The sequence below is a fragment of the Protopterus annectens genome, chromosome 14.part0 (genome assembly GCF_019279795.1).
Source record: "Protopterus annectens isolate FY-2018-M chromosome 14.part0, PAN1.0, whole genome shotgun sequence".
Lineage (NCBI taxonomy): Eukaryota > Metazoa > Chordata > Ceratodontiformes > Protopteridae > Protopterus > Protopterus annectens.
In genome coordinates, this window is record NC_056748.1 from 304737176 (window position 1) to 304881354 (window position 144179).

Here is a 144179-nt window from a genome sequence, read left to right on the forward strand (position 1 = left end):
AAAGAGGGCATTATCAGGACTGCAGCATCCACCCCCTTTAAAAGTGCAACACAGTACTGTATCAGATGCCTTCTGCATCAAAAGCAAGTATTCCACCTGTTGTGCTACTAACAACACAAACAGACTTGGCATAAACAGCACTAAACCTCTCTCCCTCTGAAGAACTATGCAGCACAAGAAATCTGGAAAAAGCCAAAATTTATTGGGGGGGGGGGGGCAAAGGCACAAAACCAGGAACACATTTTAAACATTTTTTTTTTTAATTTTAGAAAACTTGCTACAATAAAATGTTTTCTGTTACCATGCATTTCCTTAAAGATAGAAAGGCTGAAACTTAAATGGTTATCATTATTTCGTGAATTCAGTTCTCACTGATTTGCCAGAAAGCCACAAATTGTAAGAGGAATAGACCAAAAGTGTGAGCCAAACATTCCAGATATTCTGTAAAACTTTGGACAGTTGAGAACTATGGTTAACTCCTTGAATCACAAGTGGTGGTGGTATGGGTAGAGAATTTAGGCTCTTGCTCCTTGTACCTAATGTACAGGGTATATGTCTGAGTAAATTTAACCAGCAGTTATATCTAACTGGGGCATTTACACACACACACACACACACACACACACACACACACACACACACACACACACACACACACACACACACACACACACACACACACACACACACACACACACTAGCTGTTAAGTAGACAGTTTCCGACTCTCTGAAGCTGCTGTTTCTCTCTCGCGTGTACATATTCTTGTACATATAAGTTTATTTTACCTGGAGGAGGAGCTGGGGGAAGCTGTGTACTGCCTAAACACAGACTGATCTGCAGAAGCTGACATCATCGCGCACACCCTGCACGTGATGGCATCAGGATTAAAAAAATAAAATAAAAATACAATTCAGGAAATTAAGAAATGAAAGGGACACCCCAATATTTTGCCCTCAAAACTGGTATTTATTGAAGAATTCAGTATGGTTCAGAGGTATGATATCAACACAAACAACAAAAGGCTGGAAAAAATGAAAGAAGCTTTCAACGGATATTCAGATGAGGTGATAAAGCTGCAAAAATCAGAGGTTAAAATGAAGAAAAGGCTGGCTGAATATGAGACTGCTCAGAAAGAGATAGTTCAAGAAATAATAGAATTAGAGGACAGAGCATGTAGGGAAAACCTGCCATTTTCAGCTATACCATAGAAGCTGGAAGGAAAAGACAGGATTAATTTTATGAAAGCACAAATAAGCAACTGGACTAGTATTCCACAGCAGGAGTTGTTAGTTGAAAGGGCACATCATGTGTATGCTCCAAACCTGGAAATGAGAAAGCACCCTAGACCTTCACTAGTAAAGATGTAATCCTACCAGCAGAAGGAGCTGATTCTGACAAAATTGTAGCAGAAAGACAAAATGCTAAAAGCAAGAGACAGCAGATTGTTTGTGGAGAATGATTACTCATTTTACATCAGGCAGAAGAGGAGTAAACTCATTTCACTATTCAGGGAATGTCGAGATGCAGGTGTGAGAATCAAACTGCTGTACCCAGTTTCTTCAAGGTATTCTTTCCTGGAGGACAAAATCATTTTTTTTGAAGTACATGCTAAGGAGGAAATACAAAAGTTTGCCTAACAAAAGATAAGCTGTAAAACAGAAGGATATTCTGTTTCTTGTTCTTCTAATAATAAAAACTGCATAGAGACTGTACCTGTGAAACTTTTTCCACTCTTTCAATGGAAAATATTGGAGAGAAGGAAGGAAGCATGAGAGCTGACTAGAAGCATCGAGTGTATGTTGGAAATGAAGCAGAAGCAGGATTTGGGAGGAGATAAACAATAATAAAACCAATAACTCAATGTGGGAATCTGGATTACAATGCAATAATTATATTTGTAAAATATGACATAAGAAAATCTGGAAATATTGGACTTTTTCATAATTTGTTGGGCTTGTGGGGGACTTTAAAGTATATGCCCTACTTCATGTCATTAATGTTCAGAAAAATATTTTGGGAAGGGGAAGAGTTGAGAAAGTTAAATGTAACTGTAAGTAAAGAAAACATTTTTTCTTAATATTACTATTTTTGTGGTGTATAGTTTTCTTTGCATACTATAAAATCAAGTTGTCTCAGTTGCTTTTAAGTGTAATGGGGATTGTAAATGAGTGCTGCTATTCTTTTTCTTCCTTTCTTTCTCCCTTCTGTCTTTTTTCTTGCTCAGTTTTAAGAAATGTAAGCATTGCAATGTAAAAAATAAAAAAGCCTGGTTAAAAGAGCATGACAAAAGAAAAACTTAATGTACTTTTTCTCCTTCTTGCATGGGGGAATGACTGGATTAAGGACCTTAGACTGATTTAGTAACAAGTTTTAAGATAAAGTAACTAAATGCAAAAGAACATTGAATATTATGAAGCTTTTTTTTGAATGTATGCTTAGTAGCAATTTTGTATCTGCCCCTCATGTCTCCATGGAAATAATTTGATAAAGAGAAACTGGCTGTCTGGTTCTCGTGTCTCCATATAGACATTCTGATAAAGAGAAATTAGTTACAATCTGGTTGAAAGTGATTGGCTGGAAAAAAAAAGAAAAGAAAAACTGACTAAGAGATATTGTTTTCTGAAAGCATTCAGGGGTCTTCCCAGCCGGGAGAACTATAAATATAAGACATAACTAGTTAGCACTTAGTAGAAGCACAGGCTGCACCATGTATCTTAGCATGCATAACCTTTCTTTTGGGTTCACTCAAGTCTGTGAGTCTGGCTGTTAATTTGGGATATTTGTTCCTATTAGGAGGGCAAAACTTCAATATTTTAAGATGTATATAGTTTTGTGTGTTAGAATTAAGTTAATTGGTTTTAGGGGGTATTGGGGGTTTGTTTGTGTTTTTGTTTGAGGGCTTTAAATAAAACAAAAAGGTTTGTAAGATGTGACATAGGCTCAAATGGATATGACAAGAAATGGTTTACTATTGAAATATCAAAAGGCAGAATAAAAAAGGGCCTTAACACTGAACTATATAGCCGAAATTACACATACACGAATGGAACTAATGTAGAAAAGTAGCTGATAATGCCGAAAATGTCGACTACAACATTTTACGGCATTAACAACAATACCGCCCTTGCTGTAACTCCCTAACTCCTACACATAACATCCCATTTATGCAGGGGGGCAAGCCCCCCTGCACCCCCCTAACTATATATTCCAACTCCGAGATCGCACTACAGTGAGGAAAGGTATGTATTTCCCTAACTGCACTGTACCGCGATCCCTGTACATAAACATTATATTTGCAAATGCACAGTACATTCACAAATATAATGTTCGATTTCTTAGCCTGCACACATATGAACAGTTCATAGGCATACAATGCTACATCAATATTGCAATAGTAAACCACAAGAAACAACTATATAAAAGTTCAACCTGATAAACAACATATGCAAATAACATAAAAGCTAGAACTAGACATTTAACAAAAAAAGTATTATACATAAAAGGTGGGAATAATAACTTTTTAATACAGTGATGCTTTCTGTGATGTCTTTAAATGTCAATGGTCTCACGGGTAAATACATAAAAGAAAGAATAGAGAACTATATTAAAAATGTAGAGTGCAAATTGTTATGTTACAGGAGACACACTTGGAAAGAAGTGAACACGTGAATTAAAGAAAAGTTTTCAGGATGGTTATTCAGCAGAATATCTGGGACAAAGGAATAGATGAGTACTGATATTCATTGCAAGAGGAACTCCACTAGTGATAGAAGAGGATAAAAAAGATAATAATGTCAGATTCGTAGTGCTAAGGGACTACTGGCAAGGGAAGAGGATTACACTGATATGTATTCCACTTAAAACTGCTATAATGGAGCTTAAGAAAATTCTGGGAGAAATAATCAGTTTTCAGCAAGGAATATTACTTATAGGTGGGGACTGAAATTTGATTTGCAGCAGTGAAGATGTGTCTGGGGGCACAGAAGGGAAAGTATAACAAAGGAGGGTAGATTTTTGAAGAAGTTCATGAAAATATTTGGCATGGAAGATGTGAATTCAGTGGGTCTATGTCACTTCACCGAACAGACACTTCAATGAATGGCATTAAATTGGAAATGCCATTCATTGAATTCCGTTCATGTGGGGGGCTGGGCCATCAACCCCCACTAATTATATATATCAACCCGAGATCACACTACAGTGGGGAAAGGGCACATATCTTGATCCTCACTGTACCGCAATCTCAGTATGAACAGTTCGACGAACAGCATGTTTGATGTAAGTGCACTGAAAATGCCATTCACTGAACTGATTTTTCATTGAACAGATAGGGACCTGAATTCAGTAACAGGAGTTCGGAGTGAATTTACATATAAAAACTGGGCTAGGCTAGACAAAATTTATATTTCACAGTAAAATGTGCATTTAATTGAAGGTCTTTATATGTACCCCATAACTATTTCAGATCATGCACCAATAATAACTAAAATATAACACAGGGTAATGAAGTAAAAATGAGACACTGGCTCTTTCCCACCTATCTGTTGAAAAGAGAGGAATTTAAGGGATGGGTAGTGAAGATTATTCAGGAGCTATTTGAGAAGATAGAAATTACTTCTGAAAATATAGCTATGGATTGGGATAAAATTAAGGTGGAGCTTAAAAATAGGGTGGAAATAAAAGAAAGGGAGCTATGGTTAAGAAGTAACAAAAATTAGCTAGAGAAATGTTAAAGTATTGCAGAATGGGGGGAATCTTACAGAACAAGATCAACTGAAGAATGCTAAGCAGAAAATAAGGGACTACCTTGATAATATGCACAAGTTTGGAAAGATTGCTGTTAAAAAAATGTTTTTTTTTTTTTTTTATAATAACACTAGAGCACAAAAACTTTTAGCACAATGATTCAGGCAACAGAAAGTAGAAATGGCTGTCGCTAAGCTTAGGGAGCCTATAACAAGTAAATTAACAAGAGATCCTATATAGGTATTAGAAATATTTCAGAAATTCTCTGAAAGTCCGTATAAAGCAGAAAAATATGGAAATCAAGAAAAGATACAAATGGAAATGTTTATGGAAGAATTAAATATTCCAAGATTAGAGGTAGCTGAGGCTCAATTACAATCGGTTAGGATAGGAGGAGATGAGATAAAAATAGTGATGTATAACCAATCTACAGGAAAGTCTCCAGGAATAGATAGTATTTCTGTGGATGTTTGGTAGCTAGGAGGGGAAAAAATGATAAGGATCTGGAAGGTTTTGTTGAACAGTACTTTAAGAGGAGGAGAAGTACCAACATCCTGGAAGAAAGCAGTGATAGCTTGTAATACCTAAAGAGTGTAAAGATCCATCAGATCCAGCTTCATGCATGCCAACTTCAATACTAAACCATGATTAGAAAGTGTTCAATGTCTATAATGGATAAAATAATGTCAAAAGTAATGCCAAAATGGATAAATATGGATCAATGTGGTTTTGTGGAGGGGAGGCAAATATTTGACAACATTAACAGAACACTGATGATCCAGAGGGAAACTGTATGTAAATACTGTAAGTACTGAGAATAATGTTATTATCAGTGGGTCTTGATGCAGAGAAAGCATTTGACAGGGTAAGCTGGGACTTTTTGAGCAGAGCAATGGAAGCATTTGCATTTCATGAAAATTTTATAAGGTTGATTAGGAGGATTTATGAAGGATCGGAGGCAAAAATTAAAGTTGACGGGATCCTCTCTGATAATTTCTACTTGAGCAGAGGAACCAGGCAGGGATGTCCTCTTTCCCCTTTGTTATTTGCATTATATTTAGAACCATTGGCAAAGGAAATAAGGGACTCAGAAATTCAATGATATAATTGTATGGTAGTCAAGAAAAGCTGGCTTTATTTGCAGATGATATTATTATATATCTGACAAAACCAGAATGAGACATTACAGTGTTGTGGAACATATTCATACAGTTTCAAATCTTTTTGGGATACAAAATGAATGAGGCTAAAACAAGGCAATAGTGGTAAATTATGTACCACATATGTATTGCTACAGCAATATCCATATTTATGGGGACATGATAAAATGAAGTTTTAACTGTAGGAGTATGGATTAAAAATTATTCTGGTGTGGCAGCTAAGGATATGTGGAAAGAGACTAAATAAAAGATAATACAGAACCTGAGAAAATGGAAGCTTTGTTATATGGATATGGATAGCAAGATATAAGCGGTTAAAATGTTTTTAGTTCCATTAGTCTTATACACAGGTCAGGCATATTTTTATTGACCAGAGGAGAAGTTGTGGATAGCAATTAATAAAGAGCTGAAGAGCTCTTTCTGGGAAAGGAAAACAGCAAGCGTCAAGTGGGATAACTGATTCTTCCAGTAAAACAGGGTAGATTGGGATTACTGGATTTGAATGGGGTATTTCACACCTACAGTGTTAAGGCTCCTATACATAGCAATGCAAAGTGGAAAGAGATGATGAAATGGGGGAGGGGCTCAAGAAACAAGGAGAGACTGGGATTTTGGATGCAGGCCTTTAAGAAGAATAACAATACTTATACAGAATATTATATCTATAAAGTAGCAGAAAGTATCCTAAGAACTAAGCCAACATGGGAATGGAGAAAGGGGATTCTGCCAATAGGTATGACTGCAATTAATGATATAGACAATAGGTAAGAGGGTCTGCAATTTATTTGTGAAAACTGGCAAAGGAACCAAGGTATTGGAAGTAAATAACTAAAGAGGGAAAGATGATAGAATGAGAAGACGCCACTAATTTATTTGGACTGCAGTTTAGAGATTGCATTCCCTATCAAGGATTGATATCAGAGTACAGGCAAAGAGAAAGAAATGGGGGATCCCAAATGAAAGACCAAATAGAGTTTTTAGTACAGTCTAGAACAGAAGCTGTCATTAAAAAAGGAATAATTAGTAGAGCATATAAAATATTGCATGATAACTATAAGAATCAATCTAAGGAGGCTAAAAAGGATGGGGAAGAGAGATTGGATAAGCAATTCACAAAAAAAAAAAAAAAAAAAAAAAAAAACAATAAGAGGATATATGTATGCTCCCAAATATGCAACAAAATCTAGAAAATTTAGGATTTTTGCATGGAATTATTTACATAGATATTTTTATACCCCAAGTAGATTCTATAGAATTTTTTCCTCAGGTAGACAGCAAATGTTGGAGGTGTGACAGGGAAGAAAGAGGTAATTGGGAACATATTTTCTGGGAGTGAGGTGAGCTGGTAGACTTTAAGGATTCCTGTGGGATGCACTGTCAGAGACGATGGGTGGGCAGATCGATGTGACAAGGGAGATGCTTTTCTTCAGCTATGGTACAGAATCAGAACTGCCTAGTCATGGTAAGGCATCGCTATGTCTAAGTATGGTGGCTGCCAAAGCAATTACTAGAAAACGGAAATCCAAATCTAAACTAACTATACTAAAAGTAGTGAATATAGTAACACAGATAAAACAACTGTAATTGAGATCTTAAGAAAAAAGTAGGAGCAAACTGCATACAAAACAAAATGGAAGTTATGGGAACAATAAATACAGGGGAGGAATGAGGTTTAAACAAAGGTAGGACTTAAATGGGCTATGTAATGTTTGACTGAAAATGATTAAGTAGATGGTGGCACAGTGGTTAGCATAATTGCTTCACAGCAAAAGGTTTTGCGGTTCAATTCTCGGCTGGTGTGCCTTCTGTACGGTGCCTGCATGTCCTCCTTGCATTCATGTGGTTCCCTCTAGGTGCTCTGGTTTTCTCCTACATTCTAAAGACATGCATCTGGAATGTTTGTCCCCAGGCCTCTGCTGAAAATGGGCTCTTTCCCAGTCGGACTTTCCTGGTAAACAAATGATAAATAAATTAATAAATTATAAGTGCTGTATGATGCTTGCAACTGGGAGTGTGTCAGTATGGTTTGGGAAGTAAAATGCTTGCAACTAGGATTGTGTCAGTTTAGTTTATTTTCATTATATAAATGTATGAATGCCTGTGCCATAATTGATGGTTTAATAAAGATGTTTCTTGTTTAAAAAAAAGGACAGGAATTGAATAATTTACGTAATGTTACTTAGGTTATATGATATATAGCAACATATGTGAAATATAATGCTTGTAAACGAGAACTTGTTAATAGAGTTTGATTACTTTTATATAAATGCAAATTTGCCTATGTCACAAGTGATAATTCAATAAAGGTGCTTTAAAAAAGAGCAAAGCATGCCAAATTGCAATCACTCTAAATAGAATGCTTGGAGTTGCAGCAGCTGTTGTTACGCTGCATACTGTAGTCCTAAGTGCTGTAGGTTATTATTGGTATATTATTATTATTATATTATTATTCTATATCTGACAAAACCAGAATGAGACATTACAGTGTTGTGGAACATATTCATACAGTTTCAAATCTTTTTGGGATACAAAATGAATGAGGCTAAAACAAGGCAATAGTGGTAAATTATGTACCACATATGTATTGCTTTAGCAATATCCATATTTATGGGGACATGATAAAATGAAGTTTTTACTGTAGGAGTATGGATTAAAAATTATTCTGGTGTGGCAGCTAAGGATATGTGGAAAGAGACTAAATAAAAGATAATACAAAACCTGAGAAAATGGAAGCTCTGTTATATGGATATGGATAGCAAGATACAAGCAGTTAAAATGTTTTTAGTCCCATTAGTCTTATACACAGGTCAGGCATTTATTGACCAGAGGAGAAGCTGGGGATAGCAATTAATAAAGAGCTGAAGAGCTCTATCTGGGAAAGGAAAACAGCAAGCGTCAAGTGGGATAACTGATTCTTCCAGTAAAACAGGGTAGATTGGGATTACTGGATTTGAATGGGGTATTTCACAGCTACAGTGTTAAGGCTCCTATACATAGCAATGCAAAGTGGAAAGAGATGATGATGAAATGGGGGAGGGGCTCAAGAAACAAGGAGAGACTGGGATTTTGGATGCAGGCCTTTAAGAAGAATAACAATAATTATACAGAATATTATATCTATAAAGTAGCAGAAAGTATCCTAAGAACTAAGCCAACATGGGAATGGAGAAAGGGGATTCTGCCAATAGGTATGACTGCAATTAATGATATAGACAATAGGTAAGAGGGTCTGCAATTTATTTGTGAAAACTGGCAAAGGAACCAAGGTATTGGAAGTAAATAACTAGAGAGGGATATATGACAGAATGAGAAGACACCACTAATTTATTTGGACTGCAGTTTAGAGATTGCATTCCCTATCAAGGATTGATATCAGAGTACAGGCAAAGAGAAAGACATGGGGGATCCCAAATGAAAGACCAGATAGTTTTTAGTACAATCTAAAACAGAAGCTGTCATTAAAAAATGAATAATTAGTAGAGCATATAAAATATTGCATGATAACTATAAGAATCAATCTGAGGAGGCTAAAAAGGATTGGGAAGAGAGATTGGATAAGCAATTCACAAAAAAAAAAAAAAAAAAAAAAAAACAATAAGAGGATATATGTATGCTCCCAAATATGCAACAAAATCTAGAAAATTTAGGATTTTTGCATGGAATTATTTACATAGATATTTTTATAACCCAAGTAGATTCTAGAGATTTTTTCCTCAGGTAGACAGCAAATGTTGGAGGTGTGACAGGGAAGAAAGAGGTAATTGGGAACATATTTTCTGGGAATGAGGTGAGCTGGTAGACTTTAAGGATTCCTGTGGGATGCACTGTCAGAGACGATGGGTGGGCAGATTGGTGTGCCAAGGGAGATGCTTTTCTTCAGCTATGGTACAGAATAAGAACTGCCTAGGCATGGTAAGGCCTCACTATGTCTAAGTATGGTGGCTGCCAAAGCAATTACTAGAAAACGGAAATCCAAATCTAAACTAACTATACTAAAAGTAGTGAATATAGTAACACAGATAAAACAACTGTAATTGAGATCTTAAGAAAAAAGTAGGAGCAAACTGCATACAAAACAAAATGGAAGTTGTGGGAACAATAAATACAGGGGAGGAATGAGGTTTAAAAGAAGGTAGGACTTAAATGAGCTATGTAATGTTTGACTGAAAATGATTAAGTAGATGGTGGCACAGTGGTTAGCATCATTGCCTCACAGCAAAAGGTTTTGTGGTTCGATTCCCAGCTGGTGTGCCTTCTGTACAGCGCCTGCATGTCCTCCTTGCATTCACGTGGTTCCCTCTAGGTGCTCTGGTTTTCTCCTACATTCTAAAGACATGCATCTGGAATGTTTGTCCCCAGGCCTCTGCTGAAAATGGGCTCTTTCCCAGTCGAACTTTCCTGGTAAACAAATGATAAATAAATTAATAAATTATAAGTGCTGTATGATGCTTGCAACTGGGAGTGTGTCAGTGTGGTTTGGGAAGTAAAATGCTTGCAACTAGGATTGTGTCAGTTTAGTTTATTTTCATTATATAATGTATGAATGCCTGTGCCATAATTGATGGTTTAATAAAGATGTTTCTTCTTTAAAAAAAGGACAGGAATTGAATAATTTACGTAATGTTGCTTAGGTTATATGATATATAGCAACATATGTGAAGTATAATGTTTGTAAACGAGAACTTGTTAATACAGTTTGATTACTTTTATATAAATGTAAATTTGCCTATGTCACAAGTGATGATTCAATAAAGGTGCTTTAAAAAAGAGCAAAGCATGCCAAATTGCAATCACTCTAAATAGAATGCTTGGAGTTGCAGCAGCTTTTGTTACGCTGCATACTGTAGTCCTAAGTGCTGTAGGTTATTATTGGTATGTGCAAGGTGCCATTTGTTGTCAAAGCAAACAGTACTGTTTGCTGGTAATTTATCATGATTTCAGTGATTGATCACTTTAGAGTTAATCAGATTTTGAATGAGTATTGGTTGACATATTTCAACCCTACCCAGATTCAGTAGGAATGTGTGGCCTACTCATGCTGTAGAGACCATGGTTTGTGCAGCTGTTTCTGTTTTAGGTGAAGGGATTCTTTAGAAGAAAACTGTGAACAAATTGAATATTAGTAACAAATACTCATTTGTTAACCAGGTAGGCCCTTTACAAGTGTGACACAGGAGCAATGTCTGGTTAAGTGACTTGCTCAATGTCACACAGTATGGAAGTGAGAGCTGAAAGAATCAATCCTTGTACCACAGGAACTGCAGCTCACAGTCTTAACCCCCTGCTTTAGCTGACAGACAAATTTCACAGGCCTTGACTCTAGAATACTCATTAAGTTCCTTGACATAACCCTTCCATATGAGTAAGATTGTGTGTACTTCATATTCCCAGAATCCCACAAGCATGAAGATGAAAATCCTGAGATGACAATCATGAACCATCAAATACTGAAAAGCGTAAGTTTACCCAGGGCATGTAAACACATGCTCAACACAACACTAAGACACACCACACTATTTAAAACACACCTAGGTGGGTGGCTGTGCCCTCCCACCCCCAACTATATATACCAACTCCATGATCACACTATAGTGGAGAAAGGGCATATGTTTCCACATGTGCAAGTGTTTACTTGCCCTAGGTAAACTTACATGGTTCAGTATTTCCTGGTTCGTGATTGTCGCCTTGGGATTTTTGTCTTCGTACTTGTGGGATATTGGGAATACAAAGTAGACCCGTAAGATCATATATGGTTCCCTAGTACTGCACAGGAGTAGGCTACCATCATGTGAGCCTTCTGTGAAATTGCCCACCTCCATGAGGTACTGGGTGGCATAGATTGCACTTGCGGAAATAAAGACCCCCACCTGGTCCACACTCACAGACATTTCTGAAGAGGAAGGGCTACCATTCTGTGTATTGCCAGGTAGTTTTGTTACACATGAGATCTTTATTTTTTTATTTTATTTCAGAATTAGTGTGCTAGCGCAGCACACATGCAATTCACAGGATTCACATATCTAGCATACATCTCAGCTGTATTGCCACTTCCTACATACAGAAATTCCTCAGTACCATTTACCTGATAAGTGCAGGTTCTGTGGGTAATGTTGCTGAATACAGATACATGTGAAGTCTGTCCAAATGTAGTAACCCCTTCACATATTCATATTCTGTTGCTTTGGGATGGATCCATCCTGATGTCAGTGTCCATTACTTAGTAAGATTTCCATAACATTGACAGGCACAGGGACAAATTATCCTGATACTGTGGGCTACGTTGTTGCCAGTACAATTTGCAAACAGGACACACCTGCAGTCATACATATACCTGTTACTAGCCATTTGTAATGTGAACTCCAACACAAGAGTGCACATCCTTAGGAAGGTAGAAAAAAGAACTTATATCTCACTTTGAGAGCACTGTGTGCCTCCTCAGACTGGATCCAGCTTCACCTAAGTTACCCTAGACCTAAGGTAATCATGTAGATTAGCTAGAAATGCTGCTAAGGCTATATACATTTGCAACAGACAAGATATTCCAACAACCAGTCCCAAGCAATTTTGGAGATCAGAGAAAGACAAAAGACATAATAGGTCATATAACTGACAGAGGTACTACTGTAGTCACTACAATGAAACTCGTCTGAGCCACATGACACGAATATTTCCTCCTCACAACTTTAGACTCCATAATAAATCAAGACCTAACAAGCAATCAACACTCTAATTGTGTGGCTAATGCAAATAAAATGTATCCCCAGCTAGCATGTGTTTCGTAGTTTATTTTAAAGAAATTGCCTCTAAAGAAACTAAAGAAAACTCTTAGATGTACCAGCTAGAAAATCTGGAGCCAGGTTTAATGAGTTCTGTGCAGTTTCTTTGACGATGGCATCATCAAAGGTTTTCACAATCTCCAAGATGGTGAAATGCAGACAGTGTAGCAAGAAAAGTAGTGTAGTTACTTTTATCATCTATAATTATGCTGGCGTGAGGGCTGCTTGAGTTCAGTGAGTTTTATGTGGAAGATTGCATACAATACAAGATTTACATACAATGTTTAATTACTACTTATATTGGGAAAATGTTTAGTGTTTCTTTTCCTGAGCTCTTGCTTGATAATGGGGGTATTCAGAAACATTCAATGCAGTGCATTCAGTGCAACAGCATGATGAATGGGGAGACTCATGGGGAGCGATTCCGAGAAAAAGCACAGTCATGCTGTAGGATACACAGCGCAATTTTCATGGTCTGCAAATGACTGAATAATGTCATGCAAATGAGTGCCTAATTGCAAGTGACACCCTCTATGTATGCCAATGGTGAAATCGGACATGGTGGAATGATTCAGATATTTAAATTAAGAACTGTGAGTTGTAGTGCACACCCATTCTGAAGACCTTTTGGTGTGCTGAAACTCCATTTTGAGTTTGATTAACTGTTTTAAGCATGTATCTTGAAAATTCTATGTAAAAGAGAGAGATACTGCCATCACTTGTCCTTCTGCTTTCTACAAAGCGAGGAGTTCTGCTTTATGTGTATGTATTCAATGATCCAATACATGCATTAATTGATTACCAGTTTCTTGAGGGCTTCTGAGAAAGTAGGGGTGGGAGAGACTTGTGATCAGTAAACTACATAAATAGAGCTGTTTGATGTTTAACTTTATGGAATTTGTAAAGAACAACTCTTGCAAAGAGATTGTGAGGAATGCTAGTCCACACAAAGATAAAGACCACCGCTGTGAATGAGACCACCCTGTCAAGACTAAGAATAACATCTTTTTCACTAGGTTTCAAACTACAGTTTTTTTTTGGGGGGGGGTACGGCTAGTAAATTGTGAAACGCATTGCATTTGGCTATTACAACTGCATCTGATTTGTCCAGTTTTAAAAACCTGGTTGGTATTTGGGCTAGCAAATGGGCATATGATCCAGGTATGAGTGGAAGGAATCTCTTTGATAGTCTCAGTTGAGGCTGTGAGCTTGTGAAACCACTCACATTTAGCACACTGTAAAATATAGTTCAGTATATACATGGAAATGATATTAATTTAAATATATAAACATCAACAACAAAATAAAATATAAATTCATAAATTTAAAGCAAATATTAAAAAAACATAGTATATCGAAGGGCACAGAATGTTAACATAAACACATTAATTTCCTTTCATAGACTAGGACTTTTGCGCAACTGTAAACTGAGCCACCATTTCAATGGTTTTGGAAAGAATGGCTAGGAAAGAAATTGTTCTGTGATTGTTGGTGACTGTAGGACTGAATGCCTTAACTACAGGTACAGTTATTGTATACTTATGTGCTTTAGAACTGTAGCTAGGAGAAAGACAGTGTGTGTGTGTGTGTGTGTGTGTGTGTGTGTGTATGTGTGTGTGTGTGTGTGTGTGTGTGTGTGTGTGTGTGTATGTGTGCATGTGTATTTATCAGTGTGTACATGTTCATGTGTGTGTGCGCGCGTGCACACTTGTATGTGTGTGCTTTGCATGGTAGTGTGTATCTGTATCCTTTGATGGACTGGCAACCTATTCAGCAATGCTTTTTTGCCTTATGCCCAGTGCTTTCTGGGTCAGTTCTTGTTCAAGATAAAATAGGTACTGGAAAATGAATGAACAAGTAAAAACAATACCATTTACAGTATGTAATTAAAAAGTAATGCAGTAAGTTCTTGGAAAAACTCTGTGAGATTAATTAATTGTCAATCTGTACATAACTGATTTTGTATTAAATTAAAACAAAAATGTTTTTTTCTTTAAGTGACTGTGACACAGTTTCTTGCAAAATAATATCCTTAGAAGTGGTGTTATTGATTAAGAGATCCCTTATGTAGAAATATCTGAAGAGAGCTAGACTAGACTATATGGTCACTATTTAACAGGCAGACATCTGCTGCTTTATAATATCCTTGTGCAGATGTTAAATCAGTAATTGTTCTACATCAAATGTTAGAATAGTAAATTCAGTTTCTTGCTGTAATGTATAACAACTATTGCTTATCAAATTACCAGTCAACCTACTAAATTCCCCAGTTTGTTATAAATAGATGTATTAGTTGGCATCCTTTTGTGAAAAAAGTGCAGTTTAATTTTATGTATCATGCAGAAACAATATATTTGACACCAACTCTTTAAAAACAGTTTGAACACATTTCTGTCCTTATTTTAGCAAACATATCTGAATAGGACACAGCACCTAACCTATCTCATTTCTGATTATCTTCTCTCTCAAGATTCACTGAAGATTGACCCACTTTAGAAACAAAAGTATAAATTGTACATTACACTCTGCTTGATTTTAGATTGCACTGTGCTTGTTCACTGGAACGCATACAGACAGATTTTCTATGTAATTAGTCTGAATTATTCTGTTATTGTTTATATTTCTGTATTTTTTGTTTGTGAAATGTTTTGTATTTCACCCAGGCTGAGCCTGAAATTGGTCAATATCAATCAGTACATGACCCCAGTAAACAAATATAAATAAATAAATATTTAGTGACATCAATTTTTATTGGCAATAGGTGGATATAATTAAATACAATCATACACGTTAAACAGCTGTCATCACTGATACAACAACTGTTTATACCTCTTGCCTAGTCCTTGTAAGCATTTGCCGCTATAAAAATGCCAACTAAAAAGTTTTTCCATTATATTTCTTTATAATATTAGGAAATCATAGAAAATGTCTTAAAGTATATTTTGTTCAACTTCAAAATGTGTAACAGATGCTTTATTAGACCCCAGAAAATTAACATTAATAGAACACAGAGTAGCAAATAACAATACCTCCTTTTTAACAAGGATTTTTAGAAACTGAAAGGTGCAATAGAGAATTTTATTGCACTAAAGAAGAAATTCACACACATACACACGCACTTTGTGTGTGCATGTGTGTCAGTGTGTACGTGATCTATATGGATATTTGAAAATTGCTAAGAACTTCTGAGAAAATTATAGAACACAAATAATTTTCACACTGTCCACTTGTAAGTGGCCACGTTGTCTGACTGCTGCGTGTTAGTGAGTCACAGCTACTTACACCTTCTCTTAGAAGCTCACATCCTTTGCAGTAACCAACATTATTCCACATAGAGGAATGTTAACATATTTTAGAATGTCAGGATCATCTGCTACAAAACCATCTAGCAAAGGTATGCCCAAACATCCATAGACATCGATGGATGTGTACTCTGTACCTCCACTGAATTTAATCATATGCTAGTCATCTTCCCATCCCAAGAGGCCTTTACTATTTTTGTCAGTTGTCTCTAACTCATCTCACTTTGTATCTTTTCTATTAATTTCCCTTTTCCTAGTAGTGTAGGCAGGTATAATAAAGATTTCCCTCACTTATTGTCACGACTAAGTGTCAGAAATGTCAAGTTTCACCAGCATTTTAGTCAAGCGGCTAACCTTTATTCTGTACAAAATGAAAGCTCAACAGAAATGATGTTAACACCTGAGTTAACACAAACACACCGGCCCTATCCTGAAGATACAATGCATTGAGGGATACATGCATTCTTCAAGTGACGATGGCTATAATGTACATGCACAGTATATACAAACTCTAGCAGTCTTACCTGACTTGTTATCATATTTCCCGTTAGAGACAGAAATGTATCTCTGCAGTTATGAAGTACAAATGGGTCCTCATTCACTGCACCATGTGTTCAGTGCATATTGTTAACATTTATCAATATTATTAATTATAAAACAGCAACTTGAGAGAAGCATCACATTTAACAAGGAAAGTATACGGTTGTGTACCTGACTCTATTATTCTTTCACAGTTCTGGTGGGAAATGGGCACTCTGACTTCATGGCTACTTCAGGTTACACTTGTAGCACAGGAACTGGACATAAAAATAGAACTGGAATCTTTGGAAGGAAAACTATCAGACTAGACACTATAACTAGCATTTTTATTTTTAGAGTCACTAGATAAAACAATATTAACAGGATCAGGAACAACCACACTCAATCTTTTGGCTGGATAGTACATGATCTGTTTCTACATGTAGTCAATTTCCAACTATCACCCTTGTCTCAATCATTAGGTTGAGGTTGAAGAGACAGGATCAGTTTTATTTGATGAACAACTGGTTATTCGGGCTCATTCGGTTTGCTTTCTGGTGCATTACTTTCAGGTTGAGGGTCATCAGGAATTACTTAGTTATGCCACTGATTTCCTTTTTGCTACCATCTCTTGTATGCGTTATACAGAACTTTTGAATCATTAGTTTTCTACAGTATAACACCTGCTATGTTTCATGCTTTCTCTCCTTCTAACTTTAGGCAAACAGCTTGGCCTGGTTGAAGGATGGGAAGTCATTGTGCAGATTAGCACCTGTCATGAGTTCTAGCTCAAGGATAATTTTGTCGGAACTATACGGAGTAATGTTGGGCTCAAGTTTCGATTCTAATATTGGTATGTCAAGTTTTTATTTGTCTTCCTAGTATTAACTGGGGTGAACTTACTCATGTGGCACCGTGGGGTCCCTATCAGTTCAGCAAAAAATCAGTTAATTGAATGGCATTTTCAGTGCAATTACATCAAACATGCCATTCGTCGAACTGTTCATACTGAGAGCATGGTACAATGAGGATCGGGAAATTTGCCCTTTCCCCACTGTACTGAAATCTCAGAGATGGTATATATATATATATATATATATATATATATATATATATATATATATATATATATATAATTAGTGGGGGGGGGAGGGCAGCCCCCCACATGAGGGGAATTAGATGAATGGCATTTCTGATGAAATACCATTTACTTAAGTGATGGTTCATTGAAGTGATATAAACCTATCACTGTGTAGGGCAGCTCAATATGAAATATAAGCTTTGTGATGGATAGGTTGTCTCAATATCTGTTTAGCTGTTTGAACTGCTCAGTCTGGTTGAACATGTGACTGAGACTAGTGAAAACTTGCCATACTATGAGTAAAACCAAAATCATCAATGAATTGTTGGAACTCTAGTCTTGCAAGCTGTATGTTTATCTATAACCAGTTCAGTAGGGATGCCATATCTTGAAAACATAGTTTTGAATCAAAACTATTATCTTGTGGTGTAGTGTCTTATGCATTTCAGGAAAGCTATGGTCTGTTTTGTGTAGAGTCATCCAAGAAGGACAGGTCATGGCAGTGAGATCAAACAATGGATGCTCCACTGCAAAAGATAATAGCAGGCCACCCCATTATTTTTGCAAAGAAAACACTGTGGATAAAAAGCAGCCAGAGACTTTTCCAAATGACACCAGTAGATGAGATACCCAGGTTTGAAGGTGCCCAGCATACTGTTGTGGATGAGCAGAGTACACAGATGGATTAAAGACAAGGGGACATCCATCTGCTGAGATGCTCAGAGATAAAACAGAAAGTCCAGTGCTGCAAAGAACTATTCACCACTGGAACTTGAAATGCAAGAATGATAAACCAAGGTAAACTTGAGATGGTTAATGTGCATAGTTTAAGCTAGCTGCATACTGGCCAGGTCCAAAAGACACCAAATTGGTTGAATAAACTGACATCCATATATCTAATAACCGCTTAACACACTCCACAAAGTTACTCAATCTAATTGTCAGAGGTGACCTATTCTATAAACAATGATTAAGCAATCGAATTCCAATACCACTTGTCTTTCCCTTGAGTTACCTGTGGGGTATAGACAATCTACATTGCCATTAATTCCTTATCATGGAAAATCTTAAAAGCTAAACATAGCTACTTCCTCAAATTCACGTAAAACTCACTGTGTATAGTCCCAAATATTCTAACCTACTTTCATAAGACAGTTCTTTGCATTTCTTTATTGTTTTGGTGAGTTTAAATTGAACACATTGCAGTGCACCAAGATCAATTATATTCTTTACACAAAATAAGGAATGATATTCCATAATAGGGCTAACATATGAAATATACATTTTCACTAGGGTGGTATACAAATGAGATGATATAGTTTTACAAGTAATTCCCACAAGACCTAGTGCCTTCTTCTTTACTACCTGTGCATTGACATTGAACCTAAAACTACTAGTGATTGTAATGCCTAGTTCCTTATAGTCTGTTACTTTCTCCAGTTTAAAATGACCAAAAGTAATACTGCAGCCTAGGCGAATCCCCCTCACCAAAAAAACACCACTTTATCAGAATTATCTTTTAAGCCTTTTAAGGACGAGATGACAAGAATAAACTTTGACATTGTAGGAATTACTAAACTAAAATTGACTGGAATGGGTCATATTTTACATGAGATAAAACTAAAAATATTAAAGAGAAGCAAAATTCTTAAGTGGTGGTGAATCTTGCAGAAGAAATGGAGTAGCCCTCACAGTTAAAAGAAGGGTTTCAAAAGCAGTGCTTGGTTACAACCTAAAAAGGATAGCATGAACTTCATCAGTCGGCTAGCAAGCCATTTAGCATTGCAGTGTTAAAAGCTTATGCTCCAACGGCAGATGCATATGAAGGTAGGATGACCAAGTTTATGACGATCTACAGCAGCTTTTAGAAAAAAAAATGCCAAAAACGTAAGTGACTGGAATGCTAAATTTGGTAGTCAATATAAAAGTGAAGTAGACTTGCTCTTGGAGTACAAAATTAAGCAGGACATAGACTAGTAGAGCTCTGCAGAGATAAATTCAATAGTCATAGCAAACATTCTTTTTCAGCAGCCCAGGAGATGGCTTTACACAAGGCTATAAGCTGATGGTGAGAGTGAAGAAATAAGATTTTTATGAGAAAATAAATCAAGACTGGACCTCATCTGTCTAGGTCCATGTGACTTAGCATTTTATTTCTTCTCCTGACATAAGCATGTTCTCATGTTTCTTTAGCTCAGCTATACAAAGATAGAATTATTCAGTGTGGTCAAGGCTATGATAAGAAAGCCAAAGGATGTACTGTCACAGGGTCTTTCAGAAAAGGTATTGCTCTTTCTGGTCAGTCAACTAAAACCGTTTCTTTTATACTGTGTGATTTTATTAAAAAATATAAGAGATCTCCCTTTGGTCAAGGAGACAAAGGTTTGTTTTACTTGGTCTCCCACGTATTTGCCTTCTTTGTTATAAAGGAGATTATTATTCTCTGCTGAACTGTGTCGTGTAAAAGTTATTTGGTACCATATTGATGCCATACTACTCCAGGATCTGAGCCATTTATGTGTGCTGCATTAGAAATCGCCACTTGGCTCTAAAGAAAGATAGGGTTTCTGTCAGGCAAATTTCTGATGTAAAAGTACACAATTTTACAATTAATAGACAAAAGTCTCTATAGGTAAGCATTTTGAAACTTTTCTTCACTAGTTCTGATTGCATGTGAGGTAGTAAATTGTATGAAGCCAGTGTGAGATGATTCTTACCCAAACCTGCAGCAAAGTAAACTACACTGCCCTGCAAACCCTTAGTGTCAACCTGACATCAGTTTCACAGCTTTCAGTTTTGTAATGGATATGTGGTGTGAGTGATGGTTCATAGCATCAGATGGGGGACTGAGAAGAAATAAGTATTTATTAAAAAAATAAATCAAGAGTGAACTCCATCTTGAATTAAAATGGATTGTAGGTCCATGTGAATTAGCATGCTATTTCTTCTCCTGACATAAGTATATTCTCATACTTTGGTAGCTCAGCTGTGCAGAAAAAAATATTCAGTATGGTCAAGGTTATGATAAAACAGCAAGACAATGTACTGTCAGCATGATTTTGCAGACACATGTATTGCTATTTCTGGTCAGTCAGCTAAAACTGTTTCATTTATACTGTGATTTTACTATAAAAATAAGAGTTCTCATTTTGTTTGGGGAGACACTGGTTTATTTTACTTGATCTTCCACATACATGCCTTTCTTTGCACTAAAGGATATTATTATTATTTGCTAAACTGCATTGTGCGAAAGTTATTTGGTGCCTTAACATACTGAAGTAAGACTGACTATATACTTTGCAGTCAGTCAAGTAAGAGTACCAAACCATCAACAAAAGTAAGATTTGAAGCCTTGAAGCCATCTGTGGCATAAGCCATCAGCTTCTTAATGCAAATTAAACAAGAAAATGATTTAGGCCAGTGAGATACAAGCTCCGTAATACTCCAAGTAAATTTGTAGTGGAGGCTAAGAATACATTTAAGGAATTAAATGTGGGGAATAGATTAAAGGAATAAATATGGACAGAAGTTCATGATATTGTACAGGAGGTGGCATCAAAAGTATTCCAAATAGGAAGTGTTTGTGTGATCTGCATTGCTCTGAATATCAATCTTCTCTGACAACATTTAATTTTGATCTGAAGCTCTTTATTTAAGGTTGGATCACTTCTATTTTGTATCTTATTCTAGTGTTACATTTGTTTTAAGTTTTCTGCTCTGTTGGAGTTTGAGTCCCCCTCCCACCCACACAGTCCTTGTTGTGTTCTTAAATTTGGTAGCTTCTGAGTTGCCTGCCTCTACTATAAATCTAATTTTGGACACTCCTCCCAGTCCAATCTCATCAGCTCATTCTACTGAGTAGAGAGAGAGAGAGAGAGAGAGATCATTTGGGAAGGCCCACCCCCTTAGGGTTTCAACATTGAATTATCATGTTTCATCCCTTCCCACTTAACCTAAAAAAGAATTGCACTTTATTCATCTGCTTTTACTGTATTTGTGCTTCTTCTTACTTTATTTTGCTTTTTGCTGCTTGTTCTTAAAAGTACTCAATTGCATTTATTCTGCTGCATTTCTTACTGCTTGTTAGTAGCCTGCTTAAATTGTAACTTTTATTTTAAGCCTTTTGTGCAGTGGTTAGAGTTGTTGCCTCACAGCAAGAGGTTCTCTCATTCGATTCTCAGCTGGAACGCCTTCTGTGTGGAGTCTGCATGTCATTCCCACACTCAAGTGACATTTAAAGACATCTAGGTAGGTGCGTGCATGAATGGGTGTATCTTCTTTGAAGGTTGGGCATCTGGCTGGCAACTCGGCACAGTAACAATCCACTGCTAATCATTGGTGGACCGGAGTTCCACTGTGGCAACCCCTAACCAGGAAAAGCAGAAAGACTTTTATTCTAAGCCTTTTGATTTAAGCACTTGGGCTTCAGGCCAGTTGTTTTACATTAAGAAGGTTTGTGGTCTACACTTTTGTGGCAGGAGAGGCAGCTTACATCCTTCTAAGTTGAGAATTGCTGGTTGAAGACTTAGTGTCTGTTATTCTAAAAGTGTCTTAGTTCTGGTTTAAGCACTTGGGCTTCAGGCCAGTTATTTTACATTAAGAAAGTTTGTGGTCTGCACTCTTGTGGGAGAAGGGGGTAGATTCTGCACTTCCGAGCTGGGAATTGCTGGTTGAAGGCTTAGTGTGCCTGCTTATTTGAACTGTTTCTTTGTGAAATTGGTGTGTCTTGTTTGCTGTAGCATAGACTAGATTCAGACCTGCTGAATTTAGCTTTGTTTGTATAACTTGAGCCCTAATCCATGCCATGGTTCCCCTGCCCCCTAGTGGCAGGAGTGTGCAGTTAGAACTTGTCTGATTGAAGACTGCTGGAATAGGGCTCAGTTTTGAGATTTTTTTATTGGTTCATTGGCTAATTTGTTTAAATCAGTTTGCTCTTGTATGCTACTGTTATATGTATGGGTGTATCTGTTCTCCCGTGTTAAATTGACCTAAACAGAGTTTAATAATCTTAAGCATAGTCTGGTTACAGGTTTTGCTGTATCCAGAGCTATTTGTGTGATTCCTGTGTTTCCTGCTACTCCATCTTGTGTTGGCTGGGGCCTGCCTGCACTTAGTGGGAGTAAATGAACTGGTTGGAACTGGTCTGGCATAGGGTGTTGAGCTAGAAGCTCAGGGACAAGGGTTGATTGGTCAATTCCAGTATTTCTATTTTACTTTCATTTTTGTAATTTTTGTAGTATTTAAACCTAGCATTTGCATGGATTTGTGCTTGTTTGCCCGTCGGGCACTGCCGCTGCTCTGTTTTAACCCTTTGCGAGGTATCTCAGTTGAATTTCTTCCCTTACCAGCACTCCTGTGTAAGTGAGGCCTTCGCCTGCAGCTACTGTATTGATTTTATCCAGCCCTACTCACACCTATGGGTACTCTCCTCAAATAGTACCCACTCTACTATCCCTGACCTCTCTTCCACAGATTCTGATAACAATGGACGGACAATTTCCTGTTATTTCTCCTGCTAGTCTGGTTGATATGGACATCCTGAGGCAGTGTAGCAACTACCTTATGTACACAGACAATCCTCTACTACTACCACCTAGGAACACAATATGTGAAAGATGCGATTACATTAAGAACCTAGAATCCTTGCTGTCTCAGTCACGAGCCAGTACATCTGGCACTGAGGAGGATGCCTGGACAAACACAACAAACACTACACCTCTAACACCACCCACATCTGTAAAACACACTCCTACATATGCGAGGGTTCTCAACAAAAACATAACTAAACAAAAGAGACTGCAGAAGCAAAAACACACATGCACATCACAACCCACAGCACCGAGCATCACACATAGTACACAAGTCTGTGTCTCACAGCTTCTAATGCCCAGCCAGAAACCCAACATACTAGTCATAGGGGACTCTATCTTGAGACACGGAGATGTGCCCCTCACCAGGCTAGACAAGGAGAAAGTCACAGTAAGTTGCTTGTCAGATGCTAGACTCTGCCTTACCATGCACACACTCAAGTCTCTTAACAACAGGTACTGTTATGACTCTCATAGTCCATGTTGATGTGAATGACTTCAGACGTACCTCTCTGGACTATATGAAGAGAGACATGATTGAGTTTGCTGAATATGTGTCCCAGGCAGGTGTATCCCTAGCCTTAAGCAGCATCCTACCATCACCCACAATGATGCCTCAGTACAAACAGAAAATGATTGACTTTAACAATTGGCTTAGTTTCTGGTGTCATTCCAAGGGGATCCAGTACCTGACAACCTGGGAGGACATGACTGACAAACCACGATGCTTTGCCAGAGATGGCCTTCATCTGTCTCCCCTGGGCTTCAGGCTTCTGGAAAAGGCTCTTGCCTCACCCATAGTGCCTTTTTTAGACAAAGTCATGAACACAAAATTACCAACATGAAAAATTCTTCTAAACAAAATTTAAAGGTCATGCTGTTAAATGCTAGGAGTCTTAGCATGAAACTGCACTCATTGCAAGCATTCCTTGCCCTGGAAGATGCAGACATTTGTGCAGTCACTGAAACCTGGTTCAAAGCTGTGGAGAGCACCCCAGCTTTACCAGGTTACTCATCCTACCATACTTTCAGACCCCAAACAGAGGGCTACAAAGCCAAAGGAGGTGGAGTTTCAATATTTATCAAAGACATACAGACTTCCAGGCTGGTCAAACAGTATGATGCACAGGAGACACTCCAAGTGCAGTTAACTGTTGACAAAACACCTATTCAAATCATAGCTAGCTGCAGACCCCCAACCATGACTCAGGGTGCCCACTACACCTATCTGGACTTACTTGAATCCATCAAGATTCAAACCTCTACCCTGATCTTGGGCGACTTTAACTACCCAACCATAGAATGGAATACCTATTCTAGCCCAAACATGAATGCCCAGAGATTCCTCGACTTCATCAGTGCCAATGCATTGGATCAGCTGGTCAACATCCCTATGAGAGGTGAAAATATCCTGGACCTGGTCCTAACCAACATGAGTAGCCACTGTAGCACCCCTACAGTGTCATCCTCCTTGGTAAGATCCGACCATAAAGTGATCACTTTTGAAGTCAACATCTCCCCTGACCCTCGCCCTTGTAAGGGTCAAATGAAAAAACTTTTCCAAAGCTGACTACAGTCTCCTCAGAGCAGGTATAAGCAGTTTCACAGCCACCGTCCCTTCAGTTGGAACAAGCACTAATATCCAAGCCTACACCATAAAAATATATGAGCACCTACATAGCTGTATGGACTCAGCAATACCTGACAGGACCAAATCATCTTCCTCAAGGGAGAGTAAACCTGTCTGGTGGACAGCACCAATAAACAAACTCTATAATAAAAGGAAAACATTGCTGTCTAGGACCAAGAAGGAGCAGGTGCCAAGTTGGAAGCAATCTCTCCTTTGTCTGAACAAGCAAATAAGTTCAGTGGTGAAATCCTCTAAGGCTAACTTTGAGTCCAAATTGGACACATCCACTAAGGACAATCACAAGGCCTTCTTCACATATGTCCACATTCTCAAAGGTAACACCCAAATCTGCTCTGAACTAGTGGTCAATAACACCACATACACAAACGTCATACATATAGCCAACCTGCTGGCAGACAGGTTCAGTGAAAACTTCACCCCCTATCCCCCCATCAGTAAACCAGGACATCCCCAGCACCTGCCCCCCCTCCCCTCATCACCAGGTAACAGGTCCTTAATGCCCTCTCAAAGACAAAAAATACAGTCTCCTTGGGACCCAATAACATCTCTGGCTGTATCCTATATGAACTCAGGCATGAGCTCTCAGCTCCATTAGGCACCCTATTCAACCAAAGCCTGAGCACCAGCTTCATCCCAGCTGAATGGAGGACACCCACTGTCATCCCTGTACATAAAGGTGGAGTGTCCACTGACCCAGTCAAATATAGGCCCATCAGCCCAACTAGCCTGATCTGCAAGGTCATGGAATGCATTATCATGGACCTTATAAACAAGGAAATTGGCAACCTCCAAATGCTTGACCACACTCAGATTGGCTTTGCCAAAGGGAGCTCATGCCTGTTAAACTTGGTCGACTTCTTTGAAACAGTCACCAAAGCCATGGACGAGGGGGGGAGACAGTGCACATCACCTACCTTGACCTAGCCAAAGCCTTTGACACTATTCCCTACTCGGGTGTAAACTCTCCCAGCTAGGCATCAACCCATATGTTACCAGATGGGTAGCTAACTGGCTCACTCATAGAACCCACTCAGTCAAAGTAGAGGAGGGCACCTCTAGCAGTAGACCCGTAACAAGTGGTGTACCCCAAGGATCGGTCTTGGGGCCTCTACTGTTTGAGATATACTTTTCTGAGGTGCAAGCCAAAACTGGTGGTCTGTAGCTGATCAAGTTTGCAGATGACTGCAAGCTGGGTGCTGTTTTAAATTCCCCTAGTGATGTGAACATCCAACAAGAGGGCCTTACCCAAACTAATGAATGGTGCCAGAGCATGGCCTCAAACTGAATGCCAAGAAATGCATCATTTTCCCCTAGGGGAAAATGTCATCCCCACTAATTATCACATTAATAACAAAGTACTAAGCATGCAATCAGTTGTGAGGGACTTGGGCACTCAGGTTGATAGCAACCTGACTTTTGACCACCCCATTGCCTCCATTGTATAGAAAGCTTTCTACATGGCCCACCTTATAAATAAGGGTATTTGATCCAGGAACAAGGAGGTCATAATGTCCCTGTACTCCTCACTTATCAGACCCATTATTGAGTACAATGCCCCCTTCGGCATGTATCTTTCCAAGCACATGCAGCAGCTGGAGAGACCATAAAGGTTCCTGACCAGGAAAATCCAGGGTCTCAAATACCTATCCTATACAGACAGGCTAAAAGCCCTGTCCCTCTAGGCAGTCTCTTACAGCTCTGAGGTGACCTGTGTCTGGCATACAAGGCCATCTCAGACCCAGCCTTGATAGAGTTGCTGAATATCCGTAAGTCAAACTCCACTCATACAACTCACACACAAGGCCTTAACCTGGTCTGTGATATTAATAGAACTTGATAGCAGGATAGATTTGTGTCTCATAGATCCCCCCATTTGTGGAATAGACTCCCTCTCCATGTCAAGCAGAGTACCTCTCTAGCCCTCTTTAAGAGGAACCTGGATGACTGGATGGGAAACAGAAAATACACCCCAGGATCCCACCTGTGTCCCTACTGGACAGGGAAACAGCTACTAACTTTGAGGGAACATGGGCAAAATTCTTGGCTAGGCTTATAAGGGCCTCGGGTCAATCATCCTATGAACCTATGAACCTATGAACCTGTGAACCTATGAAGAAGACTAAGAAGGCAAAATGGCTGTCTGTGGAGGTTTTAGAAGACGCCAAGAAAAGAAAGAGATCAAAAGGCAATGATCTTAGGAAAAAATATGTCAAACTGATTGCAGAGTTTCAGAGAATGGCAGGTTGAGAATGAAGGCATATTTAAATCAGCAATGCAAAGAATTAGAAGAAGATAGTAGAAAGAAAAGGACAAGAGATATGTTCAAGAAGATTGGTAGTATTAATGGAAATGTCCTGGTAAAAATGGGCGTGATAAGAGACAAAGGTGAGCGTGACCTAACAGAAGCTGAAGATATCAAGGAAAGGTCACTGGAATATACCGAACTGTAATAAGAAGGACATTACTGATACATACAATGATATGTTCTCTGATCTAGAGGCAGACATTTTGGTGATTGAAGTTAAATAGACCCTAGAAACCTTTGTTTACAACACAGTTGCAAGAAGTGATGGAATTCTGCCTTAGTTGCTTAAAATCCTGAAAAATAATGCTGTTACGGTGTTGCTTGAAATTTGCCAACAAAGTTGAAAAACATTACACTAGTAAGTAGGTTGGAAAAGGTCAGCTTGTATTCAAATCTCCAAAAAATGGCCACGTTAAAGAATTTTCAAATTTCTGAACAGTTTATACTTTTTCCCACATGCTAGCACACTGCTCCAGCAGAATGCAGCATGCTGGCAAGTAATGTTGGTATTGAAGCTGGGGTGAGGCACGTATGGAAGCATCCTCTACCAATAAGCCTGATCTGCAGTTCACACTTTTATAGAAAAGTGCATGGCAACTACATGTGTGGATAATGGGGAGGAGGAAAAAAACAATAAAAATGTAATTCTTAGGATGATGACCCTGTGGAAAAAAGGGCAGCTGATGGTTGCCAGTTGTGGTGGGGTAAAAGTGTAGAAAAAATATTTTTTTATCTAGGCATAATACATTTATAGGGGTGGCTCATGAACAAAGGCTCCAAATAGCAGGATCAAACATGAAATGAATAAAGCCATAAGAAGGTAAGTTCATTGCATAGTAATTGCACAGTTACACTTAGAACCATATGTAAGATTATATTTATGACAAATTAAACAGTTTACCTGTGAACAGTATGTTGTCCTGGTGATTTGGGTAACAAATTGCGTTAGTTCAAAGTGTTGGGGAAAATGAAATGCTTACAGATCAACATGGACAGCATTTTCAAGACAAAATGCTGATGGTGACATTTCAGCACATAGAATACACATTGGCCTAAACAAACCATGAACTTATTTAAAGGTGTACAGCTGTCAAACCTTATAATGTATTTACATTGTATACAATATGGAGGTGCTACTTCTAGTCTTGTAGGATTGGGCATTTTATAGAAAAAAGGGGATGGAAGAAAGCAAGAGGGTAGGTGATAAAAGATGATGATGGGGAGGAAGAGAAAGGGGTGTAGGAGATGTGCATGCAGGTGGTACTAGTGAAGGATGGTGTGAAAAGGAGAAGAAAGATTAAAGAGATGCAGCCACAGTGTGTAAGTCAATGACTGAATGGTCGTATGGACTTGGGCTGGGAGTCAAATTAGAAAGGAAGAAAGCAAGTCAGAAAGAAGGGATAAAGCAAGGATAATAGAGTAACCAAGACCTATGGATGAGAGAGAATACTCAATACAGAGACATGATAATAAAAGGGAAAGTATTTACGCTAAGTAAGGTGGTTGCAGTTCAAGCTGAAGCAAAGTCATATGATGTTATGACTACAGGACCAGCTGTGTTTGAGGTATTTCACAGTTGTCTACCAAAATGCTATTTTGGCAGAGATCTGTTTAATATTTACGGAGAGCTTATTCCACGTATTTCTCAATAAGTTACACAATCATGTATTTTCAAACTTATTACTGGAGGTTGAAACTTGTAATAAGCATGTATTGGGTGAATGGAAAGTGTGGGGAAGGAATGGTAGTATCAAAGACCAGTCATTTGAGTGAATGCAGAGGGCTGCATTCTAACATAAGCTGATTTAGGAGAACAATGTGATGAGCTAAGACAGTTAAGCACTGTCAGAACGTCACAGTACAGGATTTTAAAGTTAAGTCTAATTGTGCAGTCTTATTATACGTTTATTCCAACAGGTGCAATGCTGTTAAAGAATGGCGAAATTATAAGCACAGCTGAGTATTGGGAGCAGGCATTCCCTTAATGTTGTTTCTTTGTTTGCTTAGTCATAAATATTTTGTCCTCACTTTTTTATTTTTCTTATGACAACTTATATTTGAAAGTCATATTTGAGGTGGTCATCGAGTCATGAGCTATGGCTGAAAGGGCCTGAGAAGGTCAAGGACACTTAATTTACTCCCTTAACAAATAAATATGTAACTGAAATTATTATAATCCCATTTTGCCTTAGTTTGACAACATCAAGTTGAACTTCTGGGATCTTTTTACAATTCTGGAGAGTATTACCTATGCAGACTACATTTTTAAATTCAGCACCTTCATGATAACTCAGTGCACTTTTCAAAGAACGAGACAGACTGATCAAATGTTTGTTAATATGCTGAGTCATCCATTCAGAATTATCTTTTTCTGGCTTGTGTGTATGCATAAGCAAGCCCTATATGTTGCTCCAGCAGGAAATTAGCACTATCAGGACTGACTGCAAATAAATGACAGATCGAGTGACTTACCAAGAGATGAAGGGGTTAGGGGTTGGCATAATGGTTAAAGTGTTTACCTAGAAGATACCAAGGTGCAGGGTTTGCTTCTCACCTTTGAAAGGGAAATTGCCTAAGCTTAAAATGGCCTCTAAGGACAGTTAACCTAATAGTAACCTATAAAGGCAGTGTTGAATACTACCTGATAAATATTAATAAACATATTTATACATTACTTGATATATAGTAGTGAAGTAATATGACTAGTAAAGAGAAAGTGGCAACAAAACTGCGACTGTTTTCTTTCCTGCAAGGAGATAATCTATGGGATAGTTAACGCTACTTTCTTACACAGTCTGCTTTCCAACCGGGAGGAACAAGCAGTGAACAGACTTGCAATCCTGTTTTCCTCTCTGCTGACACTTTTTAGCCCTGTTCCATTGTGGTAATGCAAAACAGAATGTCTGTATGAGATGTCAGTAAAGACAGCAGGCAGGAGAGAAGCTGTGTACTGATCCATGGTTGCTCCTTCCAATCAGAAATGATGTGTAAGCACAAAACAGAATTTCTTCATGGTGCACCATAATTTTGGTCAGATTGTCTGCTTTAAAGAATAGTGAGTTTGTGTACCCATTTGAGGGCTTAATGGGGGTATTATGCATAGGAAACCCAGAGATAACATTAGAATGTGAAGGCATATATTAGAATATGAAGGAACATATTAACTTGGATACATAGGCTGAATGCATTAAAGTACCTTGCTGAAACGTTTTAATAAAAGAGCATCTCCTTGCAGCATAAAGATTTCTTTTCTGCATGCTTATTTTATTAACATAAATACAGAAAGTATAATCACTCTGATGATAACCACAGCTTCCACAAAAAGAGCCACAGTGTGACTATAGGAAAAGATATCGAAAGAAAATTGCATTTGTTCAATTAACTTGAATTATATGAATATTCTTCTAGTGCCTATATGAGTTTTCTTGGCATAGTCTGGTATGTTACAAAAACGCACACAGCTAGATAGAGAACCTGAATTTAATCCACAATAACTTAAAGCACTTTTCGTTTGTCCTCAAGATAAACTTCTTCACAAGTACATACAAAAACAGAAGTACCAACTTTGTTTAAATGCTCACACGTAGCTGCGGAACTAATTGTCACGCATCGACATGCCCCACAATGTACAAATAAAATTAACATTTAGGTTAAAAATGTATGTGTGTTAAAGTATCATCTTTAACCAAATGTATTATAAATTACTAGTATTATGTATAAACACATATAAAAATGTTTATAAAAACTTTCACTCCCATGTCAAAATAGTAACTACAAATGTATATACATTCAAAACTTTTCAATTACTGTATAATCCTAAAAGATTACATTATTTTAAAAAAGCCATTGTTTTAAACAACATATAATAAACTGTAAGTCACTTATACTTAAAGGTTAACACCAATAACTGTACCGAGATCTAATTTTGGTACTAGGTATATAAAGACTCACAAGAACCTATTATTTCATTAAATAGCTACACTTTAAATATGCTCCTCCTTAAATTTAATCATCTCTCCAAACTTTTTAATTTTAAAATGCTTCTTATTGAACACAAATCATTTAGCCCAGGGAACCTATACGCATCAAGCCTTATTTGCCAAGCCAATTCTAGTTCCTTTAGTTTCAATGATACTGGACCTCCACGCAAAGGGCAAGTCACTTGATCAATGGCCATATACTTAAATTTATGGTCATTGAATAACTGTGTGTGCTTGGCCAGTGCATTTTCAATTTTCCCTTTTGATATTGCATACTGATGTTCATATACCCGCTCACGGAGCCTATGCTCCGTTTTACCAATGTAGTACACTGTACAGGATTGACACTTGGCCAAATTACACTACATTTTTAGATTGGCAATTGAATTTTGATTTCAGTTTATACTCATACTGGTTAATGGAAAACATATTAGTAACATCTATATACCTACAAAAGTTGCAGGACTCGCATTTAAACATCCCTGTAATCTTTAGGACTCTAGAACGCTGTTGTTCCAGCAGGTTTTTAAGGTTTCTACCTCTCTTGTAAATCACCCTTGGGTATTCACCTACCTTGTCAAGGAGTTTTGGGTAAACCTTAAATAGCTCCCAGTTCTTCTCTAAGATTCCTTTAATAAATTTACTTCCTGTACTGTATATTGTAATAAAGCTTAACTGGAACACTTTGTTGCTATGGTGCGACTTGTTAAAACCCACCGTGTTATTAACATTAACAAGTTCTGATGTACTACTATCAATCACTTGGGCTACGCTATGCGTTTTACCGCTTAAAACGGGGTTATACTACTTATTAGATCTCTTAAAATCAACTTCTACCATTAAGCGATCTATTAAATCCTCAGGATACCCTCTATTCAAGAACATTGTTTTCAGAAAACAACATTCCTCTAAGAAATCTTCCTGGTAAGTAACAATGAACGCAGCCCTTACTAGTTGACCCTTAACAAAGTCGGCACTTCTGTTTTTGTATGTACTTCTGAAGAAGTTTGTCGTGAGGACAAACAAAAAGCACTTTAAGTTATTGTGGATTAAATTCAGGTTCTCTATCAAACTGTGTGTGTTTTTTTACTTTGTTTTGTGTCAGAGTAACTTTGATATGTTGCCATGTCCTGTAAACATTATGGCTGGCTGGCTAATCTCATTTTTTGCATTTTTTGCAACTTCAGGGATAAACCTCTGGGTACCAATGTTGAACTGTTATCAGGCTTGTTCACTCTTGCAAGCTGAATAGCAGGTTATCTTGGTGATTCTTATTATTTTCTATTATGAGGGGGGTTTATGTCATATCATTCAAGGATGACACTGACAAATGGCATTTCATCAGAAATGCCATTCATTTAACCCCCTCACACCACCCATTAATTATATATACCATCTACAAGATTGCACTACAGTAGGGAAAGGGCAAATTTCCTGATCCCTACCCTAATGTGATCTCAGTCAGAATGGTTCAATGAATGGCATGTTAGACGAAATGCCTTTCAAAATGCCATTCGACAATGTCATCCTTCGATGATATGACATAGACCCGTATGTGGGTATCAATGAAACCTACTATCATGTGCCTTTGCCTTACTAAACTTAATGTAGCAGGTAGTACAATGTGTGGGTTGAATGGGATTGACATTGTATCCCAGAGTCTTAGAGCACTGAGCTTGTGATACTGACTGTGTCACCTGGATTTGATTTTCACAAATCGATCATATATTCTATATGAAAATATACAAATCATGGATATTTGTTGAAATGATCATTGCATCAGTTTACATTTTACATCACAGAAACTGTTACAAAAAATAAAACAGCAGTATTTTGTTCAGTATAATTGTAATTAGGATGAGAGACAATGTGTGCACTGTTAGATACCTTAGGAAGTAAGTCGGTCACCAAGGTTAGGGATCTTACATGCCCTCCTTAATTAGAACATATATTTCTATCTCACATACAACATTTTGATGCAATATGAATGAAAACATAGATGATCTCCTTTACAAAAGCTAAAACAGGATTTCTAGGGGGATATCGCTCCATGAGGCAAATTGGCACCTTTTGAAAGACCAAGGACAGTAATTACAATATCTAGAATAGTGAACATTTTTAGCACCTTTATTAAATTACTAAAGACATAGGCATACATACATTAATAGAAAAGAAAACAAACCACATTAGCATTTTTTCCTTTATGTACCTTATATACTATATATATGTTTTCTTTCTTTATAACGACTATCATTTGGTCCAACATTACATAAATTGCTCAAATCCTGCCTTCCCTTAAACCTCACTCCTGGACATTATATTCTGTGTATTTCTTCCATAAATGCTGTTCATTTCTATGTAATTTCTCTAATGTCAATAAGGTTGTCAGTAGTACACATGCTGCACCATCATGCACAATTCGAAGCAGACATAGACCTACATATACTAAGGCACTTACATGTAAACTTCCTAAACCACAAAGACCTTCTAGACAAAGTACACATAAAAAATACCCTCAGCAGCCCCAAATGCACTCTTTCTAAACAACATACACATCAACACATAGAGCTACATCTCAAGGAGCCTATATCTCTAAGCCCATAAGACAAGTCACCACACAGTCCAACATTCTTGTCATTGGAGACTCCATCATGAGACACACTGATGGCTCCCTCACTAGGCTGAGTAAAGAGAAAGTTACAGTCAGCTGCTTATCAGGGGCTAGGATGTGCCACATTACACATGCACTCAAGTCATTGGACTACAATTACCAATATGACTCAGTCATAGTCCATGTGGGAGTAAATGACCTGAGACATACCTCCCTAGACTATATGAAGAGAGACATAGAGCTCTTGGAATATGTGTCTCAGGCTGGTATGAGCCTAGCATTGAGCAGCATTTTACCTTCTCCAAGGATGATATCACAATATGAACAAAAGATGACTGACTTTAATAATTGGCTTAGTTTCTGGTGTCATTCTAATGGGGTGCAGTATTTGTCAGCATGGAAGCAGATGGTCAACAGACCACGCTGATTTGCCAGGGATGGTCTGCAACTCTCACATCTAGGCTTTCGAATATTAGCTAAAACATTGTCTTCCCCCATAGTGTCTTTTTTTAGGCAATGCCAAAGTGAAAGTACTTCTGACATAGCAAATCAAAACCAAGAAAATTTAAAGGTTTTACTGCTCAATGCTAGGAGCCTAAACAAAAAAACTCCACTCCCTGGAAGCTCTCTTTACCCTAGAGAATGCTGATGTCTGTGAAGTCTCTGAGATGTGGTTTAAAGCTGTGGACAGCACACCAGCAGTGCAAAGTTATAATGCCTTCCACACATTTAGACCAGCTACTTCACAGGCAGGGATCAAAGGTGGAGGTGTCTCTATTTACATCAAAAATAAATATACTTCAAGACTGGTCAAACAGGACATTGCACTTGAGCTGCTCCATGTGCAAATCACCATAGGTAAAATCCAATACCACTTCTTTAAAAGCTATAGGTCCCCCTCTATGAACCAGGAAACCCATACCATGTATTTAAACTTATTAGAAACACTAACCATCCAACCCAATACCACATTCTTGGGTGACTTTAATTACCCCACTATTAACTGGGAATCCTATACGACATCAAACATACATGCACAGAGATTCCTGGATTTTGTAAACACAAACTCCCTGGATCAGATAGTCAATACACCAACTAGGGGTGCAACCATACCGGATCTGGTCCTCACTAATATGGGAGAGTACTGCACACCCCCTACTGTATTGCCCTCCCTGGTAAGGTCAGACCACAAAATGGTCTCCTTTGAAGTAAAAATAAAACCTGTACCCAGAGCTAAACCGGGAATATTCAGGAACTATTCTAAGGCTAACCTCCTGATATTAAGTGAGAACCTGGAAAAATTTCAAGCCCCTATAAACCCTGAGAACACTTCTGTGTATGCAGAACTGTTCACAGAAACCCTGTGCAAGCATGTTAATAGCTGCATAGAGGCAGCTGTACCCACTAGGAAGAAGTGCAGAACTAACTCAAAAACAAGCCACCCTGGTGGAATCACAAAATCAATTGGATGTATAAGAGGAGGAAGAAAATCATGGCAAAAATGAGGAGGTGCAGCACCCAGCACCAGCAGGATAAAAGCACTCTCATCAAACTAAACAAACAACTCAGAGAACAAATAAAGTCTGCCAAAGACAAATTTGAGGTAAAAGGCCTCCCAGGCCAAGGACACCCACAAAGCATTTTTAGCTATGTCCACAACCTCAAAGGCAATACACAATTGTGTGCAGAGCTCATTGTAAATGGAGTCACCTATACTGAGCCAGAAGATATATCAGACCTCTTGGCTGATAAATTCAGCTCCAGCTTTACTTCTCTCTCCCCCTCAACCTTCCCTCAGGAAATATCATCAAATATAACTCCTCCCTACTATCACTAGGGAACAGGTCCTTAATGCTCTCTCTAAACTAAGAACAGTGCATCAATGGGCCCAGACAATATCCCAGGATGCCTTCTAAATAGCATGAAACATGACCTATCAGCGCCTCTGGAATTAGTATTTAACTGTAGCCTCCAAACAGGCTTCAAACCCCATGAATGGAGAAAGGCAACAGTCATCCCTCTGCACAAAGAAACAAAAATGTCAGCTCACCAAAAGAACAGATGATGTTTTTGCTGTCGTCTTTCGGCTTTTCCCGGTTAGGGGTCGCCACAGCAGAACTCCGGTCCGCTAATGATTGGCAGTAGATTTTCATGGTGCCGAGTTGCCAGCTCGACGCCCAACCTTCAACAAAGGCACGCCCATTCACGATGTCTTTCGGAATGCCACTCGACCCACGGAGAGGACTGCAGACTCCACACAGAAGGCACTCCTGCACACTAGCTGAGAATCGAACAGGAAAACCTCTTGTTGTGAGGCAACAACGCTACCGCTGCACCATCGTGGAATACAGATGATAAATGAGGTAAATGAGTAATGATAAAATCACCATTCAGCCACGGAGATAGGAGAAGCTTCCACGTTAGAATCTCTGGCAAAAGTGTTTAATAAACAGATTAAAATCACAGAAATCACAAAATAGCTGTTATGGACAAGTGCTTTTGGCAAACTGCCTTCTTCAGATCCATAAACAGTCTTTAGAAACAGGAGAATAACTAGATCCTTTCATCCAATTAAGTTATTACATCATTTCCTGAGGCTTCTACCCTTAAGTAAGGGTTGTAAAGGCACCATGCCATTAAATGCAGGTTGCTTATCTGCTTGCAGGTCTGCTATCCACCTCAGTTCTCCTACTTCAGTTTGATGTTTAGTATCCTCACCTCTATTGCTAAAATCCACTTTTTCTAAACAGGAAAATAAGAATTGGTGAGTGGGATGTGTATGCACTTGACATGCTAAAGCATTTGTTTTAACATCCAGTCTTATATCACTATAGTGCCACAAAGTCCTCTCTTTAAATATTCTGTTTGCCTTCCCTACTTAGAATGCTGAGCAACTGTCAAATCTAGCTACATAAATCAAGTCCTTTGTGTTGCAATCCACATATTTGTTAGTGCCATATTCCCGTTTACTTACAGGATGTAAAAATCGATGATCCTTGTTTATGTATGGACAGGCTTTGCATCTATAGCAAGGGAAAGTACCTTTCTTGGTGGTCAAATTCTTTCTAACATCTTGAGTTGTCGACAAAGCAACCTCTTTAAATTCGGTTTGTTCTTAAAAGTAAATCTTGGATTATCGCCTACTATTGATTTAATTTTGTCATCTGTCATTAGAATTTTCCATTTGTTCTTTATTGCTTAACATACAGAAGAAATGCCATTACTATATGTCAGTGTACGTCAGAGACCGATTTCCTGTCTCCTAGATGTTTTTGTTGTTCCCTTATCTTTTCTATGGAAATAAGGCTTTCCTTTTGTTGTTCGTGATTCCTGACCATTTCTAAGTCCTTCTTCTATCTCTTGCTTCGTATAGCCTCAATTTAATAAATCTTTTGCTATATCACCACATTCCTTTTTATGATATTCATCTTTTGTACATAATCTAGATGCTCTTAGAAACTGACCTTTCACTATGTGTGTAAAGATATGAGCTGGATGCATGCTTGTTCTATGTAGAACATGGTTGCGCCAACACTCTTTCTTAAACATTTTTGTGTTGAAATTTCCATCATTGTCAAGTGAGACATTAACATCTAGAAAAATCAATCTCCTTGTCAGAATGGTGCATATCAAATTCAAGAAAATTCATGGTGTTATTTAGATATCTTACAAACTCAATTAAATTCTCATTGTTACCCTTCCATAAGATAAATATATCGTCCAGAAATCTTCCATAGTAGCCTATATTCTCTCTCCAATTGTTGACCTCTTGTGCAGCAAAGACATATTCTTTTTCCCAGAGTGCCATCACTAAGTTGGCATAAGTGTTGGCACATGGGGTGCCCATGGCACAAAATCATGACAAAAATTAGGAGGTGCAGCACTCAGTAGGATAATAGCACTTTCATCAAACTAAACAAACAACTCAGAGAACAAATAAAGTCTGCCAAAGCCAAATTTAGGTTAGTTTGGCCTCCGAGGCCAAGGAAAACCACAAAGCATTTTTAGCTATGTCTGCAACCTCAAAGGCAATACACAATTGTGCAGAGCTCATTGTAAATGGAGCCACCTATACTGAGCCAGAAGATATAGCAAACCTCCTGGCTGATAAATTCAGCTCCAGATTTACTCCTCTCTTCCCCTCAACCTTCCCTCAGGAATATCATCAAATATAACCTCCCCTACTATCATTAGGGAACAGGTCCTTAATGCTCTCTCTAAACCAAGAACACTGCATCAATGGGCCCAGACAATATCCTAGGATGCCTACTAAATAGCATGAAACATGTCCTATCAGGGCCTCTGGAATTACTATTTAACTGTAGCCTCCAAACAGGCTTTGTGCCCCATGAATGGAGAAAGGCAACAGTCATCCCTCTGCACAAAGGTGGGCCATCTACAGACCCTGGAAACTACAGACCCATAAGTCTCTCTAGTCTTATATGTAAAGCTATGGAAACAATTATCATGGAGATGATCAATAGTGATATAGTAAACCTCTAGACACTGGACCCAACCCAGTTTGGTTTCGTCAAGGGCAGATCATGCCTACTCAACCTGGTGGAATTTTTTGAGAAAGTTACCAAAGCAATGGATGAAGGCAAAATCATTCACATTGCCTACCTTGACCTGGCCAAGACATTTGACACAATACCCCACTCGGGCATTGTTGACAAACTCAAGAGGTTAGGTACAAACCCATATGTCACCCAGTGGATAGGTAACTGGCTCACAGACAGGACCCAGGATGTTAGAACTGGGGAGTCCACCTCTGCAAAGAGGCCAGTCACAAGTGGAGTCCCTCAGGAATCAGTTCTTGGACCACTCCTTTTCTGCATTTACTTCTCAAAAGTCAAGGCCAATGTCAGTGGCCTCTGGCTGACTAAATTTGCAAATGATTGCGAATTAGGAGCTGTCATTGAATCTCATACTGACACAAATGTTCTCCAGGAGGGGCTGACACAGACAAACAACTGGTGTCAGAGCCATGAACTAAAACTAAATGCCCAGAAATGCATAATAGTATCCTTTGGGAAGTCATCTATCCCTGGTAACTATAATATTGGCAACACACCCCTTAGAGTTGACCCAGTAGTTAGGGACTTAGGGACACACACAGATAGTAATCTAGCCTTTGATCATCATGTGTCTACAGTGGTGAGGAATACATTCTATGTTGCACAACTTATAAACAAAGGTATGGCATCTAAGTCCAAGGAAGTTATTGCTCCACTGTATTTGGCATTCATCAGACCTATCATTGAGTACAATGCCCTCTTTAGTATGTACCTAACCAGGCATATCCAACAACTGGAACATCCACAGAGGTTCCTCACTAAAAGAATACAGGGCGTAAGTAATATGTCCTATGCTGACTGCCTCAAGGCCTTATCCCTGTATTCTGTCTCCTACAGGCTTTTGAGGGGAGATCTATGCCTGGCATACAGGGCATTGCCAGACCCCACTCTGATGGACCTCCTGCATATCCAGAAAACAAACAGCACCAGAATTACCCATTCTAAAGACTTAAACCTTATAATAAATAGGACCTGCTGGAGAGATAGGTATGTATCCCAGAGACTACTGCGCCTATGGAACAGGCTCCCCATCCATGTGAAGCAGAGTTCCTCCCTAACCAATTCAAGTGCAACTTGGACAATTGGATGGGAAACTGGAAATTCATCCCTGGTTTGGTACCTATGTCTCTAATGCAAACAGGTAACCAGTAAATGGCTCATCTCCCAGGTCCATGCTTACACGTTTCAAGGGTGTCAAAACTTGTCAGAGATTCTGGATGCATGGCTAGGCTTAAAAAGGTCCTTGTGGTTGTTAGCCTAGTAAACGCCCATGAACCTATGAATCTAAATATGGGAAATACACACACACACACACACACACATACATATATATATATATATATATATATATATATATATATAGATATAGATATCAATATAGATATATAGATAAACAGACATAGATATATATAGTTGGATGTATTACGCATTACTGAAAACACCCAAAGGTGACTGCGTAAATATCAACTGCATATGGTCAAAAACATGGATGTCAATACTGTAGTATGCATATGCTGGGAGACATCCTTGGTGCATGCAACTTCCAAATAAAAAAAAAAAAAATTAAAACATTCTTATTTGCAGGGGGGCAAGCACCCTGTACCTCCCACACCCCTTCATAATTATATGTACTAACTATGAGATTGCACAATCTCTGGGGAAAGGGAATATGCCCTTCTGGGGGATTGTCTGTCTCACACACCAGTCGAACAGCTGCCAAGTCGACCATGTGCAGTCGGTTAGACAGGTTGTCGATATTAAACACACTCAACAATTCACTGCCACATACACAAACACACACAAATATAAATATATATATATATATATATATATATATATATATATATATATGTGTGTGTGTGTGTGTGTGTGTGTGTGTGTGTGTGTGTGTATATATATATATATATATATATATATATATATATATATATATATAGTGGAAAGGGTTTTGGGATCCCAAGCTCCCACATCAGGGCTGTATACCCCACCACCAGAAAAATATTTTAAAAGTTTAACATTGAGTTTCAGAATTTGTTGTTTTTTGTGAGAATCATGGTTCAAATTTTGAATTGTTGAGACTTTCAGTATCAGGTCTAACAATCTGATAGGCAGTTAAAGCAAACAGTGTGCTTCTTTATTTGAAGTACACCTTGGGTGACATTTCTAATCTATTAATTCTTCTACCATTGTCTAAACACTAACTCAGTTTTTTGCACTTATAAAATAGATACGTTTTTACTAACTTTAGTTGAGCAGTATAACTTATTATTTTCTCTGAATTCTTAAATTGTGTGCTCTTTTGTATCATTAGCCACCACTGTCACCTTCCTCTGCAAGGTCTTCATCTTTACAATATACCTTTTATAATATGGGGATCACAGATATAGCATTATGCTCTATCTATTCCTGATAGATTCATCCCCTTTTCCAGATTATAAGTCACACTCCACACTCTTTAAGACTTTATTTAAAAACTATGACTTTGCAACATTTGATAACATTAAGTTTCTTGCCCAGTAATAATTTTCCTGTCTTTCTTTTCCTGGTTTACAAACTGCAAATGTGTCTCTCTGTTTTACAGTAGCCACTGTCCAAGCATAGGTGTACATTTCTGCTTGATTCATTCCTTCAGTTTAGGTTCATAGGTGTATATTAGGCTAATGACCACGGGGATCTTTTAAGCCTAGACATGTTTCCCGAATATATATGACAAGTTTTAGTACCTATGTTTATTTTAAGGAGTATATTCAGACGTAGGTTTGGGTGATAAAACATTTACAGGCTGCCTCTGTCTTTTAGAATCATAGTTGCCAGACCAGGGGTAAATTTCAGAGCCTCCACTGGTCCAAATTACTTTTGAATTGGGTTAGGAAAGAATTCTGCTTCACCTGGATGGGAAGCCTGTTCCAGGGATGGGGTGGTTTCTGAGACACATACCTGTCCCTCCAACATGTCCAGTTTATGTTGTGGACAAGATTTATGTTCTCAGCAGTCTGTAGGAGGTAGAGTACAAGGACAGAGCTTTGAGATGGTCCACATACAACATGCTGTTTATACACTATATTCTTGTTTGTGCGGGAGATCTGTGGACATTCCTGTTATTGCATATGACTGGTCAAGTACATACCAAAGGCCATGTTGTATTCACTGCTTGGTCTGATGAGAGCTGAGTGAAGCAGAACAATGACAATGACATCCTAAGACCTAGATGCCATACCCTTGGTTGTAAGTTGAATAACATAGAGAATGATGTCCTTACTACTGTAGACACATGATGGTAAAAGGTGAGGTTACTATTTATGTGCTTTCCCAAGTCCATGACTACTGGGTCTACTCTTAGGGGTGTATTATCATTGTGGTAGTTTCCTGGGCTAGCCAGTTTCCCAAAGTATACAGTTATGCATTTCTTGGTATTATGTTTTAGACCATAGCTGCAGAACCAGTTATTAGTCTGTCAGGCCTTCTTGGATAGTATTTGTGTCTTTTGAGGATTCTATGACTGTACCTAGTTTACAATCGTCTGCATACTTGGAAAATCAGATGTTGTCCTTGAGCTCAGAGAAATAAATGCCAAAAAGGTGCAGACCCAACACTGAACCCTAAGGGACTCCACTAGTTACCAGTCTCTTTGTGGAGGTAGGATTCCCTCTACTAACTTCTTTGGTACTGCCTGTGAGACAGCTGGCTGTCCAGCAAGTGACACTGGAGTTTATAGCTAATTTCATGAGTTTTCTTCACTGTCTGAGTAGGGTATTGTGTTGAATGCACCCTTTACCCTTATCCTTTGGTTTTGTGACCTTCTTGAATAAGTTCACTAGGTTCAGTAGGCATGCCTCTGATGAAACCAGACTGAGTTGGATCCAGTGTCTGAAGGTTTCCTATGTCATTCTTTATCATTTCCATGATAATTCTTTCCAGGGCTTTGCACACAAAATTAGTGAAAAGTATTGGTCTGTTGTTTCCAGGGACCATGGATACCATACCTTTGTGCATACGGATGACAGTTGCAGTCCACAATTTGCTTGGCACAAAGCCTTTCTGGAGGCTACAGCTAAATAGTGATTCTAGTGGTCCTAATAGGTCATGTTTCCTGCTGTTAAGGAGGTATTATGCTATATTATCAAGATCCATCATCAACGTGGTGCTCTTGGCCTTGGAGAGTTCATTGAGAACTTGTTCCCTAGTGATAGTTGTGGGAGATATACTCAAGAGCATTTCGTAAGGGCTGTCTGAGGGGAGAGGGGTTTTAATTTGAGTTAAATTTGTCAGGCTGTAGATTTGTCATATCGTCTGGGTTAGTATAGGTGACTACATTTAAAATTAGTTTGGGACATTGTTCTCTACTGCCTTTGAGGTTGCGAACATAGCTAAAGAAAGCCTTGTGATTGTCCTTGGTCTGGGAGGCATTTTTTACCTCAAATTTGGCTTTGGTAGACTTGATTTGAGTTGCTTGTTTAGACTGATTAGAAAGTTATTATCTTGCTGGGCATTACACTTCCTAATTTTTGCCATGATTTTCTACCCTTTATTATGCAACCTATTGAGTTACTTGTTTAGAATGATGAGGGAGATTTTATTTTGCTGGGCATTGCACTTCCTAATTTTTGCCATGATTTTCTACCTTTTGTTATACAACCTATTGATGTTGGGATTCCACCAGGGTGGCTTGTTTATTGAGTTTTATCCTTTTCTTATTTTAGGTAGGTACAAATATGTTTATATAGCTATTAACATGACTGTGCAGGGTTTCTGTGAACAATTTCAAATAGGCAGCAGTGTTCTCACAGTTTTGGACAGCTTGAAAATTTGCCAGTGTCACTTAAAAATTCTAGGGTTAGCTGGGGTCCCAAGTTTTATTTTATTTTTTTAAAGGAGAAGCTTTATTGTCTAACATGATCAAAGAGGACATTACACTCTGGGGAATGGGTTCAATGTTTTCCTATGTTTGTGAGGACCAGGTCCAGAATGTTAGAGCCCCAGAGAATGTATGGACTAGCTGGTCCAGCATGTTCATGTTTACAAAGTTCAGAAATCTCTTGGTCTCATGTTAGGGGTTGTGTGTGATTCCCAGTTTATACTGGGGTAGTTAAAGTCACCTGTGAATATGGTGTTGGGTTGAATGGGGAGTATTTGCAGTACACCTAAGTATGAGTTATGGATTTCCTAGCTCATAGAGGGGGATCTATGGCCTGTAGGGATATGGTATGGGACTTTGCCTGTGGTAATTTGGATATGAAGGAGTCAAGCATGTCATACTGGTTGACCAGCTTTGAGTCATGCTTGTTTTTGATTTAAATCGAGACACCTCCACCTTTTGTCCCTTTCTGTGCAACTGCTGGTCTAAACGTGTGAGAGGCATTATAGCCCTGTACTGCTAGGGCGATCTTCTCAGTTTTATATCATATATCAGTAACTGTGCAAATGTCTATATTCTCCAGAGTGAGGAGAGCTTGCAGGGAATGGAGATCCTTGTTTAGACTCCTGGCATTGAGCAGAAACACCTTTAGATTTTTTTGGGTTGGTTTTGCTATGTCGGAAGGTTTATCAGGTTGGCAATGCCTAAAAAAAAAACTCTATGGGGTTTAACAAGGTTTTATCCAATATTCAAAAGCCTAGAAGGGATAAGTGCAGACCATCACTGCGAAAGCAGCATGGTCTGTTGACCATATCCTTCTATGCTGACAAATATTGTACCACCTTTGAATGACAGCAAAAACTAAGCCAATTATTAAAGTCAGTTATCTTCTGACTGTTCATATTGTGGTATAATTTTTGGGGAAGGTAGAATGTTGCTGAATGCTAGGCTCATACCCGCCTGGGACACACAGTCCAAGAGCTCCATCATGTCTCTTTCTTTATATAGTGCAGGGAGGTATGTCTCAGGTCATTTACACCCACGTGGACTATGACTGAGTCATATTGGTACTCGTGGATCGATAACCTGAGTGTCTGCATGATCTGGTGAATCCTGACCCCTGATCGGGAACTGAGCATTATTATCTCTCATTATCTCATTAATTGGTCTGGTGAGTGGGACCTTAATATGTCTCACAACTGAGTCACCTATGACAAAACTATTAGGTTGTGTCATATCTTGCCTTATGGGCTAAGACGTTTAGATGCAGTGAGATGTGGCTGGATGCATCATGGTGGGTGTTGTATTGGCAGAGGGTTATTGAGTTTGAAGTGGATACTTGTAGTGCAATGTCTGGGAGGCGCTAGGTAATTTGGTCATGTTGACTTTCATCACCAAATGGGCATGTTTTTTTGCCAGGATAAGTGGGTTGATGACCCAGCCTACCCTGACGTACAGCAGGGACCCATGCTAATGGTGGGAGGAGTGTATGTGTCACTACTAGCCAGTGCGTGCCAGCCATAACACCCAGCAGCCCTGGCCAGTAAGCTACTGGCCAGCTGATGTCTAGTTGATCAGCTTAGGTTAGCTGGGATTGGGTGAAAGTTGGATGTAAAACCAATCAGCTTGACAAACATCAACTAAGAATTGCTACACTCAGTGTAGGTTCACCGACAAGACAAAGCTTGGATGTGGATGACATGATGGTAAGGAGAAGGCTGGACATCCTATGTATCCAGGAGACAAGATAGAAGGGCAGTGCAGTAAAGCCACTTGGTTTAGGATCCAAAGTCTACTACTCAGGAGAACATGACATCCTGACCCCATACAGAAACATAGGAAAAAGGGGGTTGATGATGATGGTGATAAAAATGTCTGGGAGGCCTTTGAGGTTTAGGAAGATTACATTTAAGAGCCTCAGCATATGTGGGTGTATGTGTCTGGACAATACTGTGCGTGGTGGGAGTAGGGTGTGCATTACTGACAACCTGTTTGGTATTATAAGGGCTTCTATGTGAGAGGCTTGCTTTCAGTGACATTGTGTAAATATATCACTCACATATCATATCAGTGTGTTTAAGAATTAGATGGTTTTCAGAAAGCATGCGACAACTACTACATTGCCTCTGGACAACCATATCCACCAACCTGGTTGCAGAGATAGTAGGAAAGCACATATCCATGGTTACAGATCCTTAGTTTGTGATCTACTAAGGGATGGTAGAGGATCCATTTACAGTTGGTTAGCTTTGGTGCTGTAAGAGTATAGACTACAGACAAGATTATCTAAGTCTAATGTTAAGGGGCGGTGCTTCTCAACAAACAAATTGGTTGCTGTTTGCATAAGTAAGTACTAAGGAAATTTCCATTCTGAGCACCTACTTCTATGTTGATGAAAAAATCCAGCAAAGTCAGTCTTTCTGAGATAGGCATGGATGTCAAATGCTGCTCAGCTCTGTCTGAATGAGCTTTGGATTACCTTCCTATTTAATCTTTAACTCTAATTTATAGTATGCTTTTACTACTGCACATACATAATGCACTCTTTGAAGAACACATTGTGTGTTGAACCATCTGTATGTATGTACTATCTTTATTAATGTTTCATTAGCTAACGTCTTATCTGTGTAATGAAACTATCCAGGTTTGTTTCACTTATGACAAGAACACAGTTCACTTTATTATATTTTGCCTCTACATGTTGGTTGGTCATGTTATAAGGCTCGTTTATTAGGAGTGTTGATAGAAAGAGGATTCGATGTGTTGTCTTGTTTGCATGTATAAAGACAGCACAGTGCTACAGTAGAAGAGTAGTTATAGTAAGGTACTGCTGAAATTAGTAAAACAACTGTATGAAATGCCAGCAGATAAGGATAGTAGCAAAGCCTTTAGAGTTTGTGGCAGTGTGGCTGTTGAGCAAGTAACCATGTTGGTTTGACACTATTGTTCAAAATACTACAAATTTATTGCTTTTCATTATTTTATTAAGAAATATTTTTCTCTTGTTGGTTGATGTGGCAGTGCTTCATAGGTTCATAGGAGATTACTAGGCTAACAGCTCAAGAGCCCTTACAAGCTAACCAGTTTTACCCAAATTTTACCCAATTTTGTATCCCTAGGGGAATGATAATAAGGGTCAGCAAGCAAGGTTTTGACAATTTTTACAGCCTGCCTTTGTCCACAAGGGACATGGGTGCCGCCACTCCAGGAGAGAATTTGTGATTTCCCATTTATTGGTCCTGATTGCACTTGAAAATGATCAGGGAAGGGCTCTGCCTCATGTGAATAGGAAGCCTGTTCCAGAGGAGAGGCAATCTCTGGGACATGTATCTGTCTGTCCAGCATGATATAATTAAATGTCAAAGATCAGGTTTAGATCTTTGGAGTGGATGACCCTTATGCAGTTAGTTTTGTGAAAATGTAAGATTTCCATCAGGGCTGGGTCCTCTCAGTAAACAGTAGGAAACTGAATGTAGTGATAGAGCTTTTAATTGGTCCTCATATGGCATGTTGATTATACCCTGTATTTTTGGTGTGAAACCTCTGAGAAAGCTCCATTTGTTGCAGGTGCCTGGTGAAGTACATGCCAAGGGGTGCATTGCACTCAGTTACTGGTCTGATGAGAGCTGAGTACAGTGGTAAGACATTCTTAGATCTGGATGCCATGCCCTTACTTATAAGCTGAGACACATAGAAGGATTTCCTCACCACCATGGATACATGGTGGTCAAAGTTTAGATTACTATCTATCTGAGTACCCAGATCTCTCCCCACTGGGTCCACTCTTGGGGGGGGGGGGTGCTAACAATGTTGTAATTTGCAAGGGTATTTGATTTACCAAAGGGTAATATTATGCACTTCTTTGCATTTAGTTTGAGACCATGGCTCTAACACTAATCATTATTCTGTGTCAGACCTTTCTGTAGGATATCAACATTGTTTGGGGAGTCAATGATTGCCCCCAATGTGCAGTCATCAGCAAATGTTGTCATTCCATTTGCCTTGACATCTGAGAAGTATATCCCAAACAGGAGGGGGTCCAGCACTGTGTCATGTGGTACTCCACTGGTGACTGGCCTCTTGCTGGATGTGGATTCCCTCACTCTAACAACATGTGTCCTATCAGTGAGCCATTTGGATATCCATCTAGTGCTGTAGAGGTTTTTATGTCCAGTTTTGTGAGTTTATCTATAATACCTGAGTGGGGTATTATGTCAAATGCCTTGGCCAGATCAAGGTAGGCAGTATGCACTGCCTTGCCCTCATCCATGGCCTTGGTGACCGTCTTAAAGAGCTCCACCAGATTGAGAAGACAGGACCTGCCCTTGACGAAGCCGAACTGAGTTGAGTCTAAAGTCTGGAGATTTCCTTTGTCATTGTTAATCAGGTCTATGATTATCCTTTCTATAGTCTTGCATATGAAATTAGTCAGACTTACCGACCTGTAGTTTCCTGGGTTCATTGAGGAACCCCTCTTCTGCAGAGGGATGACAGTTGCTGTCCTCCACTCTACTTGGACAAAGCCTGTCTAAAGACTGTGGTTAAATAGAGATCCAAGTGGATCTGCTAGGTCATGTTTCAAGGTATTTAATAGGCACCTTGGGGTTCCATCAGGGACCATTGATGCCATGTTTCTAGTTTTAGAGAGTGCAATGATGACCTGTTCTTTTATGATAACAAGCAAAGGTATAGTATAGTTTGCATTTAGCCTTTGAGGACTTGACTAGTTCCCTGATTTGCATGTTGAGACTAATGAGGGATTTTTTTCTCTGTTGTGCATCCTCCCACTTACTTCTAGTCATATGCAATGAACAGCATCCTCTGTTGTATAGTCTATTTATGCTAGGGGTCCACAAGGGTGACTTGTTTTTCTGGCTAGACCTGGGTTTAATTTGGTCAGGTACTACAATTTTTATGCAGTTGCTTAAGTGGTTGTACAGGGCATTCATGTATACTTCTGTGTAGGTCTCTGTGTATTTGGGGTTAGGGGGAGTTTTACAATTACCTAGGCTATCACTTAATAGAAGCTAATTTGCCTTGGGAAAATTCTTTAGGGTTTTAGGGTTTGATGGTGGTTCTACCATTACATTTATTTCCAAGGGTACTGATTTATGAGCCAATCTTATCAATGAGGACATTACACTGGGGGATGCAACACTTCCTCATGTTTGTGATTACTATGTCAAGGATACTTGAGACCCTAGTGGGAGTGCAGACTTGCTGTTCCACAGCATTTGCATTGACAAAGTCCAGGAATCTAGAAACCAGGCAAAATAAAGTGCTATTTGTCAGTTTAAAGCTCATTGCAATGTACTGTGGTATACATCTTTCTGTTAATACATTTAGCAGTAAACCTGTTGTGCTGATTGATGTGGATATGCTTTAAACATCTAAAGTAAAGTTTTGCTTGCCAGTGAAAAACTCAGTGCAGTGCTTTGTAAAAGTTTTTTTTCAGCTCAGACATCCTAACCTTGAACTATGAAACATTCTTCAGTTTGTTTTATCAGTGATGTATGTAAGTTTTCCAAGACAATAGTCCTCAAATGTACAATGTAGAGCACCCCAACGAAGTAATATCATGTCAGACTTACAACCTAGGTTAAGTTATTTTAGTGTTACACTGAATTCATTGCTGCTAACCATGCAATGAACAAAATCCTCTGGCAGTACTAGACCGACTCTTATGGCTACTAAATCAGTCGTGGGAGATGAAGCTTGTTATGCTTATGTTAATCTGAATCCAATGCCAATCAGCTGCATAACAGATAGTGTATCATGGAAGTACTCCACAGTCTTTAATGATGTACAAAACTGGCATGCTACCTAGGGCATCCTGTGTCACTATTAAAGTAAATTGAGTGCTGCTCAACTGCACAAAAGAGAATATCTAGTGGCATCAATAAACTCAGTCTAATGTGTTACAACATGTGCTGTGCAAAGTGAGTCATCCTAGGGCATATTAAACTAAATTGTGTGGTCATTAGCTATGCAACACAAGACATTCTGTCATAGTATTAAACTGGCTCTAATGAATGACATGCTCAGCTGTACAAATGAAGCCAATCTGTAACTGTTTAATGTTCAATATACTAGTCTTCAGCTGTATAAAGTAGGGATCCCGTAGCACTATTAAACTGAATCCAGCACTACAATTCCAGCCATACAAATCAGGAAGAAAGATTTGTGTCTAAGTCATCTGTATTTGCCAGCTGCCTCATGCCTTCTCATTTTACTGACCACTAATCTTTATCCACCAACGACTCATTACAAATCCAGTGTAAGCCAACATTTAGCATTGACAAAGGCTTGTTTTCTTATTTATAATAATACATTATTTGGAGCATGGGAAGTTGCATCTAAGTGGCTCTAACTTCAGTGGATCTCTACAGGCTGGCAGTCTCTTTAATCTGGATTTTGTATGCCTATGTATTTATAGTCACATTATTAATTCGGTTATATGACTGAGTTTCACTGTTGATATTGGCAAGGGTCAGCACTGATTTCAGACTCAGGCAGAAGGTATATCCCAAATGATGTGTTTGGTTATACTGCATGTCAAAACTGAGCAAATAAATGAAATCTATATCTAAATCACATACAAAATGATTACAGTCAAGGTGGGTGAAGATCTGCAAAGGAAGCAATCAAATACGACCAATAGATACGATGGAATGGCAAGGTGAAAGCAATAAAAAATGCATTATCCATGTAAAATTTATAAAATGACCATGTCATGCTGAAACAGCATTGGGAAAACAGCCTATTTTCAAAAGCTGAATATTGGAGAATGTAATGCACATACAGTTATATACCCATTATTTATCAGCAATGTGTTTCTACATCTTACAGAAAAGACGCTCCAGTCTAAAACCTATAGCAGCTATGCATATAGTACACTGTGAAATAATTCATAATCGGTATCTAGCTTTGGAAGAAAATCACTAAGTTGAAAATAAGGTCACTATTTATGTCCTTCTTTCTTTATAGAGACCTATTAATTATTACTGAAACATCTGTGGTTTCTCTAAGTACTTCAAACATGACCAATTATTTTATCAGAAATATTCTTATTGAAGCATTTCACAGCACTCTATGCAACAGTCTAAGAGCTAGTCAAGTTTATAAATACATTATACATTTTTCCTTCTGATTACTGTAAAATGCTCCCTGGGTGCTCTTTGAAACACTCTATGCCTCTGCATCATTTTACTTTTAAAGCTAAGCTGAAAGAACTTGTTATTTTTAACACAATTATTTTTCTTTTCAGCTCTTTTTCAATAGTCAAGCTAGAGTTTAGTGCCCCTAGAGACCCCTTTCAACATAGGGACTTGTAGCAAGAATAGGCAAGGGAGCAGTAGTTCTGCTGGATGGCTGTAAGACATACTTAATGTCCCAGACCACTAAATCAGAAGAGAGCAAACAAAGTAAAGGAGCCATGCCAGGTAAAATGCAGTACTTCAGCTCATGAACAAGTTATTTTGAATATCTGATGTAAGAATTAGGTTTAGCTGACAGTAAAGAATCACACTTATTATCCCATTATTTTTGTGACATGCAGTGTGACCTCTTATTCCACAAAACAGCATTATAGGAGGTTGTCAGCATGCTTTATGCATCCCCCAAAAAGGCAGTAATATTGCCTTCTAAGCACATAGAAATGTATGATTTTTTTACCTTGTAAAGTAATGTAAAGGCACTCCCCACCCACCACACATGTGCACTCAAATCTGCACACACGCACTCTGAGGTATGTGATTGCTCATCCACACAGGCACATATACATGCATGTACATGCACACATGCATGCACACACATATACACACACACACACACACACACAGAGGCATGCACATTCATTCACTTGCAAAAGCAAACACAGATACGGACACACACGCGCACACACACACACACACACACACACACACACACACACACACACACACACACACACACACACACACATACACCCCTATAACATATTATACCTCTCAACTTCTTAGCACAAGATATCTGGACAAAGCCTAAAATAGAGGGAGGGCAAAGGCCCAAAGATAAGGACATATTTTAAATATTGCTCTTATAAACTTAGAAAGGATTTCTATTAGCATGCATTTTCTAAAGGATATGACGTCTGAAACTCAAATGTATGACATTATTTAGTGACTTCAATCCCCAGCGATTTGCCAGAAAACCACAAATTTTATAAGAAACATGCAAAAAATATGATGCAAATATCTGGATAGTTGAGAGGTACACACTTACTTGTGCTCCATCACAAACATACATGCAAAAGCATATACATCTCACACACATACACACACACACACACACACACACACACACACACACACACACACACACATGAACAGACACACACAGATACACACGCCTTCTACACATGATACAAAAAACGCATGCACTCTCATCTATACCCAGTGGTGAAGCAGACTCCAGTCATAACTGGTTTTCCTGTTAATAATCTAGCCTGATCACAAGCCCAGAAGTCTTGCAGAAGACTAATACAAATATTTTGACTCTGGCTGGTTTTGGCCAATGATCCATCTATGACAGTCATATATTTGCATCTAACAGATTAAACTATATAATCTTTTTCAACATGCACTGCTACCATTTTAACTGTTCTAGCAGTGGTGTGATTGTCATTGCTATACTTTACAGATACCTCTGCGACAGCAGTCCTCTAAGTTCATAATGATGCTAGCCAATCAGTATTCACTGAAACATGTACACACATGAACACATGCAGAATACGTATACAACCACACACACACACACACACACACACACACACACACACACACACACACACACACACACACACACACACACACACACACACACACACACACACACACTCTGACACTTCTGTAGAATTGTGTTCTGTTTGCTTTTTATTTCCTGATGTATCTTTATAATCTTACTACAGGGTTTTAAACCCTTTTAGGAATGGCTGCTACTACATAGGTACATGTCATGACATTTTCAAATATTTAAATAGCCTAAAATATTTTTGTGTGTCATCCCATCTCCTTTGTCTACAAAACTAAAGTTTTTAAATGGTTCTAAGAATTAAGTGTTGCAGCTTGAAACAGTTACACAATGCAGACGTTTCAAGCACTTTGACGCTGGCTGGCTTATATTCAAGTTTTGCTTACTCCATAGCTGTCTACCATCAGCTATGTCCCAGAGCCCCTCAGATATCCTCTGCACCTGTTTGACTTACCCCTCGTGGATCATCAGTGAGTACTTACTGTAAGTTGCTGAGGAGTAGGCAGAGAATAGACTAGTGCACCCATATACAGTGCCACCCCCACAGCTGCAGAAATTGTTTTGTTATGCCATAGGCACTGCCCTGCCAAGTTCACAGTGTGCGTATGTAATGTATTTGCTGATTGACTAGAGTCCTGAGCCTGTACATAGGACTGTTAACTAAGCTGAAAACCCAGTGCTTCCTCTGTGAATAAATGAGTCAATTAAACTACTACTTATTCTTCAGGACCGATCCGGTAGTGCTTCTGAAACAAAGGTATCTGTGTTAGTACTAATAAACTTAAAAAATGGAGTTTACTTTGACAAAATAGTTAAAAAGTAGTTGTAAGTGTGGCTCATTCATCATGTGAGAGATATTCACTGAAATAGCTGGGAAAAATCTTGAGATGAGCTCTACAACTAAAATCTTAGAAGTCTTAGTGGTTTGTGTGGCCATGGGACTGCTGGATGAAAACAGAGTTGCAAAAAGTTTGGATGTGGTCCCAGATCCCTATGGTGAGGCTTTGAATCTGAACTTAAAACAGTTATGGGGAAAACGATTACCTAAAGACACTTGAACATGTAGCTAGAAGTAATATGGAAATAATCTGTAAGCAAGCTAATGACATTTGGAATTGACAGCAAACAAATAAACTAGTGCAAATGTGATCACAAACATCTATAGAAAGTTGGTGATAGCTAGTTTTAAACTGGCGGAACTGAAAGATAAGATACAGAGAAAGAACATGCATGCGATAAGGGTCATAGAAAGAGAAGAAGGGTTGTGTTGAGTAGTACAAAGGATAGACCTGTGACCTGGAAGAACTTCTTGGTTAAAAGTCTCAAAGTAGGGAAATCATATCATATTCCATCACTATTAACATAAATTGATAGTGGATAATCTAAAACCACTGCTGTTCAGTTTAAGACCTAGGTTTGGCAAGATTAAGTTTGTCTGAGCTTTAGAAGCCAAATGAAATGTGTAAGGTAGACGGAGAAAAGGTATTTCAACCATGATGTTTCTGAGAATAGTAAGCAGTGGATTTGATTGTTAGATGTTATAATGAATACTATTAAAAACAATCTAACATTTAGGCTGATGCATTCTGTTCTTATATTATTTTTAGATGGTATAAGATTGCTTCTTAACACGCGGGTAGTATCGGTCAGAGATTGTAAGTCTGAGAATGAGAAAGAAACTTTATTGATGCAAGACTGTGAGAGTTTTATAGAAGGTGATAAGCAGAGTGAATAGTCACTAGAGTGGGAGGTCTTACATACTTATCTTTTTCTCTTTAAATGTGGACAGCTGCGACAGGAGGAGCCTTCAGTGGAAGAGGATCATTGAAATAATTGATCTTTGGGACTCTCCAGGAAATTTTGTAAATGAAGAATTTTCTGTTATGAAAGATTGTATTCTGTAAGTTAATTGAAGTTGTTTTTTAACATTTATTGCACTCAGAAATTTTGGATGGTATATTTTTAACTGAAGGCTAGTATTTTGCGTATGAGCATACTCATTAATTGTTTGCCATCACAACTATGATGATATCTGTTGAAACATAACATTCTTTTTCAATTAAGTGTCAGAAGTTAATTGTTGAAAAATAATAGAGGTCTTTCCTATTTGAAGATATATCTCCTAATTGTGGATCATATAGGTAATTTATTGTATTATCTGGGGGGATTTCAATACAGTAAAAAGTTGAATTTGGCCTGAAGGTGAAAAGAGTTTGACTGTGATGGTTGTGAAAGTGGGATAAAGATACTGAAATGGATTGTACTGGCAAATTCTTTAATATTTGCCAAGGCTGATCATGAATTGTTAATGTTAGAAATGGAGGTGTGGAATGCAAGCCGCTTTGATATTATGATGCAAGAGAAATTAACCTGTGTGTGGTAGAGGTGCTGCTTGAACAAATGCTGTTAAGGGTTTTTGTTATGTAATATTTGCCTCCTTGATGTGCAATCTTCAAGCCTGGCCTACAGGGAGATGAATGTGGTATGAACTTGGTATGACTGACTAGCCATAAAACAAAGGTTGTCACACTTTTGACATTTGGATACCTACAGATACTGTTTGATGGCAGTTTGGTGATACAAAAATTAATTATCTTAATTAAGCAACTAATTGGGTTCCCCAAGAATAGAATGACATATTGTAACCAGAGTTGACAAAGGGGCAGAAATTGACCCATACCCTATGCTGTTATCCTGGAACGAGAATATATGTGGAGTGTCCCACTTGCAGTGGCTAAAACATTAGCTGGAGTTGAACCCGGTCAGCATAGCATGCCAACATATTAATTCATTAAAAATCATAAATTATTAACAGTACACTATTTGGGCCATTTGTTCTTATTTTTTTTTTTATTATTCAGTATGTGGCCTATATAGGGGTGGGTAACTAGGGAGCAGAGAAGTGATTTCCGGCTAACATGGTTAGTTTGATTTCTTGCAAATATAGCCAAGAAGCACTTTAAATATGATATGCAGTATTATAGACTTATAGTAGGTTCTAATAATCGTCCTGTATTTACATCTAGGGTACAGTCCTTTATGGGGGATTTTATACTTAATTGGTTCTGAGGGAACCTATCAAAGGGTTTCATTGAGTGTACATAAGGCAAGGAGTAGATTTGTTAATTGGACTGGTTGATTAAAATGGGCTTGTAGGGCACTTTTATGGAGGGAATAATATCTAGGATTTGAATTTTGGGAATGGTGGTGATCAAAATAAGGTAGATAGGAAGGGACAACTTAAAACTTTTTGATAAATGTTTCATTTTTATTATAGCACTGTTTTACCATAAAATTAATGCAATATTTTCAATGGCTGTATTATTATACTATATACTCTTTATTTGTGTTAGACTAAAAATTTATGGTTCTCTCCTCATTTGTGGCTCAGTGGGGGATAAAGTTATTGTAAGGATTTGCAGCATCCATTCTCTTATTCCTTGGTAACCAGTTGTGAAGGGCAGGAAGGATTGGTTGTTTGTTAAGGTTGCTCTGCCACAACTGGTGGGTCATGCAGAGTGGTGGCTATGGGGGGATTAGAAAAGAATAATGGATGGCAAGGGGTGAGGTATGCCATCCTTGGTGAAACTCAATCATGGGAATTAATCACCCTCTTGACTGCCTAAAAGTTGGCCCCATCTGGATGACTGTCTCCTCAAGGTGGGAATGCTCATTGCAGGGAACAAATGGGTTTGGTTCTAATAGGAGGAAGCTTGATTTTATTAGGCTGTGGGGGAGGGAGACATACAGAATGAAAAATATCAGCATTGATTAACTGCATAGTTTTACTTTAAACAAGCTATGGTACTGCAGTTTCAATAATGGAAATTATGCACTGATCAGGAATGAGTCTGGAATAACAGATTACAATTATGAAGCAGGGTTAGCTGTTTATTTATTTGACATTAGTTTACCAGGAAAGTCAGACTGGGATAGTATTACATTTTTGGTGAAGCCCAAAAGCACCACATTGCCATAATATGGTTACAGTTAAAAACAGATGTGAACCTAGTGCTCTGTGTCCCTGCCACAAATAGCTGATACATGCACTCTTTGAGGTTTGAGTTTCACACATACACACACACACACACACACACACACACACACACACACACACACACACACACACACACACACACACACACACAAACACACCTGGGAAAGGCTGGCACAGATTTACCAGCTATGCCACCTCTGCCCAGACTATAAGGTAGATACTGACACCAGAATACTCCAATGCCAGCTATTCTAAGGCTTTTACAAGGGTACCGAATTATACTGAAAAATGTAATACTAATACAAATGGTAGTGTCTGACCCATGCAGCAAGGCTTTCAGAAATGACCACAGAGTCACCAAATAAATGTAAGTACTCTCAAAGGTTAACATATTCTCTAAAAGACCAGCCAAAATGAAAAGTTTAAATATATTTAATAATAAATAATAAAAGAACATGAAAATACTAAATATCTATTTACAATAAATACCAGAATTTCATTCACAGGAAATATTAAAAATAACAGAGATGGATAGATACACACAGATACAAAAAAGCAGTACTTAGCCTATCTCACTATATTTTCCTGACTGATCTAAAGAATTACTATTCCCTGGTTACTTACTAAAGCAAGGCAACATGAAGTGGGTGAGTGATCCTTCTTGGTCAGGTTTCAAAAACAGACTACCCTGAGACTTCTATCTCATCTAGTATTAAAGCCTCATTTCAGTGCTGGATTACAGAATGACATCATATACATCTGGTCATCTGACTTCTGATTCCCACACTACCTCTTTACTAGAAACAGAGCCAGAATCTTGCACATATGTGTTACCATATACACAGATAGCTTTGCTAAGATGTGCTATAGCATCTAGAAGCTATAAAAACATTTCAAAAACATCCACCCTTCCAGGGTAGCAATTAGTTCACCCCCCCAAAGGACAATACAGTAGGATTTCTAGTCCTGGTTTTCACAGACATTTTGTCTCTGGCTGAATCACAACTGTAAGATACAATCTTTATGGCCAAAACTAGGTAATTTAATTTCAGACTATGTTTCAAAGTTAGCTGGACTGAGGTTAACTTCTTCTCTTCCAGTATTCTCTGTTGCAATATGTTCATTTCAACAGTTACAATACAATCTGACATACAGATATATTTATTTTCTGTCCAGCAGGACCCACTATTGGTACATTTTTAACATAAGCAGCTTTACAAATATATTTTCAGCACAAGCATCTGTACAAGTCAGTTTGATATACAAATGACATATAATTCTTTACAAAACTCCAGGTAGCTATGCTGGCATATATTACACATCCACTGACCTACCTTTCCTGGCATAGCTGGCAGTACCTAACATCATCACAGCCGACATACTCCTGGCTTACTCACACTGTCTATGTTCGTCAGTAAATTCACTATACTGCACTTTTTATGAAGGGAAACTGCTGGCTGTAAAACTCATGGTGTCCATTACACTGACTTTTTATTGCACTCGCTGAACTACCATTTTGGTTTAATTTGCATACCTTACTGTGCATCATTTGTTTCCCCTCTGCAATTACAAGCATTATAACATTTAATCTTGTTTGACTCCACAGATGCTGTAAATAATTAATGCACACACACATTTTCAAGAAATATCTTTCTCTCTTTCTTGGCTTCAGTAGTTACAAACTCATTTAACAGTAACACATTCTAGCTTCCTCCTTGTGTAATGTTCTATGTCATTCTGTTCCCTTATTTCCAGAGCTGCTGCTCTGAACATCAAACGACCTTCACACATGGCAAACAAGCTCTCTTCTGGGACTTTCCACAGCCTTCCTTTGCTATAGCTTTATCTGTGTCCTGCTATTTCTATTACAGCAAAATGTCTCTTTCTGCTTTTAAAGAAACATGTTCAATGAAGGTAAAGCAACTGTTCATTGATACAACACTCAGTCCAAAAAGTTTTATATATATGTATATGTAGGTATATATAGCGACAGAGAGAGAAAAAGATGTATAGATATAGAAAGATAGATAGCTAGATAGCTAGATACATAGATAGATCAACACTATTTACATCAGTACTTACACACACATTTAGATCTTGGGAAAATTTCTATCAATACTATAATGTCCAAACCTCAGCCGGTTGACACTACAAACATTGCAGAAATTGAAGGATTACTGCAAAAAATTAACCTCAAAAACATTAAAAAATAACTTTTTTGCAGGGTTCAAGCCCGATTTCACTCCCCATGTGGGGGGAAGTAAGCTCCATATACCCCTGCTACTTATATATGTCAACTCTGAGATTGCATAACAGTGGGGAAAAGAGAAAATAGGAAAACTCCCTAAACTACATTGTGAGATGTTTGACAAAACTAAGGTAAACCATCTCTCTCTGTCTAACTATACAAGTGTATACACACACACACGTATACATTATATATATATATATATATATATATATATATATATATATATATGTGTGTGTATATATATATATATATATATATATATATATATATATATATATATATATATATATATATACACACACATACATATACATATACATGTATATATGCATGTGGGTGTGGGTGTGCGCATATATGTAGACTTCTTTGTATATTTCCACACACCATAATTAAAAAATAAGAAAAAAACATACAAGAAATCTTAGAGTCATGGTAGTTCTAAGTCATGAAACCGGCTGACATTTTAGGGATCAGGTGTCAGCTGCGGTTGTTTTTCTCCTTCCCTCTGTGTAACATGGTAAGGATTAAGTATTTGATAACCCAAAGATCTTGCTCTGGAAAATAACACACTGGCTTTGTCTAACCTTATCTATTATAATGCCCTTTACCTTGTTTCTCATAACACTGAGATTTGCAGATATTACATCTACCTAACTCTGCAACATGATTACTCACTGATACTCATCATTGCTATTAAATTTCCCTTGATTTGTGGAGTACTGTGATTCCCTACCTGGTCTCATATCAGCTTAAAATATTTGTGATAGTTTTCATTCATCTATATGAATTTTGTCCCTCTTACCGGAAAAAGTTAATTGTCCTTAGTTACTCCCTTTCCACAGACTTTGCACTCTGCCAGCATGGGCCTGGAAACATCAGGTGTTTGTTCATTTGTTAGTCAGGTTCCATACATCTGGAACTCTGGGATTTGCTAACACTTTAGTATGATGATTATTCTCCCTTGATAGCTTCTTAAAGAGCCTCATTTTTTACTTAGTGATGACCCATTGAGCCAGTCTTTATTATTGCTATCTTACCATTTGTATGTTTGTTGTTTTCTTAGCCTAATGTATTCTTTCTTTTGTTTTACAGTTTTATGTTGTACTATTTGTTAGTGCCTAACCACTTAAATAAACAATTCTAATTCATGAAAACAAAACAGGGCATAATATCTTAAGTGAAAGAACTGAAACTGAAGTTTATAAGGTTGATAGGTTTCAATGTTGGTTATGCATTGCTGAAATTTAGATATTATATATCTGTGATTACTTTTATTCTGCTGTGTATTTTTCTAGATGTTCATGCTGTTCTCAAAGACTGAAAATTGAATATATAAAGTTGCTAAGAGAGGTACATCTCAGAGTAGCAACGAGTGAAATATTTTTTTTTCATTGCTACCATAAAAAGCTCTCTGCTTTTGAAAAACCTAATTTAGTGATAGTTAACTGCTAGATCCTAGCTGCTGTGAGATACAACATGTCCTGGATCATTCACACCTACAGCACCAGTCAAGCTGGTTATTGATTCAGGTTGCAGTGTTAATTATCTGAGCTGCCTTGACTTATTTAAACCTTCAGCAGTTGAAAGGATGTTCACACAAAGCACCATCATTTCAGTGTAACTTAATCATGGTAATACATTTGCAGTATCATTGTCATGAGTAAGCAGTTTAAAAGTGAGAAAATTATTTTAACTGAGCAAGGAATGCAAACAAGCAGCTTTACTTGTTGTGTTAAAGATTTATTCATATTTAAAATATCTTTGTCTCTGAATTTCAAGCAGTTCTGTCCAGTCTTCATTAGTGATGAATGTAGCACCATATTACGTGTCTGCAGGGAAGTGTTTGCTCTCTTTTTAAAGTGTAGCCAATTATTTTTGTTCTCTCATGTGAAAGGCACTGCCAAAAACAACTGCACCATGTACAGTATGATTACATGATGGTAACGGTTTAAAGTAGGGGTAAGGACATTCCTGTTAAATATAAACAAGCAGATGTGTATGAATAACTGAGGCTTAATTTAAGAACATCTCACAAATGAGTGGTTTATTTGAGCAGGTTTGCATGAAATTACACAATGCCTATAGCAGTCTAGATTCAGTAAATCACCTTTTTAAAATAGGTTTTAAAAGATGTTTTGTACTAACTGTGGAAGGAGTGTATACCTACCGAATGTCCAATACATTCCAGACAGCCTGGGCACTGAAGCAAATACCAGATGCAAGCCAGATTTAATTACCACTAATAATGAAAACTTCCGTCAGAAACCTTGTTATAGTAATATGCTGGATACCAAACTGAAGACTTAAAGTTCAGACAGAAGGACTGAGTGGATTTAATTCCATACAGCTATCTTACCGGGAAAAGCCGAAAGACAAACAACAACAGCTATCTTAGTAAGTTTCACAACAGAAGATATTCCTATTTTAGCCTCACTTGAAAACCTACAATTAATAAATTCAGTTAATAACACTGCACACAAAAATTTGATTTACAGATAAAAGAATGGGTTTAGAAGGGTGCACATTCCACCATCTATAATACCTTCCAGTGACATCACTATGGGCAGACTGCCTATTATTACTACCTCACTAGTGGATGAATCACAGGGGTTAAATGTGAAAATGAGTTTGACCTTGGAAAACAATGTTCTAGTAATGGATTATTTTATGACTACATAGACTTATCAGTTCCTAACCAAATGAATAGAAGTTCACAGTAATGTGCTTCCTGTGGACAAAGGTTGATTACATCACAACTAGAATTCCAATATGTTGGCCTAAACAGAAACATATGAATCTCTAACAGAGTGCAGGTTAGTCACCAGTGGCAGGTACTGCCTCTGTCTGAAATTTTGTAGCAAATATTTCTGCTATGGAGTTCCTTGTTGAGATTGCTAGCATCCTTACTCTCCTCAACTAACTACCATTACTGTGCATGATATGCAGAGCAGTGCAAAATACGGTATTTAATTACTAGCTCTAGAGATGGTGACTGCATCAAAGAACTCTATGGAGCAATTGCTGTGAACAAATATGTGGTACACATTGTATTTCATTCTGGATGATTTTTACCACTCTCCAAGGCTTATTCCATTTGAAAAAACTAATTGAAATTTCATGGCCCTGGCTGCCCAAACAAGAGTGGCCAACATGCAAGTCAGGTAGACTTCCTCCTAGTAAGGAAAGGGCATTGGGGTAGAATCCATGACTGCAAAGTCATCCTCACTGAGACAGTCAGCCCACAGCATAAACCACTGGTTGCCACAATCAGCTGCAAGCAGTGGTACAAAAAGGCTCTAAAGTCAACAGACACCAGGCTGGAGACCTGGAAGTTGATGGGAGAGAAAGTACAACAATTCAAGGAATTACTTAGAGCTCTAGCACCCCAAGAAGAGGAGGAAATAGGTGGAGTTGAAAAAGAATGGCAGCACCTCAAAACAGCATGTGTGAGACTACAGAACTGATATGTGGCCGAGCCAGATATGGAAATAAGGTACATAAGGAAAGCTGGTGGTGAAATGCAGAAGTCCAAGAAGTGATCAAAAGAAAGAAGGAGTACAGGAAAAGTGTGAGACAGAAAAAAGATGAACCAGGCTAGGAAGAAATACTGGTTGGCTAACAAAGAAGCTAAGAAAGGAGTTGCAGTAGCAAATAACAGGGCATCGGAGGCACTCTAACAGCATCTGGAAAGTAATGCAGTAGGTGGCACAAAGAAACTATATCAGGTTGCAAGGCAAAGACAGAAAGCTAAAGAAGATAGACACTCTTCATAAGGGATGACAGCAACGACCTGCTCATCAGTCCACAGAACATCAAATGCAAATGGAAGGAGTATTTCCAGCAACTTCTGAATAATGTCTGTGTAATACACCAAAATAGATCACCTATTAGTGTGGCTAACTCTGGGAAACAGCATGAGTGGTCCTGAGGCCAGCTAACACAGTCAAACAAATTTGACATACAGCATTCCCCTGGTAATAGTGCTCTCTAACCAATCAATCACACAAGCTCCCGACTTCTGTACAGACACAGGCTGAAGGTATTATCCTGTAGAATTAAGTTTATTCAAATGGTATCCAATCATAGATGAGTCTACTTCTACCGACTATGTTTACTTTGAATGAAGCATTGTCTTACAAATTTCATGATTGAAATGTTATTGTACAAAAGAGTATTTATACACTGACAGTTTTACAGTTAAGTAATGTATCAACAGCACTTATCTGCCCAAAGATTTCCTCTAATAAAGAATACTGTAGATACAAACTATGGATGCTTTTTCTTCATGGAATGATTAACTAGCCTAGCTTGGTCTGTGTTTTAGCTTTCTTTCTACTATTAGCAGCTTTTGAATGAAGAAAGCCCACAGAAGCTGTACTGCCCCAGAACCAGTCTGCAATGAGAGAAGAGGAGAAGCCCACACTATAAGAAGTAAGAATAGCACTAAGGAAAACAAAGTCAGTGAAAGCAGCAGGCTCAGATGAGATCACAGCGGATATGCTAAAGATGCTGGGTGAGAGAGGGGAAAAATGGCTCCTGAGGGTACTAATAGCGGTTTAGATAGAAAGGCGTATCCCAGATGACTGGAGAATAAGCATATGCATGCCAGTGTACAAGAACAAAGGGGACATCCACAACTGTGGGCAGTACAGAGGCATCAAAATCCTGTCACATTGCATGAAAGTTCTGGAGAGGGTGACTAATAAACGGATACTCAAAGTAGTAGAATGTAAGATGGGAGATGTGCAGTTTGGATTCAGATTAGGATGCAGCACAACTGACCTAATGTTTAGAGTGAGACAGATAGTTGAGGAGAACCTAGAGATGAGGACAGAGTCCAACTGGGCATTCCTAGACTTGGAGAATGCATAAGACAGGGTCCCAAGAAAGCTGATTTGGGCAGTACTGTAGTGGTTCAAAGTCCCAGAAACATTGGTAGAATTAGTGCAGGCTAGGTACAAGTACCAATGACTCAAGTACAAACAGTGTTCAGTTTCACAGAGGGGCTCCCAGTGGGAGTGGGTGTGCACCAGGGTTCAGCTCTGAGCCCACTATTGCTCATACTGGTGATGGACTACATTATCAAACAGGTCAGAGGGGACAGATCAACAACGTTGCTGTATGCAGACAATGTGGCATTACAGGCAGACTCTGAACAAGAACTTCTTCAAAGGATAGGGGAATGGAGTGCAAAACTGAAGACACATCAGATGAAACTAAGAACAGATTAGACAGTGGTAATGACAGAAAATTGGGCAAATCAGGAAAAGCTGAGAACTGAGATAGAGGGGAAGATGGTGGAATGAGTTAATAGCTTCAAATATCTGGGAGGGGTGATTGAGGAGAAGGGAAGTCAGAATGAAGAAGTCAAATCTAGAATCAGAGGGGCTGCAGCTAAATGGCTGTGAAGACTGGTAGAGAAGGGTGAAGGCTGCCAACCTAGCCAGATAGAATTTTTGTAGTTAATTCTGTCATTTGTAAATATGAATGTAAACTACAGGCTTGTTGTCTTAAAGGTAAAGAAATACTGTTACATGTGGAACTGGAAATAAATGTGACAACAGTGTACTCTACTGACCAAAGTAAAGCATGCGGTGGCCCTTTGAAGTAGCAGTGGTGCGGAAAAGTCTAGATGAAGAAATTCTTTCTATTGTGTTAACCAAGAGTTAAATAGCTAGATTTAAACATGCAAATGTATTTTTATTGCTCTGTTCCTGACCAGCTGCAAGATAACAAAAGGGAGATGTTAAGAATGTAAATGCAGTTAATGTATAGCCTGGGAACTCCAGGAAAGTGAAAAAGAATGATGTAATGTTTATCAGAACTGCAATAGCAATTTAAACAGAGAGAATCAGAAGGCATTAAGCATTTTTGTCTGGATCATCCATCTCATAGCGCTGCCTCTTGCTCACATCTAAGTTATCTTAGACTTGTGTTTTCTTTTAGGGATAGCTAGAATTTAGAAAGATTAGAGTAAATGCTTTTCTGTGATGTCAGAACTGTACTACTGAATTATTATAAGTATTTATAAGTATTTCTGTGTGATCTCTGAACATTTGACTAGCACTGTATAGTAGAAAGTATTGTCTTGCGGTTTTAATTATTTATTATTAAATATTTTAAAACCTTTTAACTGTGGCTGGTTTGTCTAGAGATAAGTTAAGCTCTAAGACTACATTGCATGTATATAAGGATCCTGTACCAGGTCACTCTAATAAGCCTTGAGACTGTTTAGTCATACTACCAATTGGATAATAATATTTCACAGTAATAATTGGACACCCTTTTAAGGGCCTTTGAGTAGCCGATAAATATTAGCTGGGTTGTGGCAAGTGGTACTACTGTATAGTCTGGGTAAAAGGGGCACAGCTGGAGAACCTGTGCCACCCTTCCCCAGAAGTGTCTGTGTGGTTGTGTAAACTCTTATCTCAAAGTGTGGGTGTGTCAGCTACTTGGGCAGGGACACGAAGCACTGGTTGAACAGAGAGGGTGCTGGAGATTTTAGCTTGCCCAGCTAGGCTGAGATCTGGACCCTCTAGCTGTGCCAGTGGGGAGTCTTATTGGGGACCTGGGGAACAAGGGAGCGACTAGCCCCGGACTGACTGTGATCTCTGTGTGCTCATAAGAGAAATTGCATTTTACTGTGTATTTGTTATCCTTTCCTCATATATGAGATTCCCTCTCTGGTTTTAGTGGTGATGACTGAGGCTCCTTGATTGTTGGGCCAGGGCACGGGTGTCACAATGGCATAGAGTCTCAGGTGTAGACTATGACAGACGAATGCCAAAGAAGCTGAAAAGTAAGACGTACAAGACAGTGGTGTAACCAGTACTGCTGTATGGTACAGAAATCTGGCAGTAAAAGGACAGCAAATGAGCAAGCTCGAGATTTTGGAAATGAAGTGCGTGAGAAAGGTGGTAGGATGCACATTGTGGGAGAGACAAAGAAATTAGGACATAACAGCAGAAACCAAAGTATCTCCAATTGCAGAAAATATCAAAGTGAACAGATTATGGTCGTCTGGACATGTGCAGAAAAGCAGAAGACAATCTGGGGAAGATGACTTAGGACAGACAGGAAGAAGGTAAGAGGAAAAGAGGCCATCCAGCAAAGAGGTGGATGGATTGTGTGAGAGAAGATCTGCAACAGTCAGGCATGACTGTCAAAGAAGGCTGGAGTGTGGCACTGAATTGAGAGAGATGGTGATAGTTAATATGATACCCCAACCCCATACAGAAAATTGGAAAAGGAGAGCTGATGATTATGAAGCTGCCCACACAAATAGCAAACCATACAGAGAGAGAGAGAGAGAGAGAGAGAGATTCCTGCCATTGTGTACAGGAATTATGCAAAGAGGACAGATGAGCAAGTAACATGTATGAGCCTCAGCACATGTATGAGGCTATGAGAAAGTTTACAGGTTACATTAGAAGGGCTTACTACAAAGTTTATATTTAACTTTTGACCATTAAAAGGGATGGAAATTGGTGTAAAAGTGAGCAGGAAGAGGGTTACAGCAAGCAGAAGAACATACCCAAGGAAGTATGGAGTAGGGAGGATGAGGAAGGCTTTAACTTTTTTTGCAAGGACAGGTGCCCAATTTATTTATCATTTTATTTTGTTTTATTTTATTTTATCTATTTATTCATTCATTCTTGGAGGTGGAAAGATATGGAGGATGTAAGGGTAAAACAAAGGATGGAAAGATGGCTAGGTTTAGGAGCAGTGACATTCAAACAAACGTAAAATACAGACAAATACTGATGAGGTAGTGCTGCCACACTTGGAAGGTGACAGCAGAATTAAATAAACAAAGACACTCACACCTTGTTGTTCACAGAGATAGGTACTCCATAAATTCCAGGAGCTTGTCTATGAGGGTAATGTAGCTCATCCACATGGTAGCTGTCCACAATTTCAGTGTCTTGTAAGTCATGATATGTTAAATGCAGACTGATGATATGGTGCATCTAAAAGTAACAACATACAGCATCATGACTACCAGCAGTGTGTACTCCCTGTGGCATATATAGATTTACTAGTGTAGCATGATGTTTTGATCTGTCTCCCACAGCTACATGTTTTAACAACAGGCAACAACTCTAGTGTATATATACATTTTTGAATCACGCTGCCATATTGTTTACCTTCCTTTGCATCTGCTGTTGCTGTCATATTAATAATTTTATTCAAACAGCCAATTACATATGCAGTCCACTGATTTGCTCGTGTTTCTGCATTCGTTGTGAGTAGGATTATGTAGTCCACTGATTTTCTTGTGTTTCTGCATTCATTCTCAGTACATCTCCGATTCACCTCCACTCTGCACATGGAGCCTCACTGAGCAAAATTTCCTACCATGACATGAAAACCATTTCTGAATTCCAGTGTCTATTTCTACCACTGCTTTTGTATATTTCCACAATCATAGTTGCCCACATTATGTGATAGTACATACACTACGAGTATATCCAAGCATCTATTATCTATAACTCAGGAGTGTACATCTGCTTTCCAGTAAGTGCAGTTACATTGAGCCGCTCCAAATGTGTTGATTCACTACTAGTTTTATTTTCTTGTATTTTGGAATTATACACATCTAATGGCATTTTCTAGCCATGCTTTTATTTTCTGTTCTAGTCCTCTTTTTTTTTGACTGTGGCATTTAAATGAGATACTGTATTTTTAAATTATTTGCCTTTTCCGTTTGCATTGTACATTGACATCAGAAATGACATCTGTGGATGTAGTTTTAGTGTAATACTGAAGGGACAAGGAGATTTGTAAATGTTGGAATATTTATTTCTGCTGATGTTATAATTATTTTTGCGATGTGTAGTATCCTAAAAACCACCCCAAATATAACCCCCCTTAAAAAGTTAATTATATACAATGAACTAAGAATGGGGTGGGGTAGAGGAGAACAAAGGTGAGGGGGAGAGATAAAGTCAGAGTCCAGTCACAGGATTCCATATCCTGAGCAGTTGTCTGATGCTTCTTTGACCAATTTTATAATGTCACTTAAGACAGTGGGCCACATCTATTGTTGAATCTATCACTTACTAACAATGAGTGACTGTCCATTGACCTCTGTTGTTAACATATTTCTTCCTTCATTTCACTGCCCAGACTTGACCCTGCACCACCCCTCATAAGCAGACTCCAAATAATTTTGTTCCAGTACTATACACTTGAACCAGTATCCAGGTAACTTTACTTCTGAGACTTAAATTTTAGTTACCTTCTGCATCTCAATCAATACTCTGTACCTGCATTACTGCACTGTGCTGCTGGAGGTGTGTTAGACTTTCACAAACAGATACTACATTCCTAATACATATCTATAAGGAATCTTAATATATTCCTGTCCTTTTTGACACATTGGATGGTAAGTGAAGTATGAAAACAATAACCTTTTCATAAGATGAAAGAAATTTCTCACACATGCCCTACATTGATGCTTCCATTTCCACTCAGTAATGGCTTAGTCCCTTACATGGCATAATACAGGTTGTCAGTCTCCTAGTTTATTGCAACTGTACCACCAGCAAAAGGGCAATACTTACTGATACATTTTAGCTAGTGACTGGGTGTTAAAATACTGGTGATGAAATTTCTGTATAAAAATGTACCATTTGGTGTTGCTAACTGAATCACTGAATATTTATCTCACCATGCAACTATGTTCTGTCTCTGATTTGGCACACAAAATCTCCCAGGATCTGTAGACTAACTAAACTTTGAAGGTATGTGTGTGTGTGTGTGTGTGTGTGTGTGTGTGTGTGTGTGTGTGTGTGTGTGTGTGTGTGTGTGTGTGTGTGTTGGGGGGGGGTGTAATGATGATATAGAAAAGTTTATGGAAAGCAGGACAGTAACTATACCAAGGGACTGTGGTTCTTAACTGTTGTCTGACCTTTGACTGCCTGATGTACCACTGGGGTCTGCAGTCATTTCCACACTTGCTTCAAAAATAATTATATATTTGATGATATCACTAAACATATTTGAGGGATATTATATTCCGTTCTAAGATCTTCAAATTATCTCATTAAATCTTTGCAAAATAGTCATGGAACAGGCATTTTGTAGATCATATCTATAAAATGTCAGCAAGCTTAGCATTTATAACCACCATGACTTCAAGAATGAGCATAAGTAGGTAAAATTAGTGGATCATTCACAGAATATTAACCAGATGACTCATCCAAATGTGTATGACTTTTCTGTATATACTTGGAAGAGCAACTGATTTAACTTCTTATTTTCTGTCATGCCTTCAGCCCCTCAATTATCAAATAGGAAATTCAGAAATCTCAATTGTCTTCCAAGGCTTTTGATATGATGGCATCAGCCAGAGTAGTAGTTTTGATGCCAAGGTGTAACTGCTCAGGTGCAACATGCCCAATCCACCAAGATCACATGACCCCAGTATAGCTTTACTGGCCACCTAACCTTTTGTAGCTACCAAACATATATATTTCCTATATCTTTTCACTCCCCCATGCCTGTCAACCACCAAGCCTCCTCCTGTTGGACTTAAGCCCATTCATTCCCTAGTGGTGGAGAGCCATCATTCAGATCCACTTGGGGAGAGCTATATAAGAAGGCTGTCATTTAGGCAGCCATCAGAGTTGCTTGTTCCCCCAATGGCATCCTGGCTATGAGGGCATTTCCTCCACCTTAACCCCACCCCTAGGCAGGGAAAAGCATGACCCACATCACCATGGAGGCTACAAAACCTTCCCTTTCAACAAGTTCACACTATTCTGCTACTGCCGTTCAATGGCTTGTTGTACCACATGCCTGCCCCTATGTCCCATGCCTTGTTTCCTCCTCTGAAGGATCACTACATCATGTGGCCAGCTCCCTCCATACACACCAAGCATAGGCACATTCATCCTCCCAGGTAGCACTGCCAAGCTCCTGAGCTGCAATTCTGCTATTTGAGCTGAGTTCCCCTGGGTTGTAGACAGGACTTTATCCCTGTATACCACCAGACTGGCATTGGTACAGATATATTTAGAATCTTTAGCTGTCACTTCTGGAATATATTTTGAGTGGGACCAGAAGACAGGGTTAATGATTTACATAATTCTGTGTACTTTGTTATCACTGGAGTGCTCTCACTAAAGTTGATCTGAATCGTCCTCTGATGGTAGCCTTCTCAGCTTACCTTAGCAAACCTAAGGTAGATACTCTTAATGTTGCATAGTAAAAAGATACAATCTCCTTCTATTCCTTGTTAAGAGGATACCTCATATTTCCCCAAAGACCCACAGCACCTTCTAAAATGGATCTGATGACTAATCAGGCTTGTTAGGAAATTATAAGGTTTTATGTTCACATATTTACCGTCTGCTCTCCATACTGATTCCAGCATCTCATAGCACTGCCCTTCCTTGTATTGCTTGATCCAATTCCATACTGATTCCAGCATCTCATAGCACTGCCCTTCCTTTTATTGCTTGATCCAATGATCAGAACAAAGATGAGGGTACTGGGCACCTCTGCTGCACTTCTTTTCCAGTTTTCACTGATCTTGATATTTGTACTTCAGCTTTGACCACAGCAGAATGCTCTTTTATAAAGGTATTTTAACAAATAGGTTCACAGATGTATATTAGACTGATTGCCACTAGGGCCCTTAAAAGCCTAGCCATGCAACCTAAATGTGACCCAGAAATTTGATTTATATAGGTGATGATGTACTGACTGTCTCTGTCTATCAGAGATATAGGAGCCAGATCAGGGGTGAATTTCTCATTGCACATCCACTGATCCAAGTTGGGCTTAAACAATGATAAGGAGGAACTCTGCTTCACATGGATTGTGAGTCTGTTCCAGAAAAATGGGAATTCTCTGAGAAACATATCTCTCTCTCCAACATGTCCTATTTATGTTGCAAGCAAAAGTTAGGTCTTTTATTCTAGTAGCTCTGATGTTTTGTTTTGCGGATATGCAAAAGGTTCATCAAAAGAGGGCCCAGGGATCCCCTGTATGCCAGGCAAAGATCATGACTCTGAAGTCTGTATGACACCGTGTAAAGAGACAGGGCTTTGAAGCAATCAACATAGGACATTGTATTTATTCCCTGCATTCTTTTTCTAAGAAACCTTTGTGGACCTTCCAGTTGCGGTATGTGTCTTGTCAGGTATGTACCAAAGGAGAAGGATTTTCTAACTACATTGGACAAATACTGGTTGCAGGTTAGGTTACTATCTACATGAGTTTCCAGATCCCTGACTAGTGAATCAATTTTTAATGGTGTTTTATTGATGACATATTTACACATGATGGTAGACTTCTCAAAGGTACTATAATGCATTTCTTGGTATTGAGTTTTAAGCCATGGCTTTGGAGATAAGTTTATCTGTGTTAGACCTTCCTGAAGGGTGTTCTTATCTTGGGGTGATTCAGTGATTTATCCCAATTTCCAGTCAACTGCAAACTTGGTCAGCCAAAGGCCTTTGACATTGGCTTTGATATCTGAGAAGTAGATGCCAAAGAGGAGTGAGCCCAGCATAGAGCCCTGCAGGACTGGATTGGTGTTGGTATAATGGTTAAGATGTTTACCTCACAAACAGAAGGTATATGGTTTAATTATTACCTTTGCCTTTGGAGGGGAAATTGACTAGGTTTAAAATGACTCACAAGGGTAGCCAGCCTAGGACTTACCTATGAACCTATCAGGGCAAACTTTTTACTTGGACAAGTGGATGGGAAAATGGAACATCATTCCTGGTATGGCACCTATGTCTCTAATGCAAACAGGTAATCTGTAAATGGTTCATCTCCCAGGCCCATGCTTACACTTATCAAGGGTATCAGAACTTGTCAGAGATTTGAGATGCATGGCTAGGCTTAAAAAGGCCCTTGTGGTCATTAGCCTAGTAAACAACTATGAACATATGAACCAGGCTCTTTGTGGAGGTGGTCTCAATGATTCTAACCTCTTGTTTCCTATCAGTGAGCCAGCTAGCTATCCAGTATGTTATAAAGGGGTTTATACTTAGTTCCATAAGTTTGTTTACAATGCCTGAGTGGGGTATTGTATCAAATGCTTTAGCCAGATCAAGGCAGGCAGTATGCACAGTTTGCTTCTCAGCCATTGACCTTTTCAAAGAAGTCCACCAGATTTAGCAAGCATGACCTTCCTTTGACAAAGCCAAACTGGGATGAATCCAGTGTGTGAAGGTCTCCTATGTCCTTGATGATAATTTTGATGATAATTCTTTCCATAATTTTGCAAATAAGACTAATCAGACTAATGGGTCTGTAGTTTCCAGGATCTGTTGAGGGTTCTCCCTTATGAAGGATGCTGACCATTGCAGTCCTCCATTTATGTGCACAAATCCTCTTTTAAGACTATAGTTAAATAATGACTCCAGGAGTCTTGATAAGTCATGTTCTAGACTATTCAGGAGGCAATCTTGGGTGTTATTGGACCCAATGAGGCCGTTTTCTTGGCTTTAGTGATTGCAACTAGTACATGATCCCTAGTTATAGCTGGAGAGGTTATGTTTGAGAGTATTTTTGAGGGGATGGTTAGGGTTTCAGGGGGTAAAATTGGAAAAGAATTTGTGTGCTAACAGGTTTGCTATATCACAAGGCTAAATGAATGTGGCACCATTGACCACCACTTCAGCACATTGCTGTGCACTGCCCTTAATGTTTTTGACATAGCTGTAGAAGATCTTATTGTTATCTTTCACCTGGGAGGCTGTTTTAACCTCGAATTGTCTTTGCTTGACCTACTTCGCCCTCTTGGGCTGCTGCTTTCTCTGGGTTTGGAGGAGCACTAAATTTTGACAATTCATCACTTAATAAAAAGCAATTTGTCTTAGAATTTTTCACCAGTCTTACTGGTTTTAATGGGATTATGCAGTTGATTTTGATTTTAAAGGAGACAGCTGTATGGTCAGACCTTACCATGGAGGATGAAATATTGGGAGGAGGTGTAGTGTTCTCTCATATTTGTAAGAATAAGGTCCAGTATGTTGGAGGCTGTAGTGGACATATTCACTATTTGGTCAAGGGCGTTTGTATTTACCAAGTCCAGAAATCTCTGTGCCTGTAGATTTGGGGCTGTGTAGGATTCCCAGTCTATAGAGGGGTAATTAAAGTCTCCCATAAGTAGGGTGTTAGATTGGATGGTTAGTGTCTCGAGTAGGTCTAAGTATGCATTGTGAGCTTCTTGGGGACATGGAGGATGACCTATAGCTGGCTAGAATGTGGTACAGGATTTTGTCTATGGTGATCTGCATGTGGAGAAACTCCAGCACATCATCTTGTTTGACTACCCTACAGACATGTTTGTTATTGATTTATATTGAGACATCTCCTTCTTTAGCCCTTGTCTGTGCAGCTACTGGTCTAAAAAGTGAGGAGGGCACTGAAACCTTGCACTGCCGGGGTTCTTTCTAACATTTTAAACTGTGTTTTGGAAACTGCACATATGTCTACATTCCTGAGTGTGACGAAAGCTTGGAGAGAGTGTAGTTTTTTTTTGTTTAGTCTCCTGGCATTGAGAAAAAGGCGGGTAATTAAGGTATTTAAAGTGTATCCTACACTTTGACTGATGTTCTGAAGAAATCTAGAGTTACTAGATGAAAGCGCTCAACTACCAGTGTCATCGTTGGTGCATGTTTTTTAATAAAAGAAATTAACTGCAGTACTATCGTGGTTCCTGATTCTTTGAGCCGTGCTGGGCTTACAACTTTGTGAGGTATCTCCTGGCATTGAGCAATGACACCTTGAAGTTTAGTTGAGTTGATATTGCTATGTCAGTAGTTTTGGCATTGCCTAAAAAATGCACTATGAGGGTGGGTAAAGTTTTAGCCAGTATTCAAAAGCCTAGAGGGGAGAAGTTCAGACCATCCTTGGTAAGGCAACATGGCCTGTTAACCATATCTTCCCAAACTGACAAATATTGGATCCCTTGGTATGATACCAGAAGGACAAGCCGTTGTTGAAATCAATCATTTTTTGCTCATATTGTGGCATTATCCTCTGTGATGGTAATATGCTGTGCAGTGCTAGGCTCATACCAGCCTGAGACACTTCGTCTGAAAGCTCCATAAAGTCTCTCTTCATATAGTCTAAGGAGGTACAGCTCAGGTCATTTACACCTACAGGGTTTATGATGGAGTCATACTGATATCTGTGGTGTAATGACTTGAGTGAATGAGTGTCTGGGTGGACTCTGGCTCCAGACAAATAACGAACAGTTATCTTCCCTTGTTCAGCCTGGTTAGAGAGGCATCAGTATATCTTACAATGGAGTCCTCTATGATGAGAGTCCTGGGAAGTATGCTTGCTTGCTTTAGAGGTTTAGTGTCTGCAGCTCCACTGACAGTGACAGTATGTGTGATGTTAGGTGGTGTTTTGTCTGAGTGCCTTTGGGCTTGCTGACACATAGCTTTGGCAACGGGTGATCTAGGCAATCTTTATTTAAGAAGATTGCTTAATTGCTTCAGCATACATTAGTCTATGTGTTTGTGTTGTGTAGTATGTGAGGTGGGTGTAGTGAGTGTGGTTTCAACAACCTGATGTACACTTGTATGCGAGTGTTTAGCCTGTAGTGTCATTGTGTGAGTACACTTATCGCATACTCTGTCTACTTCTTTAAGGACTGCGTGGTTGTCAGTAAAAATGAGACAATTGCTACATTGTTTCAAGATGCCAATATATATATATATATATATATATATATATATATATATATATATATATATATATATATATATATATATATGGGTCTACCTGACATGGTCGACAAGCCATTTGATCGACTTTTATTTGGTCGACAATTCATTTGGTCAACAAGCAGTTTTATGTGGGGGGTTTCAGCCCCCACACCCCCTAACTATATATATCAACTCCAGGGTTGCACAACATTGGGGAGGGGGGCAAATCTGCCTGTCGACCAAATGAATTGTCGACCAAATAAAAGTCGATCAAATGGCTTGTCGACCATGTCAGGTAGACCCATATATATATATATATATATATATATATATATATTTATATGGATTCACTTCAGAAGCTCGAAATACCGAAATCTCAGATTTCAGTATCTCGAGTCCAAGAAGTGGAATCCACAAAACAACGAAAACTAAAAACCACGAAATTCAAAACATCGAATACCGGAAGTTTTGAATTTCACAGTTTTACTACACACACACACACACACACACACACACACACACACACACACACACACACACACACTTACCTGAATACATAACCATAGTGGAATTTTAGAAGCGTGAAATTCAGAACCTCCGGTATTCAAGGTTTTGGATTTCGCGCTTCTAAACTTTTGCTATTATGTGGATTTGGCTTCTTAGGCTCGAAATACTGACATTTGAGATTTCAGCATTTCGAGCTTCTGAACGGAACCCATATATATATATATATATATATATATATATATATATATATATATATATACATCTATACAGAGAAGTTAGTGTATATATATATATATATATATATATATATATATATATATATATATATATATATATATAGGCAGCCACGGTGGTGCAGCGGTTAGCGTTGCCGCCTCACAGCAAGAGGTTCTCCGGTTTGATCCTCGGCTGGGGTGCCTTCTGTGCGGAGTCTGCATGTCCTCCCTGTGGTCGCGTGGGTTTCCTCCAGGTGCTCCGGTTTCCTCCCACATCCCAAAGATGCTGTAGGTGGATTGGACAACCTAAATTGGCCCTAGGCATGAGTGCATGCATGTGTGTGACTTCTGTGGAAGGTTGGGCGCCGGGCTGGCAACTCGACACCGTAAAACTCCACTGCCAATCATGAGCGGACGGTGATCCGCTGTGGCGACCCCTAACAGGGAAAAAGCCAAAAGAAGAAGAAAATATATATATATATATATATATATATATATATATATATATATATATATATATATATCCACACTTCCCAGTCCCTTGATTCGTGAGCTACAAGGAAGTGGTGTATTGGGGTTAGAAGGCAATGAAGGGTGCTTCATCAAGCAGATTATTCTAAACAGTACTAAATTCTACTAATTTAACATGTTTATACAATTCTGAATTCAACTAAATCTGTCGCCATTGACACTTGACTCCCAACTAGCTACTCTAAGATTGTTGGTGCACAGGGTATTTGGTCTATATGGCTGCTTTAGAGGGTACAGTTTTATGAACCATTCATTCTAGGTGTTTATTACTGTACAGGGCACTGCTAACCCATGCAAACATGCAAAATGTATAGCAGCACAGCAAAAAACAGAAAACTAGATGATGAGCCCTTTGGCCAATAAAATGGCTCTACTATGAATCCTTTTGTGTATTTCCCAACTTAGACCAGGCAAGCACCTCCTGCATAAGATGAATAAACCCAGTCCTCCTAATGTGAAAACACAGTAGAAGAGGCCCACAAGAGCAATGCTACCACAAACCACTTAAACAACTAGCTGGAAATCCCTTTATGAATGTAATTTCAAGACACTCTTACAGCAGTAACAGTGAGTGGAAGAGTATTTTTTTTTTACAAAAGAAAAAAATCTGTGAAATCACTCATAAAAGCAGGAAATGATATTGGTCACTTAACATAACTTAAGTGTGATTTAGCAATCAAAGGTACTTCACTTTGCCTGGATGTTACTGGACAGAAATAAATACTTCTGGAATGCATGCTAGGACTCCGAGCTTTGCTGAGCTCATGGAAAATGAGCAGCAGATGATGTGTAGTAAAGGAGATTTATTTAAGAGCAATACTGATTTTCTGGATGGGCACTCAGTATCATGGATCTATGGAAAAAAATAGGTTGGAAGCAGAGCAGGATCATTGTCAAATGGGACCCTAGACAGGGTAATGGATTGGTTCTGCCATATACTGCACCCCCCATCCATTCCAATGTCCCATTACTTAGCTATTTCTCCTCAGTTCCCATAAAGACAGTTCAACCCCCTCAGTGTGCATACCATTTTCTGCTTTACTTCTACAATGATTAGAAATATTTGGATTTAATTTAAAACTTGTATTTCAAATTTTTTAGCACAAACTCTGACAGACATTTGCTAAACAAAGCAATACAGTTTCACAATGAAAAGAGACTTAGCATTAAAACTTATCTACCCTTGAAGCTCACAGTCATTGAAAAGGCATTGAAACCTAGATTCAAAGAAAATGCACCTGGCCAGTGTCAGACAAAATTTACTTTTGGGCTGTTTTCAAATCATAGGCCCTTGTACACTTTTTATGACCATAAAACATGCACGAGTTCTTTGATTCATCTTTCTGATTGCATTAAATTATATTCCTTGTATGACAAACCCTCTTTGGGCCAGTAATCAAGGTGCCGGAATCCACACCACTGACACTGGAGAGGGACGTTCACTTGGAATACAAATGGATACACTCAGTATTTCCAGATGCAGACCTCTCTGCATTAAGCACAGTTTCCCTTAAGAACACACAAGGCACACACTCAGACCAAGGTCTGGGTGTCTCTATCTGTCTCCCTCCATAAGGCTCCTCAATAAGGCTCCCCTTTGGCATTGTGGAGTTAAGTCCTCAGCCGAGTGCCCAAGCCAAGTCCTCCACCACTCTCTCTGTGAAACTAGTGCTTTGTGTCCTTGCTTCAAGTAGCTGACACACACACACTTTGAGATTTGATTTACACACACACAAACACACACACACACACACACACACACACACACACACACACACACACACACACACACACACACACACACACGGGAAAGGCTGGCACAGATTTACCTGCTGTACCCCCTTCCACCCAGAATATAAGGTAGTTATCACTGCCACCAGACACTCCACAGCTACTCTAAGGCCCTTAACAGAGGGTGTCCAATTACACTGTGTAATATTACTACTAATACAAATGGTGGTAGCTGACCAAGACAGCTAGGCCTTCAGAAATGTCCCATACAGTGTCACCAAATAAATATAAACATGCTCATAGGTTACGTACTTTCTAAAAAACAGCCACAATAACAGTTTTAAATATATTTAATAATAAATAATAAAAGAACATGAACATACTGAATATATATTTACAGTAAACCACATAGTTCAATTCACAGGAAATATTGAAAATAACACTGATGGACAGACTCAGTCAAATAAAGAAAACCAACACATAAACTAAGCTTCATTATATGTTCCTGACTGAATCTATGATAATTACTATTCCCTACTTACTTAATAGAGCAAGGCAGATGATTTAGTGAGTGGTCCTTCTTGTTGTCCTGTCCAAGACAGAATACTCAATACTGAGAGATTTATCTTTGTAATATCTAAAATCTCCAAGATGGCTGGCAGCATGACCTCATCTGGTCACCTGACTCTAGGTTTTCACACTATTACCCTTTGAAGCTTTGTGACAGGATGTCAGCATAGATGTGATAAGATGCATATCTAAAGTTTTGCTAATGTTTATGGCAGTGCCTGGTGCTTCCCTTCTTTTTACTGAGCTATTGAACAAAGGCTTCTTCCAGACATGCTGTCTCTGGTCCTTTTCAGAGTACTAACATAAGCACTTCCATGGCTCAACAGGTGATCCAATTAACAGTATTTTTCTTAAAGTAAGACGTAAGCTAGCTGTTTAAGCCCTTCTCTTTCAGTGACCTTTACGCATGCAGTCTCAAGGGTATATTCCTTCTCTGTCCAGCAGGACTCATTGTTGATACATTTTTTAACACTAGCAATTTTACAAACACATTTTGATTTTCATTAAAACACCAACAGCAACCACAGTGCAGAAACAAACTTGTAATATCGAAAGATATACACTGCAGACAGCTGGACCACACACTTGAGTTAAAATTCCACTTTTAATGAAACTTTTAAAAAACAGATTGAGCACTTTCATCCCCTTCTACTGGGACTTCATCTGCTTCACTTCATCCAGCTGTCTGCAGTGTATATTTTTCGATATTACATTTTGATTTTCAAATGCCATATAGTTCTAATACATTTGTAATATAAGCATCTGTACAAATCGCTTTGATATTGAAATGCCATACAGTTATAATGCATTTGTAACATAAGCATTTGTGCCATTCAGTTTGATATTCAAATGCCATACAGTGCTAATACATTTGTAACACAAGCATCTTGTATAAATCAGTTTGACAGTCAAAGGACATATCATTCTTTACAGAACTCCAACCTGCTATGCTGGCACTAGCACATATCATCACATCTCTCCCCCCTTCGAAGACTCAAGCTAGTTTTTCAAGTGACCCTTGAGAAACATGGCTTGAGAGAAATAAGCCTATATGGGAATATGTTACCCCATTCCCTGTCTTGAGAGCCCATCTGCTTTGGCATTGCTGACCCCACTATGGTGTGGTACTGTCATGCCATATGCTTACAGTCCTAAGGTCCACCTTAATAACTTGGAATTTTGCTGGTTGGCTCTATGTAACCATGTTAAGGGATTGTGGTCTGTAACTACAGTGAATTTCCTTCCATACATATAATGCTGAAGTTTTTGCAGTGCCCATACTATGGCTAGACATTCCTTTTCTACAGCTGCATAACATTACTCCCCAGGTTGGAGTCTATGGCTGAGATATACCACTGGGTGTTCTTGTCCCTTTGAGGAAACCTGGCTAAGTACAGCCCCCACCCCATGGTTTGAAGCATCCACCTGCACAGCAAATTCTTTGCTATAATCTGGACTGGGTAATACAGGGGGTCCTCCCAAAGCTCCTTTAAGCTTCTGGAATGCCTGCTCACATGCAGGGGTCCACACTACCTCATCTGGCCTGTTTTTCCTTGTCAGGTCTGTGAGTGGAGCAGCTATTGCACTATAATTGGGGACAAACCTTCTATAGTATGCAGCTGTCCCTAAGAATGCTGTCACCAGCTTTTTGGCAACAGGGGCAGGCCATGCCTGAATGTCTTCCACTTTGGCAGGTTCTGGCCTGATCTTACCACTCTCCACTCTATGTCCCAGGTAGGAGACCTCTGCCATACCCACCTGAAACTTACTGGGCTTTATAGTCAACCCTACCCTTTGAGGTCTGCCCAGCACCTCCCTGACATGCTGAATGTGTTCTTGCCAGGAATGGCTGTAGATGGCAACATCATCCAGGTAAGCAAGGGCATAATTTTCTGCTCCTGCTAGGATACAATTTACCAGCCTCTGGAAAGTTGCTGGGGCATTTTTCATCACAAAGATCATCTTCTTGAACTCGTACAAGATGAAAGGAGTCACATAGGCTGACCTCTCTCTAACATTGGGAGTCAAGGGCACCTGTCCAGATCAGTCATGGTCAGATACTTAGCCCCACCAACCTTCTCTAAGGCTTCATCTGTCCTAGGCATGGGGTAAGCATCTGACTCTGTGTGACTATTTAGTCTTCTGTAGTTCACATACAACCTGGAGCTGCTATCCTTTTTTTGGTACCAGCACCACTGGGGAGGCCCAGGGACTGCTGGACTCCTGGATTACTCCCAGTTCCAACATCTCTTGTATCTCCTCCCTCAGAGTCTGTCTGACTCGCTCAGGCACCCTGTAAGGGACCTGCTTGATAGGTCTTTGAGGTCTTGTATCCACATGGTGTTGAACCAGGTGGATGCACCCTGGTTTCCCAGTGAACATGTTCCAAAACTGCTGTAACACTGCTCAAATTTCTCAGACCTGGGTAGGGGACAGCTGCTGGGACATTGCTATCCCTTTCACTAAGGTGTCAGTCCAAGCCTCACTGAGATCCGTCACCAGATTCCCCTTAGACTCCTCCTGTCATCTACTGCAAATACTCAGCACAAGGTCCTCCCTATTACGGTAAGGCTTCATCATGTTAACATGGTACAATTTGTGCCCCTGCCTCCTGCTTAGCAGTTCTACTATGTAGTTAACATCACTGACCTTCCTTACCACTTTGAAGGGTCCCTCCCAAGCTGCCTGCAGCTCATTGTGTCTGACAGGAATAAGCACAACCACCTGCTGTCCCTCAGCATACTCTCTGGCTTGAGCATTTCTGTCATACCAGACATTTTCTGCTGTTGTGCTCCTGTCAAGGTTTTCCTGGGATTTACACTCACCCTCCCACTCATCACAAATCTAGTGGCTCCATCACATTATGCCCATACAGCAACATAAAGGGTGAAAAACATGTGGATTCCTGGGGTACCTCTCTGTAAGCAAACAGCAGAATGGGCAAATATTTGTCCCATTCTCTTTTAAAATGGACTGCAAATGCTATAGCATGGTCTTTAGTGCAGAGTTTAACCTTTCCACAAGACCATTAGTCCGGGGGTAGTAGGGGGTAGTCTTTAGGTGCTTCACTCCACAGCGCTCACACACATGCAAGCAGGTCTGACATAAAACTGGCACGCCTTCCAGTCAGCATTTCTTTTGGGAAACCTACCTTGCTGAAAATGTCTAGCAAACCACTTGCCACCTTCTCTGCCTCAATAGAGGACAGAGCCACTGCCTCAGGGTGTCTAGTAGCATAATCTACTACCACTAGGATATACTTCTTCCCTGTGGAACTTGGGGTACACAGAGTCCACACAATATCCACAGCTACCTTCTGAAATGGCTCCTCAATCACAGGCAAAGGCATCAAAGGAACTTTCACCTTGTCGTCTGCCTTGCCTACTTTTTGGCACTGCTCACAGGTCCTGCAGTACCCTGTTACATCCCTGGCAATCCCAGGCCAGTAAAAGTTCTGCATAATACATCTCTTGGTACACTTTATTCCCGTATGACCTGCAAAAGGTATGTCATGGACTATGGCAAGAAGTGCCAGATGGTAAGCTCTGGGCACTACCAACTGCTGTATTACCTCACCTTCTAGCCCTCCCTCTGGGGTGCACTCTCTATACAGTAGCACTTTGTTCCATTATACAGACTCCCCTTTTCCTTGAGAATCAGGTGTCTCCCTAGCTACCTCCCTCAAGCCTTGTAATGTAGGGTGTGAGAGCTGAGCCTGTCTCAACTCTATCTTTGTGACTTTTTCCAGCTCCCCTTCTACAGGAAGTCTGCTATCTTCTGACAGTAGTGCCTCACTGTCATCCTGGATACTATCACTTGCATCTGCCCTTGCAGTCATCCTCTGCAAGGGAACATCAGTACCTACCAGCAGCTGTGGCTCATCTTCAGGCTCACTGCTACAGGGTAGCTCCCTCCCTGAATTAGCCACATCACCGGTCCTGGCTTCAGAGGTGCAGTCTGTCTAGGTCTCCCCCAGGCTACCAGACCGACATGCCTGTCTCCAAGACTGATTGCATGTCACTGCATGCACACAAGGTACTGCATTATCAAAATACCATAATAGGGAGGACCTTGTGCTCATTCCCTATAAAGACATCTGCTGGGGATATCCTCAAACACACCTACTTGCTTGCTTCCTTTTCCACCCTCCCAGTCAAGGTGAACCCTGGCCAAAGGCAATTAGAATGGGATCCCTCCTAAAGCTTTGACTGGAGTGGACTGCCCAAACAAGTACTGCTCCTCTTTAACCACTGCAGGCTTCACAGTGGTTACACACAATGTGTCTCTCTTGACAATGGCCTGTTTTCTATCCAACAAGATAGGATACAAACTCTAGTGGTACTTTGGTACCCCAGTTGTCTTCAGACAACTTACCACTGGCATTCTGTTATTCCCACTTGCTAGCTACCCCAGCTGTTATTCCCTGCCTTGCCTCCATGGATATATATATGCTAACATAGCCCAACTAGTTACATTTTAAACATTTAACCCTTGATACTGGCCATGTATCTAAACTAGTGGCTTCCCCTGTTACTGGCAGACTCTGTTAGAGTGGTTTAGGCTGCCCATCCATGTGCAGCAATGGATATACCTTTCCTGTGCAGGGATGCCCTGCTTGCTAAGTATAGACCCTTTTCCCCCCAGCTGATCTACAGAGTTGCATCCCATGTCTGCCAACCAGATTCTCATGTCCTCAGGCAAAGCGTTAAGGGCTTGTTGCCTCACCAAAGGCCTGCCAGCCCTTCGAAAGTGGTGACTTGACTCCCCCTCACTCACCTATGAAAATAAATGCTTAACTCAGCAATACAACCACCCACACTTTCATCTCCCTTGGATCTATGCTCAGAAAACTATTTTTCTGTAAGTTTCAAGTGTTAAAACATTCCAACAAACATTTTTAACTGTATCATAGTTTAAGAAATCAGTATCAGACAATTTAGAAACAATAGTTACAGATTTACCATGGAGGAAGGGGGTCAGGAACAGTACCCAGAGCCCTTGGTCAACATTATACTGTTTACATACTCTTTCAAATATGTGAGTAAAACTACCACGAAGCAAATGAAGATAAACCAAACCAAACAACACCAATATGAGGGTCCTTGTCGGCAGAAACCACACAAGTAAATCCTTAACGCATTTATTTAAAATCCAACAGAGCGTTTTCGCCACAGTACACTGTGGCTTCATCAGAGGCAATAAAAAACAGTCATAAAACACTCCGTTTAAGTCAGGTAAACCAGGAAGTGACATCTTCCTGTTTCCTGAACACGGCAGCGAATTTTTTAAAAAAATCATTAACATTTCTTTAAAAAGTTATTATCTACTGAACACTAATGTACAACAAAACAATTACAGCTTGTAAAATCTTAATAACTTATTACAAGAAAACTACAAAATGTACAAGAATGCAGGACCACAACAAACAACTTGCTACTGGATGTAACTTATACCTGTAAAGATAAAGGGGGCGGTGGGGAGCCCAGATGTAATCACATAAATACAGTTTAATGTAGGGCATACTTCAGTAAGTGACCCATGGTAAATGTATATAGAACAGTACCTGGGAGAACAAAAGGCTAAATTGTGTATATATCCCAATTGTTGAAAAACTACCGATACCTATGTGTTATCCAAGGGGACCAGCCCATCCCTATCTACACAAGATGGTAACACAAACGTTGGCTAGCTGGCAACGTGGGATATACCCTATCTAAGATAGCTCTTCAGTTTTAAAACAGGGGCTATGTTACAGTTACTGTTCAGACCAGGATATCTAAATGCATCTAAACGTAACTGCCATTCCAGCTCTCGATTTTCCAGAATTAATGAAAAAGGGCCACCCCTAACCTTCAATGGAACATGGTCAATAGCCATAAATTGAAAGCTATGACCTGGGTTCAGGGCAATATGCTTTGCCAGTGCGTTGTCATCTTTACTATTTTTAATCGCATACAGGTGTTCATACATTCGGTCCCGGACACGCCTGTCCGTTTTCCCAATGTAGAACCCTTGGCAGCAATTACACATGGCAATATTTAAAAATAGTAAAGATGACAACGCACTGGCAAAGCATATTGCCCTGAACCCAGGTCATAGCTTTCAACTTATGGCTATTGACCATGTTCCATTGAAGGTTAGGGGTGGCCCTTTTTCATTAATTCTGGAAAATCGAGAGCTGGAATGGCAGTTACGTTTAGATGCATTTAGATATCCTGGTCTGAACAGTAACTGTAACATAGCCCCTGTTTTAAAACTGAAGAGCTATCTTAGATAGGGTATATCCCACGTTGCCAGCTAGCCAACGTTTGTGTTACCATCTTGTGTAGATAGGGATGGGTTGGTCCCTGATAACACATAGGTATCGGTAGTTTTTCAACAATTGGGATATATACACAATTTAGCCTTTTGATCTCCCAGGTACTGTTCTATATACATTTACCATGGGTCACTTACTGAAGTATGCCCTACATTAAACTGTATTTATGTGATTACATCTGGGCTCCCCACCGCCCCCTTTATCTTTACAGGTATAAGTTACATCCAGTAGCAAGTTGTTTGTTGTGGTCCTGCATTCTTGTACATTTTGTAGTTTTCTTGTAATAAGTTATTAAGATTTTACAAGCTGTAATTGTTTTGTTGTACATTAGTGTTCAGTAGATAATAACTTTTTAAAGAAATGTTAATGATTTTTTTAAAAAATTCGCTGCCGTGTTCAGGAAACAGGAAGATGTCACTTCCTGGTTTACCTGACTTAAACGGAGTGTTTTATGACTGTTTTTTATTGCCTCTGATGAAGCCACAGTGTACTGTGGCGAAAACGCTCTGTTGGATTTTAAATAAACGCGTTAAGGATTTACTTGTGTGGTTTCTGCCGACAAGGACCCTCATATTGGTGTTATGTGAATAAAACTATCAAAATTATCACCCTCTGTAAATTGTAGAAGAAATGTATTGACCTTTATTGCTTCTGGGGTTTGGCTATTCCCTTCCCCATTACCTCCATGACCCTGGCGAAGAGTCAGCATCTTCCTATCATGTTGACGCTGCTTCTCATTTTCTTCAGCCTCCAAATGCTGCAGTCTCTCTGCTGATTCTAATTCCGTCTGTTTCTCCTTTTCTTCAGCCTCCAAATACCGCAGTCTTACTGCTGATTCTAATTCCAAACCTTTGGCCTCCAGTTCAAGTTTCTTTAACTCCAGATGGATTTTTAAGTCCTCCAAGGAAAAGTTGAACTGTCCTGTTTCTGAAGGCTGCAAATTGCCATTATCAGACTGGTTATCCTCCTGGATGCTGGTCTGAACTGTGACTAAGGCTGAAATAATTTCCTCTTTACTCAGGTTGGCATACACTAGTCCTTTGGCTTTGTACAACTTGGCCAACTGGTTCTTTGTCACCATGCCATAATCCTCTGCTGACATTTTTGCCTGACTAAACTAAAATAACTAAAACGTAAATAAATAAAATTATTGTGATATGAAACTCTGAATGTCTACCTTGTGGCTGCTGAGAGTACAAACACCTTCTTTAGTGACAACTGCTTACAAGCCACAGAAGTTCAATATCATCACCACTGCTCACCAATATGTGATGACCCCTGTCTGGGCCAGTAATCAAGGGGCCTGAATCTTCACCACTGACACTGGAGAGGGATGTTCACTTGGAATACAAATGGATACACTCAGTATTTCCAGACGCAGACCTCTCTGCATCAAGCACAATTTCCATTAAGAGCAAACAGGGCACACACTCAGCTAGAGGTCTGGATGTCTCTATCTGTCTCCCTCTAGGTCCTCAATAAGGCTTCCCACTAGCACTGTGGAGTTAAGTCCTCAGACGAGTGCTCAAGCCAAGTCCTCCACCACTCTCTCTGTGAAAGCAGTGCTTCATGTCTCGGCTCCAAGTAGCTGACACAAGCACACTTTGAGATTTGATTTAGACACACACACACACACACACACACACTCACACACACACACACACACACACACACACACACACACACACACAGATGGGAAAGGCTGGCACAGATTTACCTGCTGTGCCCCCTTCTGCCCAGAGTATAAGGTAGTTATCACTGCCACCAGACACTCCACAATCAGCTACTCTAATGCCCTTAACAAAGGATGCCCAATTATACAGTGTAATATTAATACTAATACAAATGGTAGTAGTTGACCAAGACAGTTAGGCCTTCAGGAGTGGCCCACAGTGTCACCAAATAAATATAAGCACTCTCAAAGGTTAAATACTTTCTAAAAGAACCAGCCACAATAACAGTTTTAAATATATTTAATAATAAATAATAAAAGAACATGAAAATGCTCAGTATACATTTACAGTAAACCACAGAGTTCAAATCACAGGAAATATTCAAAATAACATTGATGGACAGACTCAGACAAAAAAAACAATATCTAAACTAAGCTTCAATATAGTTTCCTGACTGAATCTATGAGAATTACTATTCTCCACTTACCTAATAGAAGAAGGCAGATGATGTGGTGAATGGTCCTTCTTGTTGTCAGGCCCAAGATAGAATACTCATTACTGAGAGACTTTGCTTTGTAATATCTAACATTTTTAAGATGGTTGGCAGAATGACCTCATTTGGTTACCTGACTCTAAGTTCTCACACTATTCTTCTTGAAGTTTGAGACAGGATGTTAACATAGATGTGATAAGATGCATATCTAAAGTTTTGGTAATATTTATGGCAGTGCCTGAGACTTCCCTTCTTTTTACTGAGCTAATGAACAAAGGTTTCTTCCAGACATGTCGTATCCACTCCTATTCAAAGCTATGAGATAAGCACCTCCATGGCCCAACAGGTGGTCCAATTAACAGTATTTTTCTTAAAGCAAGAAGTAAGCTAGCTGTTTAAGCCCTCCTCTTCCAGTGCCCTTTGCTAACATATATACATACAGTCTCACATGTATATTCCTTCTCTGTCCAGCAGGACCCATTGTTGATACATTTTTTAACACTAGCAACTTTACAAACACATTTTGAATTTCAAATGCCATGCAGTTCTAATAGATTTGTAACATAAACATCTGTGCAAATCAGTTTGATATTCAAATGCCATACAGTTCTACTACATTTGTAATATAAGCATCTGTGCCAATCAGTTTGATATTCAAATGACATACACTTCTAATAAATGTGTAACACAAACATTTTGTATAAATCAATTTGATAGTCTAAGGTCATATCATTCTTTACAGAACTCCAACTGGCTATGCTGGCACTAGCCCATATTATCACACCTTGTATAATACAGCACCACTTGTTAGAGACTGTTTTAAATTTGTAGTTTTGAACATTTTCTAGTAAGTAATGAAAGAAAAATGTATGAACCAATAACAGTGACAAAAATGGCCAAGTTAGAATATTTCAACCATAAAAAGTCACTTAAACTTCTGTCATTACAGTTCTCCAATATCAGTCAATATGGACAATCTCCACAGAAGTAAACGTCTTTTGAATAATTCCACATTAAAGAGATCTGTAACTAATGAAGAGGTTGCTGCTAACAAACAACTTTATATTTCAGTGTTTCATCTACAAATTCAGTGCCTGCTGCCCTTGAAGAATAAATTGCCTATGTTACATTAAAAAAGGTAAGCTGGTAATACTGCAATAGGGAATAAATGGCAAACTGATAACAGGTTCATAGCTTCTAGGCATCTCATCCAAACAAAGACATACTCAGGACTGCAGCACCTCACCCCCCTTAAAGTACAACGCAGTATCAGTAATCCATCTACATGCTGTGGGAGTAGAACCCACAACCTTCTGCATCAAAAACAAATTGTGTGGTACTAACAATACCTTTTATTTCTATAGCACAATAGTGATACAATTTGCTAAACAAAACAGTTGCACATTTTAAATAGACTTAGCATGAGCAGCAGTAAACTTCTCTTCCACTGAAGCTCAGAATTCCTTGAAAAATGCACCTGAAGCAATTCCTTGAAAATGTACCTGAAGCAATTTCTTGAAAATGCACCTGAAATAATTCCTTGAAAATATGCCTGAAAATGTAATTTGTTTAGCAGCTTGGTAGTTGGGTAGAGGATTCAGGCTCTTGTTTCTTGTAACTAAGCTATAGGGTTTGAGCCTGAGCAAATTAGTAACCAGCTACTACCCCTTACTAGGGCATTTACACACACACACACACACACACACACACACACACACACACACACACACACACACACACACACACTGTTGAAGCAGGAAACTATTACCTAGGAATATCTTCTATTCAAATTCTGTCCATGCGGAATGGAAGATGTAAACAAACAACAGGTTTGTGTGATGATACACTCACAAATATTGTGTCTGGATGCAAAGGGTATTCTTAAAGAAGAACAGCCTTATTTTTTTAATTAAAACATTTCAAAAAAATTAACGTGACAGTCCCCTGACTAGCATGGGCTCCCGCCCAGCCAGTGAGCCTTAGGCGGCTACGTTGGTCACTTAGTGCTAGATCTGGCTCTGGTGGGAAGAGTTTATAAATAGCTTATACATCAGTCAATAGCAGCAAAAGACAAGAGGGAGGGACTTTGGAAATAAGATTATCATAAGGGGTGGAGGCCAAAGACACACCTTTGTTATGAAACAACAACAGGAATAAGAGTGGTAGGGATGGGAAAAATCAAGCAGGCTAGCTAGTGAGGCATATAATTAAATAAAGGCAATAATGGAGCTCTTTCAAAAACTATAGCTTAATGGGATGGGTCAGACACACAAACTGGAGCAGAGACAATTCTCTCACTATCGACCTTCTACTACAGTTTAAGGCATCAGACACTGCATAATCTTACCAGTAACACTGTTTATGGAAAAAATACAATAATAAATGTCTAAGGCTGAAAATCTTGCAGGAGTACACAGTTCTTCCACAACTGTAAATTAAACTACAAGACTATGGGTCTGTGTGGTTTAAAATACAAACAGCTTTTACAAGTAATTCTACTTGTGGAAATAGAAGTACAGAATAATGCAGAAACACAATCTTCCCACAACTGCTAATGTAACCAAAAGACTAAGGTCCCAGAACAAACTTATAAATGCAAACAAATGGAATGGAGCAGAAAAGTACAAAGTATTATTACCATACAGGTCACTAAGTGCAACTGACGTATTTATGTAGAACTGAAACAATTAAAATTATTTAATTCTCTTTTCTTTTTTTGAAAAGCTAGTTATTCACAGTTCCACACCTCTCCAAGTCTTGGATAAAAAAAAAACACCAGTCTTGGATAAAAGGATAAAACTAGTTGGTTTTGGAAACTGGTAATCCTGCAGTATGTTAGACTCAAATCCTACCCAGTCAAAGACTTTTTCTAGTATCTAAGCTAAGTACGAAATGTGATTCCTCCATATTGTTTGAGTATTCTATTAATAGTAGTACACTTCTGATATTGTCAGATCTCTGCTAGCCTTTTACAAAGCCACAGTGCTCTGACTGGATAAGTTAAGCATAGTTTTCCCAAAGCTGTAGTACCCATACTCACATGAAGCTCTTATAATCTACATTAAGAAGAGATATTGGCCTATAGGATGACTTAAGGATCATCAGTGTTGAATGAAGCTATGATGCTGGAAACCTTTGGTCTTCTCAAGCTCCCCTGCAAGCCTCCCATAAATACTCCATCTTCTAGTTTCTTGCACAGTTATATGTTTATGCTTGAACCCCATCTGTTCCTGGGATTTACCATATTTTAGTTGCTTAAGTACTGTCTCAGTTTCACTACGGGTTATTGTGCGTGATAACATTTCGTGATCTTGAGCAGTCTGCATATTTAGGTGAAGCTTAGCTAAGAAATATGCCATTTTGTGCTACATCTCATCATCCAAAGCCAAAACCCTCTAAAAGAGACCTTTGTTCAAATGATAAAATTTTACTAAGCACTAGGAAAGCAAATAATTCATCACGGGACTCACTATACTTCTGTTACATCTCCAAACTCTGGATCATCACAACATAAGTAAATATGTCTAACAAACTTCCAAGCTAGAAAATCCAGTCCTGGCCATGCTCCAGTTTGACCTCTAGTAAAAGCACAGGCTTCTTATTATCTGTCACTAACTTCTTATTACTCTCCTGTACTTGAATCATTATACCCCTATTCACCCCCCTTAAACACTACTTCTCATCCTTCTGTTTTTCTAGCTGCCTCCATCCACTGCTTTACCTCTCTCTAGCATTTCATATATACTTATATACCTAAGTTATAAACATTCCATAAACTCAATTAGGAATAAGCACCTTAGCTAAAACTAATCCTGCTTTCTCACCCCACTGCTATTACCACTATCATCCTATAAAATACTAATATCTCCCCTCCTTCATAATTTTATAACTTATTTCTCAACTATATTTTTCATTATACTGTATCTCCTGATCTCTTTAAAAAACTTTCTGTACTGAAATGTAAGAACACCAAACTTCTTTACAATGTTTTCTCTTCTACATAATAAATTTTAGTTCCTGCAAGACTTTAGTCCCATCAGAACTGTATACCCTTATACATATTAGTGCAAATACTTTACTGTATGTATATCTGTCTTGTAATTATGTTTGTTTTTATGAGAAATTTAGCTGTTGTTTTTTTTCCTGACAACTATCTAAATTCACTTGTTAATATCAATGTACTGTGATGGAGCTTTTCTCCCTGGGCCTCTGTTGAAAATGGGCTGTGCTCAGTTGGACTTTCCCAGTCAAAAACGGCAAATTAGTAAATCAATAAATAAAGTCTCCCCATGTGTATAATCTGAAGGCCTTAACAACATCATCTGCCCACCATAAAATTTAATTCCCATAGCAGGATGCTCTGTTTCTTCTACATTATTTTGAACTGCATTAAGCTATGAGCTTTTAATATGCTTCATCTTGTAGTCCAGGGTTTGAATCTTTCAGACTCCATTTATATACCGTTGACTCTGAGCAAGTCACTTGCTCCTATGCTGTGGCTGAGGTTGATCCTTATGGATCAGTACACTACCTCTTAAAAAATACTTAAAAGAGCTCACATGGGTTTTCTTGAGGTACTCCTGTTTCCTCCCACATTTCAAAGACATATAATAGGTGAACTGTTGACTCTAAATTGTTTATAGTAGGGTATGTATTGTGGGTCTGTGTGACACAGAGGAAAGTTTGTTTATTTACTCATGTTTCCTACATGCCTAGTAAACTCTGTGCATAGTAATGGCTGTTCATAGATTCACTATAAGAGTCAGATGTGACTTAAAACTAATGAAAGGATGGATTGATGGAAAAGCTACAATAAGTGAATAGTTAAGTATATATTTTTGTCACAAAAATAAAATAAATAGCTAAGTATATTTCCTTGTCACAGAAATAAAATTAAGTCCCAGTATTTATTGGTTTGTCATTTGCTCTCTTTTATTTTTCATGCAAAATTTAATAAAATATTTGAATAAAAAAAATCTGAGTGACATAGTCTATAGTCTGTAGACTTAAAACCATAGTGGTTTGTAATTCCTTTTGCAGAAGATGAGATGGCAGCACAAAACAGTCAATCAGAAATGTCCTAAACAAAATGATTATATCAAATGAAATAATTTGCATGATTATGCATAACATTTGAATACTGATGTAAACGTAGAAATGTGCCAGCTGATGAGACCTTGAATCAGGCAAATCAACATGAAGGATTTGCACCCTGTTTTTCTGAGTTGCTGCTCCTTTCCTAGTGCAGGATGTTTGTCAATGTAAATCAGTAAAATCACAGCACCTTCCCTCACTAGGAAACTGTTCATGCACTTTCCTTCATGTGCTATGCTAATGATTCCTTATAGTGCTATAATCACCATGCACTGTAACAAATGCAATGCATATCTAGCCTCATGACACAGGTAGAAGGAGCCATGACTGTGGCTATGGTCACCCAGGGTCAGTTAGAAGACCTGAGCTCTGAGTAGTTATCAGGCAGGATAGTCAATGAGTGCCATTTTTTTACTGGCTCACCTACTCCAGGGGTAGGGGAGGTGATTTTTCCTCTGGATTACAGATGTTAATAGAGATTGGGGATTCTAGTCCTCCAGTGCAAATTGTAGAATGCACCAGTGGTTCATCAGTGAGCTAATACTGCATAGACACAATTGCACAAGGTGTGTGGCATGGGGCAGTGAGTAGGACATAAAATGCTGCCTGCAACTGTCAGGTTAGAGACAAACTATGCTGCCCTCACGTTCTCTCTCTGTCTCTCTGTCTGCATCTCTATACCTTTCTGGTTACCTACACGTTAGAATGCCCCTGATTAGCTGGGTCCCGGTCTGTGAGGGGTAAGCTGAACAGATGTGAGGATCTTGGAGTAGAAGATCAAGGATGGACTCCATGATGGTTATTTTGTAATGACAATCAAGTGGACAATAATAAAATTAAGAAATGGGAAAAGGAACTAATATAGAGCAGAACAAATAGAAATTATTATCGTTGTGTAGGACAATATGCAAAATAAACTAAATGAATATGGCTAAGAGTTCAGAAAATTATGTCATAGGATGCATTGAAATACAATACTCTTGAATGGACCTAATGAACCATGGAAGCCTCTCAGATAAAGGAGAGAGAAAGAGATTTTGAGAAATATATTTGGGGACAAAATTAACTGAAGTTTCATAGGATCATAGGAGATTACTAGGTTATAAACCCGATGTAATACTGTAGAGATACTAGTCAATAAATAAGATTGCATTTAGTGATGGCTGCCCATGTTCAGGGGTGTTGTGAGTGCTATCACAGTAAGAATTAATGGTGCCCCATCCACTCATTCAGGTTCCTCTTGAACAGTGTCATAGAGATGCTCTGTTTCACATGAATTGGTAGCCTGTTGCAAAGATGTGGCAGTTGCTGGGAGATAAATCTGTCCCTCCAGCATGTCCTTTTTAAGTCACAGGCTATATTTAAGCCCCTGGAATAGGTAGCCCTACTCCCATTTGATTTATGAATATGCCATAAATTCATTAGTTTTGGGTCTTGGATTGCTCTGAAGGCCAGGCACAAGTCTTCTGTAAGAATTCTATAAGATATGGAGTATAGTGACAAGGATTTTAGTCAGTCCATGTGAGGCACATGCTGGAGGCCCTTGATCTTCTTTGACAGAAGCCTCTGAGGTCTCTCTAATTGCTGTAGGTGCTTAGTACGGTACATACCAAATGGGGTGTTGTACTCAATTATGGGCCAGATAACTGCTGAGTATAATGTGGTTATAACTTCTTTTGCTCTCAAGGTGATGCCTTTACTAATCAAGTGAACTACGTGGAAAGCTTTCCTTACAATGTTAGACATGGTTGACGTTAAGGTCACCATCAACCTGTGATCCCAGGTCCCTTACCACTTCATGGATACTTAGGGTATTGTTATAGATCTGATACTGTAAAGGGGCATTGTTTGTGGATTTCTAAAGTGCAGTCTTACATGTAGCCAAGTTGTATTACAAATTATTTATCAAACTACAAACCTCACCACTGACTTATTTTGCAGTGCAGTCTCACTATGACAGAAATGTTTCTGCTATGATGGTGTTTTCCTAAAATAGTATAGAAATAAGCCTGTAGTCATGGGCATACTTGCTTGATTTGATGCATGCTTGACTGTGCTGTACCTCTGCTATTGCTCTAATCACCTTCCCAGCAATCTTCCAGTTATCTCACTCACTTCAAACAATTTTATGTAAAATCATTTGCATCTTGAAGCTGTGTGATCTGAATTTAGGTCACCCAGCTCAGCATAATATTCTAACCAAACACACAAGAGTATAGAAGAAGGTGGAGTAAGGGAGAGCTCTCTATAGCTATCATGCTACTCAGCCCATGCTATTTCTTTCTTTCAACTGCTATTAATTAATCACACCAAATGCCCCCCCCCAAAAAAAAAATAAGTTGTACTTCTGCATGAAACTTACAGTAGGTGATAAATGTAGGCATAGCAGCCTGCATGTCTGTGAGAAATTCCATGATTTTTGGAGCTGTTTCACAAGACAGCTCAGCAGATATAACTTAAAAAAAATTCCTGCACAAAGATGCATTCAGTTAACTATGATGCAGGCATAATTCTGTGCTAGAATACATGCTCAGAAAATATTCATATGCATGTGTATAATGTATGATTGTGCCTCTGAAATTTCAAAATAATTTATAAATTCAAAGTAGCCTTCAGCAGAAAAATATTAAAATAAATAATATTTAACAAAAGATGGAGGAGCTTTAGCCCAACAGCCCAGTACTATCACCTAGCTGATCCTAACAGATGCTTACTCTTAGTTGGTGTTAGTGTTGCTCCAAATTCCATTTGTAACAGTCTCAATCTTCGCAACTCTTCCCAGGGCCAGTCAAGATCTGTGAAATTGTGTATGCTGTGATTTGTTGCAATCATTGAAGTATAAGGATTCCAAATGGTGCATTTAACCTGCTGTCATCTTAGCATAGAAAGAAAGGCTCAAAGGTACTTCCTTTGCTCTCTGACTAAATATGAATAGTGATTAGCCAATGAAACTTCAGCATTTTTATATAACAGTGAGGGGTTTGTCCACGCTACTTTGAGAATTACTTCTTTTTGTCAAGAATGTAAGAAACTCACTTTTATGGATCAGGGAAACCCAGAGGGTACAGGATTTTATGCTAGAGATCTATGGGCTTTTTTGTTTTACATTTGCCTCAGGTCTCATCACCTATACAGGGAGCCATCTTTAAATAAACTGCACCATGGTCTTGACTTCACTCTCTTTATTCCTCTTAATATTCTGAATACAAAGCACTGACATTTATTTTTCATGTCTTAAAGCTTCTGTAAGACTGACACAGACTGCTTTGTTAGAGATTCAATCTGAAACTCTAGTCCTTTTATTCCCTCCCTCACAGTCTGACATCTGGTTTTCTTTGTCTTCAGTTCTTTAGCCAGTAATGGTATACAGGGATAAAGCATTGACTATGCCTCAGACAACCCAGGATCAGTTAGCTATCTAGGCACTGGAGGGGTTGGCAGGGTGAGGTAGGAGTGAGCAGCTGATGCTAGCTCCCCCATCTTAGAAGAAGAGAGATGAAGTGATCTAATGTTGCAATGACTGCTGGAGGTAGCAGACAGTGGTATGATAATGTTAAACAGCATAGCATGCACCACAGGTGATGCACAAAGGATGGTATGATAATGTTAAGCAGCACAGCTTGCACCACAGGTGATGAGCAGAGGGTGGTATGATAATGTTAAGCAGCACAGCTTGCACCACAGGCAATGCACAGAGGGTGGTATGATAATGTTAAGTAGCACAGCATGCACCACAGGCGATGTGCAGAGGGTAATATGATAATGTTAAGCAGCATACTATGCACCACAGGTGATGCTAAAACTCTTTAGGTGGAATTGAGTGCCTGCATAGTAGAGCTCGTACTTCCATGGGCATGTACTGCATACCCTGTTAGGTGGTGCATATGTTAGGAATGCAGAAAGCTGAAAGTTAGGCTGGTGTAAAATTACCACCTCTCATTGCTGCACAGATCACAGGTCCTCTGTCAGCTGGGCCTCACTTCCAGCATTAGTTGCTGTGAGAATATAGGTGCTGAAAAGATCATGTTCATTGTAGATTGTCTCCCACATTAGATTGACATTGAGTGTGATAACTAGTATGTGATGGAGAAGGAGGATAACACAAGTAAACCAGATATGGAGAGGACACTGATTGCTGGTAGGCATGAACCATGGGTGTGGCATCTACGCAAAGAAAATGCTTAGCCAAAAATGATTTTATTTAGCATTATAAGTTCATAAATAAGTAGTTGGCTACCTGCCCTTGTGAGCCATTTTAAGCCTATCCTATTTCCCTTTTTGTGCTTGAAATAACCTATCCCATTCAGTTATTGGGTTCCCTTACCCATTCCATGGCCGATAATTATATATTATCCCTAATGAGATTAACTAGGATCATACCATAGATAATTTGAGGGGAGGGACCCATGCATGGGATAAAGCATTTAGGAGCTGCCTCTACTGCCTCTGTCCATTAACAGTACAGGAATCAGTCCTGGGGTAAATTTTCTATTTCCCATCCATAAATCTACATTGCACTTGAATATGGACAGGGATGAACTTTGTTTTATGTGGATGGGGAGTCTGTTCCACAGCAGCGCTGTCCTTTGTGAGATATACCTGTCCCTTTAAGCAGTTCTACTTATGTTGCAGAAGAGCTTTAGATTTCTAGATTGAGTGCTTCTGATGCCATTTGACTTGTTAATGTGCAGTAAAGCCATCAATAATGGGCCAGAGAATGCCTTGTACATCAGATACAGATCACCTCTTAGCAGTCTATAGGATACCGAGTATAGTGACAGGACTTTGAGTCAGTCCATGTAGAGCATGTTGTTTAGGCCTTGAATCCTTTTAGTAAGGTATCTCATGTTGGTGTTCCATTTGCTGCATGAATCCGGACAGATACATTTATTTATTTATTTGTTTATTGCTGACCAAGAATAATAGCTTTAAAGTTCAACAATACATTTAATATATCAGTCAGCAGTGTTGCAGTTAATGAGCCTGCCTGCTTAGATAGCTTGAGAACCACGGCTTTCAAATCTTTCTTTAATGATTTCTTGAAGAAATTCTCTATGTCTGAGTTATTTATTCCAATCACATGTAGCTTGGCTATTTAGCTTGCAGGCAGCAGTTCAGGGGATTAGATGTTGTCGTTATTATGTTGAGTTATATAAAATGTATAACTTGTATAACTTTCTAGCCCAGAACTCTTCACTGTGGTTGCAGACTGTACTGTTTTTTTATTTGTGTGTGCTTAATGCACAACATATTTTCAGTAGTACTATAAAACTTAGAAACCGGGCATAAAAAAAAAAAAAAGGACCTGCAAGACAGCTTAAGATTACTTTGCTAACATGGTGTTTCCTTTTTGCTAGCTAATGAATAAGATGCCATGCCCTATTGACATGCATCTTAATTCTCTAGCACTGACCAAGGACTAGCTTACTCATGATCCATGAAGTCTTGAATCCATTTACTTGTTTTCTGGTATCATAATATTTTTTTCTTTCAGAAAACTATTCCACTCCTCCATTACACTCTTTGTTAAAGAAATGCATCCTCACATTTCCTCGGGCTTTTTACCCTGTTTTTATATTATCCTTCTATTCCTGTAGAAGTCTTTCTCTGAAAGATGTTACCTGCTTTTAACTTTTCTAATCTTACTGAGGCAATAAAAGTTTCACCCAAGTGTCTCCTACTGTCACGTTCCCCAGTCGCATTAGTATTATTTCCCTCTGCTGTTTACCATATGCATGGCTTCTGGTCCAGGCTCCATACCAGTTTTGTTGTCATCCACTGTACTGTCTTCATGTTATTTATATTTCTGCAGGAACAGATGGACAGATAGCTTGACAGATAGATAGATAGACATACAGCTATAGAGAGAGAGATCTGGAACTACATACAGTACTGAAACTTGCATTTCCCTTAATGTCTTTCCATAGATATATCTGCTTTCTGTTTTCCACAGATCAGGCCTCTTCCTCCTGTATATCTTGTATCTTCTAGCCCTTATTGCTACTTTATTTTGTTAAATGATTGCCATTAGGTAATCAGATGTTGCCAAACCCGACTCCATTACATTTTTGTCTTTGGTTCTGCTTAACTCTCAGCTGTAAAGTCTTTCTCTGTTTTCCCAAAAGCATAACCTTACTTTGAATTTGAGTTAATATATTTTTTTCTATGTATGAAGCTTTGCCAGATCCCTATTTATTTGTTTATCCCTCCTTATGTAGTAAGAAGATATTGCTATGCATGTGCATTTGCAGTATTGCAATGGTATTTAGGCCTAACCTGAGAAATGACTGTATGAGTGAAGGGTAGAGTCTGGAGATGGATGGCCACCAATGAAGAACTACATCTTTGGCTGATGGTATGCATTAAGATAAGGGCTAAATAATGTTCATGGACTGGTAGAACCAGTAGCATGTGGGGATGCACAGACAGAAGAAAAAGGAAGGAGGAGGTGTTGGTAGTTATGCAAATCTTGTCATTTTCAAGAGGGTACTTCTCCAAGAAGACACCTGAAGCAGGATATAAAAGGGCAGAAACTTCAGTAGGGCTTGCTCACTGTTTTAACATGGATATTTCTAACCTTAAATCCTCAGCAATCAGTATGGCATCAAATCAATGGAAAAACAAATTATTAATTATTGTTGTGAATTAAAATACTCTGCATACATCATTTGATCTTTGGCAGAATACATTTCTTGCTCATCTTGTTTTATAATATATAAACATATCTATTTATTTATATATATATATATATATATATATATATATATATATATGGGTCTACAGTATAACATTGAAGTCTTAAAACTTCGAATGTTATAATATTGAACCATTTCGATCGAAAGACTATAACATTGCACACTCAGAATAGTGAATTTTTTCCCAGGGAAAAAATTTGCTGTTCCAACAAACATACACACAACACAAGCACACCAAAATAAATAATCCACACACATACACTTCACAAAACCCTGCAATAAACCATACATACACTACTAGCTATCCACTTACCTTAACCAAACCCTAACCCTAAGGTCCGTAACTACTGCACACTCACCTTACCTGCTCCCTAACCCTAAGGTCCCTATCGCACATTCACCTTATCCACTCCCTAACCCTAAGGTCCCTATCGCACACTCATCTTACCCGCTCCCTAACCCTAAGGTCCCTATCTCACACTCACCTTACCCGCTCCCTAACCCTAAGGTCCCTAACTATCACACACTCACCTTAACCCGATCTCTTCACACACTTACCTTAACCCGGTCCATAACCTTCGCTCCACAGTCGAAGAAATAGCGAAGCTGCAGAAACGGCCCATCGAATACTTTCCCTAAGAAAGTATTTGATATTCTGCAGCTTTGCTATTTTCAGTGCTCGGTGCATAGGGTTCAATATTTTAGCATTCGAAGTTTTAAGACTTTGATGTTATAATATAGACCCATATATATATATATATATATATATATATATATATATATATATATATATATATATATATATATATATAGTTGCAGTTTGTAAGAGTGAACGTTCAAAAGAGTGAACATTCTTTTTTCATGTTTTCTTAGCTGTCAAACTGCTCTGCAGTGAAATTGTAGGTCAGCGGGTCTGGGAATTTGTCCTTTCCTCACTGTTGTGCAATCTTGGAGTTGGTATATATAATTAGCATGGGGTGTGAGAGTGCAGGGAGCTTGCCCCCCTTCATAAAAGTGTTTTTTTTTTGTTTTTACATTCTAGTTTTGATCTAAAAAAATTGATCCATTTTGCTTTGCTCAAAAAAGTATTCACTGTTACACGAGACAATATATATATATATATATATATATATATATATATATATATATATATGTGTGTGTGTGTGTGTGTGCGTGTATGCATATGTATGTATGTGGATATATGCATATACATGTATCAGCCCTTGCAAGTCTTGAACCCAGGTCCCTGCATACCATATCCACAGCAATTTACCACTAAGCCATCTGAGCTGTAGATATGTTGTTGTTGTTTGTCTTTCAGCTTTTCCCGGTAAGGGATCACCACAGCGGAACTCCGGTCTGCTAATGATTGGCAGTAGATTTTTACGAAATGCCAAGGTGCCAGCTCGACACTCTTTCAAACGCTACCCAACTGCGGGGGGACATGCAGACTCCCCACAGAAGGCACTCCCAAGCCCAGCTGAGAATCGAACGGGAGAACCTCTTGCTGTGAGGTAACAACGCTACCGCCATACCACCGCAGCATCTGATATTTATTTATACATACATATATATATATATATATAATATATTTTATATATATATATATATATATATATATATATATATATATATATATAATATATTTTATATATATATATATATATATATATATATATATATATATATATGGTTCCACTTCTAACCATCGAAAATTCAAAGAAACGAAATTCTGATCATCGAGACCAGAACATCGAAGTTTGAAACATCAAAGGTTACAAGTGTAACCAAAAAAAAAAAAAAAAAAAAAACAAAGAAAAATAAACTTTAACAATTATATGCAGGGGGGATTCACCCCCCCCCCTGCACACCCTCACTACTTTAATATTCCAACTCCAAGACTGCACTACAGTGGAGTAAAGGGAAATCTCCCATTTAGTGCTATATGCAGAAGTGCTAAATGGGAGATTTTCCGTACCCTATCTGTAGTGCCATCACACAGATGGCACATAGACACACACAGTATGCAGGGCACCTTGGTGCCCTGCAAAAACACAAACATTCTCCCACCTACACTTACCTTTTTCTTCCCCTTCAAACCTTTGATGTTTTCAAACTCGATGTTCTGGTCTCGATGATCTGAACTTCGATGTTTTAAACGTTCGATGGTTTGAAGGGGAACTATATATATATATATATATATATATATATATATATATATACACATATTTATGTGTGTGTGTGTGTGTGTGTGTGTGTGTGTGTACCAGTGTAGAACTCTGATAATGATAGTCTATTTTCAGGCTCAGCCTGGGAAGCTACAAAACAGAAGAGCATTACAGATAAAATGCTGTCAATACATGCATGACATCTACAAACTGAAATGAAAATATAGGGAGAATATCAGTATAACATTTATGTAACTGTAACCAATAATTTTTGTACAGTATTTGCAATAGATAAAAGTAGAGGAGAAAAAGGGTTATGGGGGATGAGGAGAGGGTTAATGAATGTTGGAAGCAGTAAATATCTATTGACTGTGTAAATGGAATTGAGTAGATAAAGGTACGTTTAGAAAGAGATTGGTAATGGGAAGAGAAGAGAAGCACTTGCATTGTGCTTGTCTTAGTGGCATGATGCATTTTAATCTTATAGCCTTTTGGGTCTACTAACAACTTGGATAACTAATTTCACGCTACTAATCATTTCAAATGTCCTCATTTTATTACTGTTACTATGGCTACTACACCTTTTAGATTTTTTATTTACTATTTTCCTGTAATATCAAGCTGCAACCCTTCCCTCACCCACATTCCTGTCTCTGCTGGTTGTCATAAGGGTAAGAGCTGAGGTGACTTAGGATGGCCTCTGTCATTAGCACCCATGGTATTTCTATGTGTCAGCCTAGCTGTCATCTAATTGGAGAATAGAAACAATACTAGGCAGGTGATCACAGAGACCATAAGAGTTCTAGCCATATACACCTTTAATTAGATGTACTCAGAGGTTCTTCCCACCCATTTAAGAGTAATAAATAGTGCCCACCACTCAAACAGTGCCATGCATGAGAATCCTGCTGTAAATCTCTACTGAATACTATTATAACTGGCCTTCCAACTCCTGGCAGCACTTATATCAACACATTTCAGATCCACAATGAAATGTCAACCCTATTTTTTTTCCAGCTTCTTGTAAGGTACTTTTAGGGGTCTCAATGACAGCACCAAAGTTTTGGCTATTCCGTCTGTGAGAGTTGTGCAGACTAATGGCTATGAACTCCCAAATCTGGCCATCGGATACCTGGACTGTAATACATTTGTATTCAGGTCCCTCATACTACAGATCAGTTCCAGTCACTTCTCCTGAACCAGTGGTCTAGATTTTTTGTTTTACTTTATTTATTTATTTATTTATTTTGCTGCACAGACTAATAAACTTTTGATTAAAAATTTAATTTCATTAGCAATCATAATTATGTGCTAGTTTTACACTGTGAAATTCTAGGCTATTCAATATTAACACATGCCTTTCAGGAATGTTTAAAATAATTGTTTGGCTCTATCCTTACACTTAAATGATGTGATTTGTGTAGTAAAAGAATATTCAAAACATATTGCTTTAATGATTGTTTCAATACTTTATTTTACTAATTACTTTTGATTGAAGATGTTTTTCTATGCTGCCTTTATTTTAAGATTATTTTGGCCCCAGGGAAAATTAGATTACATCACGATTTTAAGAAAAAGCTATAACACGTGCATAATTACTAAAATTTAAGTTAAGTAAAAAGAAAAGGGAAAAAAAGAGTAATATAAAACTGACAGCTCTTGAAACTGCTGGATGCTTTCCATACTGTATATCCACTTCTCAGAGCTAGACTTGACGTCATCCGCTCTAACATGTAGCAAACTCAAAACCACACATGTTTTTGATGACCAATTACTGAGCTGTGTCACAAGCCAATGAGCTATAAATATTACTGAAAGGGAACAAATTGCTCAATTTTTACTGCGTGCTAAACAGACATTGAGTTCAAGCTTTGGGGGTCTGTTTGTACAATTTTGTGGTTCTATAAACTGTATGGACCATATATAGTTTGATTAAGGGCCTTTTTCAAAGAATATACTTGTGTATTATTGTTTTTTTTCAGTAGTAGACAGCAACATTAATCCTTATAGTTCTATGCAGTCCACTAATTTTCAGTCCATTCTATCTCTTCCCATGCAATCTATAACCTGTTTTATTTCCCTTTCACTTTTAACTCATTAACTTCTTTCTGTTGGAATTAAACCTTGTCAAGGAATTATGATACATTATGAAAAATCATTACACAAACACTTTGATATGTTCTAGTCTGAAAACTGTAAGAAGGGCTTACAAACTTTAAAACATGTTATAAGTGCTGATGATAAGGATCCTCAGTCTTTGACTCACATGCTTTACGCTTAGTTGATGTTAACATGGTCTAAAATGGTATATTTCACAAACTTACTTTGAGATCCACAAATACACCTGTACACACCTGCATTTGCTTATAGGTTTTCTATCAAAATAAATATTAAATTAACAATTTTAGTTGAGAACAAAAGTAATTTTATGAAAATGCAGTTAAATGTACATTGTTTAATATTTTGTTTATTTAGTTACTTTATATTATTTAATTAGGAAAGAAACTTTAAATGTATTTGCTAGTCTTTACTGAAGTTATTTGGGCAAATGGTGGATAACTAATTTGCACAGACTAAGAAAGTATTCAAATGGAGTGTTTAGGATTTGAGTCTAGATCTGTAGGATATAGTATACACAACATCATGTTTCTTGACCATTAAGCTATCAACATGTCGATTAAATTATGTCAGTTATTTAATTATGCATCATTCCATACTAATAATAAATTATATTTCAGAAGTTTTTTTCAGTGTGCTTTGAAGGTAGACATATGATACGTAATACATGCAGTCCCCCCTATCATTCTCTGACTGTATGATATCCTTGTTATGGTGAGGTAATGGCATATGAATGCTGCTATAACAGCCTTATTACAGTGAAGGTCCCACTTAACAGTCTCACTGTGACAAGCTTCAACGATGGCCACATAACCACAGAAATTACCACAAAACTGAAAGATATTGAGGACCACGATTGATAGACAGCATTTGACAAGTAGATCATAATGAGCATGGAACAACTGGGAAGGGGAAGTACTCCTCTTTTGTAGCAGAATCATAGCGCAATTTGTCTTCACTGCTTTATACTGTCGCTACAAGTGCTCTTTCTGTCTTCATGCTTTGTCTCTTTAAGGCAACATGCATAATATTTCATTTTATAATCTGAAAATTTTAAGGTGAAGGCAGTTGTATTTCTGTCTTTGCTGGTTTATGCAGAGATGTTGCTGACTATTCCTATACAAGGCTTGTGTCACAGCCTTCAGACTTGTAGAGGTTAGACTTGTCAGTTGTAAGTTCCAGCTCTTCATCTGCGACTTCTGTGTCTTCTTTTTTTGGGATACATATTACTTACATGTGGTATTATTCTGATAAAAGCTGATAGCATTGAGTGCTGTTATGACTGACTATTGTGATAGGTGAAGTGCTCAATATTTATTTGTGTGTGTGTGTGTGTGTGTGTGTGTGTGTGTGTGTGTGTGTGTGTGTGTGTGTGTGTGTGTGTGTGTGTGTGTGTGTGTGTGTGTGTGTGTGTGTGTGTCTATAAATATATAGCTAAATCTAGTGTATGGAGTTTTTTCATTCTTTTCACATTTCAGTTGCTTACCTCTGAGTGGCCTTGCTTTCTCCCATCTCCCAAAACATGCTTCTCTAAACTGCTATTAGCTGTGACTCTGAGTGGTGGGCCGTGATGGACTGAAGTCTCTTATGGGGTATACTCAACCTTGTTTCATATATTGAGGTGATATACTCCACCCACAGTAACCAAGAATGAGATGAAACAAGGTGGTTCTACTGGTATAAGGGTTAGGGTTATCACTATGATGCTGGTGACCAAAGTAGAAAGTCAGATTACAGAAGAACCACATAGGAAAATAGAATGACTTGCTGCAATATTCTCTCATTTCAGTATGTAAAATGAGGACTACATCACTGCCCATCTTCCTTTCTCTACCCAAATGAATGGTGGGGAAGCCAATAAGGCACGTTGCAGCTTAAGCTGATAATAGCAATAATGATTTCTCCAGAGAGTATCCGTACCTTTGTGTATGCAGTTTTCTACAATAGGTAAGCAGCTTGATACACAACATATTGGGTGCATTATGTAAAAAACAGGTAAAAATCATCATAGTGCCATGCTTAATATGAAGGCTTTGGCATCCTACCTCCAAGTACTTGTAAAGTAGCATTTCTAAGTGCATGGGGTAATATGAAAACTTGTAACACTGAGATGTGTGTAAAAGAGTGGAAACCACCACAAATAACGTTCAACGAACCACTCCTTGAGCCAATAACCTATGACCACAAGTAAAAAAACACCTTTATTCGATCCACATAAAATTGTTGACTGTGCAAAATTTAATCCACAAAAGCAGATCAATAATCCACTGTGTAGGAATAATCCACAAAACAGGTCAAGCGCTTTCGTCGATAGACTTTATCAGAATAGTTAATAATGGATACTGAAACCATTTATATATATACCTAACACGAAAGTATAACTAAGACTCACACTACTTTTAATCCATTACTAAACCACAAATGCGATCCCTGCTATAGTATATAACGGCGAAGGATCGACGAAAGCGCTTGACCTGTTTTGTGGATTATTCCTACACAGTGGATTATTGATCTGCTTTTGTGGATTAAATTTTGCACAGTCAACAATTTTATGTGGATCGAATAAAGGTGTTTTTTTACTTGTGGTCGTAGGTTATTGGCTCAAGGAGTGGTTCGTTGAACGTTATTAATATGAAAACTTATAGCATGTTGCATTCAGATGAATTGCCAAGAGTGGTCAAATCCAGGTGGATGTAAACTTGAGGTCCCAGAAAATCAGAATATGAATAAATCAAAAACATAAAAGTTGAGTATGTGTGCATGTGTGTGTGTGTTACGATAAAAAGGATGTGTGTACATGAGTATATTTTAAACATACACATATGCCTAATCAGGTCACTAACAACAGACAGTTCAGGAAAAAGCTACACTTGCATCTAGAAACAACATACAAATGCACATGCTTTATAGATAAAGGCTGACAACTTACCTTTATGAATGAATGATCACAATGTCACCTGCAGACATGCAGCTGTTTCACTACATAGTATAACTCACTATATCTATATCTTCTCGACCTCTCTAAAGCATTTGACACTGTATCCCACTCACTCTTTCTTAACCATCTTTCAAACCTCAATCTCTCCCTAGATTCCCTTTCTTGGTTCAAAAGCTATCTCTCAGATAAATCCCAAGCTGTGAAATGGCAAACAGGTACCTCTACCTTCCTTCCTACCCCTACCGGAGTTCCTCAGGGATCTATTCTCAGCCCTATGCTCTTCAGTATATTTATCAATGACTTTCACTCTGCAATTCCTCACTCTCAAATAGTGCAATATGCAGACGACTCTACTCTAGTCTGCTCAGCCCCTACTCTTCCCGAACTCCAGGCCAAAACACAATTAGCCTTCACAACCACTGAGAACTGGATGCTTCAAAACCATCTCTCCCTAAATGCCAACAAATCCCATATCATTATTTTCTCCCCCTCTAAAGCTCTCCCACTCGATAAGCTCTCTTTCAAGATCACCAGCCTCTCTCACTCCTCAATAGAAGTTGTTTCTAGTGCCAAACTTCTGGGTGTTACTTTTGATGAACAACTGAAATTTAATAATCATATTCAACTAAACATAAAAAAAAACACATCAGAAGCTTGGCATGCTTTATAGAAATGTCCCCTTTCTTTCTTTAGCCACTAGACAAACCCTCACCTCCACCTTCCTTCTACCTTCTCTATTCTATGGTGCTCCCCTTCTAACCAACCTCCCATCTTCTATCTCCTCAAAACTAGAAAGTTGCTACAACAAAATTGCTAAATTTGCTACTATCTCAAAGCATTCATCTCACCATTGCATCTCCCTTCATTTTCTTCAATGGCTTGAACTTACTAATTATCTTGACTACCTCCAACTTACTACAGCACACAAACTCATTTTTAAACCCTCTGCTTGCCCTGCACTTTCTAACATCTTGCCTTTCTACACTCCTTTCAGACCTCTAAGATCAGCCCACCAAAATCTTCTCACAGTGCAAAAACCTAAATGTCCCCCTGGCCACCTTCTATTTTCTTATACTATAGCAAGGAAATGGAACCTGCTCCCTCCCCTGCTAAGATCCACTACAAATCCAGAAAAATTAAAATCGCTACTCCATAATCACCTCTCACTAAACTGGAAATGTAATTGTATACTTCTTACCTAAATCCTTTCACTTCCCCTTGTAATTACCTCCCGCTTGCCCCTCTTTCTTCTAACTCTCTTTATCCCCCACCTTCTACTTTCTTCATCTTCGCCCCACTGTAAACTCTATGTAAATTCTCTTATATCTTCACTTCCCTCTGACTACATGCCTCTTCTTGCAACTGTAACTTTCACTATTTACATAAAATGTATCATTCATCTGAAACTTAAAATGAAACTATCTATTTTGTTTTCTGTACTATTAATACAATCTGTATAAAAATGTGTATTTTTCCTATTTGTAAATTGTTTAAGGGTGCAATTTCATTGTAATATGTAGCTTAAAGTGTGTAATATGTTTATGATCGGAGCTTTTCTCCCCGGGCCTCCACTGAAAATGGACTTCCTCGGTTATCAAACTGGAAATAAATTTAAAAAAAAAAAAAATATATATATATATATATTAAAATTCACCTTCATAACCATGTCTGTAGAAAAGCATTGCTAAATACTGTGCCACAATTGTTAAATATATCTCACAACAATATTGTTACTAATCAGGACATGAATGTTTGTTATAACATGAAGACTGCTCTTTACACTCATGTCACTAACATACAAGAACAAACTTTGTGACAGTGTTCAATATCCACTTAAGTTAAGCATCTTTCTCACATTTATTGATTTGGTGCAATTTATCACTGTTTTTCAGCCTGTACTTGTTAAGGAATCTCCATCTGTTTGTTACTGTACCGGTCTTAGTTTATTTTAACAGTATTCTGATATTTCAGCACTTCCTCTGATACTGCAAAAGCTGCTCTGAGTTTGCCAAAGTTCTCATGAGTCTGCCAAAATATTTTTAAGTTTTGCAAATGTTTTGTGTTTTGTCAACATTTCTCAGGGTTCGTGAACTTATTTCCAGTTACCTGTGTTTCTGTAGCATACCACAGTTATTCCTGACTTTTAGTGGAGAATGCTAAATTGTGTGTAGCGTCTTCGTAATTACTATTTTCTCTTCATAACCTTTATAATAATACACAATAGTGTAGTGTATGTTATGATAGCTTGGTATCAGCTGCAGTTATCTTTTGTTTGTTTTTTCTCTGCTATCCTTGCATTTTGTGTTGCACATAGAATTGTGCTGTTTCTTACAAGGGATGCTGCTCCTTCCCTGCATCCTCTAGCTTAGTTATTTGGTAAGAGTGATTTAAAACTTCAGACCTAATATTTACCTCCTTTTTCTTTTTATTTCCAGTTCCCCCAACAAAAATGTATTCTGTGTCTTGGTCAACCTCCAATAAACCAAAGGCTGTATGGTTGCCCTGCACTGTGAGACTCTGTGTCGGTGGAACACTAAAGTGCTTTCAGCTACACTAGTGCATGTTAGAGTTGTACTTAATCTGTCCGCTGAACTAAAGACTTTTTGCTATAGCCGTTTACTGTAAGTCTGCACACTACTGCCCCCCCCCCCCAGTTTTTGTCTTCCTATTGTACTCCTAGGTTGAGTACTTAAAATTACTTTCTTTCTCTTGGAAAAGGTTTACCTATGTACCTGCAGCCCATACTTTATTTTTTCCCCTATAGAAGTGGTGTTCCTTTTCACCACACTGTACTAGATTAGTAGCCCAAGCTTTGTAGTTATTAGGAAGATACCGCACTACACTGACCTGGAATTGACTGAGCTTGATTTCCCTGATTGTTTTTTTAGCAGCTGGCCTAGTCCAGTTTTTCTGGCTCACAACATTGTATTACTTTGCGTCTATCTCCCTCCCCCACCTTGAACCTGCACACCTCCCTCCCACTCCTGGTTAATTACAGAGGAATCAAAAAACCTGATGTAGAAAGGCTTAGCTTTTCTGCCCTTGCTTCACAGGAATCCCCAGTAGTGTACTCCCATATACGATATTCCATTCCTTTTTAAATAGTACTCTACTGACTCCTAATTTACTGCATGTCCCTTTCTAAAAACCCTGGCATAACTACATTATTTCCTACTTCTCAATGAACTGCAGCTCCCCCTTTTTAAAGAAAAATAAAAACAGAAAAGAAAAGACCTTTTTTTCTTTAGAATCTAGCTTGTCTAATTGCCCTTAAATCTGGCTGTTTATCTTCCCCAGATACTGGATTGTACTGGCTGATTTTTTTTTTTTGTACTTTGTACCAGGTGCAGCCTTGCTCCGTTCACCCTTGCTGTGCTCGGGCACACTTTGCTCCCCTCCCACGCCCATTCCCACCCCCCATATAATTTCCTTTATACCTAACCACAGGTCCCTCCCAACCATCAATCTCCTCTCCTTCCTGTTACACAAGCTAACACCCACTACAAACTCTCTCCCTACCTTACAACTCCTCCCCAAACTCTCAACCAACTCACCCTATTAAAGCCCTCTCCTCCTCTTCAAACATGCCAGACTTAATCATTCTCGTCATACTTCTACCCACACTGCTCCTCCTACACAACATAACATCACCTCACACACTCTTAACCCTTATACATAAAGCCCCCACCTATCCTCACCAAAGCTGCTTTTCTTACCCTCAGCAACCCATACTCATCTCTGCATCTATCCTTCCAATGAATATACTACTCCCTAAAATAAAAACTCTTCCTTTCAACCATAGTACATCTAAGTATAAAACAAAATACTTTCACAACTACCCACAAAAAATGAAAGCTTATGACTTCCCAAGGACTCTGCTCTTGTCAGGTGATATACACCCAAACCCTGGTCCTACCACTGTTGCTAACACCCCACAAAATATCACCCCAATTCTAATCAACCATCCATACCAAAAAAGAAACTCTCCTTCTATTCTATAAATACTCAAAGTATGCTCAACAAACTAAGCCAGTTTTATGCTTGGGTATCTCTTCATACCCCAGACATTATCTCTGTCACATAAACTTGGCTTAAACCTCAAAACCAAGATAAAGACATTCTTCCTCCAGGTTATAATATACTTTGCCAAGATCGCTTAAAGAATAAAGGTGGAGGTGTTGCTATAGTTTACGCTAACTATTTCACTCTCTCCCTTCCTAAAGAACTAATTCCCTTCTTTACACCTGCTGAAATACTAATAATAAACCTCAAACCCAATGACTTTACTACCATCACAGGAGTAGCCATATACATTCCACCAGGGGATAGCATCCCCTTAATGGAAAATATACTGTCATATCTCTCCCTAAATTTCCCTAATGAAACTATCCTTCTTGGGGACGTAAACATTTGGCGTAACCTTAATAATCCAAACCCTCCACAACACATAAACCTCCATGGATTTACACAACTAATCTCCAAACCTACCCATACTAATAACTCTCATTCTTCAAGCTCCTTGATAGACTGGATACTTGTTTCTATCCCCAGCAAATACTATAACCCTGAAGCACTACCTGATGCCCTAAGCGACCACTCACCTATAAAAGTGCTACGATACATCACCCACCTCCCCAAATGACACCGACTTATCACCCACCACAAACTTTCAACCTTTAACCCAGACACTTTTAAAACCCTCCTCTCTAGAATTAACTGGAATTTCCTTACTCAGCTCCCACTCAGTGAAGCAGTAAAGGCCTTCAACTCAACTTTCCCAAATATTTTAAATTCTCTACCCCCACTGAGAAAAGTTCGATTAAAGGCAAACATTTCACCCTGGCTAACTAAAACCACCCATACTCTTATGAAATCCAGAGATAGGGCATGGAAAATATGGGTACAAACCAAACTTCCAGCTGACCTCTGAAAGTATAAAGAACTTAAAAATCAGACAAAAAAGCTTATCAACAAAGACAAAAAATACTTTTATTATAATCCCTCCAAAACATTAAAATCTGATCCAAAAAAATTCTGGAATGCTATAAACCAAATACTACATTCAGGTAATACAACTTCACCAAACCCATGTCCTGACAAGTCACCTGAAGAAACTGCCAATATCTTCAACACCTACTTTATCGAATCCATTTCCAAACTATTTAACCCCAACCTCTCTATCAACAACACTTCAAACCTCCCTGTACACCCCTCAACCACTATCTCGCTAAACTCCTTCTCTCTCAAACCTGTCTCCACTGACTATATCAGAACTCTACTCTCAAAGATCAAACCATGCTCTGTATCAGCAGACAATATTCCTTCTTACTTTCTCTGGATTGCTGCACACTCCCTTGCTATGCCTGTATCTATACTAATCAATTGCTCCATCTCTGAGTCTAAAGTTCCTTCTATCTGGAAACAGTTTTACACTCTTTCTATTCATAAAGGAAGTAACTCCACAGAAATATATAATTTCAGACCTATCGCTATCCTCTTCCCTCTCTCCAAAATCCTTGAGAAATGTATACACAAACAAGTTATGCATTATCTCTTACAAGAAGAAGTTCTCACTCCAACACAGCATGACTTCCGTCCCAAGCATAGTACAACCACAGCTCTACTATCATTTCTCAGCACCTTAGTCCTGGCTAAAGATGATCACAAACTCATATCCTGTCTTGTCCTTGACCTTTCTAAGGCTTTTGACACTGTCTCACACAGTCTGCCACTTGGTAAACTTGTAGACCTAAACTTCTCCCCTGATACATTTGCATGGTTCTCTAGCTACCTCTCTGATAGGCTGCAGTCAGTATGATGGGACTCAGCACTATCTACCCCTCTCTCAGTAAGAACTGGTGTTTCCCATGGTTCCATTCTTAGACCTCTACTCTTTGATATCTTCACCAACTCACTCCACTCCTCTTGTCCTCAATCTAACATTGTCCACTACGCAGATGACTCCACAGTCATAACTATTGCTAATTCCCCCTTAGAACTCCTAACAAATACCCAGACATATTTCAACTCAGTAGAGACATGGCTCACTAATAATCAGCTCATCCTCAATCCTAAGAAAACAAAATTACTACTCTTTCTTCCTAAATCTGCAAACCACATTAAACTTTCCTTCTCCATAAGATCCCTAAATGATACTCCAATAGAAGTCAAAACTTGCACAAAATTCCTTGGCATTACCATTGACGACCAACTAAAATTTGATCTTCACATTAACAATTGTATCAAAAAAAACCCACCAAAAGCTAGGACTACTGTACATGAACAACAAATTCCTAACTACTGAAGCTAGGATTCCTCTTACCCATGCCTACCTTCTACCATGCTTAATTTATTGTTCCCAAATACTCACAAATCTGAACTCTTCCCTACTTACCAAATTAGAATTAACCTACCACAAAATAGCTAGATTTGCAGCTCAACAAACCCCTTCACAAAATTGAACAGCCACAATCTCGAAAGTCATATGGCCGAGACCATATGCTCGAAATTGTGGAAGCTCGATTCTGTGAATGGGGAATGGCATACAGCGCAGAACGGGAGATTTCCCTTTCTGCACTGTAGTGCAAAATCGGAGTTAGAATAAAGAAGTAGCAGGGGGTGGGGGGTGTTGTGTTACGTTTCTCTTTTTTCAGCTCCCTTTCACGAAGTCGAGCTTCAGAAACTCGAGCATATGGCTTCGACCATAGCATTTCGAGTTTCTGAACATTCGACTTTGTGAAGGGGAACCCAACACACATATAAATCTCACCACTGTCTCTCCCTAAAATACCTGAACTGGCCCGAACTACCTCACCTGTTCCTATAATCTCAACTCCAAATCATACACTCCATTTGATATCACTCTGATTTCTGCCCAAGTCTATCTTCTGTCATCTCTCACTAATCCCCTACCAGACTTTTCCAAAGCTCAATCTAAGAACTACTACAAATCCATAAACCCAAATCCAACACAGGGTGCAAATTATAAAGCTACCATCCCTCTATTGCATGGAACACACTCCCACTAGAAATAAGGACCCTGACTCACCCCAAACAATTTAAGCTAGCAACCAAAGACCACTTTAAAAAACACTGGTCCTGCCATTGTACTCACCCCCTGATTAGTACCTACCTTTTATAGTACAGTCAAACTAACTTACTAAAACTTACCATTAACTACTTCATCCTATGCTTCCTATGCAACCTCCAAAGCTTCTTCTGTACTCTGCTCCCTGAAATTATGTAACCTTTTAAGTTTCTGCTGCTCTGCATACAAAACCTTATATTTACTCAACTCTCTTTTTAAACCAAAGCATACAACTTATTCTACTTTTTTAACATTCTCCTTTTTATTTATAGTCCTGTTTTATCTGTCAACAATATACATGTATGTATATGTAGCTTACATATTTTAACTACCAAAATTCTCTCTTGCTATTTTTATTGAAATGTAACTGTATTGCTATTTTTATTGCATTGTATATCTCTGGAGCTTTTCTCTCTGGGCCTCCACTGAAAAAGGCCAATAGCTCAGCTAGACACTCCTGGTCAACAAATGTAAAATAAAAAATAAAATAAATAAATTCCTGATACTGCAGGGGTTTGACTTCTGTTGTAAAGCATTTGTTAGTGCACTTGAGCTTAAAACCATTTTGCTTAACATTAAGAGGGTTCTTTTGCACTCTGGTGGGAGCAGAGAGCTGAATTCAACCCATCCAAGTTGGGAACTACTGGTCGAAAGCTTATTGTGTTTTTATCTGATTGGCCTGAGGGTTTAACTTTGTAAAAGTCTTGCATCTTGCGTGGTTCTCCATGCTTACATATAAGCAAACCTCTCCAGTTTAAAATCCTCTATAGGAAATGCTCTTCATAGTCTCTGACTGTTCACAGCTGCTCAAAAAACTACCAGTTTGTTCAGAGGGTGGTACCACTGCATGTCATCTGATAGTATACTACTAAACACTCTCACTTTGACATTTAAGTGACTTTACTCCTTTGCATATAGAAATTGTGTTTTTTTGCCTTACATAGCATAGGCTAGATTCAAACCTAGTGTATGTAGACTGTTTGGTATCACTATGCTCTTAAACCAGCCATCTTACATTAAGAGGGCCTCCCTGTACCCTAGTGGCAGAAGTGTATAGCTCAGGACACATCTAAGTTGGGAATTGCTGGAGAAAGGCTCAGTTTGAGGCTTTCCCATTGGTGCATGTGTTAAAAATTGTTTACATTCAACTCTATATAAACCTCATGTCTGTGCGAGTTTGCACTTAATTTACCAAAGCTGCTCAACATTTGGCAACTTTAGTCAGAGGTCTGGAGTGCATCTGCACTGAAATCCAAGGCATCCACTGAAAGTAAAATGAAAAATAAGTACATTTTAAGCCAGCACTGCACTTTGTTAACTGTATTTAATTGAATTACTGCTTCACTTTTGATGTTTGTGACTGCTTTTTACTCTATACTTTGAAATTGTGTTTCCTTGCCTTATATAGCATAGGCTAGATTCAGACCTGCTTAATGTAGATTGTTTGATATCACTGTGCTCTTAAACCAGCCATCTTACATTAAGAGGGCCTCCCTGCACCCCTGTGGCAGGAGTGTGTAGCTCCTTATACATCTGAGTTGGGGACTGGTGTAGAAAGGCTTAGTTTGGGCTTTTCCCATTGGCAGTTGTATTAAAAACCATTTAAATTTGCCTGTAAGCTTTGCATTTGCTTGTTGCTGCTCACCATACAATGGGGTTTAGCAGTGTCCTGTATAGATGCCAACACCTGGGAACATTATTTTTCCCTAGAGACCTTCCAGTAGAACCCCCCCCCCAAAGCTTCCCTGCTGAGCTAAGGGCAACTCATTTATGAGCTAAGCAGCATTATCACACTTATCACCCCAACATACTATACACCCATTACACTTGCTATCCAAGTAAAACTAGCCCACTAGTTAATCCAAAGTCCTTACTCCAGCTAACCCACTTCCTTCCCAAACACCACATTCAGGAAAAATCCGGCCACAATGAATGGGCAGTTTCCCATCATTTCTCTTGCCAGCTTGATTGATATGGGCATCTTCAGGCAATATAGCAATTGCTCCATGTATGCTGACAACCATTTACTCCTAAAGCAAACTAACACCCTTTGTCAGAGATGTAAATACTCTGTGGAATTGGAGTCAGTTCTCTCACGTACAAACAAACTACACATCAAACAGGTTGTCAGCACACACACTTTAGTTCTCACATAAACCTTACCTCTCACACAAAATAAAGTCAAGACACATAAACCCACATACATGATGGCACTCACTAAAACCCTACCAAAAAAACAGAGACCTCCCAAAAGCACACCAACCACACTCACCACTAAGCAAAAAGAAGCCACTATACATATCAACACACCTGTGTCTTAACAAATGAGCCCCTAAGGGAAAACACATTAAATGTCTTGGTCATAGGCAACTCTATAGTAAGACACACAGATGTTCCCCTCACCAGACTGGACAAGGAGAAGGTCACGGTCAGCTGCCTATCAGGTGCCAGGATCTGACAAATCACACATGCACTCAAGTCACTGAACAACAAGTATCGCTATGACTCTGTCATAGTCCACATTGGAGTGAATGACTTGAAATGTACCTCACTGGACCATATGAAAAGGGACATGATGGAACTCTCTGATTATGTGTCCCAGACAGGTATGTCCCTAGCCCTAAGCAGTATCCTTCACTCACACAGGATGATGCCACATTATAAACAAAAAAAGACTGACTTTAACAACTGACTTAGCTTTTGGTTTCCATCCAGGGGGGATTCAGTTTCTGTCAGCCTGGGAGGATATGGTAGACAGACCTCACTGCTTTGCTAGAGATGGTCTGCACCTGCTCCCCTAGGCTTTCGGATACTGGCAAAGGCCCTTTTCTCCCCCATAGTGCCCTTTTTAGGCAATGTCAAAACAAGAAATTTTCCAATGTAACAAAATTTAATCGAGACAAACTCATGGTTGTGCTGCTTAGTGCTAGGAGTTTAAATACAAAACTATACTCCCTGGAAGCACTCCTCACCTTGGAGGATGCTGAAATCTGTGCATTTACTGAGACATGTTTCAAGGCCACTGAAAGCACCCCAGCCATGCAGGGTAACAATGCCTTCCACATATTCAGACCTCAAAAATGAGTGTGAAGGAACCAAAGGTGGAGGTGTATCTATCTTCATTAAAACCAAATACACTTTGAGACTGGTCAAATACTCTCTCAAACTACTCCATGTCCACTTAACTATTGGGAAAGTACCATACCACGTCATTCCTAGCTATACATCTCTCACCATGAACCAGGATTAGCACACTGCCTACCTCGATTTACCTGAATCCCTCGCCATACAGCCCAACACCTTAGTCATGGGAGATTTCAGCTACCCTTCTATAGAATGGGGGACATACATAAGCAAAAACATGCTCACCCAGAGGTATGGGGTGGTCACTGTATTTACCCATGTGTGATGCCCTCCCTGGTTGGTCAGACCACAAGCCAGTCTAGTCTGAAGTAACTACTGGAATTGACACCCTCACAGGAACAAAGATTATAAAAACTTTACCAAACTACAGCATACTAAGCAATGGTATAAAAAGCTTCCTACCACCCGCAATCGCAGACATCAATGATCACTATGCAGAAGTGAATGCAAATACCCTAGACAAATACTTAAGCAACTGCATAAACTCTGCTATACCTGACTGGATCAAAATCAGATCTTCCCATAAAAACAAGACACAGTGGTGGACTTCAAATATAAACAGATTATATAACAAGCGGAAGAAACTGTTGTCCAAAAGTAAGAGGGATATCACTCTGCAGAGGAAAAGTTCCCTCCTAAGCCTAAACAAGAAAATCAGAAATCTTGTAAAGTCTTCTAAAGCAAATTCAAATTACAAAACTAAAATTGCATCGCTAGCCAAGGATAATCATAAGGCATTTTTTAACTACATCCAAAATCTAAAAGGGAATGCCCAGCTATATGCCAAACTGGTTGTAGATTGGATCACTCATACTACACTGGAAGATATCACCAACCTGCTAGCTGACAGATTCAATACAGACTTCATCCCACCATCCCCACCTACCATATCCCAAAGCATACCTGACACCAGCCCTCTGCCTAGTATCTCTAGAGAACAGGTCATCTCTGCACCCGCCAATGGGACCAGATAATATCCAAGGTTGTTTACTAAACAATCTAAAACAAGACCTAGTGGATCCACTTGGCATTCTCTTTAATCATAGCTTGAGAACTGGCTATGTTCCTGCAGAATGGAGAACAGCAACAGTAATCCCCCTGCACAAAGGTGGTGCCATCAACTGACTCTGGAAACTACAGACTCATAAGTCTAACCAGCCATATCTGCAAGGCCATGGAAAGAGTTATCATGGAGCTTATCAACAAGGGCAAAGATGACCTTCAAACACTGGACCCAACCCAGTTTGACTTTGATAAGGGTCGATCATGCTTATTAAACCTGTTAGACTTCTTTGAGAATGTCACCAAAGCCATGGACAAAGGTAAAAAAGTGCATACTGCCTATCTCGACCTTGCCAAGGTTTTCAACACAATCCCCCACTCTGGCATCATTGAGAAACTCTCCCAGCTGGGGATTAACCCTTACATTACTAGATGGATAGCCAGTTGGCTAACCGACAGAACACACTCTGTCAAAATTGGTGACTCCACCTCCACCAGTAGACCCATCACCACTGGAGTACCATGGGAGGCTGGGCTGGGCCCCTTACTGTTCGGCATCTATTTCTCAGAAGTCCAGGCCAAAGTAGACAACTTCTGGCTCATCAAGTTCATTGATGTTTGCAAACTGTGAGCAATCAATGAGTCCCTCGATGATGTAAACATATTACAAGAAGGGCTAACACAAATGAATGAGTGGTGCCAAAACCATGGCCTAAAACTAAATGCAAAAAAATGCATTATTATTATTTCCTTTGCTGAAATGGAATTCCCTACATATTACAATATTGACAGCAACCCCCTGAGTTCCAACCCAGTGGTGTGAGATTTGGGAACACAGGTTGATTGCAATCTGAACTTTGTCCACCATGTTTCCACAGTGGTAAGGAAAGCCTTCTATGTGAAGCACCTCATAAGCAAGAGCATAACATCTAGGTCAAGGGATGTTATAACTCCACTGTACTCGACCCTCATCAGACCACTAATAGAGTTTAATGCACCCTTTTGCATGTACCTCACCAGACACCTGCAGCAGCTGGAGAGACCTTAGAGGTTTCTCACTAAGAAAATACAGGGACTCCAAACCATGACCTATGTGGACTGGCGGAAAGCCCTGCCACTTTACTCTGTATCACATAGGCGACTGGTGCCTCGTCTATATGGCAACCTCTGACCTAGCCCTGATGGAAATGTTGCACATCTGCAAGTCAAATGGCACAACTGTAACTCAAAAATATTGAATGGTTTTCACTGAAATATATTTACTTAGTATGATGTATAAAGCAATTGCTTTGTAACTGTTTCTGTTATTAAACTTGAGTCTTGGCTGAAAAAGGTCCTAGGGCCAGTCATCCAACCAGAATAAAAGTCTTAAATAAAAAAGAAGAAAAGAAAATCAACGGCTACATGATTAAAGCTCCTTTTCAGCACCTTAGGGTCACTCTATACTTTGACATGTGAGAACAGCTTATATTCAGCCTAGATTCACTGTTGGGTACTTCACTTGGAAACTGTCTCTGTGGTACTGTGCCTTTCTAAAAATATGTGGATCATTGCAGCAAAAGGATGTAAGAAGGCTGGAATAAGGTTGGCACCATGAGTAACTTGTTTTAGCTAATATATAATTGAAAATAATCTTCAACAGGCTAGAACTGTTTGCTTTTTAAAAGAGCAGAGAAATGAGATAAAAACAACAAATATTCTGAATATTATTCTAGTAAGTGCCAGAAGTGCCAGTTTAGTTCTGTAACTAGGGAACAATTATGAGAACAAAAAGTGGACACTTGTTGATACCTTAGTAATATATTTCACCCAGAATCATCTGTGGCCTAACTTTTGGCAGAATTCCATATTAAAGTTGTTACTGTCATCACTGAGGTGTTCACTTCCCAATGGGATCACTGCTGAAAAATGATTTATTGGTGTTTTCAGTCATTTAACATTGCCATACTAAGCACAGCAGCTTGAGTTACCGACTGTTGACAGCTTGTTAATAAAGACATTTATTTCTAAAATGTGCATGTACATCTACATCACTGTTTCATGCCTTATATTTATATACTATCTTGAAAAACATGAACATTTCCAACATATTTTCAAAGTAGATAAAAATAGTTGCACTATAGTTCATATTTTTGATACATTTTCTATAAGTGGTGCATTATCACAGTCACCTTACTTGCTGGAAATTTGAGACAAACCCACACTGCAGTTTGTTTTAAAAAAACTGCTGAAGTATTTACTGCCAGTCTTTGACTGTACTATGGGGTGCAACTTTTTCAGTAAATTATAATGTGGTATGTGAATATATCAGAGCCTTCAAATAACTCTAAAACAGCTCAGTCTCAAGTTAATAAACCACATACATGAATACATACTGCCAGGTAGCATTTTTGTTTCATAACTTTTGACTCACTCTTAATTAAATAAGCAAATAAAATATATAAAATAAACTCAGTATTTCATTTCCTTGTTATGATTAACAGCACCATTGCTGATTTTTAGTTATCTGTGCAGCTCTATACATTCAAATATTTTATGCTTTTAACCAGTGATGATGTTTACCATTAGCACCCCAACCAAAACACGTACGCATATGCACACATGCAGACAGTTGTGTATCTGTACTACACACATGCAACAACTTCATCTACTTACAGAAGCGGACCCTGCCATTCTTATGCACAAATCCTGTGCTCTCCTTACTTAACACTGCATTGCCATTAGACCACTTAAACAAGTCCTTATAAACCCAAACTTAACTTCAAACATCTCTGCAGTCCGCAATGTTAAGGACAATATGTTGAATCAAAGTTCACTAAATTGTGGTTTACCAACAGAATATCATCAGCTGCACAGTTTTTGAGAATACCAGCCTTACTGTATTACCTTTTGGGGGGGATAAAGCTCCCTTCCCCTTCCATATTTGAGGTTGCACTCCCACACCTCCTCTAAAGTTAAGAATCAACCTTGAAATCAACAATCTTCAGAGAAAAATATATACTTGATTTTATTTTTAAAGCTCCAGTAAAACTATTTCTTCTTTCTCCGCTATGTGTGGAAAGTGTTTTTTTTTTTTTTTGAAGAAATGTGCATTGGGCAATATGTTGTCACAGTAACTCAGCTTGGGCAAGTATCTCTTACTGAACTCACCTGCACCTTGGTTTTTGACATTGAAAATGAGGTCAAAGAAACACACAAAACTCTGATTAGTTTGTGTTTAAGGCACTTAATCTAAGGACTTCAGGGCTGCTTCCATTGTTGTATTCAGCAATGAAGTCAATTTTACTGTCCTCATTCCCCTTGCCTGTTTTGCATGATATTCTTTAACATACCCATCACCAGTGCTTTCCATTTGCCATAGAATCAATCATCCCTTAAGACGACCTGTTCTATTAATATCCCAGCAGCCCTTCTGAGGATCCTCAGTGAGACCTCATTAAGCCCCAGTACCTTATCCTTCCTGTTAAGGTACCCAATAACTTTCACACAATACAGTCAGCAGACAATATCAATCTCTTTTATTACAATGAAAGATACGTACATGGAAGACCAAACAATCATAATCCTTTCTTCTTGAACTACAGAAATCAGATAATTTTATACATTCTTTACATTAAAAGCAACATTACTGAAACAATTAGACTGCCATGACAAATTAGAAATGGACACTACAGCATTAATTTCACTAGCTAAAATCTCATGACTGCTTGTTTATTACATTCCATAATAGGCACATATTCCAAATTCCATGATGAACTTTCTATTCAGAAAGTACTTTATTATTTATAGCACTTTGTGTACTGTGTATTTTTCTAGCTAGTTTCACTGTGTGTGAGGTATTAACTGGAAATTGTCCACTTTTATTAAGCATCTGTTGGGTTGTTTGTTTTGATAACTTGTTGCAGTTAAACTCTTTTTTCTAGAGGCTCCTTTAGCTGTTTAAAACTTTCATTTAAAGGCTCACTGCTGCTTTTCAGCTGTGAGAAACATTTCTGCAGTTTGTTCTAAGTAGTGGGGATATTTGTAGCATTTCCATATTCAGGCTTGTATTTGGGCCTAGTGTTTGTGGAGGCTGTGTGTCTGAGCACATATTCAGGGACATCTTGGTTTAGCCAAAGCCATCAGGCATTTCAGTGAGAGAGAATTGTTTGAAGTCATTGGCTGACTGAGGTCACCTGGACTACAGCTTAGACTAAGCACCTCATTGGTTCTTTTGAGATTTCTTTCTTAAAAGCTGTCTCAGGTTTCAACTTTCTATTACCTAATAAGTTCAGTTGTGAGTGTTCTGCCATTTCACACTGAGCTTATCAAAGGAAGGACACTGAGGAAACTCGGAGCTATAATATATAACATTAAGTATCCTGTTTTTTTGTTTATTTTGTTCTTTATTTCTTAGTTATTTATAACACTTTGTGTACTGTGTATTTTTCTAGCTAGTTTCACTGTGTGTGAGGTATTAACTGGAAATTGTCCACTTTTATTAAGCATCTGTTGGGTTGTTCATTTCTGATAACTTGTTGCAGTTAAACTCTTTTTTTTTCTAGAGGCTCCTTTAGCTGTTTAAAACTTTCATTTAAAGGCTCACTGCTGCTTTTCAGCTGGTAGAAACATTTCTGCAGTTTGTTCTAAGTAGTGGGGATATTTGTAGCATTTCCATATTCAGGCTTGTATTTGGGCCTAGAGTTTGTGGAGGCTGTGTGTCTGAGCACATATTCAGGGACATCTTGGTTTAGCCAAAACCATCAGGCATTTCAGTGAGAGAGAATTGTTTGAGGTCATTGGCTGACTGAGGTCACCTGGACTACAGCTTAGACTAAGCACCTCATTGGTTCTTTTGAGATTTCTTTCTTAAAAGCTGTCTCAGGTTTCAACTTTCTGTTACCTAATAAGTTCAGTTGTGAGTGTTCTGCCATTTCACACTGAGCTTATCAAAGGAAGGACACTAAGGAAACTCGGAGCTATAATATATAACATTAAGTATCCTGTTTTTTGTTTATTTTGTTCTTTATTTCTTTGTTATTTATAGCACTTTGTGTACTGTGTATTTTTCTAGCTAGTTTCACTGTGTGTGAGGTATTAACTGGAAATTGTCAACTTTTATTAAGCATCTGTTGGGTTGTTTGTTTCTGATAACTTGTTGCAGTTAAACTCTTTTTTCTAGAAGCTCCTTTAGCTGTTTAAAACTTTCATTTAAAGGCTAACTGCTGCTTTTCAGCTGTGAGAAACATTTCTGCAGTTTGTTTCCCACCCCCCCTCCCTGTTGGTATAGTGTTTTTATAGTTGGTGGCTTTGCAGTTGCCCACCCCTAGTGTAAATTTGATCTGGGACCCTCCTCCCAGTCTAGTGTCATTACCTCATTCTACCAGTACAGGGAGAACATTTGAGAAGGCCAATCAGCTTAGTTTCTGCTACTCCTTTCTCTCTTTCCACTTAAAAAAAAAACAAAAAAAAAATTTTATCTGCTTTTACTGTATTTGTGTTTCTTCCTACTTTATTTTGCTTTTGCGTCATCTTAAAAGTACTCAGTTGTATTTATTACTGCTTGGTGTAACTCATTCTAAGCCTTTTAGTTTAAGCACTTGGGCTTCAGACCAGTTGTTTTACATTAAGAAGGTTTGTGGTCTGCACTGTAGTGGCAGAACAGGTAGCTTACATCCTTCTAAGTTGGTAACTGCTGATTGAGGGCTCAGTGTCTGTTATTCTAAAAGTGTATTAATTCTGGTTTAAGCACTTGGGCTTCAGGCCAGTTATTTTACATTAAGAGGGTTCGTGGTCTACACTCTTGTGGGAAGAGAGGCTGGACTCTGCCCTTCTGAGCTGGGAATTTCTGGTTAAAGGCTTATAGTGCCTGCATATTTGAACTGCTTCTTACTGAAATTGGTACACCTTGTTTGCTGTAGCATAGACTAGATCCAGGCCTGCTGAATCTAGCTTTGTTTGTATAACTTGAGCACTAATCCAGGCATTCTTTAAAGTATTCAATTGTATTTATTACTGCTTGGTAGTAACTTGATTAAAGTGTAGCTATCATTCTATGTCTTTTGGATTAAGCACTTGGGCTTCAGACCAGTTGTTTTACATTAGGAAGGTTTGTGGCCTGCACTGTGGTGGCAGGACAGGTAGCTTACATCCTTCTAAGTTGGGAACTGCTGATTGAGGGCTCAGTGTCTGTTATTCTAAGAGTGTATTAGTTCTGTTTTAAGCATTTGGGCTTCAGGCCAGTTATTTTACATTAAGAAGGTTCGTGGCCTGCACTCTTGTGGGAGGAGAGGCTGGACTCTGCCCTTCTGAGCTGGGAATTTCTGGTTAAAGGCTTATAGTGCCTGCATATTTGAACTGTTTCTTACTGAAATTGGTACACCTTGTTTGCTGTAGCATAGACTAGATCCAGGCCTGCTGAATCTAGTTTTGTTTGTATGCTTGTTGTTTATTTGCTTGTTATTTCCCTGAAATGCTAATTCCACCTAAAACGCGGCTTTTCAGCACTTCTGTGGATCCCCAGAGATATCTGCATTGCTTACTGTACTTATTTCCTTGTTTCACTTGAAAGAAAGTTACTGTTTGTCATTTTTGCATTTAAGTTACCTGTAACACATTGCATTTAAGTTACCTGGCACTTGCTCACTAAGTCAGCACTAAAAAATTAAAAGCACTACACCCTCACAAACTCCCCTTGAGTATCTTGTTCCCCATTGGCCCCTTTTTTCAATTATAAAGGAATTCCAAATACTATTCTAGCATGTCCAAAGGTCAGTTGTCAATCTCCTCTCCGGTCCAGCTGGTGAATCTGGGAATCTTGAGGCAATGTTACAACTGCCTCATGTACACAGACAACCCTCTCCTCCTCCCAACAAATTCCAACACATGTGAGAGATGCAACCATATAGCCAAACTGGAGGCTAAGCTCTCTCAACTCAGTACTGGAGTAACCAGTCAGGAGGAGAAGGAAACCACACTCACTACAATTCCAGTCTCACATAGACCTACCACGACAGCAAACCAAACACATAAACACACAAAAACATACTGAGGCTCTAAATAAAAATCTGCCTAAGCAGCAGAGACCTCCAAAGCAGACACCCAAGCAACCGCTACCCCAAAACAAAACACGTGCAACACATAGCTCACAAAGCCAGTGTGCCAAACAGTCGCAGCCCTTAAGGCTAAATAACACACCTGATACACTTGTAATAGGTGACTCTATCATCAGGCACACTGACGTCCCGCTCACCAGGCTGAACAAGGAGAAGGTCACGGAGCTGCCTGTCGGGCGCTAGGATCCGCCACATAACACACGGACTCAGGTCACTCCAAGGCAAGTACAAATATGACTCAGTCATTGTCCATGCTGGTGTGAATGACCTGAGACATACCTCCCTGGACTACATGAAAAGAGACATAGAGGAGCTCTCTGAGCATGTAGCCCAGGCCGGTATGACCCTGACCTTGAGTAGCATCTTGCCCTCACCAAGAATGATGCCACAATATGAAGACAAGATGATCAATTTCAACAATTGGCTTAAGTATTGGTGTCATTCAAAGGGGATCCAATGCCTGTCAGCCTGGGATGACATGCTCGACAAGCCACGATGCTTCACTAGGGACGGCTTGCACCTGTCACCCCTGGGCTTTCGGATATTGGCAAAGGCTCTTGCTACCCCCATAGTGCCTTTTTTAGGCAAGGCTCAAAAGACAAACCCACCTCCATAGGTATCACAAGGGATAAGAAACTAAGAGTAATGCTACTCAACGCCAGAAGTCTAAACCTCAAGATGCACGCACTCAAAACTCTCCTTAGCATGGAGAACATTGATATCTGTGCAGTAACAGAAACCTGGTTCAAGGCTCCCAAGAGCACCCCAGCACTACCAGGTTATACCTCATACCATGCTTTTCAGCCCCAAAACTTGGACCGAACCACAAAAAGAGGGGGAGTATCAATATTCGTCAAAGATACCCACACCTCCAGGTTGGTAGTACAGCACGAAGCATCAGAGACTATCCATGTGCAACTAACAGTGGGTAAAACTGCCATCCAGTTTATAGCCTGCTACAGACCACCCTCCCAAACCCAGGAACCCTACTCGGCCTTCCTGAGAACACTGGAAAATATGAAGGTCTCTCCAAACACCATTATATTGGGTGACTTCAACTACCCAAACATAGACTGGGAGCATTACTTTAGCTCCAACACCCTAGCCCAAAGGTTTCTAGAATTTATAAACTCAAATGCTATGGAACAACTTGTTACCACTCCCACAAGAGGGGAAAACATACTGGACCTGATCATCAAAAACATGGGGACTCTATGCTCCAGACCGGAAGTGTATCCCTCACTGGTAAGATCAGACCATAAACTAATCTCACTGGATATTCACATCCCGACCCCACCCCCTGCCCAGAAAACCACAGTGAAAAACTTCTCTAAAGCAAATTTCACACTCCTCAAAACCGAGGTGGAATCCTTCAAAGCCCCCGGGCCTGTGGAAAATACGGCCCAAACCGCAGAATCCTTTATAAACGCATTCTATGAACACCTTCAGGAATGCATGGATCATGCAATCCCAAATAAAACCAAGACACAATCCTCCAAAGGCAGACGTCCTGTCTGGTGGACCCCAGCCATAAACAAACTATACAATAGAAGGAGGAAGTTACTACATGATAGAGCAAAATCCCAAAAAGGGAAGGCATCTCTGATCAGTATTAGCAAAAAACTATGGGCAATCGTCTAAAGCCAGCTTCGAGAGAAAAATTGCACAGGACACTAAGGATAATCACAAGGCTTTCTTTAGTTATGTTAGGAACCTGGGTGGGAATTCCCAGATATGCTCAGAATTAGTCCAAAATGACAAAAAATACACCAAACCAACAGACATTGCCAACATCCTAGTTGACAGGTTCAGCGCAAACTTCTCCCCCCCCCCCGTCCCCACCAAAAGGGCGAATATCTATCCCAGCAGAGTGCTGCCCCCCTGACATCTCAAATGCTCAGGTAAGAGCCACCCTCTCCAAAGCAAAAAACACAGCATCAATGGGACCAGACGGTGTCCCGGGCTGTGTCCTACACGAACTCCAAGAAGAGCTAAACCCAAACATAAAACTACTGTTCAATCTCAGCCTTACTACAGGATATGTACCCAAAGAGTGGCGTACAGCAACAGTGGTCCCTCTCCACAAAGGTGATGCCTCAACGGATCCTGGAAACTATCGCCCCATAAGCCTGACTAGCTTGGTCTGCAAAGCTATGGAAAGGATCATCATGGACCTCATAAATAAAGATATTGGGGACCTACAGACACTGGATCGTACCCAGTTCGGCTTTGTTAAGGGCAGATCCTGCCTCTTAAACTTGGTCGATTTCTTTGAAACAGTCACCAAGGCCATTGATGAGGGGAAGGTGGTCCACACAGCCTACCTGGACCTCGCAAAAGCCTTCGATACAATACCCCACTTGGGCATTATAGATAAGCTCACCAGCTTAAATATAAACCCCATGTCACTAAATGGGTTGCAAACTGGCTCAAGGACAGAACCCACATGGTTAGAATTGCTGGAGCCATGTCAGACTCCAAACCAGTTACAAGTGGCATCCCACAAGGCTCAGTCCTGGGACCTCTCTTGTTCGGTATATATTTCTCGGAGGTACAGGCAAACACAGAAGGACTGTGGCTGACCAAGTTCGTAGATGGCTGCAAACTGGGCGCCATAATCGACTCTCCAGCTGACACAAGCATCCTCCAAAAGGGCCTCATAGAAACAGACAACTGGTGCCAGAGCCATGGCCTCAAGCTAAACGCCAAAAAGTGTATAGTCATCCCCTTTGGCAAAAACAAAGTGCCCACAAATTACCACATAGGTGGTAATCCATTAAGTACAGAAGAAGTAATTAGGGACCTGGGACCCCAAGTTGATAGCAATCTCTCATTTGACAACCACGTGGCCAAAGTGGTTAGAAAAACATTTTATATAGCCCACCTAATCATGAAGGGATTCACATCTAGATCAGGGGAGGTCATCGTGCCTCTTTACTCATCCCTCATCAGGCCCATAATTGAGTACAATGCCCCTTTTGGGATGTACCTTACCAGACACCTGCAGCAACTGGAAAGACCCCAAAAGTACCTCACCAAGAGGATCAAAGGGCTCAAACAGATGCCATATGCTGCCTGGTTAAAGAAACTCCAGCTCTACTCAGTGGCATACCGCCTGCTCAGAGGCGATCTCTGCCTGACGTATAAAGCTATGTCCAACCCGGAATTAATGGACATGCTGCACCTCAGAAAATCCAAATCCCATCGAGCTACGCGCTCGAGAGACTTGAACCAAAGCACTGAAATAAATAGGACATGCTGGAGGAACAGATTCATAACCCAGATGCTCCCTTCACTCTGGAATAAAATCCCAGTCCAGGTTAGGCAGAGTCCCTCATTGACTCTCTTCAAAAGGAATCTTGATGAGTGGATGGGAGATCGTAGGTTTACCCCGGGTATCACTTCTGTGTCACTGTTAGACAGAGGCACAGTATACTAACCTCAAAAAAGGGCATAGCAAAATTAATTTAAAATGGGTGGCAAAAGCCAAACACACTCTGGCTAGGCTTATAAATGCCCTAGGGCAGATAGCCTAGTATGAACATATGAACCTATGAACCTATAAGTCAGTGGTGTAGCTAGAGTTTGTGCCACCCTGGGCTGTCTTTGAGTTTACCGCTCCCCCTCACAAGATCATGGTCAAATGGCCCCCCCCCCATACACAGCCCTCCTTCCTGCAGCAATTCCTGTGTCCCATTACTTGGCTATTTCTCCCCTTTTACCGTAAACACTGTAATGTGCATACTGCTTTCTGCTTTACTTCTACAATGATTATTTGAATTTAATTTAAAACTTTTATTTTAAATTTTATAGCACGAACACTGACAGACATTTCCTAAACAAAGCAATACAGTCTCACAATGAAAACAGACTTAGCATTAAAACTTCTCTGCCATTGAAACTCACATTCATTGAAATAGCACTGAAACCCACATTCAAAGAAAATGCCTCTGGCCAATTGGCGGATAAAGTTTACCTTTGGGCTGTTTTCAAATCATAGGCCCCTTGCACACATATTTAGGAACACGCATACATGCATGTGTTCTTTGATTTCACCTTCCTGACTGTATTAAATTATATTCCTGTATAATACAGCACGCTTGTTAGAGCGTGTTGTAAATTTATTATTTTGAACATTTTTCCAGTAAGCAATGAAACAAAATGTATGAACCAATAATGACAAAACTGCCCAATTCAGAACACTTCCATCATAAAAGTCTATTCAAACTTCTGTCATTACAATCCACACATACCTCTCAACCTCTTAGAGCAAGAAAACTGGATAAAGCCATAAATAAAAGTGGGATATAGGCCCAAAAATAGGGACAATTTTTAAATATTGCTTACAAACTTAGAAAGTTGATAGAATAACAGATTTTGCATTAACATGAATTTTCTGAAGGGTATGAAGTCTGTAATTCAAATGTCTGTCATTATTTTCTAACTTCAATCCTTAATGATTTGCCACTAATTTGCCAGAAAACCACAATTTTATGAAAAACAGACCAAAAAATATGAGGTAAAAATCTGAACATTCTGCGAAAATCTGAACAGTTGAGGTATGCCACCAATATCAGTAAATATGCACAATCTCTGCAGAAGTAAAGATCATCTAAATAATTCCACATTAAAGAGATTTGTAACTAATGAAGAGGTTGCTGCAAACAACAACTTTATATTTCATGGTTTCATCTACAAATAAAGTGCCTGTTGCCCTTGAAAAATAAATTGCCTATGCTACATAAAAAATGATAACTGCTACTATTGCAATAGGGAATGAATGACAAACTGACAACAGGTTCATAGTTTCTAGGCATCTCATCTAAGGACTGCAGGACCCCACCCCCCTTAAAGTACAATACAATATTAAGTCTTTCAGTATTAATTATGTAAGTCTTATACTTTTATGTCCTGTAATAGTACTAAAACAGAACTTTCAGTACTAAATACCTCAAACTGAAGAATTAAGACAATTTAATTAATTTATTCATTTGTTTACCAGGTAAGCAAATTGCTCATAACAGACACTTTTCAGTCATAACCTGGCATACAAAGGCAAGGGTAAACAGAAAATATATAGGCACCTTAGAATAGTCAGTCAACACGCGTGTTTTGAAGGAAAATAGAGTAGCCAGAGAAAGCCCTCCCAGAATTAGGAAGATCATACAAGTCCAAAACATGCAATGAATAGAGATAAGGAATGAACCCCAGACTTTGAGATGTAAGGCAGAGATCTTAACCACTGAGTCAGCATATATTGACAGGAAAATCTGCAATCCCCTAAATGGTCCACAGCTATCTGTGAATATGCACGACTGTGTGCAAGTCCTGCAATGGACCTGCATCCCATAACAAATTGCTTTTCTGACTTCTGTCTAATGGTTGCTAGGATAAGCTTTGGTTCCGCAAGACCTCCAATAGCATGTATTAAACAAATCAAAGAATTACACAAAAGAATGAACAATGAATTCAGCAAACAATACAGGTCAGTTACTAACCTTTTTAGCATACACTAAACTACCAAAGGCATCTCTGTCAAGATCACTACATGAAATATTTTAAAAGTCTGTATTCTACTCCTTTCTTCTTCTACTTTCAGCTTTTCCCAGTTAGGGGTCGCCACAGCAGATCATCTGTCCGCTCATGATTGGCAGTACAGTTTTACGGTGTTGAGTTGCCAGCCCGGCACCCAGCCTTCCATAGAAGGCACACACTCACACCTATGGCCAATTTAGAGTGTCCAATCCACCTACTGCATGTCTTTGGGATGTGGAAGGAAATTGGAGCACCCGGGGGAAACCCACGCAACCACAGAAAGGACATACAGACTTCACACAGAAGGCACCCCAGCCGAGAATCGAACCAGAGAACCTCTTGCTGTGAGGTGGCAACGCTAACTGCTGCACCACCGTGGCCGCCCATCTGTATTGTACTCCAAAAAGCATATTTTCATATAGTGCAATGTCTCTTTTGCACAGATATGTGGCAAAACATCAAATGATGCAACATTAAGCTATAAAATATCAAACTTAAAACTTCTGTTCATTTAAGATCAGACACAGAAGTCTTGTCAGTCAGATTTAACAGCAAACAAATTAATTGAAAGTGAAGTATTCGTCTGGAAGAGCAATAGACAATCACTGTTGTAGGTTAGTAAGCAGGTTTTAAGCACTGTAAGAAACATCTCTCTCTATGATATGGTTTCCTATCCTCCCCTAAACAGCTCTTTCAAGGCCCAAGGTGCTTTTTGAACTTGGACCATATGGGGCCCAGTCAAGGATTTATCCATCCCTGTGACAGAGCTGGGTTTTCCCTTTTATTTTTAATTTTCACCAGAATATTTGCCCTCTTTTTCATCATTCTACAAGGCATTGCATTTAGTATTCTGCAAAAAAGCTAAGGAAACTGCATTAACTGTCTACTAACATTAATGGGTTATTATGCTTGGTAAAGATGAGAATATAATGAAGACTAAGATCATTTTCTAGATAATGTATTCTTTAGTGTATAATGTTTCCACCAACTAAATTCTATCTATTTTTATTTTGTTATCCATTCTTTAAGGTCAGCCAAGAGTTTTATTAGATATCTTGTTTTATTGTATTACTTTGTTAGACATAAATAATAACATATCATTTAGAAGTGCTGGAATTCCCCCTCTGCAAGGTCCAAGAGCATTAAGATATCTACCAGTCAAAAGGAAGCCCTAATATTGCCATGGACCTACAAATTAATAACATCTGGATTTTTAGTGGACTTCTCACTGATCTCTGTACACACACGCGCACACACACACACACACACACACACACACACACACACACACACACACACACACACACACACACACATTACCAGAATGGCTATTTTAAATTCTGCATGCAAGTGTGGAATAACTTTACAAGTTTACATCCATGGTGGCATGAGTGCAATGCACTCATGGTCCTCCTTAAAAGAGAAGAGGAGATGCTACCACTCAGGTGTTAAGAAGTTTTTTTTTTTTAATTAATTAGTAAGTACTTTGAAGACCTAAGATAAGGTTTATAGATGTGGTGAGAGATGACATGCAGGCGGTTGGTGTGACAGAGCAAGATGCAGAGGATAGGAAGAAATGGAAAGAGATGATCTGCTGTGGCGACCCTTAATGGGAAAAGCCGAAAGATGATGATGATGATGATGATGAGTAAGTACTTTTGAAGTCTGCCACCCAGTGGAGACCACCCCTCTCACCCCCCACGCCACTGCATGGACTTTATTAACTTGCATAAAGTTAGTTGAAAACACTAGTAAATGAAAGTGGATAACAGATACTCAGGAACATTATTGTAGCATGTTTTCTAGATTCCATTAGAACCTGGAATGGGGTGTCTCATTTCAAATGCCCAAAGTGGAACATTTTTTTATGGAAACCTAAGCGTTTCCATGACAATTAATACCAACAACTAATGCAAAAGACTGTACATTTACGCCAACATAAAAGCTGACTCATAAAAAGGGACTGTTTCTGTTGTCTCATATAAAATGTTTTTGAGACAAAATAAGTGTTTTATGTGACTATGAGAACACTTAGGGAAAAAAAGCTGAAAGCACAGAGCATTTTCATTTTTCCCCTACACACACATACAGATGTTTTATATATATATATATATATATATATATATATATATATATATATATATATATATATATATTTATTTTTTTTGAGAACGTATCTGTCCAAGTAGGATCTGCCTTGCATAAGAGGGACAGGTGTTATCTTTATTCCTCAAACTGTCAAAAATCAGTCAACTATTCCAGGCATGGATGCTCTGCTTCCCTGTATTTCAAAATACAGACATTTCATAAATAAAAATGAAATAAAATCAAAAAGTTAGCCATGTAGGAGAGTAAACATCAGTATTGCATAAAGTTTTATACTGCAACCTTTTTTTTTTTGACTGACATGTAATCTTCCTTTTAAATTTGCCTTGTCATCAGGTAACTCTGACATGTTTACCAGTGTTTTTAAATATCTAAACTCATGGTTGCAGAACATTTCAATACATGGAGCAACCTTACTGAACAAAAATCAAGCAAATAATAAGATTCTTATAATACTTGAAGGGGGGTTGTTATATGACAAAACTGGGCCATTTACAGATGGACTATACTGTTCATTCACTGCTAAGCAGCTTGTTATACACACACACACACACACACACACACACACACACACACACACACACACACACACACACACACACACACACACACACACACACACACACACTTTACCTTCCCTCTTACCAGAATGGCTATTTTAAATTCCACACGCAAGTGTGAAATGACTTTACAAGTTTACATCTGTGGTGGTGTATGATCCTCCTTAAAGGAGAAGATGTCGCTGCTCTAGTGTTATGAAGTTTTTGTTTTTAATTAATTAGTACTTTTGAAGTCTGCCGCCCCTAAAAGTGGCGTCCAGTGCGGACCACCCCTCTTGCCTCCCCCTAGCTACACCACTGGTATAAGTTAAATTTACTACAACAGTAGATGTTTGAAAGATCACTGCTGCAATAGCCTTAGCTATATGGGTTATAGTCTGCTAAGGATATAACAGTTGGCCAGCTTCCAAAGCTTCAGGACCCCTTCTACACACCAAAACCGCCAATCAGCTTGAGCTGAGCTGACTAAAAGACAAGTTTGGGTGTGAAGCCTTTCAGAGCTTTCCTACCAGCAGAAAGAGGAAGGCTGATCCCTGAAAGGACAAGGCTAGGAATGACAAAATATAAATGCCCACACGCTGGCATAAAAACACACACACAAAAAAAACAAAGGGGAATGGAGGGAGGGAGTGGCTACTACAGCAGTGATCATTCAATCATCTACTGTTATGCTAAGTTCAGTTTATACAGCTGTACCATATTCTTCATATTGATCATTGCTGCAGTAACCTTAGCTATATGAATAGATTACCATAGCTAACTATATTTTGGAGGTGGAAGGAGAAAGGTTCAAGAGCCCCTGGCGAATGGTCCAAGCAAAGCATGATCTGGACCTAGAGAGGGAATCCAGCTTATAGTGCTTTGCAAAAGTATGTACAGATGACCAAGTAGGAGCTTCTAGAATACTTCTAGAATCCAATCATTTCTAAAGACCTAGAAGAAGCCAAGGTCCTTCTAGAGTGGGCCTTGACCCTGCCTGGAATAGATTTGTCATGGTGAGTATAACAAAAGGTAATAGCTTTAGACAACCATTTGGAAATAGTATGTTTTGACACCGATTGTCCCTTCTTCTTACCTTCACAAGAAATGAACAATTGATCCAATGATTTGAAAGATTTAGTTTTGTCAAGATAGCATTGGAGCTGTCTGTGGACATCAAAGGTATGGAGTTTCCTTTCTCCCTCATTTTTAGGTTCAGGAAAGAAAATGGGGAGATTAATAGTTTGACTTAAAGTAAACTTGGATACCACTTTGGGCAAAAAAGAAGGATTGGTTCTCAAAGAAACCCTGTCCTTTTGGAAAATGAGGTAAGGTTGACTCACCATCATGAGAGCAATCAATAAAACTGTTCTGAGTGTTAAGAACTTCACGTCAGCCAGATTACTTGGTTCAAATAGAGCAAATGTTAGCTTCTCAAACACAAAATTAAGATCCCAAGGAGGGGCCACTGGTTTACTTGGAGGCCTCTTATGCAAAACCCCTTTCAAGAATATTTTGACATGTGGCAACCTTGAAAGAAGGGTATCCATGGGCAGATATGTTGAAATGGCTAATAAATGAACCTTCAAAGAAGAATAAGGAAGGTCATAGTGTAGTAACTCACACAAATATTGTAAAACCAGAGAACAACTACCCCTGAATAGGTGCGGGTTATGCTGTTGGCACCAACTTGCAAACCTTTTCCACTTGCTAATACATGATTTTCTAGTAGCAGGCTTTCTTGCTTCCATTAGTACCTGCTGCATATCCTTAAAAAAACAGGTGGCTAAAGGAATTAAGACCCTATCATCGAGGCAGTCAAATGAAGATGATTGATGTTGGGGTGTATCAAACACCCCTGTTCTTGTGTGAGTAGATCCATTCTGTGAGAACGATTGTGGTGATTTCCCTGGCCATTTCCAAAAGAAGGAAGAACCACAGTTTCCTGGTCCAGAAGGTAGTCACTATAATGATACTGGGGATTCTTTCTGAATCTTCACAAGTACCCTGGATATTAGTGGAAAGGATGGAAAGGCATACAGAAACATTCCTATCCAAAAAAAAAAGAAAAGACATCTGTCTTCCAGGCCTTCTTGCATGGAGTCCTGAAACAGAATTTTGCCAATTGATTTGTCAGAGTGAATGCAAAGAGGTCTTCTTGAGGATCTCCCTACAGATGGATCAAATCTTGGAAGACCCCTTGATCTAGTTTCCACTTGTAAGGTTCTTCCCTGGTCCTGCTCAGTTTATCTGCCACACAGTTTTGCTTTGATGGAATGTAGGATGCCTGTAGAGTGAAACTGTGCTATGTAGCTATATCCTAATCTAATATGGCTAGTCTGCAAACCTAGTAGGACCTGTTTCCCCCTTGCTTGTTGATATACCATGTCACAGTGGTATTGTCTGCAACCAATTGATGAGGTCCTAGGGACAAAAGAGGGTTCAGAAAATTGAATGCCTTGATCAGAGAAGCAAATCCTTGATATTTATGTGCTTGCATCTGCTCTTGGTGTCCCACAGCCTCTGCACTTTTATATCTTCTGAAACTGCTCCCCAAGCAAAGTCTGAAGCATCTTTAATAGCTGACTGCTTTGGAGTGGGAAGGGAGAAGGGAAAACCTTGATTTAAGGATATCTGTTGTCTCCACCAGGTGATCTCTTTTCTAACAAACCCTAGTAGTACTGGAATCTGAAAGGATTAATGGTGTTGATGCTGGGACCAAAGAGATTTCAGAGACCACTCTATGTTTCTCATGTGGTCAATCAGGGTATTTCCTGTAACCACTCCTACTGCCTTTTCTTCTCCCCCACCTCCGTCTTTCCTCAAACAGGTTAAACTGCTACAATTCAGTACAGGCATCATTTTCAAATCTAGATGCTTAGGATTTCCCTCTCTCTTCCCCCCTTGGCTGACCTGGTGTGACTCAGATTGAACTCTACAGTTCCTTACAAAACGGTGTCTACAGGACTGCAATCCATTTCTTTCAGCATTTAAACAAATTGAACTCTACAGTTCCCTACAAAATGGTGTCTACAGGACTGCAATCATTTTCTCTCAGCATTTAAACAGATTGAACTCTACATTTCCCTACAAAACGGTGTCTACAGGACTGCAATAAGTTTCTCTCAGCATTTAAACAGATTGAACTCTACAGTTCCCTACAAAATGGTATCTACAGGACTACAATTAGTTTCTCTCAGCATTTAAACAGATTGAACTCTACAGTTCCCTACAAAATGGTGTCTACAGGACTGCAATCAGTTTCTCTCAGCATTTAAACAGATTGAACTCTACAGTTCCATACAAAACAGTGTCTACAGGACTGCAATCAGTTTCTCTCAACATTTAAACAGATTGAACTCTACAGTTCCCTACAAAATGGTGTCTACAGGACTGCAATCAGTTTCTCTCAGCATTTAAACAGATTGAACTCTACAGTTCCCTACAAAATGGTGTCTACAGGACTGCAATCAGTTTCTCTCAGCATTTAAACAGATTGAACTCTACAGTTCCCTACAAAATGGTGTCTACAGGACTGCAATCAATTTCTCTCAGCATTTAAACAGATTGAACTCTACAGTTCCCTAAAAAACGGTGTCTACAGGACTGCAATCAGTTTCTCTCAGCATTTAAACAGATTGAACTCTACAGTTCCCTACAAAACGGTGTCTACAGGACTGCAATCATTTTCTCTCAGCATTTAAACAGAGTAGGTTGCACACAAAAAGCATTTGTTAAGCTTTCACTTACAGTGCTTTGTAATTAAGCAGGTCACCATATTGGTCAGCCTTAGGGCTCTTTTTTTTCTACTTGAGTGTTTGCCTCCTTCCCCTGTAACTTAAGTACATTGGCTCTTACATTAAGAGCTATAATACTTACCTTATAGCTTTAGGACACCTTAGGAAACCTTGTAAACTGCAATAGCCCCGCTATGTTTGCCCTCACTATGCTCGGGCTCTCTTCGCTCCCCTCCCTGCCCCCAATTCCCTCCCACCCCCAGTACCTCTAAGTTTATAGTACTATAGCCACTCCCCAACTTTCTAGATCCTATCTGCTTTCATCTGGGATAATTCCACCCACCCCCATTTTTCTACCTACATTTTAATAGCACCTATTAGCTTTCATCTGGCATTTTCCCATCCCCCTTCCAGTACCTTTACCTCACCACTCTATCTTCTGGTGTTGCATCACCAGGTAAAACAGTTCCTTAACTCACTAGCTGAATCACAGATAATGATATACTCCTCTTTACTACCCCTCTTGTTCGCACCATACCCCCTTACCTTGTATGAAAACCAGTTTCTCACCGGATTTCAGGTCCCAAAAGGCCATACTATCACCCCAGCTGTAAATCCTTCCACCTTCAACCATACTTACAGTACCAGATCCTATCCAACATCTTGTTCAGTCTATCAACATCTCAACCCCAGGCACATTAGCTCTAGATCCAAACATTGCCACAAACTAATAAACAAATTCCTGAAGTTCATCACCAAGTATAGACTTAACCTAATACTTGGTGGTGATATTCACCCCAACCCTGGCCCACCCACTTCAGATACACATACCCCCTCTACTTGCAATCTAAGCTACAAACCTACAATTAATAGGCCAACTAACTCTCTCCTAGCCTGTCATCTCAATATTAGAAGCATTAACAACAAGGTACATGAATTGCATGCACTTCTGGATGTCTACTCCCCTGAGATTCTCTGTTTATCTAAAACCTGGTTAAAACCTAACACTAAAGACATAGAAGTGTTACCACCTGGATACAACATACACAGGTTGGATCGTGCTTCGAGGAAGGGGGGGTGGGGTAGCTGTACTCTATAAATCTGAGTTGAATGTCACCATAGATGTAATACAACCACCTCAGATTAATAATTCAGAGATTCTTGCCACCAAATTGCAACTTAATAAAAATAAAGGCATTAATATCATCTGTATGTACATTCCCCCAGGTAACAATATATCTACACTTGAAGATATTCTGCACTGGCTATCATGTCACTACCCCCAAGAAACCCTACTACTTGGAGACTTTAACATAGACTGGGGCACCTGTTCCTCAGAATCCCCAACCACCCATATTAATCTGCATGCATTTACACAAATTATATTCACCCCTACCAGGATAGGTAAATCCAACCAAAAAGAAAACATACTTGACTGGGTACTCATAAATAGTCACCCCCAACTGTACACCTCTGGTACCCTCCTTGATGACCTAAGCGATCACCTTCTCACATATGTAATTAAGCACAAAACCATTAATTCCCAACAACCCTTACTCAGAAAGGTTAGAAACAATAAAAACTTTGACCCTGCCAAATTCCAACAAGAACTAAACTCATGTAATTGGTCTATTCTAAAACACCTCCCCTTAGAGTAAGCAGTAGCATACTTTAACAACAAATTCCTTGAGATCCTTGATTTGCATGCACCTGTTCGTTCAAAGAGAACCAATGCAAAGACTACGCCATGGCTTTCTAAAGAGTCTAAACTCAAAATTACCATTAGAAACAAAGCATGGGCTTTATGGCGTTCTTCTAAAGACCCTCAAGATCATATTAAATACAGGCAATCCAGGAACGAAAACAAAAAATAAATTTTACAAGACAAAAAACAATACTATTGTAATTTACAAACAGCAAATCAAAATAACCCTCAGAAGTTTTGGGCAGGTTTAAATAATCTACTACATCCTGGACAAACTTCAACCCCAATCCCTGCTGCTACTATTGATAAAACCCCTGAAGATGTTTCTGACAGTTTTAACCGATTCTTTACTGAGACAATTCAAGCCCTAGCTAACCAACTACCTCCTAGCTCCCCTGGTCCTGAAAGTAGCACCCCTAGAAACCTACTCGCATTCAGCTTCCAACCAGTTGCCACTTCACTTATCCGTACCTTGATCAAAAAATTAAAACCCACCACACTTTCTGCTGATCAACTCCCTGCCGAGTACCTACAAAAATCAGCTGATGGTATTGCTTACCCCATCTCAATACTAATCAATCGAACCATAGTAGAAACTAAAATTCCCACCATCTGGAAAATATCCTATGTAATCCCACTTCACAAAGGAGGCAGCTCTACTGAATTCTCCAATTACAGGCCAATAGCTATACTCTCTCCACTTGCAAAGATTATGGAAAAATGTATTCATAGACAACTCATGCACCACCTAATCCAGAATCACCTTATGGCAGACACTCAGCATGGCTTCTGTCCTCATCACAGCACTACTTCAGCCCTCCTAGCCTTTACCAACACCATAAACCATAATCGCAACAATAATTATATATCCTCAGCCCTCTTCTTGGATCTTTCCAAGGCATTCGATATGGTTGATCACCAACTTTTAATCCACACCCTGCAAACATTCTGTCTAGATATGAGAGCCCTTCAATGGTTTCAATCCTACCTGAATGGTCAACAGCAGGTTGTCCTCTGGCAGAACAAACTCTCTAACCTTCTACCTAACACCCTTGGAGTACCACAAGGCTCTATACTAGGGCCCTTGCTGTTCTCTGTCTTCATTAATGACCTTTATACTGTCATCCCAAAAGTCAGTATCCAATATGCTGATGACTCTACTCTGATTTGCTCAGCCACATCTCCAGTAGAGTTATGGTCAGCTACCCAGACCACCTTTAATACAATAGAAAACTGGCTTTCTGAACATCGTCTGATCCTAAATCCTAAAAAAACTAAAATGCTGTTATTTTCACCAACACGTAGGTCTACCGCTTTCACCTTTACCATAAATTCAAATGATGGCACAATAATCTCCCCTGACCCCTTTACAAAACTATTAGGTGTCATCATAGACAATAATCTAAAATTCAACCTACATGTTAACCAAACTATCAGAACCATCAATAAAAAACTAGGGTCACTGTACAGAATAAAAGCCTTCCTAACCCCTCCAGCTAAAATTGCCATAGCTCGCTCTCACCTTCTTTCAACCCTTCTGTATGCATCCCCTTTACTCTCAAATTTAAACAAGACTGTCCTTAACAAACTCTCAATTTGCTACAACCACATTGCCAGGTTTGCCACTGGGCTGCCTTTTAGGACACATCATTGCATCAATCTAAATCAGCTTGGGGGGCTTGAACTACCCAGCTTAATCCAGTATAACCAACTGATTATGGCCTATAAAATCCTCTATAATTCGGACAATACTCCTGCACTTAAAAATATTATCACCCCCTATAACAATCCTAGACCACTTCGATCCTCTAACAAAGTACTAATTCAGACTAGCAAAATTAATAACACAGCCGGTGACTCTCTCTTTGCAAACTCTGTAAGTAGATCCTGGAACTCTCTTGCAGCTGATATTACCTTACTTTCCACCTTAGGTCAATTTAAAACTAGACTCAAACAACATTTGTCACTTAACTGGCTATGTCAATGTATCAAGCCTGGCTAGCTCTCTCTAGAATGTGTAAAAATCTGTTAACCAGTTTATTGTGTAATTTAATTTAATCCTGACTTGCATTCAGGATTAACTCTAACCTGTGGAACTTGTTTAACTTGCTTACTTATGTAATCTCTGTAACTAGTCTGTTTGTAATATGTAATGCTGGTATTATGTAATGCTGTATCTGCTTACCCTTGGAGCTTTTCTCCCCAGGCCTCCGCTGAAAATGGACATGCATCCAGTCAGACTATCCTAGTCAACAAATGTAAAATAAAAAATAAAATAAAATAAAATGTGGAGTCTTGCCAGAGGCATCATGAGAATCATAGATGCCATGTAACCCAAAATCCCAGAGTTATTCCCTCGCAGTAACTGAAGTTTGAGTGGAAAAACTTGGAATAGATCTATATAAATATCTATTTTTATCTGTGGAAGAAATGCTCTTTGAACCGAGGAGTCTAGCTGACATCCTAGGAACACAATCTTGTGTGAGGGAGTCAAGAAATACTTGAATGTTCTCTTGGAATCCCAGTTTGTGCAAGAGATCTCTCACCCAAGAGAGATTTTCCTGATAATTTGAAAAAGACACTGCAAAATAAGCAAGATGTCTAAATACAGAAAAATGTGGATACCCTGTAGCCTGCAATGAGCTAAAACTGGAGCTAGATACTTTGGGAACACTTTTGTTGTAGTGGATAGTCCAAAGGGTAAGGCAGAGAGCTGATAATGTGATCCAGACACATAAATCCTTAAGAAATGCCTGATGTCTATATGAATAGGAATGTGATGATAAGCAACTTTTAAATCTGGTGTTACCAGGAAACTTGAAAGAGGACGAAGATGTAACAGGTTGTGAAGTGATATAATTTTGAATTTGGGCACTATCACAAACAAGAAGAAGAAGAAGTTGTTGATGGTAGAAGAACTAAAGTGCTTAATAAACTTTTTTTTGTTTATATGTTTTGGTGAATATCTCTATGTACTGTGTATATGTTTTTTTTAAAACTATCAGGTTTAAGAAAGAAAGATCCAGAACTGGTCTCCAAGCATTTTCTTTCTTTGGGACCAAGAACATCCTTAAATAAAACTCCTTCCTCACCGGGGAAGGAAGAACTGGTTCTATCACTCTTTGGGAAAGCATGTGATATAGAACATGTGGAAACAAAACAGTCTGATCTGCAGGATGAGGAATGATGACCTCCTGAAAAGGAGGAATTTCCTCCCAGTGCCATCTGTAACACTGATAAATGATTTTCAGAAACCATTTGTCTGAAACAGTCTGTCGCCAAAGAGAAAAATGAAAATTCAGAGTTTTTGGAAGAGAAAGAGGGCCATTTTGGGAAGGGGTCAAAAGGTATATTGAATAGCCATTCAGACTTGTTGATGTGTCCTTGCTTTTGGGAAGTTTGAGACTTCTATTTGGGAACCTCCTTTCCACTTCTTCATAAACATCTGTTTACCTGAATTCTGTTGAAACCGTTTTTTTTTGGTTTTGTTTTTAGCTGAAACTGGATGAGGAGAAAGAAATCCCTTGGGCAATTTGGAAAAGGAGGGCTGAAAAATCTTAGGAATTCCCTGGATCAGCTCACCCCTTTCATCACACTTTTTGATCACTTCTGTAGCAGAGGGGACAAACACTAAATCTCTATCCAAGGCAGAATTTAAAATCTCTCTTTTTAACATCATGTGGAAGGTTTTGAGAATGCAGCCAAGCAAACCTTCTTAAAACAGTACCAGTGGTCAAAGTCCTGGAAAAAGTATTAACAGAGTCACACACACACTGCAAACAATTACAGTGACCTGTGAAATAGAAGAAACTAAGTTATTTAAAGCAGATTTTTCTTCACAAGAAGAAATATAGATAAAACATTCCTTATACTTTTACAATATGTCAGAATAAACTTTAACATATAAGCATGACAATTAAAAATTCTGAAATTCAAAGTTGCAGAAGTATACATTTTTTCCCATCCCTATCAATATTTTTTCTATCTTTATTAGAAAGAGTAGAATTGGAATTAACTAAGTGCTTAGCAGCAGAGGAGTAACTAAATTTATAGCTGCTGGGTCAGGTTTGGAAATACTGTATAAAAATTTAAAAGACTGAGGAATTTTACACATCCTATCTGCCATTTTAGGGACAGCTGGCTAACTATCAGGAAATTCCATGCAGAAAGTCACACATCCTGTAAAGCAAATGGGACAGGAAGAATGGGTGTAGGTTCTGGAAAATCTTTCTTTAACAACTCATAGTATTTTTGAGGGACTGAGAAAACTCAGTGTTCTCCCACTGAAAACACTAGAACATTCTAGTAATAGTCTCAGAGAAAGAGAAACCCCCACATGCAGAATCAGAAAGAGAGCTCTCCTCTGAGTTTGAATCTGAAATTTTAGAATAAAACTCTGAATCTTTCCCTACTTCTTCCTGTTCAAAATCTTGAATATAGGTGTGCACTAGGCTAATGGCCCTGGAGCCTTTACAAGCCTAACCCATAGGACTACCCTGACACCGTGCTACCCAACCTCAGTTCCCAGTGCCTCTGTCGAGTAAAGCCACTGGAGTGATCCCAGGAGTGAATTTTCTATTTCCTATCCACTCATCAAGATTTCTCTTGAAGAGGGCCAGTGAGGTGCTCTGCTTGACATGTATGGGAAATCTATTCCAAAGCATGGGCAGTCTCTGGGTTATGAACCTGTCCCTCCAGCATGTTCTGTTGATTGTGGTAATGAGGCTGAGGTCTCTGGAGTGTGTGGTGCGGGGGGATTGTGATTTCTTTAGATGTATCATTTCTAACAGAGCTGGGTCAGACATGGCTTTGTAAGTCAAGCAGAGATCGCCTCTAAGTAGGTGATATGAAAGTAGGCATCCCTCTTTCTTTTACAGGAAACTAATCTACAAGAAGAATGAAACCCTAAGCCAGATCCAGTAAACTACTTCTATCCAAAGAAATTTGAAGGGGAGTAGGTACATGCTTGTTTTTTGTTTCTTTTTGACTGGAAAAATGGGGGCCAATCCTGTTACTAATGGAAGATGCTGCTTTCCAGGGCTGGGCACAAGTGTTCTGACACAACAGAGAAACCTTCTCTGTTCTCTCTCCCAAGACAGACAAGAGTGGTTCTCCCTTGTCCACTGAGGGAATCCCAACAGCTGCAGAGGACGTGGCCAACCTCCAAGCCATAGTGGCTGTAGATGATACACCAGAAAGATCTGGGGTACAAGATGAGTGTTCTGAGGTACAACAAATGTCCATAGCAGAGTCACTGACCTCAGGCTGAGGCAATTGCTAGCCTGATCTGGTAGCAAAGGCTGTTTGCTTAAATTTTTATTATTGTGGCTGGAAGAAGGACTGACCATGGGATTGACAATCTGTTCCATGGTCAAGTGGAAAATGATGCCTCTATCCTGGGGAAAAAAGCAACAGTGCCAGTTAAACTACCAGTCCACCAAAAGTTATTTTTTTGACAGAAAAAATACAGTAAAAAGCACTTTGAAACACTATGGTAGCCCCACACCCTTAAAATAAACACAATTTCTCCACAGAAAATAGTTTATCAGTTAGATAATACTACTTTTAAACTAACAGAAACAATGAATGCTAAAGTATATTACAGTCTTGAGACAATCTGTTAAACACAAAACTCCTAAATTCAAAATAACTTTCCTGAAGAAGGAAGTAATACAACATCAGTAAGAAATAAGAAAATGGAAGATTTTTCCCCAAAGGAAACTTATCTGCCCAGCTAAGGAAAGCACAAGCTGACAGTTGATCCTCAAAAGCATACTCTATGGCAGCAGTAAAGCTCAGAAGAGCTTTTACGCAGACTTGTCTTTCAGTCAGCTCAGCTTGAGCTGCTTGACTGTTTGGGCACATGGAAGGTGCCCTGAAGCTTTGGAAGCTGGCCGGCTGTTATATCCTTGGCAGGATATAACTCGTATAGCTAAGGCTACTGCAGCGTGATCAAGATGAACATCAAATATTATACTTTTCTAACCCTGTCAGCACTTGCTAATATTAGGCAGGAACAAGCTAATAGACACATACCGAAGGACATTCTGAATATTTCATTCCTGCTGTGAAAGCATATTAGAAATGAAATGTACACACATTTTTCTCTTCTCTGTACCTCTCACCCTTCACATTCCCCCATCTGATGCTGTAAAGCATCACCCAAATCATACTGACTACTTACAACTGGACAATGACTACAAATTTTCAGATGAATGGACACTATTTCACTTGCTATCAGACATTTTTACATGCTGTTTCATTCTGACTCTGACCTACACAATCTTTATACATTCATTTCAAAAATATAACCTTAATTGCATTGAAGACATGCCTATGTCTTGATGGGACAAAAATATAGTTTGAATACTGTAAATAATCATCAGTAATACATTCAATACTATGTACTTTACTGCATACTTTTTCATATTTCTCCTTAAGCAGATTATCATATATTTTACCCAAATCTTGTAACACTTTATTTTCATCATCTACTATGATATTTATTAACAGTGGTCAATGGCAGTGTTTCAATCATATTCAAGTTAACACCTTCACAGGACTCTAATAATTTCAAAATGCAGGCTTTAAGCATGAACAAAAGCAAACATAAAATGTTATTATAACAGCCATAAGCATAAAAAGCTTTAGGATCCTTCCTCCCCAGTCAGAAAAAATGCTGGTTAACCATGCCCATTGGGAACTATCAGCTTCTTTGGTATGTGAATATTCAGCAACTTTCTGAATAATTTCTAATTGGTTACATATGGCACCAGCATTATCAGGAATAAAAGAACAGCACTCCATTTGGATTATTGCTCACGTAATTCCTTTAAAAGCAAGGGTGAAATCAAGTGCCATGCAATTCTGTAGCACTGCATTACACATTGCAATCAGTTCTTAGGTTATCAAATTCATGGACTCATATTTGGAATTACGTGAAATCTCTAGGAGCTTAGCCAGTTTCCTAGGTTCCCAGACAGACCTCACCACCCTATAAGGAGGAATAATTCCTGACCAAGAAATTACATCATCACTAAGAGCCATATGAACAAGCCCTGCAAATGCAGCTGGTTGTACTGGATTATGATATATCAAGAGGCATCTATTTTACAAACTGGGCTAAGTCTGAATTTAGTGTCTCTCTTGCCATGAGCATGATGAATTTGGCCATCAAGTAAAGCAGCTGTATGTCAAATAGGAGGGATAACATGACCAATATAACAACAACCAGACCAGTCTGTAGGTAGTCAGGGATAAGCTTGACTTCCACAAATGTAAGAATACTCATGTAATGCTGTC